General features: G+C 37.0%; 1 long non-coding RNA gene across 2 annotated transcripts; it reads right to left on the bottom strand.

Moving 5' to 3' along the window:
- Positions 1 to 50,595: 50,595 nt before the first annotated feature.
- Positions 50,596 to 118,736, bottom strand: LOC134739859 (uncharacterized). Of its 2 annotated transcripts, none has more exons than XR_010126915.1 (5): positions 118,630 to 118,736; positions 61,703 to 61,815; positions 57,401 to 57,514; positions 57,197 to 57,288; positions 50,596 to 50,868 (listed from the first exon to the last, which is right to left on the bottom strand). It is a non-coding gene; the product is annotated as an uncharacterized LOC134739859 (long non-coding RNA). The 2 variants fall into 2 exon arrangements; XR_010126916.1 differs by lacking the exon at positions 50,596 to 50,868 and adding an exon at positions 52,703 to 56,598.
- Between the last annotated feature and the right edge of the window lie 1,973 nt (positions 118,737 to 120,709).

Raw genomic sequence — 120,709 nt, 5'->3', positions numbered from 1 at the left:
TATATCTAATATATATTATATATAAGATATCTAATATATATTATATATAAGATATCTAATATATATTATATATAAGATATCTAATATATATTATATATAAGATATCTAATATATATTATATATAAGATATATATTTTATATATATATATATTTCTACAAGCACGCATCCAAATTGTCTCTATTTCACTAATTTTGCTCTTATTCTGGTAGTATGTCTGCTTTAATGAGAGCTTGGAAAAGGGAAAATGACCCTCTGAGTACCAATGACTAGCAAAAGGGAAACAAAACATAGAGACATATGTGTAAGGGTCAGTCAGACCCAAAGAATAAGTGAAACATCAGGGGAAAAAATATATGTGTCTCATTATTGGAAAAATAAAGCCAGGACAAAAGATGAGAAATCATCAGTCGATAATTGTGGGGAGGAGACAGAGGGGACTTGGATTAATGGAAAGTCTAAATCCAGAAAATTTAATTTTGTCTAACATAATTTTCCATGATACTCCAACTAGACGGTAAGTATCTAGGCACCTATTATGTTAGGCTTCTGTGAGCTATGATGTCTGTATCTGTTCCATTTTTCTAGTAACATACTAAGTGGAAATAGGCCAAAGCATAATTTAGGAATAAATTGTTTTGATGAAGGGTTCCATCTTCTTTTACAAATGTTTACTATTTTACCTACAGAGAGTAACTAGCTCTCATTTCAGACAGCAGTCTAGGTGGGCCTACTAGTAAGAGGGTGCTATAAAGTTAGCTCCAGGACTTCACCTCAAAGAATGTGACTGAGAAAAGATTTACGGACTATGATCACAGTGTTCTTCTAAGAACTGTTCATTAATAAGCCACAGAGATTAAGCAGTGGGTGTTTTCTATTCTTTCTGAAGATTATTAGGTTTTACCAGGGATAATAGAATAATACTAGCTGGAAATTAAAATTCCTCCTTTGTTTATTTATTTCAGTACCATATTCATTTGTTAACTTGCTTGGTCTCTGTTTAGAATATTAGTTAGCAAGGAATAAATATTTTGTCTACAGTTTCCCAAAAAGTTTTCTTTTTTCAAGAAAACACAATTTCTTATGTATTTTTGATGGGGCATTTAATAGGCCTGAGAAAGCTTAGCAGGGTAGAAATTTGTCATGAAAATTTACTTTTAATCCCTGCCAGATACAGTAATCAGGTGGGCAACAAGGGCATGGGATGCTAGAATGGGCCTCTACCTACATCACTTTCAACTAGGGCACCTACTAATTGTTATACTAAGATACCAAGGTGAGGTGTGCCCTCCCTCCCACAATTTCAGATTTTCAAAGGAAATGGTATTGAGAACCTGCTATAGAACTCTGGACCCCTCAAGCCATGGAGGATACAAAGAGGGAAGAGACAAGAGGAGACGAAGATCATTTAAAAATTTTTTGAGACCTCTCTGCTGTGAGCCTCCACTCCACTTCTCTTTGGGGACAGTCTGAAGATGTTCCATCTAACCTTCTGCTTGGTGGGGTTTCAATGGAACCATGAGGAGCTTTGAAATGTGTTCCTTACTTTTAAGAGACAGAGAAGTCTGATGCTTGGCCTGTGCCAGAAAGTCTTCATCGTAGATTAATGCTAATAACACATCAGACTGTGGCCTGGGTCCTATCTCCTCCCAGGAAAACTAAAGGGAATAAATGTCTAGTACTAGTTTTGGTATGCCCATCCTAACTCTAATTAAGTGTCTATTCTCACTCCACAGGTTAGAGTTTAATTTGAAACAGAATATGTAAGTACCATTTTCTTTCCTTTCAAATAGCAAAACAATAATATCAGACTCTTTTCAGGAATGATTTTGGATATAACTAACAACTCCCTCTCCCCTGACCACAGAATATGAAAAGAACCAAAAAATTTTATAAAATATTTTCAATTAAGCTGTTTAACATGTTTTCTTAAAATTAAAATTTATATTTTGATACAGTTGAAATTTATGAGATTACTTTGCATAAAGTAGATTACCTTTTTTTTTAGAAAAAAGTAGATTACTGGCTGGGCACAATAGCTCACGCCTGTAATCCCAGCACTTTGGGAGACCAAGGCAGGTGGATCACTTGAGGTCAGGAGTTCGAGACCAGCCTGGCCAACATGGTGAAACCCCGTCTCTATTAAAAATACAAAAAATTAGCCGGGCATGGTGGCAGGAGCCTGTAATCTCAGCTACTCAGGAGGCTGAGGTAGGAGAATCGCTTGAACCCAGGAGGCAGAGATTGCAGTGAGCTGAGATCACACCATTGCACTCCAGCCTAAGTGACAAGAGCAAGACTCTGTCTCAAAAAAAAAAAAAAAAAAAATCAGTGGATTACCTTAATCTACAGATTAATTTTTCAAATACAATTGTCTCTTGGTATCTGTGGGAGACTGGTACCAGGACCCCTGAGGAAACCAAAATACAAAGATGCTAAGGCCCCTTATATAAAATGGTGTAGTATTTGCATATAACCTATGCACATCCTCCTGTATACTGTAAATCATCTCTAGATTATTTATAATGCCTAAGACACTGTAATGCTATGTACATATTTATTATACTGTATTGCTTTTTATTTGTGCTTTTTTGTTGTATTGTTATTTTTAATTGTTTTTAAAAAATATTTTCAATCTGCCATTGGTTGGAGCTGCTGATGTGGAACACCAGGATCTGGAAGGCCAACTGTATTGTTTACTTCTCACTTAGCAATTTCCTAGGATTCCTTTTGTTTGATTAAGAACTTCTATTTTCAAAAAAATAGAAATACAGAATGCTTTCCAGTGTTCAAAACAATCACCATGTTTTCCTTTTGACCTTAATAAACTATAAAAAAGATCAATTACTAAGTTTTGAAGTTTCATTTCCTCGTCCTCTGATGACATTAACTCTATTTGGGAAAAAAGATTATGTGAAACTCATTGAGTCAAAATTGAATGACTAGAATACCAGCTATATATGCCATCTTTTCAATTTTTCTTATCAATAATGGATGAATATGCAATTTAAGGTTCTTCCTAGATTCCTAGTCATTTAGTAAGAATAAGCATACATATTATATCTATTCTGGTAATGGGGAGATAATGGTCTAATTAGTCAGCAATCACTTGAAAAAAAAAAGGGCAGAATAAAAGAAGAAACGCACACGCTTCCAAAGAATTGAAGAGAAAGTAAATGCAGTCTTAAATATGTTGATGGGTGAATGTGTCAATGAGTTTCACAATCGGTGTGGGTGGTTCAAGAATAAGGAAGAGGCAAATGGAGAAAAATGTTACAGGAGGGAAACTCTCCATCACTTATCTCCCACCCTTAACACACACACACACACACACACACTCACAAACACACACATACAAACACATTGTATGAGATATCTTATCAGTGATGACATAGCTGCCCAGGACCACTTTTGAATATTTTTTCATTATATTGAATTCACATAACATATAACACACCAATCTTAAGTTTACAGCTTGAGGAGTTTTGACAAATGTATACATCCACATAACCACCACCACTATATCTTAATGTATCTGTCAATTTAGAAGGTTGTTTATGCCCCTTCCAGTCAACCAATTCCATCCTGTGATGCTTAATTTTGTGTGTCAACTTGACTGGGCCACAGCACCCAAATATGTGGTCAAGCATTATTTTGGATGTTTTAGTGAGGGTGTTTTTTGGATGAGATTTATGTTTGAATTGTGGACTTTGAGCAAATCAGAGTGCCCCCCATGCTGTGAGTAGGCCTCATCTAATAAGTTGAAGGCCTGAGGAGAACAAAAAGCTGAGCCTGCAGAGCAACAGGGAATTCTCCAGCGACTACCTTTGGACTTCATTTGCCTCGGCTGTTCTTATTTCGCCAGCAGACTGCCTTTGGACTCAAACTGCAACTCTCCTGGGTTTCCAGCCTGCCGGCTGCCTCCATCAAAATTTGGACTTGCCAAGACTTGAGAATCACATAGCTAATTCCCTAAAATAGATCTCTTTCTCTGGAAATACACATCTTGTTTGTTCTGTTTCTCTGAAGAACCATAACATACCTCCCTTTCCATGATATCACTGATTTCTCTTAAATAGCCAAGAGCTTTCTTACTTTAATTCCCCTTAGAAAAATAGCCTTTTTCTTAATATTAACCCAAACCTAATCTTTTCATAGAAACATTAAAATATGGAAGCTAGCATAATATTTAAATTACATTTCCTGGCTGGGCACTGTGGCTCATGCCTGTAATCCCAGCACTTTGGGAAGCCAAGGCGGGTGTACCACCTGAGGTCGGGAGTTTGAGACCAGCCTAACAAACATGGAGAAACCCCATCTCTACTAAAAATAGAAAATTAGCCAGGCATGGTGGCGCATGCCTGTAATCCCAGCTACTTGGGAAGCTGAGGCAGGAAGATCGCTTGAACCCGGGAGGCAGATGTTGCGGTGAGCCGAGATTGTGCCATTGCACTCCAGCCTGGGCAACAAGAGTGGAAACTCCTTCTCAAATAAATAAATAAATTACATTTCCTTTTTTGAAGTCAGATTTACTGTAGTATAATTTACTCTATAGAAAAATTCACTTTTTAGGAGTATAGTTAGATAGATATTGACAAATGTGCCTATATAGTTGTGAAACCACTACCACAATCAAGATACAGAATATTTCCATCAATATTCCAATACCCCTTTGTAATCAATCCTCTTTCCCTACTCTCAGCTCCTGGCAACCCCTGATCTGATTTCTATCCCTATAGTTTCTCTATTCAGAATGTCACATAAATGGAATTATATCATATGTATTCTTTCGTGTATGGCTTCTTTCGTTTTTCATAATGCTATTGACTCAACCATGTTTGCATGTACAAGTAGTTATTTTTATTGCTGAGTTGTAAGATTCCACTTGATGGATGTGCTGCGATTTGATTATCCACTCACTGGTTGATGACCATTTGCAGTTTTCCAATATTTGGTGATGATGAGTAAAGGCTCCATAAGCATTCTCAGATAGCTCTTTGTGCAGACATGTGTTTATATTTCCGTCATTTAAATACCTAGGAGTAGGATTATTAGGTTGAATGGTAAGTGTATGGTAACTTTATCAGAAACCACCAAATTGTTCTGTAAAGTGCCTGTGCCATTTCATGTTCCCAGCTGTAATGTATGAGTGTTCCAGTTGCTCAGCATCTTTGATAGGCATTTGTAGAGTCAGGTTTTAAACAGCCATCTGATATGGTTTGATTGTGTCCCCACCCAAATCTTATCTTGAATTGTAATTCCCATAATCTCCATGTGTCATAGGAAGGACCACATGGGGGGTAATTGAATCATAGGGGTGCTTACCCCATGCGGCTGTTCTCATGATGGTAAGTTCTCATGAGATCTTGTGGTTTTATAAGGGGATTTTCCCCGTCTTGCTCAGCACTTCTCCTTCGTGCCATCATATGAAGGATGTGTTTGCTTCCCCTTCCACCATGACTGTAAGTTTCCTGAGGCCTCCCCAGCCATGCAGAACTGCGAGTCAATTAAACCTCTTTCCTTTATATATTACCCAGTCTTGGGCAGTCCTTTACAGCAGCAAGAGAATGGATTAATACACCATCCTAGTAGGTGCGTACTACTGAATCTTTGTGGTTTTAATTTGTACTTCCTTAATGACTAAAGGTGCTGAGCTTCTTTTACGTGCTGTTTTGTTATCTGCAGCAGCCGGTCTCCAAAATAACCCTCAAATGATCCCTAGATACTGATATTCACAGTCCTATGTAGTTTTTTCCTAAATTTAGTAGGCTTTGTAACAAACAATACGCAGGAATGATGGTGTGTGACTTCTGAGGTCAGTCATAAAAGCCATTGGTGCTTCCTCCTTGACTCACCCACCTTGTTGGAAGCCAGCTGCCATGTTATGAGCATGTTCAAAAACTCTATAGAGAGATCCATGCGACAAAGCACACAGGCCTCCTGACAATAGCCAGCACACAGCTGCAAGTGAGCCATTTTGAAAGCAGATCCTCAAGCCCCAGTTAAGGTTCAAATGACTTCCTGCCCTGGCCAACATGTTGACTACAACATCAATGAAAATCAGAACAACCAGCAAAGCTGCTCCTCTTTTACTGAGCTGCAAAAACTGTGAGATAAAAAATGTTTATCATAATTTTATGACACCAAGCCTTGTAGTAAATTGTTATGCAATAATAGATAACACAGCATTCATATCTTCTCTTTGGAAAAATATCTGTTCAAACCTTCTGTCTGAATTTTAAATTAGGCTTTTTTTTTGTTACTTCAGATAAAAGAGTCATTTGTGTATTTTGGATTTAAGTCCTTCATAAGATAAGTTTTTATAAATATTTTCTCCCGGTTTTTGACATTTTAAAAAATTTTCTTAATCACATCTTTCTAGAGAAGTATTATATTTTGATGAAATCCAATTTGTCTATTTTTTCTTCTCTTGGCTCATGCTTTTGGTGTCATATTTAAGAAATCTTTGCAGAGTAAAAGGTCATCAGCTATTTTCCTACATTTTTCTCCAGAAGTTTTATAAATTTAGGTTTTATAAATTTAGGTTTTACATTGAGACATATGATCCATTTTGAGTTGTTTTTTAATATGGTTTGAATTCCTTTTTCAAATGTGTAATTGTTTCAGCATCATTTCTTAGGAAGAGTATTCTTTCTTCATGAAATAACTTTGATGCCTTTGTCAAAAATCAATTAACTACATGTGCATGTTTTTATATCTAGGCTCTCTTCTATTCCATTGTTCTATATGTCTACCCTTCTACAAAAATTCATTGGCTTTATTACTCCAGTTTTATGGTAAATCTTGAAATCAGGTAATATGAATCATCTAACTTTGTTTTGCTTTTTCAAAATTTCTTTTGCTATTCTAGGTAATATGCTTTTCCATATACATTTTTAAATACTTTTTTTCAGTTTCTATTTTAAAAGCCTGCTGAGCCACACACCTACAACCATCTCATCTTTGACAAGGTTGACAATAACAAGCAATGAGGAAAGGACTCCCTATTCAATAAATGATGCTGGAGTAACTGGCTAGTCATATGCAGAAGATTGAAACTGGACCTCTCCCTGACACAAAAATCAACTCAAGATGGATTAGACTTAAATGTATAAACTAAAACTATAAAAACTCTAGAAGGAAACCTAGGAAAAAGCAATTGCAACAAAAACTGACAAATAGGACCTAGTTAAACTGAAGAACTTCTGAACAGAAACAAATACACCCTCAAACTATCAACAGAGCAAATAGACAACCTACAGAATGAGAGAAAATATTTGTAAACTGTGCACCTGACAACGGTCTAATATCTAAAATCTATAAGGAACTTAAATCAATAAGCAGAAAACAAACAACCCCATTAAAAGATGGGCAAAGGACATGAACAGACACTTCTTAAAAGAACACACACACGTGGCCAACAAGCACATGAAAAAAATGCTCAACATCACAAATCATTAGAGAAATGCAAATCAAAACCACAATGAAATACAGTGTCACACCAGTCAGGATGGCTTATAGATGACTAAACTTTTTTACTAAATGTCAAAAAATAATAGATGCTAGCAAGATTGTGGAGAAAAAGGAACCATTATACACTGCTGGTGGGACAGTAAATTAGTTCAGCCATTGTGGAAAACAGTTTGGAGATTTCTCAAAGCACTGAAAAAACTACCATTTTGATCCTCACCCTCCTCACAGCAATCCTATTCCTGGGTATATATATCCAAAGGAATATAAATCATTCTACCATAATAACACATGCACATATATGTTCATCACAGCACTATTCACAATAACAAAGACATGGAATCAGCCTAGATGCCCATCAATGGTGGACTGGATAAAGAGAATGTGGTACATATACACCATGAAATACTATGCAGCCATAAAAAGAGAATGAAGTCCTGTCCTTTGCAGCAACATGGGTGCAGCTGAAGACCATTATCCTAAGCAAATTAACACAGGAACAGAAAACCAAGTACCACGTGTTCTCACTTATGTAAGTGGGAGCTAAACATTGAGTATATATGGATACAAAAAGAGGAACAATAGACACCAGGGCCTACTTGAGAGTGGAGGGTGGGAGGAGGATGGGGATTTAAAAAACTACCTATTAGGTACTATGCTCATTACCTGAGTGACAAAATTATTTGTATACCAAATTCCAACAACACATAATTTGTCCACGTAACAAACCTGCACATGTACTCCCTGAACCTATTACTAATTTTACATAGCTTTCAACGTACATATCTTACACATACTTTGTTAGAATTATCTCTAAGTATTTGATATTTTAGTGCTATTTTAATGGTACTGTTTTATTAATTTTTATTTTTTATTGTCACTATAGTGAATTACGATTTTCATGCATGGACCTTTTATCCTGTGACCTCACTAAACTCACTGATTAATTTTAGTAGTTTTTTTGTAGAGTTTTGGATGATTGTATAAATCATCTGTCCTAGCCATCATCTGGGGCTAGGACCTCCAGTACAATGTTGAATAGGAATGATGAAAGCAGACATCTTTCATCTTTGCATTGTCTTCAACTGTAAGATGAAATTATTCAGACTTTCACTATTAAGTTACCAGCTCCAGGCTTTTTATATATTCCCTTTGTTATCAAGTTGGGGAAATTATCTTCTGTTTTTAATTTGCTGAGAGTTGTTTCATAATGGATGCTAAATCTTGTCAAATGCCTTTACTGCCTCTATTGACATGATCATATGGCTTTTGTCCTTTTTTTAGCTTGTTGACATGGTGCTTTATATTTATTGATTATTTTGAATTCTGATCCAACCCAACTCCTTTAAAAACCCTCCATGGTATAACCTCAGTCTACCTATGCATCCATATTTTGCAGGAGGTGCAATCACAACCCCTAAGCTGTGGTTTCTCACTATGCTGCTTAACCTTTGACATGCAATGCTCTTTTTCTTTCACCTATCAAATCCCCATCTCTTTAATTCCACCTCCTCCATGAAGCTATCTCTAATTACTTAAACACTGTCTCCACGGGCCAATCATTTGGACATGAACACTCTTCCAATCCATTTTTCATTAGCCATGTCAAGAAGTGGGAGAAACTGTAAGGGTAACGGAGGCCTGGAGTGAGGACAAAAGTCAGTGGGGGAGAGTACTTAGGCGGCAGGGTAGAATGATATTTGAGGATCACAGTTGGTATTTTTCTCCCAGGACAACAACACAGGGAATTGCTTTAGTCCTGGGGAGATTCCAGTAATGTATAATCACAGATAATCCTCCTCCCTCCCTTAATGTTCTTGGAACAACTATGGAAGACTGTGATCCTTTTTTGCCTTGTGTGTTACAGCAGAGAAAAAGAGAACCTCTTGTTTCACTCAAAATTCTTTGCAAAAATATGGATAAAATAATAAGGTAAAATGTTACATTTATTTATTCAACAAATGCACAGTAGCACCTTGGCACCTTGTATGAGCCACTTTGCTAAGCTTTTTTACTATATGGGATATAAAAATAAAACCTATTTGACGTTTCTGAATTTAACTATATATATTATCTTGTATATACTTATTCTTTGCATTGAAATCTTCACTCCTTTGTAATTTCCCACCCCAGAAACACTCAGCTTCCTTTCACTCAAGGAAAAGTGCTATTCAGTATACAAATTCTAAAATATATGCTCACAAAAACACATTAACATCAATTTAGCACTATTTTGCATCACTTTACACAACCAGTTTCATTATCAAATATTCATAAAAATACTTTAATTTTTAAAAACTTTGAATATTTCCTCATAATCTTCCTCATAATTTCTCTAAATAGAAAAATTTATCTAAAATATAGAAAACTGATTCCCATTAAAAATTAAGAATAAAATACACCTTGGTTAAAACCAACTTTTGGGATTAAAACAGTTTGTAACTCAGAACAGTGCAGCTTTTGGCAGTCAGGATTTCCTGTGATGAAACTGGCATCTGTTTTCATGGAAGTATTTTGTTACTTATGCATCTGGACATCTTCAGCTTTTGACCTTAATAACAGTCTTCAGATGATTATTAAGTTACCTGGATAAGAAAATTCAAATTGCAAAATATTTATTTTTAAAATGTATTTGTCTTAGTGTGGCAGACATACTACAGAGTAACTGCCTGGTAAAATAGAAATTACCAAATATATTGGATTAGCACTTACCCACCCCCTCGGATCAGAATCTTAAGACACAACAGTAAAACTTTGGTGATTTCCATGATCCAAGATGAAAAACAAAGAAGAAAGTCTTATACTGTAAGTAATAGTGGGGATTTTTCTCTCTTATATTAGAACTTAGCTAAAGTTCAGCTGGAATTTACAGGGCTGAATGGTCAGAATCAAATGTATGGCATGAACAGAAAATACAAATGAGTTGTCATAGGAATTACAGGCTAGGATACTTGATGAATTCCAGTTTTATGTCCCACTCACAATCAAAATACTGTGTCTAAATTCTACCTTGAACAATTTAGGAGTCATCTGCCTGGGAAAGTCTGTATTTCCCTTTCTTCAATACTTGGACACTCTGATTTTTGGTATGTTTTTCTAGTTAAGCCTTGTGGATGCAAAGTAAATAATTTATTAGTTCTAGGGAAACATGTAATGGTACAGGAATGAACAGCATAATACAGTTTATGAAAGGACTGTTTTTAAAGTATACAGCTATGTAGAGAGTATTCTTCAGTGCCTGGCTATAAATCATCCATGAAAACCAATAGAGACAGTCCAGAATGTTAGGACTGAGAGGGAATATAGGAAGGACCCAGAGGGAAGAGGAATACCTTGCCCATTCCCTGTCAGCTCCCAGAGGGCAATTCCACATTGTGGAACTGATTTCCACAAATGCACAGAAGTCCACCCTCTGCACATCCCCAAGCTCTCCTTCTCTGCTCATACCCTCCTCCTTGTAAGGGGTGTCTGCTGTGTTATTTAACAATATTCAATTCTTTTGTAAAAGACAAGAAAAGCAAATAGAATTGATACAACTCTTAAGAAATACTCAATATAAATGTAAGTATAAAAGGAGCTTGTGAGACACAGAAGCTTATATTAGGTATTAAGCAGAGATAGCAAGTTACTGACCTGTGAACTATGTCAGACATAGGGAAAGAAAGAAGCACATCAGTGTGTTAAACAAAGGTGAGGATGGAAAGACCAAAGGCAGCAAAAATTCATGGTCTGTTAAATGTTGATGAGTTAAGAGACAGGCCACATATAATATTCATGGGACACTGAATAGGCATGAGAGTTTAAATTGCCTCAACTCACTGGTGACACACATTCTGGCCAGGTATCCTCTGCCTGAGATGTGCAGATAGAATCCACAGCTGCTCAGTAAGTTAATGTGGAAGCTACTGCTGAGACCAAGCCGACTTGCCCCTGTGTCTCTTCTACAGTGCAAGTGTTGACTCCAGGCACTGTCCATCTGCTGAGTCCCTTGCTCACAATCAACCCTGGTCCTTGTAATCATGCAGACAATAGAGAGAGCTGATTAGGTGGAGACAGAGATAAGACCTAGAAACATTGTGTGATGCAGAATTCACATAGCATGGTTCTTTCAACCTTCTACCCTCTCTGGTGTCTTCACCTACACCATATCTTTTTTCTTGCATCTCACTGTTTTACATTGATTCAATTAACCACAAACTTTTACAGTTTCAGTTTAGTCTCTGAATCTTTCTATTCTGTGACCTCTGGGATAGTTCTCCTGGTTGTATACTGGAAGGTTACCATTGCATCAAGGTCATTACCTTAAAACATCCTGCTTCTCCATCTCCAGTGTAGACTCTCAGCCTTGCTGTTCTGCCTGGAGAAGAACTGCCACAGGTAAGTAAGGATCCCAGCAGGCTCCAGATACTACTGTTGAGCTCCTCACACTTAGAACCTCTTAGTGTCATCTAAGTCTAAACTACGAAGTGCCTCCCCATACTTGAGACTTTTTAACTGAGTAGGCTAATTTTCTTTTCTTTTCTTTTTTTTGAGATGGAGTCTCACTCTGTTGCACAGGCTGGAGTGCAGTGGCACAATCTTGGCTCACTGCAACCTCTGCCTCCCATGTTCAAGTGATCCTCCTGCCTCAGCCACCCAAGTAGCTAGAACTACAGGTGCCCACCACCACACCAGGCTAATTTTTGTAATTTTGGCAGCAGCAGGGTTTCACCATGTTGGCCAGGCTGGTCTCGAACTCTTGACCTCAAGTGATCCGCCAGCCTCGGCCTCCCAAAGTGCTGGGATTACAGGTATGAACCACAGTGCCCAGCCCGAGTAGGTGAATTTTCTACATATAATTTCCTATTCTTTTACTGACTTTAGGTTGCTGGTTTTCCATTTTATTATTTTGTTTTAGTTTTCTTATTTACTTATTTTTTGTTTATCATTACCAAACCCTAACTATTAATGGAATTAAATTAGTTGTTAGCTCTCTAATAAAGGAATATGACAAAGAGAACAACATTTTTTGCATCATAATTTAATCAGTGTCACTTGATTGGGAACATGTAGTTTATCAGAAGGAAACACGTACCCAACAAGGGGAAGCTGTGAAAGGCAAAGGATTCTTACATATTTAATATTTTTAAGTGTTTTCTTCTGTTGGGAAAAAGAATGGCATATTACCTGTAGCTGGTTTTATAATATTTTATGTCATAGATGATTTAGTCATGAAAATTAAGAGTGGGATAAAAGTCATATCAATGGAATGTCCTCCTAATCTAAATAGTGGAACTGAACTTTACAGAGGAATTTTCTTCTTTTTTGTGTAAATTAAAAGTTGATTGTAATTTATGAAATAAACTCATAATCCTGATTCCAAAGCTTGTTCATTTAATACTATTTTTATCACTAGTAATTTTGGTATTTTAGACCATTATTGAAAAGATTTAAGTTTCTGAAAGTGTTCCTCCTAATCCTATCCCCAGTCACCCAGATCCCTTCTCCACAAGCACGAAATGTTTGTAGTTTGTTTAGTAGAAGAAATTAGATAAAATAGAATGACTCAAGTCACTCAAAAAAATTTAGTTTTTACACTTTTCTTAAGTTTGGTGAGCATGAGAGGAAATAATTCAATCAATTTCCATCAAAATACATTTTAATATTTTATTATTGATAATAAAGTAATTATTAAAATAGGTTAAAAGGTTTTTTGATATGCAAATGAATTTTCAAATTATATTTTTATATTCACTGAAACAGCTTGAGAAATAAATATTATGCTACTAACTGTGTGATTATACACAGGTGTCTTAGCCTCTCTGTGCATCCATTTCCTCATCTCATAAAAATGAAAATAATAGTAGTGCCTACCTTATAGAGTTATTGTAAGGGTTAAAACAATGAATGCATGTAAGGTGCTTAGAATAAATGCCTGACAATCATTTGAATTTCTTTTTTTGTGAATTGTTCATGCCCTTTCTTGATTTCTGTATGACACGTTTGTCCCTTTAAAAAAATAATAATACTATGCAGTCACTATTTATAACAGTTATAAACCAGTGGTAAATACAACGATACTTTAAATTAAATGACATTGAATTGTTACAATGTTCCAAGCATTCTGTAAAGCATTTTGCCTACATAATCTCATTTAATACTCCAAATAACCTTAGGAGTAGATATGATTATTATCTTCCTTTGATAGATGAGGAAAAGATTAGAATGATTTTTTTTTATTTTCTAGCTATGTGACCTTGGGGAAATTAATTTAAAGGGATAAACACATCATAGGGAAATCAAGAAAGGACATGAACAATTCACAAAAGGAGAAATACAAATGATTAAGTGCCAGGCATTAGTCTAAGCACCTTACATGCATTCACTATTTTAATCACCTCTTAAAAAATGTCCTATTGGTAGTTATGTTAGGATTTAAAAAATTAATTTAGCAAGAATTGACTTTTTTAAAAACAAAAGTAGTTTTCCTGTACAAGTTTATCTTATATAACTCTGCATATTTAACTCTTCTTTTATACCTCTCAATATATTATTGCAGCTTTATTCACAGGCCATGTACATGCTTTGGAAGATTATTCCTGGATGTGTTATAAACTTTCCTTTTTTCTATTCAATAAAAAAAAAATCCCCACCCTCTCTCATCATTATTTTAGCTAGATATAAATTATATCTAAGGAAGTTACTGATTGTTATAAATCTCTTATTATATCTCACCTATTTCCTTTAGTTCTAATCTTTTTCTATTATTTTCTCATGCTGGCTAGGTTATAATCAAATCATCTCCAAAATGGCCATCATCTCTTTTGCCTTTTTAAAATTTTATTATTAAACCTTTATTCCTTTGAACCAAAGTGTCATCTCTGAGGGGTAATATCCTTTGGGAGGATAAGGAGATAGTTGGCTTTTCTCAGTCACTGTAACTTACTAGTGTGAATTCACTAATCACATTCTTTCTAGGAGGATATTTAATTAAGATGATGTTTTAACTGAGAAAGCAGAGAATGTAGTGGGAGAAAGAAAAAGCTGAGAATTGTTTCTAGGCCTGTGGAGGTCAGATATGAGCAAAGTTGCTAATAATATCTGGAGAAATACCAGAGTGTCCTTTCTTTTGCAATGATTATTAGGGAAGGCCCTGATCTCAAGTGACCTTTCCACTCATCACCCTGGCCCTTTCCCAGGTCTTGATCTGGCTACTGCTTCCACTTCATTTGATGACAAGAACCAAATGAGAAATGCTTTTACAAGGAGCTTGGCTCAATACCCGCACATTTCCTGAATTGCCCAGGGCTGCATGCTTGGAATATGAATAGTAGAATATTCTGGATTTCATTATTACCCAACCAAATAATGAAGCATTTTCCTGCTTCTGGAACTTAACACAAACAAAAATAAAAAGCTTTATTACTTTTCACTCTAGTGATCTAAGATTTTTGAATGTTTTTTTTTCCAAAAGGTGCTAAAACTTAACAGAACAAGGAGATGACTTTAGTTAGAAGAATAACAACATTTTAAATATCTATAAATAACAAGTAGGAGAAATGTCTACTATTTGCAAACTCAAAACTTCTCTCTTGCTAAGCATCATATGGTTGAAAATAAGCAAAAGAGGAAAGGAGGAGGAGAGGAAAAGAGAGGAAGGGAGGAAGGAAAGAAAAGAAGCGGAAGAAACCCTTACATGCTTTTCGTTTAAGTGACTTTTCCAGCCACATTTAATTCTCATGTCAGTACTTTTTTTCTTTAATCAATATGCCCTTCTGCAAATCGTCTTACTGAATATCTTTGAGGAAAAATTGTTTTGGGGGTTTTCCAAATGGAAGTACCTTTCTGAAATCTAAAAATGCCTGAGAAAATGATTACCTTTAGACTTAGGTACTGCTTAAGACTAAAGCTTAAAAGCTTGCTTTCGGGCTCAAAGAGCTAAGACTTTACAAAGTAATTCAGGAATACCTTTTGTGATTATCTTTTTGGAAAATGAAATAAGATTACCACCACCTAATGTTTTGGAAATGTTTAGGCAGAAAATGAAAAATCCTAAAATATAAAGCTAGAAGTACTTATTTCATAATTGGATCCACGTGAACAATATCTGTGATTCGCTTATTCAGCAGCCAGGCCTTAAAATTCCATATATTGTAAAGTAGGTTGTTAGAAAAAAAGAAATAAAATTAGCATTATACAAACATTTAATTGTAAACATTTAAATATAAAACTCTGAATTAATATCACTGTCTTAATCATAGATTAGAACATATTAGTTTTTAAGTATCCTTCAATGGACCATATTTCTTGTGCAAGATGGTGATTAACACAAAATAAGTCAAAATAAATGTTGATTTACTTTCAAAAAATTAGATTAATTTATACAGTGAGGTATATTTTGAATCAAAATAAAACATTTTTTTTTTTTTTTACATTTTACCAAAAAAAATGGTCATATTCTCTATCACATGAAGCCATCTAACACCTTCCATAATTTTCTGCTGTCCTGGTAATTCAAGCCACTCTTTGTTTAATTAAAATGGATGTTGGATACTTGAAACTCTCAGAAATAAAAACGCTCTTCAAAATGTAATTTGCTACTATTTGGAGCAATGAATGCCATCCGTACTTTCACCTTGAAGTTTGCTCATTAAGCACAGACAGAATTTGTGCCCCAGAATTATTTAGGTATTCATAATTACACAAATACTCTAAAAACTTAAATGTTATGTCAAACTTCTATGTTCTTTTATTTATGAGGCAACTCTCCTATATTTTGGTTTCCTTTTGTCAAATGAAGAATTTGGCTGGCTTTTCTCTGTGGTTACTGGAAGTTATCTTCTAAACCCTTAAAACTGCCAGAGTGTTAGGAGTGTCTTTGATATTCACGGTGGGCCTCTGGGACCACACCTGTGCTTATACTAATGAGGTAACTCCTGGTAGGTTCTTGATATCTTATGCTAACTCAATGATTCACAGTGATGGTCAAGCCAGACATAAAGAAAGACCAACTACATGATTAGAGAGTTGAGGTTTTAAGCTAGGTGATACCAGTAGGTCCTCTGGGAAGGAGAGCGGGGTTAGAGATTGAGTTCAACCACATGGCCAATGATTCAATCAATCAAGCTTGCATAATGAAATCCCAGGGGAAACTCTGGACACCAAAATTTGGATGAACTTTCCTGGTTGGTGATAAGAATTGTTACACATTGATGTGCTGGAAGGTAACACGAGCTGACTCCTTGTGTACAGGACAACTGAGGCTTTGTATTTAGGACCATCTCAGACCTTGCCCTATGCATCTTTCCTATTGGCTGCTTCTGATTGGTATGTCTTTTGCTATAATAGAACTATAATCATAAGCATAATAGTTTCCTAAGTTCTGTGAGTCATTCTAGCAAATTATCACACTGGAAAGGGTAATGAGAACCCCTGAATTTGGAGCCAGATGGTCAGAAGTGAGGATGACCTAGGGTCCCCCGAACTTTCAGCTGGTGTCTGTGATGAGGGCAGTCGTAGGGGACTATGCCCTTAACCGGTGATGTTTGACCACGCTACTGTCAGAACCCACTGCAGTCCTAATGCAATGCAGGCAATTATACCATGTCCTAATAACATTCTTCTAAGTTTTTTTAATCTTTTATTTTTTGCTTTCCATTCTCTACTTAGTGATTTTATAGGCAAACTGGGAGAATGAGACAGGGCTTTTAAAAAATATAATTGGGTCAAAACTTTTATTAGCACTTTTTCCTGTTACCTTCCTAGGGGCTGGGGTGATGTTCTTGCATCAGGATTCATTTCTGCAAGCCACATTCCAGAACAACATCTTAACTTTGCTAAGTAATTATCTTAATCTCCCAAGTTTGTTTGTTTGTTTTTAAATATTTTACTTCTAAAAGAACCCACATTTCTTAGGATCATTATCAGAGTAAACTGATTTAAAAAGCAAAGTTTTTCTTATGATTTAGCTCTCTTTGCTAACTTAAATTATTAGATCAGTTCTATTTTATGGAGAAACAATCTATAGAATCACTCCAACTCTTTTCTCTGCTAGGATACTCAGACATTACCCAGGTAAGTGTGCTGGTTATCATGGTCTCTGAGGTCTACACTGAATATCATATGAGGACTTCTGGCAGCAAATAGTTTGCTGTTAATGAGTAACGCACCAGATTAAATGTGCCTTAGGCTATGTAAACTGTTCTCTTATCAAAGGATTTAGTACTCTCAAGGAAGACCTGCATTGTAAGGGGGGAAAAAAGATCTCAGAATTTCCCTCACCATTATCAAGAAAGTTCATGTTTCTGATTTTACTTTATGAAATTAAGTTTCAAATGAGGAAACAAGATCAAAAAATACAAATGTCTTTGATAGGGGATTAAGAAGCAGTCTATTGGGTATATTAGCATACCCAATAATTCCCCTACTCCAGCCACAACACAGTACGAAAAGTTTTGTTTTCTCCTTGTTAAAAATGGTGAACCTATGAGATTTATGTAAATGAACTGAACAGTATCAAGAAATGTTTCTATCTAATCCTCACGCTATTTTTGTGTCTGGTAATTTTGGTTACAAGGGTTTGAAAAATGAGGAACTGACAGAGTCATACCCACTTTATAAGAGCAACACAGCATTCTGCTTCATTTCTCACGAGATACACGGCTTGAATTGGTGCAAAATCGAAATCACGATGAGGGTTATTTACAGGCAACTGTCTAAGAGGGAGAAGATGTGGAAGATTGACTCAGCCATGGACCATCTGCCTTTTGAGTTTCCCATTTTATAGCTAGCTTTTTTTTCCTCCCAACTTGCTTGTTAGGCAAGAGGTAAATTTAAAGAAAAAGACAAATACACTCACACGCTTTTTCTGTCTGGGTTTTACTTCAAGCAGTCATAAGCATACCCTAATGGCAGGCCACTGGAGAAAGAACAATCAGGATGTCCAGTATCAGGGCACATCTACCTCCCTTTAGTGCAAGGAATTTCTACATGCCCAAAGTAAACCCAAATCTCTGGGGCTTAGTGGGTTTTTTGGTGTTCTGAACAGATTATACTCCTATTTATTTGGTTTGTTTGCCTTCATTGAAATCCTGCCTTCTTCCTCAGACTTGAGGTACCAATAAAATAATGGTACAATATAAATAAAAAGAGCATCTGGACAAACAGGTATGCCAATAGACAGCCTAGGCCGCATGTGTGAATAAGTAGATCATATGAGCCATCTGAGCTTCTTTAGCTGGGTTTCTTATCTTCCAGGAAAAACAAAAGGGGGCTATTGATACAGAAGGGCTGGGCTTCCAGCCAAACCTCACCCTTAAGCCTGGAACTGCAGCCCTAAGTGAAAACAGCTAATCCTGTTTTTCCGCCCAAATATTGCCTTTTTGGCCTAACCTGCCACTATCCTGTGCTCATAAAAGACTTCAGCTGGCAGAGTAATACAAGTGGCTGAGCGGCAAGCAGAGAAGCAACTGAGTGTTGGAGACTACAGATAGGCATGGCTAACCTCAGACAGTGTGTCTTCGGAGAGGGGCCTGGCCAGTGATGGCCAGGCTTCAGGGAAAGATTACCTTCCCATCCCCTTTCCAGCCTCCCTTTCCACTGAGAGCCACCCACCACTCAATAATGTCTTCCACATTCATCACCTTTCAACAGTGAGTGTGACTGATTCTTCCTGGATGCTGGACAAGAGCCCAGGTGTCTAGAGGGCAGGGGCTGCCCCCTTGACCCTCTACTGAGCTGGTTGGCACTTAGCTGTCCCTGGATGGCAGAGCTGAAAGAGCATTGGTTGTAAGACGTTTGGATGCTGCTGCTGCAGTGCCCGCATAGAGCCTGCTCCCTCCAGAGAGGAGTGACCAGCCAGCTCCAGCGTTTGTTCACTCTGGTTCCTACACTCGCTCACTCACACACTCCCTCCTGCAAGGAGTGGCCAGCGACAGGCTGAGTGTAATAAGCCACTCCAGTTGCTGCCCGCAAAGGGGTCAAGGGAACTAACCCGTCTCATCTGCTGGCTCACCCAGGTTATGTCAGACAAGTGAGTTCATATGGAAACGTCTCTCTTTTGGGTGAAAGGAATGTTGGTTCTGTGGCTCTGTTTCCCTTCACAGAGGTCTAGCTGTTGACTAGGACCAGAATAAGGTGCTGAGGAACCGAAGGAATCTGGCTGAGGCTACTCCTCAGTGTTGTTGGAAGGTCCCAAGACTGAACTCAGTCCCCGACCACCCTAACAGGCATCGGCCAAGACCCCCAGACTTTGCTGTGGTATCCTTCTATCTTTTCTTCTTTCACGGCTTCAAATTGCTCCTATCTCTTCTTTAACAATGTTAAACTGCAGATATGTTAGCACACCGGCGCCAGCGAAGCCTTTCCTCCCATGGCTGAGGGGTCCTTATCAGGTGAGGGATATAGTGATTAAAGGAACCCATTTCCATAGAGCAAGGTCTTTCCCCAGGTCTCCTTCCTTATGCACTTTAAGCTGTTTTTTTTTTTTCTTCTTCTTTTTCTTTTTCTTTTTTTTTTTTCTTTTCCAAGTGAGAGGATCCCCTTCCTACCTCAGCACTCTGCTTATGATTGGGAGGTAACAGAGGAGCGCCCCTGCTGGCTGAGAACTGCAAATTTGGCAAGACCCATCTGGGACTTAAATCTAAATGAATCCACGCAGCCCCTGAAATAACTTTTTGTCTCAAACTAGATTCCAAGCTTCAGATTGAAGCCCTAGAAAGGAAAACCAGATCTGAGGGCTCCAAAGCCAGGCAAAAGGCACAGTGTAAGTGGGCGGGACTAATTCTTGCCGATTAAACCCCTGCTTCATGGAAGGAGGTCATGCTCCAAGGCATAAATGAGGCCCAGGGACTCGAAGGTTGTCAATAGTTGGGGAGGTAGAGGCATAGGTGAGTGTGGATAATTCCTATTCTCTAGGCCCTCCCTGCTTCATGGGTGCAAGCCACATTGGCACGCACGTGTGGCACCCGCCAAGGTTGCTGGGACTTGGGGATACAAAGACAGAAGAGAAAGGGGATGCCTGCCTTCTCTCTCCCTCATACCCTGGGTTATTGCTGAAAGAAGGAAGGGAATTGAAGGACCCCCCCAATTCCCTGTCTTTCAGAATGGGCAACAAGCTATCTTCACCACCCTTTCAAAGCTAGGTTTGAGTCCCTTTGAGATGATGTATGGACGGCCGTTTCTCACCAATGATCTCTTGCTAGACCAAGAGAACTCTGACTTAATTAAACATTATAACCTCTTTGGCTCATTTCCAACAGGAATTGAAACAACTGTCGGAGGCCCAGCCCCATGAACTAGGGCCACCTCTGTTCAACCCAGGGCACCTGTTACTGGTAAAAACACTTTTTCCTTTTCTCCCTCTCTGGCATAGACTGGGAGGGACCTTACACTGTACTTTCTACTCCTATGGCAGTAAAGGTCACTAAAGTAGATTCTTGGATTCATTATACCCAAATAAAGGCCTGAGAAGCTGACGGGGTTACCCGTCAACCCAGAAGAGCACCCAAAGTACCAATGTGAAGAGATCGGGGACCTCAAGCTAAAAATCTCAAAAGATAAGTGTTAATAATAAACTTTCCATGGATATCCTCTTTATAGTCTTGCCTACACTTGCTGTTCCCACCTTTGTTCTGTTCTATACCACGAGGCACAATATTGTTTTCAGAATGATTATTATGTTTTGCTTCTTATTTCTGTAATCTTTGGCACTCAATTCTTTCCCTGCATAATACACATATTTGACCTGACCCATGCACACTTCACCTTGTAAAACTTGTTTCTTTCTCTTGCCTGGAGGCCATCAAACTCCAAAGAGGCAGGCAGCTGGAGCCTCAGACGATGGCTTTCTTTTGCTGGGGATCCTTGGGTAGACCTCTGGGAGGAATCTGGCTGTCGTTTTCCCCAAATAATGCCCCCTTTCCGCAGGAAGTAGCTGAGACTTGTCATTGTCCATATTCTAAGGGCAGTTAGATGTGCCTCTTCAGAGAAGGGAAATGATACAGAAAGTCTGGGCTCCTAGCTAAACCCCACTCAAGCCTGGAACCACAGCCCTAAGTGAAAACAGCTGACCCTGTTTTTCCTGCCCAAATATTGCCGTTTTAGCCTGCCCCACCCCATCCTGTGTCCATAAAAGACTTCAGCAGGCACAGCAACTCAAGTGGCTGAGCGTCGAGGATACAAGTGGCTGAGCAGTGAGCAGAGAAGCAATTAAGCATCAGAGACTATGGATAGACATGGCTAACTTCAGATGGTGCAGCATCAGAGAGGGCCCAGGCTTCAAGGAAAGATCACCTTCCCATTCCCTTTCCAACCTTACTTTCTGCCGAGAGCCATCCACCACTCAATAAAGTGTTCCACATTCATCAACTTTTTTTTTTTTTTTTTTTTTTTAGACGGAGTCTTACTCTGTCCCCCAGGCTGGAGTGCAGTAGCTCGATCTTGGCTCACTGCAACCTCCGCCCCCCAGGTTCAAGCGATTTTCCTGCCTCAGCCTCCTGAGTAGCTAGGATTACAGGCACCTGCCACTGTGCCCAGCTAATTTTTGTACCTTGGCCAGGCTGGTCTTGAACTCCTGACCTCATGATCCACCCACCTCGGCCTCCCAAAGTGCTGAGATTACAGGCATGAGCCACCGCGCCTGGCCACATTCATCAGCTTTCAAACAGTTCATGTGACCTGATTCTTCCTGGACACCAGACAAGAACTCGGGTGCCAAGAGGGCAGGGGCTGCTTTCCTGACCCTCCACTGAGCTGGTTGGCACTTGGCCATCCCCAGACGGCAGAGCTGAAGGAGCATTGGTTGTAAAACACTTGGACGCTGCGGCAGGGCCCACACAGAGTCTGCTCCCTCCATAGAGGACTGACCAGTGTTTCAGTGTTTCAGTGTTCATTCACTCCAGTTCCCACACTCACTCATCCACATGCTCCCTCCCACAAAGAGTGGCCAGCGATTGGGCTGAGTGAAATGAACCACTCCATTTCCCACCCATGAAGGGGGTCAAGGGAACTATCTGAGCTTCTTTAGCTGCGTTTCTTATATTCCAGGAAAAATAAAAGGAGGATATAATCACTCAATTATCATTTTGGAGAAAGAGAAGGTTATAAGTCTGTTCTCTAGGAAAGAGATTTTTAGACAGAGATTTGTATTGTTGGGATTTCCTGGTAAGTGCTCTGGGGAACAGCACCTATAGGAGAGCGAGGAAAACCAGATGGGTCGAGAGAGGAGCTGGGCTGTGAAGCCAGCAAATAAAGACTCCCTGGTGGGTAGCACTAAAGTAGGGATGGCTCTGCAGAGTTGTTCCCATTGGAATAACAAAAACCTTTATGCCCCTCACCCCACTGCCCAGATTGTGCCATCATTGGTTGCAAGCTGTTCCTGGAGTGCAGTGAGTCACATTGAGCCAGGTGGCTCTCTTGATGAGAGGGCAATGGAGGCATGGATAGGAGGAGGCCTTAGCTACAAGTCATCAGCTCTCAATTCTTCCAGCAGCTGGGTTATATGTGCTTTGGTCCTGAAAGTTATGGATTTGCGCTGCTATCCTAATTGTCCACTACAAAAGAAAGAAAACAGATTACTCTCTCTGGGAAAGCAAAGTTATTTCAAAACAGAAAACTGAGTAACATGATGGAAAAATTCTCACCAAAAATCCCACAGGAAACACAGTTAACAGATTTGGTAGAGCTATTTTCTAGCGTATCCTTTGATCAGAGAATAACATTAAAATTCCTCTCTCCCTGAGGGTGATTCTGTAAGGGATTAAACCAAAACAACTCTGGGATTCAATCTTCTGGAGATCCAGCTACATTCATTCATTCCGTTATTCAACAAATATTTATTGAATGTCTGCTGCATGCCAGGAATCATGCTAAGCATGAGACCACCTTCACAAAAGTGAGAGAAGTCTAGCTTGGCTGACTCCATCTTGCTTCTAGTCTCACAGGCAAGCTCCCTTCCCTAATTCCTGAGCAGAAGCCAAGCTAACCACGGGAGGAATTTAGTTTATAGTTTAACTTTGAAGCAAGGATGATAATAGTCCCTCCCTAAAACTAACCCCCTCCTTTCCTCCTTTGTAAAACTAATTAATGAAAGCCCATGAGATTAGGATTATGAGAGAGGCCTGAATTCTGCTAAAATGTAGGCATAGTTAAACAACAACCAGTCATTGTCCCCCAGTTTCCTTTTCTATAATTCCTTGCTGTTTGGGAGTCATGTAGCCAGAGGTCACAAGATTGGTGACTTCCCCAATTGCTCCTATACATAACCTCACAAAAATTGGTCTTTTGAGGTGTTTTTCAGACTTTTGCATTCTGGCCACTGACTGACTCCACCCAGACCCATGACTCAAGACAACTGGTCCTGTGACCACCACCCAGAGGTAGACTCAATGCATGAGGACTGTTTTCCACACACCTATAATTTCATCCCCAACCAATCAGTAGCACCCATTTCCTAATTCCTTGCCCTCCAAATTATAACCATAAAATCCCTAGCCTCTAATTTCCAGGGAAGGCTGATTTGAGTAATAAACTCTTGACCTTCTCCTTGGCTACCTCTATGTTTATTAAACTCTTTCTCTACTGCGATATCACTGTCTCAGTGAATTGGTTTTATCTGTGCAGCAAGCAAGAAGAACCCACTGGGCAATTACATAAAGGTTGCAGATTTTAATCAAACAACCACATGAACAAATGTGAAATCACACCTTTGATAATTGTTTACAAGAGAGGCTCATTATCCAGTGTTATCACAGGTTTGAATCAGAAACTGTTTGTTATAAAAGTCAGAGATCCCTCCTTGAAAAAATCATTTTTCACCTGCGGGTTGCAAGAAGAGCAGGAGCTAACCAATTGAAAAGAAAAGGGGCAACAGACCCTGTGTTAGAAGGAACCATAGGATATTATGAAGGCTGGTGTGGCTGGAGTGTAGACAAGCATTGAAGGTGAGCTTGGAAGATGTGACTGTAGAGCTGTGGAAGGGCAGTCCAGGCAGAGTCTTGTAGATAGATCCTATCAAGCAATATGGTCTTCACTTTAAAAGGAACAGCAAAATCATTCAAGTGTTTTACAGGGAAGTTCTGGATGGGAAAGTATTGCTGATGACATTCATTTGAAGGATACATTACTGTTCTATGGCCGCTGTAACAAATTAACACAAACTTAGTGGCTTAAATCACATAAATTAATTTATTATCTTAAAGTTCTGGTGTTCAGAAGTTCATGACAGATCTCACTGAGCTAGAAACAGTTGCTGACAGAGGTGCATTCCTTTCCGGAGGCTCTAGGATATAATTTATTTTCTTATCTTTTCCAGCTTCCACAGGCTACCCACATTCCTTAGCTCATCGTCCCCTTCCATCTTCAAAGCCAATAATGGCCAATCAAGTCTTTCTTGTATCATATCACTCTAACACTAACTCTTCTACTTCCCTCTTTTACATCAGACAATTGAAATTACAGTGGACCCACCTAGATAATCCAGAATAATCTCCCCTATCTCAAGGTCACTTCATTAGCAACCTTAATCCCATCTGCAACTTTAATTACCCTTTGCCATATAATCTAACATATTCACAGCTTCTGGAGATTAGGACATAGGCATCTTTGATGTCTGCCTACCATAGAGAGGACTAGAGTGGAGACAAGACCAAGTACAGAGGCTATTGCAACTGGTAGTGGTGAATATGCAGAGCTGTGGATAGATCTGGGAGTCACTTAGGAACTAAAACCAAGAGGACTGGGTCATGGTTCTCCTGAGAGTGAGATCTATGCAAGGAGCAATATAGGGTATCTGAATGTATTCATTTATTCAATATTTCTTTGTGTTCAGATACTTTGTGAACAGATACTGTTCCAGTTTCTTGGGGTAAAGCACCTGGCATGTTATAAAAGCCCCTGTTCTCATGGAGCTTACCCTCAAGGCAAGTTATTTTAATCCTTATGTCAAGAACGATTGTCCATAAACACTCTTTTTCTCTGGCAGATGTTAAACGCATGCTCCATAGAGAGACACCCCTTTCTGATGAGGACACATCTGAAGCTTTGTTCTGTGTCCCAGGTTGCTGACACAGGCAACATGAATTTTAATTTCAGTTTTGATATAAACTTACACTTCCATGTTGAAACAGGAAAATACGAAACTGAAACAAATATTGTCCTCAGTTTGCCACAGTTGAATTCTTCATTTATCCAAGAGATATGGAAATTTGCCATAAAATTGCTTCTTAATTCTAAGTATCACATGGTGTATGAAGGTTTTAGAAGAAAAGAGATTGTCTTTTGATATTTAGACTAAGGGGCTTTACATTAGACCAGATTTAACAGATTTTTTAACTGAGAGAAAATAGTTCGTACTTTGTAGGACTAATCTACTTTTATACATAATCCGATGTTTATAAGAAACACACAAATTCTCCTTATGGATTTTGAGAGTAAGATCAAATGAAAATTATCTATGGCTAAAAAGTAGTAACCTGGTTGGAAAGGTGAAATAGCACCATACAGAAGACTTTCCTCAATGTTGAATGTCTTTTAGGTTATCTAAGGCTTGTATTTTATGTTGCGTGATTTAGTCCTGAACTATTGAAGCAGATGTGGGATTAGTTTTCTACATATCACTAATCCTTTCCCTTTTAATCGAATCATCCTGTTACAAAATAAAAATACTTAACATGCTTATAACAGAAGGTTGCATGCTGGCGTTGTACATATTTTATAAACCAAAAATATCTAACCTCTAATTCAAGTAATATGATTTTGGCTTCTCTCTTTTTGTAAAACTTAATAATGGAGCAATGTCAAAACTGAAATCAGCAGCTGAAAACAGGAAAGACAACTACATTTTAAGAATTTACCCCTGTTTGCAGTTTCAGATGGCTGCCAAAACTTTCAACTAGACTCATTTGGAGTAAGACTGTGCAAAACCATTCATCCCCATGCAGTTGGTTATGCCTTTTTCAGCATGGAGTTTGTAATTCTCTGGCAATATACTTCTAGAAATCACTTTGTTAGCTATAAATGTTATAAATAAATCATGATTTTTTTTCTTCAGAAATTTAGTTATGGCAATTAATGTGAAAAAAACATAATTTTTAAAGCATTTTAAACACACACACACACAATTTCACACATCAGATGTTCTGCTTTAAATGCAACATGGAGAAGTATTTGTGACAGATGGTCCTAAACATTTGTCTTCCTTAGATCATCTGGTTTAACTACTCACTTCATAATTTTCTATTGCTCATTTCTTTTTTTCTAAAGAAAATTAGTGTATAACAATAAACTAGAAAAAAATGGACACTAGTTTTTATGTAGTTTTGGTAGTATTATTTTCTAGTATCTTACAACTAGTTGGCCATCCATAGAACAAATGTGAATGCATATGTCAAATGTCAAACAAATGGTGCTCATATCCCATACATGCCTCACCTTAAAAGCATGCCATGGAGTGCAGAGTGTCATGGGTGGAGTGAGATGATGGCATGAGAAAAGCTAGCATTCTCACAAAAGCGAGAGAAGTTAATTCCTTGGAGGAGACAGAAGAAGGAGGAGGAATTAAAGAAGAATTCATGAACACCTATTTCATAACAAAACTATTCAACTAGCCAAGACGTGGAAACAACCCACGCATCCATCAACAGCTGAATGGATAAACAAAGGGTGGAAAACACACACAATGGAATATTATTCTACTGTAAAAAGGAAGGACATTCTGCCACATGCTACAACATGGATGCACCTGGAAAACATATGCTAAGTGAAATAAACCATCATAAAACCCCAAATCCTGTGTGATTCCACTTATATATCTAGAGTAGTTAAATTCATAAAAATAGAAAGTGGAATGATGATTGGCAGGGAATGTTGGGAGGGGTAATTGGAGATCTGTTTAATGAGTTTCCATTTTGAAAGACAAAAATGTTTTGGAGCTTGGTTGCACAGTAGTGTGAATATACTTAACACTACTGAACTATACACTTCAAAATGCTTAAGATGGCAAATTTTTATGTTATGTGGGCTTTTTGCCACAATCTATTAAAAAGAGGTCTTCAGAAAGATCATTTGAACAAACCAATAATACGAATGATTACAAAGAATTGGCAGGGGTTGGCAGGGGTGGAGGGACAAGCCTTAAACCAAAAGAATACATTGGGAAGGGATAGAATTGGGAAGATGTAAAATAGTCACAGATCAGCAACTCTCTCAGGGCAGGTCATCACTTCATCGAGTAACAGGCCAAACAATGAGGCTGGAAATGAAGATTTGAGCCTATGTTGGACATATGTTTGTCTGCACAATATCATCTCCCCAGCTTTGAATGACCTGTCCCCCTCCCTTTCCATTCAATCTTCCTCAATCCATATGATTTGGATAGAATTAATCCCAGGCTTAAGTAATCAAAGTACTCCCTTCTACAAACATATACACACATAGGAAGAGGTCATGTAGGTTCTGCTCCAGAATTTTGTTGGCACTGTCAGAAAAGAGACTCTCTTTTCCATTGAGATTTAAGATTCAAGTACCATGTAGACCTGGAGATGCCCCTGGACATTTTTTCCCATGTAGAGAAAGCCTACTGAAAATACAGAGGAAATCAAAGGTGAAAAACAAGAAAAAATAGATAAAAGGGAAGAAAAGAAAGAAAGAGGGAAAGAAAGAGAGAGAAAAGAAAAGGAAAAGGAAAAGGAAAAGAAACAGAAAGCAAGCAAAGAGAGAGGAAGAAAGAGATCGAGAGAAAGGGAGAGAGAAAAGGGGAAGAAATGGGAAAGACAGGGGAGGCAAGGAGGAAGAAAAGAAGGAAACAATATTGATTAATATTGTTTGAACATCTGAATCCAACTATGCCTAGAATCAGATCAACCCTATACTGTTCTGTTTTGCTAACCACCCTCCCCCTCCAAAAAAAATTCCCTGGTTTGGCTTAAGCTGGCATAAGAGGAGTTTTTGTCATTTGAAATCACACGAGTTCTGACTAATACAGGGCTAGAGTGTGGGGATCCTAGAGAAAGGAAACTGGAAAATACGATAGCAGTACTCACTTTGTCAGACACTGCACTAAGTCCCTCGGATATCACAATGAACAAAACAACTTTTTTCCCTGCCTTCATGAAACTAACAGTCTCTTAAGCCCCAGTCACATGAGTTTCATCCCTAGTTATAAGCATCTCTTTGTGGTTTTTGCTTGTTTAATGTTGAAGTCCTACTGCCAATAGTAAATCAGAGCTAGATTTGGTCTATAACAGCATATCCAAAATTTCCTGATGAAAAGAATCACCTGGGTTATTTGCTTTGAAAAGCACAGGCCATCCCCAGCCCACATAATTAGGAGCTTTAGGGATGGGAGTTGAGAATTTTGTTTTGTTTTGTTTTTTTGAGACGGAGTCTAGCTCTGTCACCTAGGCTGGAGTGCAGTGGTGCGATCTCTGCTCACTGCAAGCTCTGCCTCCCGGGTTCCGCCATTCTCCTGCCTCAGCCTCCTGAGTATCTGGACTACAGGCGCCCGCCACCTCGCCCGGCTAATTATTTGTATTTTTAGTAGAGATGGGGTTTCACCGTGTTAGCCAGGACGGTCTCAATCTCCTGACCTTGTGATACGCCCGCCTCGGCCTCCCAAAGTGCTGGGATTACAGGCGTGAGCCACCGTGCCCGGCGGGAGCTGAGAGTATTTTTAAACGTTTGAGGCCCAGGTGACTCTTATCATCAGAGAAGTATGTGAAATGCTAATCTTGTTATTCAATATACGTTCCATGGAAGAGTGGCAATGGATTTGTTAATAATGTGGCATTTCAGATCCCTTTCCAGACCTGCTGAACCAGGATAAACCTGTAATATTTTGATACAGATAGCTTGTGTTGTCTGAGATTTTTTTTCCGAAAATCAGGGGCAGGGTGAAAGAAATCTGACAGAAAACCTCACTCAGAAGTGCTTTCCAACAAAATCCATTTATTTCAAACTCAAGATGGCATTAACTAAAAATTAGATATCACCTGCACTGCTTTAAGCCCATTGCTAGTGATGTCACTCTCTGTGAACTGTATCTAAGGTCTAAATAGCACATCATACAACTCTAGGAGAGAACATTGATGCTGTGTGCATGTGGATGGCACCCTCAGGAGCTGTATACTATAGCAGTCCTGAATCCAGGCCCAACTAGAGATTCATTTAGGGTCAAGCTCTGAACACTGAACCTGGTGACTGCTTTGAAGTGATAAGGAGCCCCATCTCCATAGCCAAGATGATTGCCATCCCAACACAGCTTGTGGACAAGTCAGGACTTCCAAACACAATGTGTTCTTTTTCTTTAAGGAGGAAACGGAAATATTACAAAATAGCAAGCATGCAATAGCATGATGCAAAGCCTAATGATAAGAGAATAGTTCTGCTTTTTTTCACCCCCCCTTTTTTTTTTTTTACATTTAGTTCATCTTCTAGGAATAGAGGGACTTGTTTTCCCAGGCTCTCACAGTGACAATTTGCCACACTCATGTGTTTGCAGATGGCAGAAGCATCATCATATGGCAACTCCTAGAAGCCCTCAGCCCTATTTTGCAGAGTTGTTGACCACATGATGCAGCTGGTAGTCCTTTGACCTCACAAGGTACCTAGTTTTAGCAGCTACAAGTGGCAGAACTACTTAAGGTACTTAGAGTAATAAGAGCCTGGACACCAGAGACTGCCTGCCAGGTTCACAACAGACTCCACCACTCACTAGCTATGTAACTTCAAGCGGTTATTTAACATCTCTGTGTCTCTCTTTCCTTATCCATAGAATATGAAATGGAATTTTGTCAAAAACTGTGAGGGTCTTAAGTTTTACCCCACTTGAAAACTAACAAATTAACTTGCCACAGTTTCATTAATACTGACGAAAGACATATGACTCCAGGATCAGAGACAAAATATTACTCATACCAAACACAGTAGGCAGAGTATCAGCTTGGCTGAGTCAGTTCCCTGAATCCTGGTAGTACCATAGGTCTGCTTAGATGGATGCCGGCACCCAGCGTGTTGTGTTACAGCAGAGGAATACAGGGCCAGGGGAAATTGTTGCTTTATAGCAGCCTGTAAGCAAGCCTACTCTTTGTCCCAGAGGGAGACATTAGCTCATCTCCTAAGGTTATCACTGCAAATATAAGCCTGAAAAGTGTCCTGGGTAAAGAGTGCTGAAAGCTTTGTATTCATGGCATACTCAGCAAGATGAGTAAGAGTGCAAGGGGCCCATGGAAGACTGTCTCCATCAGGTTGTTGAGTGAGTTGAGTGTGTTAACATGTGCAAAGTACTAAGAAGAGTAATAATTCTCTATAAGTGGTAATAGTAGGCGTAGTATTAGTAGTAGTATGTGAATAATAGCTGTCTATTTTTTTAAGTAACCCCATGATAATAGATGTATATATCTCATACATTATATATATTAGATTCATATACAATATTAGTAGATATAAATGTATTAGATATAATAGATATATATTAGAGAATTTTGGAAATGCAAATGAGAACAAAGAAACCACTAAAATTTCCAGTAATACCACTATCAAGTATTGTCTACTATTTTGTTTTGTTTTCCTTTGCATATACCTGTTATTTTCCTAAATTGATATACAAGTTCTTATACAATATTTATCCTACTTTCTTTACTTTTTATTTCATTACGAGCATTTTACATTTAGTAAATGTTCATTTAATACTGATTTTAATGGCTACATAATATCCTATCATATGTATGTATCATAAATTATTTACTCATTCCTTACTGCTGGATATTTTGACTGTTTCTCATTTTCTGCTAAATACCTTCTACCCCATACAATGTTAAATTAAATAGAATTTCAATTAAAAACAACCTAAAACATAAAATTATGTAAATCTAATTCCTGAACTATAAGTCTCTCATTAGTCGGCAATGAGTTTGTCCTTTTTCTTTAAACCACATGAAACAACATCTAATTTATCCCAAGCCTGCTTAATCTGACCTAGACACTTTTCTCATTAATAGTGGATCACTATAGCAATGAGTTTTGCAAGGGCGGACTACTAACTAGTATTGTCATAGAGGCCTATATAATTTAGGAAAACAAACTCTGGAAAATTTATGCTTCTCTGTGAAAACATGTCCCCTGTCCTTCACCCATCTACTAACTAAATAAGTAAGCAATAAGAAAAACAAGCAGCAGGAAAACAGGTACCAAAAACACCCACACATAAAATGATAAAATGTATATATTTTCCTGTACAAGATCACTCAAGATTAACCTAATAACTTTTACTCTAGATCTATTAATAATTATAAACAACTTTCTCAGCAGTTAACATTTATTGAATCCTTTCAACATACCAGGCTCATGTAAAAATAAGACATATTATATGTCTGATTTTAGTCTCTGCAAATTGTGAAACATTTATAAATATTGGACAAGGATTTTAAAGGTGGGCAGCATGTATATAGTCAGGGTTACATGCAGAAAGCTGAGAAAATTGAGAAGATCTATGAAAAGTATATCTGAGTTCTAAAACCATAACCATCTTAGTGTATTTAGTATATGGGCATCCATACAGGAACATCCAAAGAGAAACTTTAATTCATAAATATTCCTTCAAGTTATCAAGAAAACACTTAATTGAAGTTTACTTTGTGAAAAACATGCATTTACTCAAGATATATTTAACAAGTATTTTCACTAATGTGCATAAAGCAGTTATCTTCATTTTTTAAAAAATGCATGTATGTGGAACCAATTTTTTTGTGTGTTAAGTATGTGGAACTTTTAGTCATTGCTTTGTTGAATGGGCCACCTATGTCATTCTTTCTTTCCATTTTGTTTTCATTTCATCAAATAATTAGTTTCCTCCTCTGAAATTTTTACAGTAATGGAAGACATAGCATTGGCTAATCAAATGAAATGTAAAGAACAACAATCAAGAATAAAAACCTACATCAAAATGATACTCTAATCAGAGGACATGGAAATGGAAAAAAGTGTGTGCTATGAGATGTTAGCATATATTTCCTTTGTTTATAAGCCAAATAGGATTAGCCTTCCAGAATTTTTGGAAAGAAAATTAAATTAATGGAATTTTGTTTAACTGATTGGTGTCTTGTTTATTGACACTGTCTCTTCCGTTCCCTGCCTTATCTCAGTTTGCTTTAATGCTTCAGTGCCTCAACAGTTCAGTTGGAGTAAGTGCCCAGCAAATGTATAAAGCCAATTAATGCAACCCAATTACCATTCAAATTTTCCAAGACAAAAGAAGTTCTTTGGCTCCATTAAATTTCTATTTATTTAGTACTTCCATTAAGAGGCAATTAATTCAAATCAAACTAGTTTGGAATGAGGATAAAAGCAGAACAGTAGCAGTGAAAGGTGAGACACAAGGGCCAAACTGTGGTGCAGAAGCTGAGGAAACTCAGGTGAGGTTAGGAGAGTCTAAATTCCTCCAAAGAGGAGTACACTTTCTTTCCTAAAGAGTTTTTTTTTTTTTTTTTTGAGACGGAGTCTTGCTGTGTCGCCCAGGCTGGAGTGCAGTGGTGCCATCTCGGCTCACTGCAAGCTCTGCCTCCTGGGTTCACGCCATTCTCCTGCCTCAGCCTCCCAAGTAGCTGGGACTACAGGCACCCACCACCACGCCCAGCTAATTTTTTGTATTTTTAGTAGGGACAGAGTTTCACCAGGTTAGCCAGGATGGCTCGATCTCCTGACTTCATGATCTGCCCGCCTCAGCCTCCCAAAGTGCTGGGATTACAGGCATGAGCCACCGTGCCCGGCCTCTTTCCTAAAGTCTTAAGACCATCACTAGTTGAGGAAGAGGACTGACAGCGAGTGTGATGAGTTGAGAAAGGAGTCTCTATGGGCCCCGCAGTTAGGAGAGGGAAGGCAAGAAAAGGATGTTCCTGGCAATGAATCAGTCACGTCTCTTTGTGAAGCAGGCCCTAGGGATCACCCTCCCCGGAGTAGGTCCTGACAAACTATGGAGATGGGCCAAGGAATAGGAGCAGCAATAGGCTTAGAAATGGTCTCTGGAGACCACTTAAAGTCTAAAATTTTGATGGATTGAAATGCTATCATTCTGGTAGTTAAAATTGTCATCATAACCACTAATTTGCAAATAGCAGGCACACATACCAAGACGTACTCATTTTTGTTCCAATATAAATGAAGAACTCTCTACTGGGCAATTATATATGAGGGAAAAGTCTCTAGCCTTGAGAAGTAACAGCTCACTCAACAGTAAGATCAAAGAGTGGCATGATATCTTCAGCACACTATTTTAATGTTTAGCCAGGAAAAAACAAATATTCTACAAATCCTTGGTTTAGTTTCAATGTGTGACTTTCAATCTGGCTTTTAAATATAATCACTCAATTCTATCCTTACAGATATCATTAAAATGATGGAGAAATTATAGATTATGATACAAAACAGAATATGACTTTGCCCTTACGTCTCAGGCACTTTATATAGGGTATCTCATTTGACTTTCACAACAAATCAGAAAAATTGAGTAAATTACTCATTGTCCAAGTTGATACAGCTTACTGGAAAAGAAGCAAAGATTTGATTTTAAGATAGTCTGGCTTCATGTTCTATCCATTCAACCATACTGCCTTCTTTCATTTCTTGACATAAGAAAGTGAAGGATTGACACTTCAACTGGTAGAGACACAAACCATGGATTATCTTTCCAACTGAGGCATAAATGCATTGTCATGATACAAAGACATTAGGAAAAACTTTAAAGGAAGTGAGAAAGGGCCCTATCCTCTGGAAAACTTTCTTGATCTTCCAAATATTTCCAAAATACTGGGGATTCCACATCCAGTCAGTAGGAACCAAATACCAAAGAACTGATTTTCCACATGGCAGGGGATTCCTCAGTCACCACCTTTATTTTCCCCTTCTCAGCACCAAGAAATATTACACCACAGAAATGTATATATGGAATATTTAAGATATAAAATATGTATTAAAAAACAACAAATAGCCAGGGACTCACTTCCCAACTTAAGAAATACCACCTTGCAAAAATTTGGGAAGTCTCTGAGAACTGATCTTTGATCACAGCCCACTCACTCTCTCACAGAATAACTATTACTATAAATTTCATGCTTATTTCCATGCATTTTTATACTTTTACTGCATCTGTATACATTCTTAAACAACATATACCATAGTTTTTTCATGTTTCCAAAACTAAATGCAAATGGGTTCATATAGTATAAATTCTTATGCAACCTATTTTTTTTTTTATTAAGTTCTGGGATACATGTGCAGGACGTGCAGGTTTGTTACATAGGTACGCACGTGTCATGGTGGTTTGCTGCACTCATCAACCCGTCATCTACATTAGGTATTCCTCCTAATGCTATCCCTCCCCTATCCCCCACCCCACGACAGGCCCCGGTGTGTGATGTTCCCCTCTGTGTCCATGTGTTCTCATTGTTCAACTTCCACTTATGAGTGAGAACATGCAGTGTGTGGTTTTCTGTTCCTGTATTAGTTTGCTGAGAATGATGGTTTCCAGCTTCATCCATGTCCCTGCAAAGGACATGAACTCATTCTTTTTTATGGCTACATAGTATTCCATGGTGTATATGTGCCACATTTTCATTATCCAGTCTATCATTGATGAGCATTTGGGTTGGTTCCAAGTCTTTGCTATTGTAAATAGTGCTGCAATAAACATACATGTGCATGTGTCTCTATAGTAGAATGATTTATAATCCTTTGGGTATATACCCAGTAATAGGATTGCTGGGTCAAATGGTATTTCTGACAACCTATTTTTTGCTTTTCCTTTTTTTCTTTTTTTTTTTGAGACGGAGCCTCACTCTGTTGCCCAGGCTGGAGTGCAATGTTGCGATCTCGGCTCATTGCAACCTCTGCCTCCCATGTTCAAGCGATTCTCCTCCTGCCTAAGCCTCCTGAATAGCTGGGATTACAGACATGAGCCAACATGCCCAGCTAATTTTCTGTATTTTTAGTAGAGACGGGGTTTCATCATGTTGGCCAGGTTGATCTTGAACTCCTGACCTCAGGTGATCCAACCACCTTGGCCTCCCAAAGTGCTGAGATTACAGGCGTGAGCCACTGCACCTGACTTCTTTTTTTTTTTTTTTTGATATCAGGATTTATAATAACATTTCCACTACATTATTCTATTGTATCAATATATACCCATTTTCCTATTTACAAACAGGATTGCTTTGCCATTACAAGAAATACTGCTCTAAATGTCCTCATCTATTTCTACACATAAGAATTTCTCTGAGCTACACTTAGAAGTGAAATTTCTGGATCAAAGGATATATGCACCTTCAACTTAACTAGACATTAAAAAACGAGTTGTACAAGTTCACAATCCCTCTCTCTTCCCATTTTTTAAAACAGATACTACCAAACATAAATTTCTACTCTAACAATGTTTGGTTCCAAGTGAATCATCATTCCAGCAGACGTTTTTTAAAGTTTGCTTGCCTTTTTCTCTACAATTACGTTCCACCTCCTCAACCCAAGTAATTTGCTAAGGTAATCAGGCCAGAGTCCAAGCTGATTACCAGTAATTAAATGTAGCTCTTCTTATCTTCAGTGTGTCCATACCGAAAAATAAAGATATCTTTCCTCTTCTTGAGGGCAATGTGGCAGTATCTGCCAATAGCTCTAAAAATTGCTTACTCTCTGACTCAGAGATACCTAAAAATTTACTTTAAGAACATATCCAGAGGTATACATGAACATTTATATATTAAAATATTTGTCTTAGTGTTAATTTTGATGTTCATTGCAAGGCTGTTGGTCCAAACAAGCAAAATGTCCATCAGGTAGGAACTAGTTAAATAAAAGGTTGTATATATTCATGTAATTGAACACTGAGTGGAAATTAAGAAGAATGAGGAGGATACAAATGAACCAATAATATTGTTTTAGTTATTGATTGCTATATAGCTAACCACTCAAGTGTAAAGCAATTTCTTATTATGTTTCACATGCCATGGAAAGACTAGAGGTGGTCTTCTGTTCCTTGTGCTGTTGTCTGGGGTCACTCATAGTGCTGCATTCAGCTGGCAGCTGAAATGGGGCTGGAACATCCAGGAAGACTCACTAACACATCTCTCAGCTGGCTGCCACCTAGAACAACTTCAGTTCCTTTCCATACAGATTCCCCTCATTCAGAAGGCTAGAACAACTTCCTTACAGCATGATAGTGGGTTTCAAGAGGGAATGAACCAAGAGAACAATTCCTATCAAGCCCCTGCTAGCATCAAGCTTACTAGTGTTTCACTGGCCAAAGCAAGACAGACAGATGGCCAAACCCAGACACAATTTGGGAGAAGACTGTACAAGGGTGCACATTCCAGGAGGCATGGTTTTTTGGGGATCATCAATGTAACAGTCTACCACAATTACTGTGAAAAAAGAAAAAGAAGAGTAAAATAGGATAACCATTGTTTTAAGTGTTTGCACAGAAAACATGTGGAAGAATATATATCAAATAGTGTTTGAAACAGTGGAGTGAAATTTGCATGGGAAGTGGTAGTAGGAAACGTGAGATTTTTAAATTCATGTATGTATGTGTGTTTCTTGATTTTTTATAATAATCATATACCTAAATATCCATATACATATATTTATATATATAAGAGACAGGGTCTTACTCTGTTGCTCAGGCTGGAGTGCAGTGGTGCAATCACAGCTCATTACAACCTTGAACTCCTGGGCTTGAGTGATCCTCCGGCCTCAGCCTCCTAAGTAGCTGGGACTACAGGCGGGTGCCAGCACACTCAGCTATTTCTTTTTTTTCGTAGAGATGGGGTCTCACTATGTTGCCCAGGCTGGTCTCAAATTCCTGACCTGAAGTGATCCTCCCACCTTGGCCTCCCAAAGTGCTGGGATTACAGTTGTGAGCCAACACGTTCAGCCTAATAATCATGTATTTTATAATTTTAAAACTATGAAAGAAAATGAGGTTGTAGAAGAATAATTATATAGGAGAATGTTTATAATATGTCCACTTAAAAAATGCTAATGGTTATTTTAGAATAAGGAATTGTGAGCAATTGATTCTCTTCATCATGATTTTCTGTAACTTCTATACTTTGTATAAGAAATATACACAAATTTTAAAATCAGAGAAAACAATAAAGAGGAAATAGAACCAACTCAAACCACTGACCATATCTTTCTTATTCCCCATACAGGTATTTCCACATTATTGCAACATCATTTTGTTGACATATTATATTATCAAAATGTTCACATGTCTAGCTGTAATAGAATAAAAATTTCCCAGAGACTGTATGTGCTAATCTATTCTCCATCGTGTTTTGCAACTTAATAAGATCATGAAGCAACTGTACACTGCTATATGATGATGGGTTTTTCCAAATGTGCATATTGGATTTCCCAAATTTGAATCCACATTTGCTAACTTATGAGGCAGTTTCCCCAGTTGTTCACAGCATTAATCATGCCTTAACCATGTCATCAGTCCTTTGACAGCAAGGAAAAAGTGCATTTCTTTTGTATATTGTGTCTTGAGTATAGATTTCCCCAACCCCCACGACATTCAATTTTTAAAAAATGCACAAACCAATCTGATCTTCTGTGGATCTTCATCTATTTTTTTAGAATGGGCATCATTAATACAATCTAGTCCCATTTAACCAGATGTTCGGTACTCTATATGATGGCAAAAAATCAAGATCATTTTTCCCTGCTTCTAATAAGGAGATATTTTTATTTTTAATTTAACATGATGTTTAAAAATATGTCCATCATAATTCATGAAGATCTAGTTAAATTTAACTTTGGTTTATTATTATTTATATAAACTTTAAAACACAAAACAAATTTATGTGATGTTTATGGATACATGGCACGCATAGTGAAAATAAACTATGTATGCACAACACATTTGGGATGGTGGTATTCCAGGGACAAAAGGAATAGAAAGGGTTGGGGATAGAGATTTCTTTATATATCGATAATTTTTTCATTAAAAACAGAGTGCAAACTGAAAGAATGGTTAGATCTTTCAATTCTAACCATTAGTAGAAAACCGGCATCTGTTATTTCATTTTCTGAATGCTGAAATATTTTATAATTACAACATTTTAAATTAGAAAAGTAGAAAAGTAACTTAAGTGCAACTGTGCCATCATTAGGGTGGTTAAGATAGAGCCATGCACAGATAATGAGGTGATTTCTAAAATAAGCCAGGCCCAGAAAGGAATCAGATGATACACAGCCCAGCCATGCCAGGGTTATTCTGGGGGCCAGGAATTCTATTCAAGGCATGTATACAAGAGTTCTACACTTTTTAATATATTGTCTTTGGGGCAAAAAATAAAGCCCGGGTTTTGGCAATGTGTCCTTCCTTTTTAGGCTCTTGCTGGAGATTGAATGGGAGTCTGAATCCAACCATCTCTTCTGCTTCTGGGACTGGACCTTGGACCTAATTAACAAGCAAGCCTAGTCAGAATCCAGACAAATTCTAAATACCTGGAATTTGCTTGACAAAAAGAAAGTATCAAGGGGTGAAGTATTTTCTTTTTGTGGCCATAGCTGACCTTTCCCAAAGATGGGAGACAAATACAAAACAGAGATTTAAAGGAGAGGTCTATGAGAGTTAAAATCTAGAAAATCTATGAATATGCAACTTATATATAATCAAAGCTTCTGGAATTCCTATGCTGCATTGTACGAAAGCTTTTTCTGGCCCTTCAGTGAAAGAAGGGTACATACTTTTATCATGGCCCATGTGTGCATGGTCTGGAAAAGAAAGGTTGTGTACTTGGAAAAGTAATGGTAATTATATCTGAACCATAGGCCAGAGTGAGGACAGCAGTACAAGTACAAAGAGATGGTATTTCAGGGGGGCATTTGTTCCTGTGTCCTGTAGACTATCATGAAGAGCACGGTCACCATCCCTATTCCCAAGTCCTCCAGATCCCTAATTTATCTTTCTACTGGATTAATTTTCAAATCTGGTAGATGGTTAAAATTTCCCATCATTTTTTGTAAAGAACAGATTCCCTACTTCCCCCACCCTAACACCTGCTGTGAACTTTGGTTGTACAACCTGGTCGTGTGTGTGCATACTTGGTGCTGTGTGTGTGTGATGTGCATAGGTGGTGAGTATTTGTGTGCATGCTGTTATGCGCATGTTGTGGGGGGTTGTTGAATGTGGGGGGTGTGTGTGTGTGTGTGTGTGTATGTGTGTGTTTAAGCTTCCAAGTAGTCCTGATACCGTCTGTGTTGTGACCTTAGATTGGGAAAATCTCTTCGCTTAGATTAAGTTATTACTAAAACAATGCAAAGATTTATCCGACAAGCAGTCTTCATTTCTGATATAGCAAGGCACCATTTTCCATTGCCAGAGATGTTGTCTTGACCTAAACAGTGCAGCTGAGAAGCTGTTATGAAAAGGGTGGTAAATAATATCTGCATTTTTGAGTAAAAACTGGTCTTGGTTCTTGGGACAAACTCTCTAATTTGTCTGGAAGGAACAAATCAACTGTAAGAATGTAAGTTCTGTGAGGACAGGGATGTGTCTCTGTTATTTACCACTGCATCCCAAGGATTTGGTAGTATCTGGCATATAGTCAACACCATAATATTTGTTCAATGAACAAAGGACAGAAGAAATGCAGAGGGAGATTTGTTCTCAGCAATGCTTGGTAGCAATGAAATATCTAATGCAGATGTTTCAGACTGAATCCTCAGTCCATCTGTACCATGATACAAAAAGCAGCCTTCATTTGAGGCCTCATGGCCCAAAAGCAATCACAGAGTTGTTTACTCTAATTTGTTTGTTTGACCATCTGTGTTGATGTCTTCCTTGCTTTGGATTAGGAAGAAAAGTGTGGGGCCCTGATGTGACCCAAAGAGGAGGGAAAAGAGGAGAAAATCTGAAGGAGACTCTGCTTTAGCAACAAGCAGCAGCTCCCCAGAAACATGCAGGGCCTCAGGAGGGCCACAGCCACTCTCAGAAGAAGCCTGACCTACAACAGTGACCACTGAAACAGTGTTAAGTTCTCCTTATCTGCATTTTAATTCCTGAGGTGGCTTCAGCCATGAGAAAGCTATGTTAAAACTACAACTCACTGGGAGACTGAGGCGGGCAGATCACCTGAGGTCGAGAGTTCGAGACCAGCCTGACCAACATGGAGAAACCCCATCTCTACGAAAACTTCAAAAAATTAGTCAGGCGTGGCGGCATATGCCTGTAATCCCAGCTACTCGGGACGCTGAGACAGTAGAATCGCTTGAACCCAGGAGGCAGAGGTTGCAATGAGCCGAGATCGTGCCATTGCACTCCAGCCTGGGCAACAAGAGGGAAAACTCCATCTCAAAAACAAAAAACAAAAAACAAAAAAAACCTACAACTCAATGTCAGCTGAGCATTGGCCTTAAGGTCTGGGGACAGGAGGGGCAGCAGCATGAAGGGGTTTAGGAGGCAGCAAGATGCAGAGAGCAACAAAGTCAAAAGCCATTATTGGAAACGGCCCTCGCAAGCACAACCCTCCATGGATTTGTGGAGCAAGTACTTTCTGTAGCACTTAGTAAACTCTGGTAGGGAGAACGCAAAATAACATGAAAGTTGAGCAGGAATTTAGAACGGGGCCTTAGAATAACTGTTCGGGAACTTAAAGGCAGAAGTGTTTTCTGCAGGCTGGAGAAGTTGAAGTTTGGAGTGAGCTAGTGGTAACGAGGAACAGAACCTCTCTGTTTTTTAGAGTAAGAATAAACTAATATTTTACTATTCAATAAACATTCAAGTGTTTGCTAGAAGCAAAGTATTCTAATGGAAGGACAGGGATGAATACAGGTATGGAGGATAAAAAGGAGGTACATTCACCTTTATTGAGCACACTTATTAATGGCAAGACACTAAAATGTTCATGGCTGATGTTATATGTTCTCAACAGGGTCAATATCATCTCTGAAGAGGGAAAAAATAGCTCTTGGGGGACAAAAATATCTTAGATATTAGAATAGTCTGTGATCCTCAAAAGGGCCAAAATACACAAACAGATATAATATTAAAATTTTGTGGCAGGGGTGAAGAGGAATGGCAATTAGGGAAAAAACGTCTATGGTAGCAACAATGAAAAAAAGATTGAGAAACATAGCCTTTTGATAAAACCAACAGTTCAGGTTTGGTTAAGGACATAAAATTTTAAATATGTGCTTCTGAAATTCTCCCATGGAAATGTAGAGAAAGGTCAGGTGCAGTGGCTCACACCTGTAATCCCAGCACTTTGGGAGGCTGAGGCGGGAGGATCATGAGGTCAGGAGTACAAGACCAGCCTGACCAACATGGTGAAATCTCGTCTCTACTAAAAATACAAAAATTAGCCGGGCATGGTGGTGTGTACCTGTAATCCCAGCTACTCAGGAGGCTGAGGCAGGAGAATCACTTGAACCCAGGAGGTGGAGGTTGCAGCGAGCAGAGATCACACCATTGCACTCCAGCCTGAGCGACAGAGCAAGACTCTGTCTCAAAATAAATAAATAAATAAATGTAGAGAAAAACCTATTACTTCAATGTTCATATGTGGAATGTAATATATATTATTTTATATAAATATATATTTATACATAATATATTATTTTATATAAATATATATTTATATATAACATATTTATATATGTTATATATTTATATAATTAATTATATTATATATAATATGTAAAAATATCTACATGCCATTTGTTTTCTTTCTTAAAACTTCTATTTTTTTACTGGTCATAAAAATAATATATGATCATTTGAAAAATCAAACCAAAAAAGATAAATGAGAAAGTAAAAGTCATCTGAAAAATCATAAACCCCAGATATAATTTCAGTTTTTAATTTGTAAACTATCTTTCAGATATTTCTCTATGTACATATGTATGTATGTACATACATATATACATACATGCATTTAAACAGGCATATATGTATTAACTCATACCACATCATTTTTATAGCTCTGATTCACTATTATTACTATTATTAATTTCAATTTTTAGATCAGGTGTTCATGTGCAGGTTTGTTACCTGGGTACATTGTGTGATGCTGAGGTTTGGAGTACAATTGATCCTGTCACCTAGGTACTAACCCTAGTACCCAGTAATTTGTTTTTCAACCCTTTCTTCCCTCCCTCCCTACCCTCTCTAGTAGGCCCCAGTGCCTACTGTCGCCATCTTTATGTCCATGAGTACCCAATGTTTAGCTCCACTTATAGGTGAGAACATACAGTATTCAGTTTCCTGTTCCCATGTTAATTCACTTGGAATAATGGCTTCCAGCTGCATCCATGTTGCTGCAAAGGGCATGATTTCATTCTTTTTTATGGCTGCATAGTATTCCATGGTATATATGCACCACATTTTCTTCATCCAGTCCACTGTTGATAGGCACCTAAGTGGATTCCATGTGTTTCCCGTTGTTAGTCACCATTATTAACAGCTGCATATTATGTCATGGCAATATTTCTTTTTTTTTTTTTTGAGACAGAGTCTCACTCTGTCACCCCGGCAGGAGTGCAGTGATGCAATCTTGGATCACTGCAACCTCTGCCACCTGGGCTCAAGTGATTCTCCTGCCTCAAACTCCTAATTAGCTGGGATAACAGGTGTGTGCCACCATGCCCAGCTAGTTTTTGTACTTTTTAGTAAAGAGGGGGTTTCGCCATGTTGCCCAGGCTGGTCTTGAACTCCTGGCCTCCAGTGATCTGCCCGCCTTGACCTCCCAAAATGCTGAGCCATTGCACTCGGCCTCATGGTAATGTTTCATATTCATGCAGACATTTAATGAATATTTATTGAATGCCTGTGAATCTGTTAGAATTCGTTCAGCTGCAAATTACAGAACACCTTATAGTGCAGGATCAAGGTTGCCCCCAGAGGACTGGGAGCTCACTCCAGACAACAAACTATCTGAGATTGGGGATCCCCTTTCTCTCTGAGGGTGAGGCTGCACTCCAGCGTGGCCCCTCACTAGTCTCATGACTTCCTCCATTTTATGGACCTTAAGGGAGCTCTGTTCCCAAACAACCCCTGCAAGCGCCTGGCATCCCCAAAGCCCAGCAGCCTGTGTATTATCCCACTACTCTCAATCCATGTGCTCCTAGGAGAGGAACCACACAGCACCTTCAGGAGATTGCCAGGCTCTGGCATGTTTCCCAGTGTTATGATGACAGAATGAGAACTGGTCTTTCTATTCTCTTGTCAAGCTTGGTGGGAGACAAGGACTACTGGCATTGGTTCCGTGGCTAGACTACATCAGGACCAATATTTCTGCTATTTTCTTGGCCTGTTTCTTATGCTTATTGTGTAGTGCTCACATGATGTCTGCTATTTTCTATCTTGATTCATAATTATAAAAATTTAGATATCTGATGCAAGGACCTCCAAGACCTTGTCCTCGATCCTGCAAGGGTTAAGAAGGAGCCTGTTTGTTTCTACCCCTCCATGAAATAACTTGTCAAGGCCACCAATGATTTCCAGGTTGCCTAATCAAATAATTTGTAGTCCTCATTTCCTCTGACTTGCAACATTTGATATAGTTGCTCTCACCCTGCTTTTTGAAACACTTTTTCCCCATTGGTTTCTAGCATAAAACTTTCACGGATTCTTCTTCTCTGCTGTCCATTTCTTCCTGATCTCCTTTGAAGATTTCTCCTTATCTTCCCAGCTTCCAAATGCGGAAGGCCCAAAGGCTGAGTCGCAAGAGACTTCTCTCATCCTTTAAGTGATCTTAAATTTATCTATTCATCACCTCTTGACTTTCTAGGAAACTTTAATAAGCATCTTAAACTTAATGTGACTAATACCAAACTCCTTATTCCCTATACCCTTCCCTGTAATTCTGCTCCTCCTTATGTATTCATTTACTAGGCATTTTTAAACTAATATCTCATTTAGATGTTAGAATATTCTTAGAATAACTCAGTTATGTATCATTCTTGCCATTTTACAAAGGAGGAAGTTAAGGATTAAAGATATTAAGTAATTGATACAATGTCATAAAAAGAGCCAGGTCTGTTTGACTCTAAAACTTGGCTGTTTCTACTACATCACAGCATATTCTAGTCTAAGAGATATTCCTCAGTAGCAAATCTCAGTATTGCCAGACAATTTTCCGTCAATAAATCCAGTATTAAAATTCCCTATTAATTATTTCTGCAGCAAATTCTATTCATTTTTTGTTTTTTTCTTAGTGGTGTATTTCATAAAGATGAAGGACACTGGCCAGGCACAGTAGTTCACACCTGTAATTCCAACATTTTGGGAGGCAAAGGCAGGAGAATTGCCGGAGCCCAGGAGTTCAAGATCAGCATGAGCAACATAGAGTGACCCCCATCTCTACAAAAAAATTTTAAAAAATAGCCAGGCATGGTGGTGCATACCTGTGGTTCCATCTACCAAGGAGGTTGATGTGGGAGGATTGCCTGAGGCCAGGAGGTTGAGGCTACAGTGAGCCATGATCACGCCACTGCACTCCAGCCTAGGTGACAGAGCGAGACCCTGACTCAAAACACACACACACACACACACACACACACACACACTCCTAAACCACAATCCCTGAATTCCTACTTTACAAATGGGACTATTATGTCTTGCTTTCTTTTTAACAGGCCAAATGTTGATTCCAATGTTTATCAATCCTATAGAGCATTTAAGTTGATATTTTAAAATTTGCTTATTTTAACCATATTTCTACAACCTCTAAGTCATGGAGTACTGACTTTAACTTACTAATTAAATAATACGAACCAACTCTGAATATAAAATATCTAATTCTACTGCACATTCACTCTCCTCTGGGTACTGCCTAGTAAGTGTGGTTGCAGTAGTTTCCTATCCAAAAAGACCCTCCTCATTGATCCACCCTAATATCCAGGATGGTACCATTTAGAAATTCAACTCTTTATTCCTTTTTAATGTATTCTCTATTAAAATTATCACATCCCCGGGATATGTGCCATTTTGAGTATTCATAAGTTAGCCCAAGAGTAGAATAATTTTTCAGATTCCTTCTAGATTGTTAACCAGGCCTGACAGTGCTAAGATGAGGAAGGAGAAAGAGGTTGCTTTAAAGGGTAAGTGAGAGGGCATCAAAGACGAACTTCCCTTACATCACAAGTTTGCTTCACTTCCCCTTTAAGTGCCCCTTAACACAACCTTGGAAATGAATCTCAGTGGTGATGTCAGGATCCCTTTCATCCACCATGACTTTACTCATGGATAAAGAGAAATTTACTTCTTGAAAAGAAAAACTTGCAACCAAATTTAGTTTCCAAACAGCATATGATTCTGAATCATGTTCCTGTCCTTGACTACTAAAGTAATCTGGCATTACTCTTTTTTCTCAAAACTTTGCAAACAAAAGACATTTAACCATGGGGCATTTACTACCCAACAGCCACACCCTAGGCCCACATCTATAGCTTCAAGGGAGAACCTGGGGATTCCCAAGAAGTAGGCTGTGGGATAAGTGGCCACCATGGTGTGACAAAAAGATCACCTCAAAGTCAAAAAAAACCCTGGTTTGAATCACAGCTCTGCCATTTACAATCCTTCTGGCTTGGGGCAAGTCACTTAAATTCTCTCAACTTCAATTGATTCATCTAAAATCTGGACATAATATGATCCACCCCACAGAATTTTTCCAAGAACGACATATGAGAATACTTAGCAAAAAGAACACTAGCAAAGTAAAGGTACTCCATAATTGTTTTTAATATCAAGCTAGACAGAGTTCTGTTTTTCCTCTCTGGTCATGGGATAAAAAGCCTTGAGCACTTAGAGTAACCCTTTCTCTTAACTATCCTCCAAGATTCTGGGGCCCAAACCCCAGATTTATATGTACACAAATGAAAGGATATAGCAGTCAAACACCAAATACTTAATTTCAAGAGAACAACACAACAGCAATTTTTACCTAAAACCACCTCCAATAACAATTCAGAGAAATTCTCAAATTCCACAGTTAGTATTATCTATTATTTATTTTGACGGTTTCCATTTACAGCATAAATTTACCTGATAGAAGTAATATATTAATCTTAACAGCCATTTATATCTCAGTAGGAATGACTTTATGATATAATTTTTCTGAGACCACATATAGCCATGAAGGAAACGCGAGGTAAGTGAGGTCTCTGCATGGCTCCTACAAGAAGAGGAGCCTATAGGAAGGGGACTTGGAAGCTCTGGGAAGGTCAAATTCTCTTGGTCCAGATTTTGCATCGAACATATCCCATGTGGAGAGGAAATCTAGGACAGGATCCTGAACTGGGAAATAACTTTGCTGGGCGGACAGTCTTCTTAGTCTTGCACAGAAAATTACTTTAAGGTTGCCAGCTTTCACAAATAAAAATGCAGGATGCTCACTGAAATGTGAATGTCAGATAAAGAATAACTTTTTATTTAAATATGACATAATTATACTTTATAGTGTACATTATTCATTGTTTATCTGAGTGTCCTGTATTTCATTAAGCAACCTACTTCACATTCTTGAAAGGTCCAGGGGCAGTAGGACCCTCAAACTTTTCTAAGACTCAGATGTCAGATTACAAACAGAATAATATGATAGTCAATATTGTCACTGCAAAAGAAAGATTGTAGGATGAGATTTACTATTCATGCAGAGAGAAGCATCTCTGTGACCTTCCTGTTCCAAGAGATGGATGGTATACTGAAGCTGTGTTTCTTTATTCATTTGTGCTTTCAATTGTGCTGGAAATAGTTCCTGGGCAAACACCACACTCCAGCACTGTGCTTGTTCCCGGGAATAAAGCAGTGAACAAGACAAGTACCATCTGTGCCCTAACAAAGCTCTCAGTCCATTGGGGGCTAGACACTAAGCAGCAATCCTCATATTTAATACGATACTAGCAACTATTACAAGTGCTATAACTAAGGCCAGAGGAGCAAAATGTGCTACTTCAGCTGGCATTTACTGATCTTGTTCCATGTATATGGCCTTGCACTGGGTAATGTCAAGCATATAAAGATGAGGAAAATGTACTCTCTGCTTTAAAGGGCTTATGATTTAGTAAGGAAGACTTACATGGATATAAACAAACTAAGGCCGATTCTGATGAGGTTCTAATGAGGACACTTCTATGTCCATTTGTAACAAGTAATGCAGCTTCTTCTTTTTTCTTTTCTTTTTTTTTTTTTTTTTTTTGAGATGGAGTTTTGCTCTGTTGCCAGGCTGGAGTGCCATGGCGCAATCTCGGCTCACTGCAACCTCTGCCTCCCGGGTTCAAGTGATTCTCCTGCCTCAGCCTCCTGCGTAGCTGGGACTACAGTGTGTGCCACCACACTCAGCTAATTTTTATATGTTTAGTAGAGATGGGGTTTCACCATGTTGGCCAGGATGGTCTTGATCTCCTGACCTCTTGATCTGCCCGCCTCGGCCTCCCAAAGTGCTGGGATTACAGGCATGAGCCACTGCACCCAGCCTGCAGCTTCTTCTTTACACTAAGATATTTTATTTGCCTTTTGGGAGAAAGATGGAAGTACACATTCCTGTGTTTATTCAACACGTGTCAAAGTCACTCTCCTAAAAAGACTGACAGTTTCTCAACTGAGTGGTCCATTATTTAAAGGTATATGTTAAAGGCAATTAAAAGAAAATTGAAGTCATATCATTTCCTCTCTCCTATTTGAAAATCAAATCAGTAGATTTCATTTAATTATTTCATTATTTCCTTCCTTTTTAAAAAATCATTATTCTGTCTTTGGAGGACTTTCCATATAAACTTAGCTTGAAGGAAGGAGGCTGCATGAAAGCTTTGAATTCATCATGAATTTTGTTTCTTAGGACATATGGTCAAACTAAAGTAGTGACCTGCACACTTTGAACATTGAAGTCAATATCCAGACCTAGTAAGGTATATTTTGCACAGAATAGATGAATACGCCAAGTTTACTTTTTCCCTTCTTGAAACTAAAATCTTCTATTCGGATAGAAGTGCATCATGTATAAGTGACCTTCTCTTTTCACTGAATCTCACGGAGATTGGTGGAACATGGGTATCAAGAGCATGGGGCAGCAACATCCAGGCTAATAGGAGCTCATTAGGATGATCTATTAATCTTTCATAAGCCATTTCTGTAATTTTTTGCCAAAAAGAATGAAATATCCTTATTGGTATCTAACATGAATGACTATAACCATGTTACAAGTAATATTAAACTACTAGCTTAAAATTTCTAGAAAAAGAAACAAAAATTAAGACTATTTAGCAAAACTTTTTTGTTTTCATTTGTTTATGACCCAGTCTGTGATAACTGTAACCCAGAAAACCATACAGGTTCTTCTCACCTTAAAGAAAGAATGTCAGTAAGTGTAGGAGTAATAGATGCTAAGAATAAAGACTACTTAATAAAAATATGATATTTTTAAAAAATTACTTATCAATCATGCGAAGCCAATTGGAAGATAGGACGTTGTTGTGCAGTGTGCTGCCTTTTATACAAATTCCTAAAAGTTAACAAAGGCAAAGTCTGTTGTTTCCCCAGCCTCCTCTGGCTACACTGTTTCCATCCCTTCTCCATTGGTATCAGCCTTTCCATCCATTCCCACTGGTTTCTGGGACCCTCTTGCTCCCGTCACTCCCCTGCTCCTTCCCTACAGAACAAACAAAACAACACAAAACAAAAAATAAACAATTATAGCTACATATTGATTGCTAGTAATCAATATTAAATAATTATTTAGTATACTTAATATTTATATGTAATCAATTAACAATATTATTAAATATTAAGTGCTATTAAATATTTATTATTACTTAATATTTATTAATAATCATTTATTAATAAATTGTTAGTTAATTACATATAAAGTAATTAATGGTTAATCTGAATGCATTTTTATTAAACAGTAATTTAGTAAAAATGCATTCAAATTAATGAGCTTTTCTCACTGATGCCTATACTTTTTCAAGTTTTTATAGGAAAAAAAAGCTCTTAAATCTGGCCTTTCATGGTTAATCTCAAAGAATTAAACTTTGCCCCAGTCTGGAGTGTCCCAAGCCCATCCAGCTTGGGGCATTCTGAATTTCCTCTTCCTCATGTTCTGCATCTTTTATGTGAAGGCATCACTTACACCAGAGATCAGAAATCATTCTTGAATGACAACTCTCTCTTATTCTTCATTCTTTCTAAGATCTATTCCTGACTAATAATACTCCTCAAAATGTAGTGGCTGAAAGAAACAAAGATCTATGATTTCTTATGGCTCTGTGGGTTGGTTGGGCAGTTCTTCTAATTTCTTCTGAGAAAGAAGATTCAGCTAGAATGTTCTTTACTTTGGCAGAGAATGCCAGCTAGTGGCTAGGGTGTTCAATATCTCCTCTTCCTCTTATCCTCTTATCTTGCTAGACTGGTTTTCTACCATGGCCCTCACAAGCAGTGTTTCATGGGCCAAAAGCAGAAGCTTTAAGCTCGGAAGTCATGTGCTGTATTTTTCTTCATAGCACTTACCATCACATAACATGATATGACTATGCACATAGTGTACTTTCTTTCTTTCTCTTTCTTTCCTTCTTTCTCTTTTTTTTCTTTCTTTCTTTCCTTTCTTTTCCTTCCTTCCTTCCTCCCTCTTTCCTTTCTCTTCTTTCTCTTTCCTTATTTTCCTTCCTTCCTTCCTTTTCTTTCTTCCTTTCTTCTTCTTTTCTTTCTTTCTCTCTCTCTCTCTCTCTCTCTTCCTTTCCTCAGTAGAATGCAAGCTTTGTTAAGAGAAAGGACTTTATCTTTTTGCCTCAATATTTCCAGCATCAGCATCTAAAACAGTGCCTGGCACAGAAGAGGAGCTTTACAAATAATTATTGAATGAATGTAAGAATGCATCTTCCTCTTCCTTATTCACCAGGCCCTGCCAATTCAATATTCGAGCAGACAATCCAGAATTCCATCAACTTTCACAAGATACTCAAATATCCTCCTAACCCATCTCCTTGCTCAGGTTTCTCCCCATCTTACATCCACCCTCCATATAAATCTAAGGATTGTTTCTGAAGAAGAGGGCAGATCATAGTATTTATCTGCTTCAGGACTTCAGTGGCCCCCTTGCTGTCAATAAAGTCCCAAACCTTCACCACAGACTTCAGAGCCTTCATGACATGATTTGAATCTCCCTATTCTGCCCTTGTTCCTTCTCAACTATCCTCATTTCCAACCGACAAGTCTTGCTTCCGATGTGCAGTTGCCTCCCCAACCTACTGTGCCTTCCCTGAGCCCTCCAGGCTCTTTGACATAATTTGCATCTTTGCAAATGCTGGAATATTCTTCTTACCTTTTCTGTCTAACAAACTCCTGTCCATCTTCAACATCCAGCAGTCCCATGATCTCTTCATTGAAGGATTGTGCAACATCCCTTTACTTCCAAGTTTCCTCAGAAATCTGAACGTAGCTAAATAAATTGTTTTATTATGATTGTTTTCCTATATGGCTGCCCCTTCTTCCCCATTTCCAACAAACTGTTATCCGCTGTGTCTCTTTCTTTTAATTTCTGTGTTACACTCCAGGCAGAGCCTAACGCAAAGTAGATGTTTAGCAAATTTTAGTTACATGAATATTCCCAAATCTATATTTGGGAAGTATCAACATTGGAGTAGGATTCAGTGAAGATCACTACACACCAGGATAATTCCAGACTCAAGAGCACAATGGATGCAGGCATTATGAATGAAGAGAGCTGGGAAGATAACACACCCTGAGACTTTGTCATTTAGCTAAAATTTTAGGCTTCTTCTCAGACAGCCTCATCAGAAATCAAAGCAGACCAATTCATAAATGCTAACTACTGAGAATGTGATTTGCTATAAACCCATGGAGATAAGCAATTGCAAAAAAGATCTGAGAGGTTGGTTTTCCTACTCAATTTACCAGAGCATAGGGCATGGCAGGGTAATGGACGTGAAATGCATCCACTCAGACTCACATTAAGTCAACTCTGGAAATGTTGAAAACCAGAGACTCCCAGAGCAAACAAATAATTCTTCTCCGGATTTTTTTTTCCCTAGCCAAAGATGATTGAATCCCTAACAGTATGTATATTTTTGACAGTGAAGTGTTGAAGCTTTCTTCTTGTACTATTGATAACTTTTTCAGAAATATATGAAATAGTATTGATATGGTCTTAGTTCTTTCCACACGATAACTTTTATTGTAATCCTCTATCATGATATTTTAGCAGAGAGTGAGCCAAGCATGCTGAGCACCTACTCCATGACATTTCCAGCACAGATGTATAGGCTTGCCCTACATAAGGTGTACCAGCTGGCCGGCCAAAAGTAATGCATTTCCACTGATGGTTCTATGTTATATCCCAAACCTTAAGACCTTGTGTTAGCAGAAAAGATGAGTGCAGATGATCCTACCCTGGAATTCTTTTTACTAGTCAAGGACAATCAGATCCCAAGAGAGCACTTTGTATATTTTTGCTCAATGAAATGTTGAAACTTTTTTCTTGTACACTAATGTTGAAAACTCTTTTGGAAACATACCAACTTGTATTGACCTTGTAAGTACTCAAGTTCCTTTTTGGCTCTGATTTTGTCTCTGGAGTTATAAAACAAAAAATATACTTTCTACATTTTTCGACAAGCATATGGTTAAACGTGGTAAGTTAAATATGATTTGTTTTTCTAAAGAAAATGCATTTAATCAGCTCTTTCGGCCTTTATTGATCACAGTCATGAACATAACAATGTTTAGAATAATACTAGTGATGCCAATAAGGCCCCTTCTGCTCTAAAATAATACTACCTCTCCCACTCCTGGACTGACAATTTTGGTGATTAATATTAATCCTTTCCATTAAAGCAGAGACTTTATCACCAGAATACCACCATTATCTGCAAATGTGATCTGCACACTACTAATGTGTCCCCATTATTGCTTTAGCCCTGACATAGCAAAGATGAGGCTCATGAGCAGTCATCATCACCTCCTGAACCCCTGGCCTTATTGCTAAACCTTATCTTTCTTCCCTGCTGATCCTGGATCAGAACCCAAATCAGACCCAAGAATCCTCTTCAACCAATTACTTCCAGTACCCATGATCTAGAGAGCAAATCCATGCTGGATTAAAAAAAAAAAAAAAAAAAAAAACCTGTTTTGGTGTGATATATTTGCTGTGATAAAAAAACCTACTTAATATTTCTATTTGTCTCATATAGGGGCACCTCCCAATTCTTGAAAAATGCCAATAAAACCAAACCATGAAGAATTAGATCAGATATATACAGAAGCCACTTTTCAAAAAAATATACCTTGGCCAAAACAAAACAACCAACAAACAAAAATATGAAAGCAGAAATATCAGGGCTTGAATTGGGCCTCATTAAAGGCATTAATGAACTTGAGGGAAATCTGTCTAACAAAGATGAGGCAGGTTGAAGAGGGTAAAACAGAAGTTGGGATATAAAATTTGCCAATAATTATTCACCACAACTGCAAAAGAGAGACTTTGAATCTGGAATTACACTCCAAATTGTTGTCTGTTGTGGGGCAAAGTTCACTAACCTTTACCAAAATATGGATGAACCATTCCCCTAAATTATCCAATTCCCTGTGATCTGATCCTGCACCTACCAAGCAACTTTCCAACTTCTGAGCTCTGACAGCAGTAAGAGTGTTCCCTGAAAAGCCAACTCCAGCAGTCCCTAGTAATAAATATTCCCTACTTTAATTAGATGGTAAAGGAAACAATTTTTTAATAAGTGAATGTTAGTGTCCAGTCTGATCCATCCTGAATTTTCTCCTTATAAATAAGTACATTGGCTACTTGGCTTATACATCAGTCTCTTTTGAGGTAAGTCACTAGGGCTGTTCCCCAAATAGTTCCAGTCTTCCACATATTAGGCTTATGGTAGGATTGGACCTCCTGACCCCTGTGGTTGGATGAGGCCATGTGACCATGGTGTATTCATGAGTAGAAGTGATGTGTCACTTCAGGGCTAGAGCACTTAATTGCTGGTGAAGACTTTCCAGAGCTTTCATTTCCCTAGTGATGGTGGCTTGGCAACATTTAAGACATGGGCTGCTCTGTAATAGGTCCTGGAAGGAAGTCACTGTGGAGCACAGGTCCCCAGATGGTGGGGCCAAGAGCAAAATAATAAAAATAAAAATGAACTAGGTAACCCATTCAGGGATGACTTAATAATCATTCTGATGTTTTTCTAACATGAATTATATATTGGCATAAATTCTTAAGTAGAGTATGTTGGACATAGCTTAAATATTTTTCATAATGATCCAGAATCAATTATTATTATGAGCCCAAAGTACTTAAGGGTCCAATTAGTTATGAGTGTTCATGGAGAATTTGGGGCCTGAGAATGAAACAAAAATTGACCAGGCCATTTGCACAATAATTTCATTTAATTCCTACAACGATTTGGCCAGTTATATTGTATTATTTTCATTTTACAAACAATGAAACAGACACTCTGAGATTTTAAACAACTTGCCAAGGATTACATAGCTAATAAATGGGTGGTAGATGGAGATTTTATATATGGAACTATTTGTCTACAAAAGCCACTGCTTTCTAGACTGCTACATCCCTACTGTTTGACATTAAATTATACTTTAAGATTTACTTCTATCTCCTCCTATGTGGAAGTTCTGTTTGTTGCTAGCAATATATTTGCTTTTAGTTACAGCACAAGCCTTCTCTATTAATTTGTTGCTTTTAATGAGTGGTGAGCTGAAGAAAGCAATAAATAATTGTGTTAGATGTGCTAGGAGGAAATGTGCTCTGGCCAAGGACTTGGTGTACCTGTTCTATGAGCACAAAAATTTTAACATGTAAACACTGTGAAATTTCTTTTTGAAGAATAAGGCCGGTATTTACAAGCCTTGTGCTTTGCAGATAAGTTCTGACAAATGGATTTTACTAGAAAAGCGAATTTCAGATAACTGGAAATATTTCCATCCATATTTATCTTTCTACATCTGCTTTGGAATTTTCATGAATTGCTGTGGTTTATGATAATGAGCTTTACATTATGACCAAATGGTTTAAAAAGATGATACTTTTAAGGATATGCTGCATAAATGTGCTGAGTTTAAATGGGCCACCTAATGATCTAACAGAATTGCTTTTAGGTTATTTGAGTATTACTCCCCATTTCATGTTTCTTCAGCTAAATTAAAATTGCTTTCTGGTTGCTTTCCTAATCCTACTTTATTCAGTCATTTTCATAAAGCATCTATTCAGTAAGTTAAAAGAAAATGTTTTTGCCTTTATGTGGACATAAGAAATAGGAGCCTAAACAGGCAGAAGACAAATTAACCAAATAGCTCAAGTAAAATCATTATGTTCTACCATAAACTTGTTTTATCCTTTTGTATTAGTAAAATATAAAATTACTGGTCAATGCCATAAACTCTTACTTTTATCAAAAGGAAGTGACTTTGCTGTTTGTGATTTCCTTTGAGTTTTTTTACTTCCCCATAGTTCTAAGTAATAATGAATACACTTTTCAAAATTTCAAATTCTGCATTAAAATAGGCAGAACAAAGTTTCAATTTTATTCAAGCATGATTCCAGGATCGAAAACTCCAAAACTAAATTAAGAGATAGTTCCTTTCCTCCATACAAAAAGATGCAAAAGCAGGACAGTTGGACGGTTAACATGCATGACTGTGAGGTCAAACACTTGGGATTCTGGCTCAGCTACCTGAAAGCAGAGTGATTTTAAACTAGACACCTCTGAGTCTCAAATTCTTCATCTGCAAAATGAGAACTAGAACAGTAACTGTCCCTCCCTAACAGTGTGGGGTCATTTTTTTAGTACATGAGAGAAGGCAGCAGTGGGGCGGTATGTCAGCATGGCTAAGTCTGTGGATGCTGACTTCTCTCTGCAGTGGTTCTCACTCTGGCCTTCTCATTCACTAGCCCTTAAAAATTGTCTACACCTATGATTCCTCATTTACAAAGGTGAGATTATGATAGTATGCATTCCATAGGTTATTATGAAAAGCAAGGAAGATAATGAATGTAAGACAATTAGCACATGCCTGGCTGGATTAGTTTGCTAGAGCTGCCATAATAAAATATCACAGACCGGGTGGCTTAAAAAACAGAAATTTATGTTTTCAATTCTGGAAGCTAGAATCCGAGATCAGGGTGTTAACGGTTCTGGTTCCTTCTGAGGTTTCTCTCCCTGGCTTATAGATGGCCATCTTCTCCTGGTGTCCTCACATCGTCTTCCCTGTGTGCATGTGTATCTGCGTTTTAACCTCCTTTTCTCATAACGATATCAGTCATATTTAATTAGAGCCCACCCTAATGATTTCATTTAACTTTGCCTCTTTAAGGACTCTATCTCCAATTACAGTCACATTCTGAGTTACTGGGGTTTAGACTTCAATATATTAATTGGCAGAAGAGACATAATTTAGCCAATAAAACTTGCAAATAAAAACCCTCAATAAATGTTAGCTATAGTTGTTGCTGCTGCTGTTGTTAATAGAATAGTTAATTAAATAATTTATGGACTTCAAAAGGTAGAAAGTCATCAATACTGAATTAATAATAGACTGTTTTCCAATGTTTTATTTCACAAACAGTCATTTTAATCATGATGATGTTTAAATCATGTTATCTGCCATATCATGTGATTTGGGAGAATTCTAAATGTAAGCTTCTGGTAGTTTCCCACATTAGTCAAACTACTAATGAGGTCAGGGTTAAAGGTTTAGTCCATGTTTAGGCCAATGACTTCATTTTGTTCTGTAGTTGCAGAATGTACCCCATCCCTGGTCAGTCACATAACAAATAAAAGCCATTGTTTCATAATGGGAACAGGGCAAAAGGGTGCATGGATCAGTAGAAATCTATGCGCATGACTGGAAAAACCACCCAGAGGACGTGCCCTTCTGTAAGTGAATAAGTGATTTATCAGATCTCCTCTTCAGCATGAAATGCAAAAATACTTAAGAAATGACAATTGTCTCCCCAAAAAAGCAGTGAGTGGAAAATAAGACTTTACTTTGATTTTCTCTTTTTAAAGTGCTTAAGCTAGTATAATGAAACTATTGGTATCTAGAGAAGCATCGAATGGCCAACCATTTACATTATTCCTTATTCTTCTTGTAATTTCCTTGGAGGATGTTGAAACACTGTGCTCTGAGAAGATAAAGGATGAATAAAGATTTGATTATATTTTTAGATATGGATATACATACTTTGTTTTCTACCAAAAAGGGTGTGCATGGATCAGCAGAAATCTATCAGCATCACCAGAAAAACAACCCAGAGTATGTGCCCTTCTCTAAATGAATAAATGATTTCTTATCATATCTTTTTTTCAAAGTGAAATGAGAAAATTTCAAGAATCCAACTCTATTTTGAAAATTATTTGCTATATAATAGATATATACCAGAAGTTTGTGTGTATCCCATAGCTTATTTTCAAGAATCTTAAATTGCTATCATTTGGAATCACTGATATTTTCATGCAATTTTAGTTAATAAAGAAAATTTAAAAGGAATAATTATTTTTGTTTTCCTTGAAAATCAACTGAATATGTAAATTCATCTCTTTTGTCCCCATACACTTATTCATGAAACTATGTTAAATAAAAATAGAAGCACCACTTATAAAACATACCCTAATGAAATTCTCCTAGCTAGGTTCTGCCATTAGCGGAAAACAACTGATAGATTGTGCAAGCTACAGTTTTATTTGGTATTATTATTTTATATTTTAGTGCTTTTGACTTACATTCAAAACTTAGAAATCTCCCATGATTTATTTGGATCACAATAGAGAATTCCTTCAGGTATGATTGTCTCTTTCTAAAACTCCACTCCCCACTTAAAAAAAAAAAAAAAAAAGTAATTAAAGCATGTCATCAAGCAAATGCCCTGAAAGCCTCTTGAGCTCAAAATCTGTTTGGGCCACAAAGAGACAGTCACAAGACCTCACCTCCATAGTGAACACGGTGAATTCTTCAGAGTTGGCTCCAAACTTTTCAGCTCTGCAATACATCCAGGTCCAAATGATCTTCAAATTTTCTCATCTGGACAAGCACTTGAAAGACTAGGATATAATTAAGATATACCCCACTTCATATTGAGGAAGGGACATTTAGCAAGAGACTAGAATTCTAGGTAAATTGCATTTGCCTCCATATCATTAAAGCAGATTTTTAAAAAAGTCTAATTTACTATGAGCTTAAAAACCAAGAAAATGAACTTTTAAAGGAGCTTGACTACCATACAAACTCTGTGGATACAAGGATAATCATTGCACCTGCCCGGCGGCACACCTTTGGCATAAATATAGTTTAGGTTTTGTATAAGCCATACTATCTATTTTTCATTCTCACCATTTGGTGAAGGCTTTCATTTATTTATTTATAGAAAATCATTTATTTGTTACAAGATTTCAAGCAGGTAAGGAAACGAAGGCTTAAAGAGATTAGGTAACTTGTTGCTGTTACCAAATCTAGTAAATATCAGGGCAAGGATTTGAACTCTAGTCTGGGCAACTTCCCAAACCTGTGCTGTTTCTGCCACGCTCAGTTAAGTTTCTAATTTTGTCTTCAAACTTTCAGCAGAGAACATGAACAAAGACACAGAGGTTTGAATAATCAGTGTTGTGATTGGGGTCCACTTAACACACAGGTTTAGTTGTGCGTACATTTGATAACTTTAAATATAGCTATAATTATAAAATATATACTTTTTGAAAAGATATTTTGCTTTTATAGTGAAACCAGCATTTCACTGGTTCCACCTGATGTTTTGTTTCTACTTTACTAGTGCAATGTATGACATGGAAAGATTTTATACTTTAAGGAATTGCAAAAAACAAAAAAAAACTCGAATATATATGCTACAAATTTGTACCCTATTTCTTAGAATCAGACGTTTATTTCAGAAGAGTGCCTTTTACCCTCTTTTCTTTACTCCCATGATCATTCTACCTTTTCTATTTTAGTATTTCTGTGACCATGAATTATCAGATATCAGATAGTTAGAAGACAAAGGGATTCATGCTATTACACACACAGCTATTGTACAACTTGGCTTGTATGTATTTTGAGTACAAATAGTTCTGTTCTAGATGGTTGGGGGAAAACAATGATTGCTTACAAGTTACAGGTAAACTAGAATTTAAACACTGAGAAATATGAAAATACTATCTAAAGAAATCCTTAAAACTTTAGGTAGATCTAATTTTAAAAGCCTATAATGGGCTGTGTTTAATAATTAGGACAAAACCAGCACAAAAGTTATGAGGTCAAAGTGGACATTGTGCTAGGACACAGTTATACAGTTATGAAACTTGAATAAATTAATCTAAGAATGTATCTGGTAAAATAAGGCAGAACTTATTGTGTAGTAATAGGCACTTCTGAGAACTCAAAAAAAAAACATATTGCAATGTTATTAGGAAAATCTACTTTGAAATTAAGCAAGCTACTAGAATTTTTCAGAATGTTTATTTACTTGATATTTTTGAGTTTTTAAGTAAACTTTCACCCTTTTTTTCTGAGATAAAGAATAGGTAGTCACTGAAATTTATAGTAATGATAGTAAAACAAAAATATAAGATATTAGTCACATGAGCAAATGAAGTAGAATAGAGAGAACATAAACAATCCGCTCACATCTCAAGTGACTTTTTTATAAGAGTGCTGTGATGGTTAGTCTTATGTGTAAACTTGACTGAGCACAGGTGCTAGACACTTGATCATTCATTATTATGGGTGAGTTGGTGAAGGTGTCGCTGCATGAGATTAGCATTTGAATCTGTTCTGAATACTGCAGATTGCCCTCCTCAATGTAGGTGGTGCCTTTAGACTTCAACGGAAACATTCGTTCTTCTTGTGTCTTGAAGCTGCTGATTATTGTACTGGAATTTATACCATTGGCTCTCCTGGTTATCAGGCCTTCAGACTTGGACTGAAACTGTATATTGGAATTCCTGGACTTAAAACTTGCTGGCTACAGATCTTGGGGCTTCTCTGTCTCTAAAATTATGTGAACCAATTACTGATAATAAATCTCTTTATATCTGAGACAGATATAGATATAAATATAAATATAGATATATAGATATAGATATAAATTCTATTAGTTCTGTTTCTCTGGAGAACTCTGACTAATACAGATTTTGGTACTAGGCATGGGGTCCTGCTTAGAAAAAATTACCTAAACATCTGGAAGTGGTTTTGGAGATGGGTAACAGAGGATAGAAGACTTCTGAGGTACATGCTAGAAATATGAATATTAAGGGTGATTCTGGTGAAGTCTCAAAAAGAAATGAGGAAACTGGAGGAAAGGCTATCTTTATTATAAAGTATCAAAGAAGTTGGCTGATCTGTGTTCTAATGCTTTGTGGAAGGTGGCCTTTGTGAGCAATAAAATTAGATATTTATCTGAGGTAAATTATAAGCAAAGTATTGAAGAGGCAGCTTAGTACCTCCTGACTCCTTATAGAACAATGCAAGAAGACAGAGATGAATTGAAAAAGGAATTGCTAAGCAGAAAGGAATCAGAACTTGGAGGTTTGAAAATTTCTTAACCTATCCATATTGCAAAAGGTCAGAAAGCTTGTTCTGAAGAGAAAATTAAAGATATGGTTGAACAACTATTTGATAAAGAAATTGGGGGTGAGACCAGTGGACTTTACCAGTCATTTCAACAGAAACCAAAAACAGAGATGGGGCTATACCAGCAAAAACATTGCCAGTTTAAACTAAAGCGAAAAAGACAGAATGAAAGGAAGGAAGGCTGTTGGACTTCTTAAATTTGACAAGATGGAACAACAGAACTATTTGGCTAGAAATGTGCCCTATTCATCAAGAAAAGGGAAAAATGACCCCAAAAGCAATTCAGAGATCATCAGGGCCACTACCTTCATTTCAACAGGTCAGATAGGCTTTTTTCAGAGCATTAAGGGGAATATTACCCTGCTGGAGCCCTGTACTTGTTCAGCAAAGCCTCAGGGGTGCAATATCTAACCCATGGGTCCAAATGGCAGGTTCATGGCCCCAGTGGGTCCAGAAGGTAGGGGATCTAACCAAATAGGATTATTCTTCAATCATAAGATTTACTGGAATTTGCCTTGCCAAGTTTTGGACTTGCTTGGGACCTATCACCCCTTCCTTCTTTCCTAATTTTTCTCTTTAGAATGGGAATGTCTATCCTATGCCTGTCCAACCATTGTATTTTGGAAGCATATAACTTCTCTTGTTTCATAGTACAGAAGCGGGGAATAATTTTGCCTCAGGATGAATTGTACCTCAAGTCTCACCCATATCAATGAGCCTTTGGACTTTACACTTTAGAGTTAATACTGAAATAAGCAGGACTTTTGGTGCCATTGAGGTGGAATGAATATATTTTGCATGTAAGAAGGACAAAAATTTGGGGGTGCTGGGCAGAATGTTAATGAGTGAATATGTTCTAGAAAAAGCGCATTGAAGGAGAGAAAAATGTGTGAGAAAGAGACCAATCCATGGTGAAAAGTCGGTGGTTTACACTCCACAGAAGAACTAATCAGCTCTGTTCTTATATAGCATAAGTTTAATATGCTGGGAAATGCTCCTTTGCCTTGGTTGGTGGTCAGGGAGAGAGAATTTAGAAGAAAACAAAGGTTCATTTAGCACTTGGAGGCACCAAGTATTAGCCTCTTTTTTTCCCCCTAAGATACTAAACAAAAGTGTGATGTCACACAGATCTTACTGAACTGAATAACTGTGGGATTCCATGGTGACCTTAACATTTGAATTCACACTCCTACTCAATGGGTGGCTTTTTTCAGAACAAAGAGGTTTTTAAACATATGTGCTACAAAGCCCAGCAAGATCTCAGGAAAAGAATATGCGACAATTGAAGAGGGTGCCTCCGTAGAAAAATTAATTATATGGTGACTTACGGATGAAACACACACAGTTGCTGCACAGGCTATAATATTATCCACATTTAGCTAATTCCCAAAGAACAATGAATCACATATAAGTTGTAAATACTGGGCTTTTTGTTTTATAAAACCCCAAACAAATGTGTTACCATTTTGTACGTGAATAAGAACTTATATTAATAATCTCTTGATCTGAAAATAGTACTGATAGGTCAAAAAAAAAGGACTGAATACCCAGGAAAGATACACCCAAAAGAAATACAACCTAGAAAAATGAGGAAGTTTAATGCATGTTTTCTTTTGTTTTGTTTTTCAATTCTTTCTTGCTAAAAAAGAATTATCATTATCACTTACAGAATTCAAAAGACTCTTCTCACTTTTTTACAATACGCTGTGTCAAAGCAAGACCCTGATAACCCAACAGCAGAGTGTACTCCAGAGTCTGGCTCCTAGACCATTTCGGATACCTAGAAAAGCAGACAGGAAAGCACATAACTATAAAACTAAAGCATTGCAAACCAGTCAGTCTGGCTGTTTAAAAAACATAAAGTCCTACACTGGAAACCTCTAATAGTCAGAGGTGGGAGAGGGTGTATAATCTCCAGCCCTGTACCTCACTTCCAAGAAGTCAAATGCAGTAAAACAGATTGCAGTAAAACAAATTTCAGACCACCTTCTGTCAGATGCAGACATTTATTACTAAAGAGTAGGTGTGAACTTTCTGGAGCGGCAGAGTCCCTCTCTCTGACCTAAGACATAGCCAGCAGCCCTATGTATGGAACGCCCACTTCAGAGGGGACTCAAAGTCAGCATCTATAGTCTGATCCTGATCCTCTGAGGCCAGGGGGTCTGCAGGTCCACTAGAGTGCAGACCTGAAGTTCCACTCCATTGATACATACAGCCTGGTTACTGGGTGGGTATCTTCTCCTGTGTATTCATTCAGGCCAAAGTGTTGGATCCTGAATCACCATTCCAAGCAATCATAACCTAAATATCACTCATTTCAATTTCACTAATAATGATACATTATTAGTTAACTAAGCCTAGAGCATTCATTTTGAATAAGGAATTCATCTACTAAAAGCTCTCCTTAAAGCGCTGACTATAGGTAACTTGTATATACTCTGGACAATAGTATTTAGGATAAATTATCCCACAGACAGTATAACAAGAGGAAGCAACACTGGAGATGCGGCTTGAATCCAAACTTAATTGAAGACCTTCTAAGTGCTAGGTCTGTTGGGTTTTAAGATAACTAGGCAAAAGAAAAGAAAAGGAATGGAATGAAAAACAAAACACAATACCGTTGTCGTCCTCCATGATTTTACCACATATCCATGATAATAACCAATATGGCTATAAAAACTGAGTAGCAGAATCTCAGAAACTGATCAGAGTGAATCTGATCTGTGCCTCTGTGTGGATGGGGATGGTTTCAGACAGAATCTCTCTTTCACATAGTGGCCAGATCCAGTGCTCTCTCATCTCTGAAACTTGGTCCCCCAAATTTGGAAAAAATTATTTAGAAGATAGAATATCAAGGCAAAAATTGTAACTTAATTAGGTAAAGAAACTCATGCAAAAGTGAAATTTGCATGAAGAAGCAAGGTTGAATCAACTGGATTGCCCAAGGTTGACAACATTCAGCACCAGTAAAGAGAGTTATCAACCTAAACAAGAAACAGTCTTCTGTTGAAGGCAACATTCAGATTTGGTGAAGCACTATAGGCTGGTAACTATATATTTGCTAAATTTTTATGTTGTGTCAAAGACCCCAAAACAATTCTTGGTATTCACACAATGACAATCAGAAAAACAACAGTAGACAGGAAGCCAGATCTGATATTGAAGGAGATCCGACAACCTTCCCTGTCAAAATATTTACAATGCTTAAAACAAACCATAAATAGAAATATAAATGAAACATAAAATGATAAAATATAATGTTATAAATATAAACATAAATGATAAATATAAACAAAAAAGGAAACAGAATGTCAACATGGCTGACACTCTGCTTATAAAATACAGAAACAGATTTTTTTTTGTCAGGAGATGAAATTATCTACTTTAAAACCTAGATGACAAGCAGATGGAAAAATAATTCTCTTTTAATCCCCAGCTAGCTGACTCATAGCCAAAAGGATATGGTAATATCAGTTGACAACAGAGCCACCCACTAAAAACATACAACTCACTAAGGAATAATGACTTTGCAGAGGAAGTGAAATTACAGATATAAGAAATTAGGTCAAAACTTTCTTTTCTAACACCACCAGAAACCTTAAACTACTCTCTAGATAAAATCAACTAAAGTGCTGAATAAATACATATGAATAGTTTAAATTTTAAGTGTATCACTCAGTTAAAAACAAACAAAAGGATTTGTGGGACTTCCCCATTGCTCCACAGAAAACTTAGGAGATAAGCCAGTGCCAAAGTCACCTCTGAGGGTTTCTGCCCAACCCTGAACACCTGAGTTTCCTCCAGTGACTGCACAATATCCAGGAAACAGGTGATAATGCTTAGCACTTACTCAGAAAAGTGGGAAATCTAATAGGATTTTCTGCCAGCAGTAAAAGATGAAGAAGAAGCAAAACCTGATACCTAGGAGGAGATGGCAAGGAAATTTGCCTGTCTCAAGCCTTGTCATAGAGGAAGATGGGGTGGGGATGGAGAGAAAAGGGAGAATTCATAACCACAAAATTGCCCTCATAGAGATTTACAGTCTGAATTTACAGCACCTCTGTTGTCTGTCAAATCTCTGGTAGAGAATAAAATTTAAAGAATTGGATTTAAATGCCAAGATGACTGGCAGACACAAATAAAAATCTAGGATAGAAATTAGTAAACTGATTCAAGCAAATTTTCCAAAATGTAGCCCAGAAAAAATAAAAAACCTATGAAATTAAAAATAGGTTAAGATGACATGTCTAGTCAGGGCTCCAAAAGAAATAATAAAGGAAATTGAGATGAAGCAAAATTATAATAGATAAAGGCTAAGAATTTCTCAGAAATGTTGAAACACACTAGTCATGAGAATGAAAAATGGCAACTATAAATTCAAAATCCAAATGCAATTCCAAAAATCAATAAATTTAACCAAACAAATATAAAATTTCTGTATGGGTTAAAAAAAACTCATAATTAAAATGAAAAAACAGCAATAAACTAGTAAGAAAAGAGTTAAGGAGAAACAGAAAAGCTTAGACAAATAGGAAATACATAATAAAATAATAGAACCAATAAGATATATTAGTGATCATTATACATTTAAAATAATTCTTCATTTAAAATAAATTTTGTAATATTAAATTCAATATTTTTAAAACCCTGTTAAGTTTTGTTTGTAAGAGTCCAATTATCATAAAGAAATGAAAGAAAATGTGAAAAGAGTGAAAAAGATATATCAGATAAATACTAAACCGAAGAATGCTGGAATACCTATATTAAAACCGGACAAAATAAACATAAAGGCAAAAAAATATTAAAGATAAAGATGGTCAGCCGGGCGTGGTAGCTCACACCTGTAATCCCAGCACTTTGGAAGGCTGAGGCAGGCGGATTACGAGGTCAGGAGATTGAGACCATCCTGGCTAACATGGTGAAACCCCGTCTCTACTAAAAATACAAAAAAATTAGCTGGGCATCGTGGCGGGTGCCTGTAGTCCCAGCTACTCAGGAGGCTGAGGCAGGAGAATGGCGTGAACGCAGGAGGTGGAGCTGGCAGTGAGCCAAGATCGCGCCACTGCACCCCAGCCTGGGCAGCAGGGGGAGACTCTGTCTCAAAAAAAAAGAAAAAAAAAGAAAAGATAAAGATGGTCACTAAAAAACTAAAAAAAATTGAATTTGAAAAAGACAAATTGCAATTTTTAATGTTTATACACATAGTAACAAACTTTAAAATGAAGGGCAGAGGGTGGAATTCCATATGACTGATTAACCACAAGAAGGACCAAAATGGTAAGTAGATAACTATACATCAAATAGAGCTTCTAAGAGAGAACACTAGAATTCAGCAGGAAAATGACAGGGAACAACTGAGGCATAGAAAGAGAGGAAAGCGAAACAGCCAGCCTGGCTGGGATTGGTTCAAAGCTAGGAGAAACTCTCTATTGTAGGGAAAAGACAACTAAGATATCCCCAGTTGTTCATATTCTCACTATGGACCCCTGCAATCCTAGCCACAAGAGAGTTTCTTTGCCCTTATGGACCCTGATACTAGTACAGGAGATGTCTGGAGTCTACATAGTGACATTATTCCAGAGAAGGGGTTTGTGCTGAGTCCCACACACCCCCTGAGACCCAAGCAGCTGCAGCACAGGTCCCTTTTGAGAGCCTAGTCCCCACCAGCTATATCTGCCTCTGGAGCCCAACAGCCCCTGAATCTCCACATTCCTGAAGCTCCACTTCCATCCCCCAACATCCATTCAGAGCACTGTAGCATTGCACCACCAGATGCACCCAGCAATGTGGCTGTGTCTCAAGGACTCTAACCAAGGCAGTGTCCTATACCCTGGGGAACAGGCAGTGCAGCACACTAGGAAAGCTGCCCCCAGGACAAAAGAAGCCAAAGCTTACTCTGCTTGCAGCCTAAGAACTAACTGCCGAAGGAGATTACCGCTGACAAAAGCCTCACTTCCTCCAGCAGCAAGGCTGTTGCACTCCTGTATGTACCTTCAGGGGGCCTGGGACTGGCCTGCTCAGGCACTGGGCCTAAGAACAAGCCTGTGTCACTCAGTGCCACTGGTGCCCACGTGCATGGTCTGGGGTCCCAAGGATTGATCCACTCAACCTGCTCTGGCTGGCCTGTGCATGCCACCAGGGGGCCTAATGATAGGTCCACCCCACCCCCACTGCCACTTTTGAACATGTGTGCCATCCAGGGATCTGAGGAAAGACCAGCCCCACCCATTTCCACTGCCACAAGTACCTGTGTGCACTATCAGGGGGCCTGAGAACTGAACCACCAAGCCAACCATTGCCACTGCTAGCACCCCCTACATGCCACTCAGGGGCCTGAGGACTGGAACGCCATTACTATTGCCACCACTGATGTCAACAGGGGCCCAAGAACCCACCCATTCACCCACTCAGTCCAGCCACCATTGCCACCCAAGCAAGTCACCCGGAGGCCAACAGGATCTGCCTGCCTAGACCCTTAATCACCATGCCTGCAAACATCTCCCAAGGACCTGAGAAAAATCATGCCTGATGTCCTTGTCCCCAGTGAAGCCTTGCCACAGCCTCCACTAACAACTAAAGTCTAAGCCACTAAGTCACAGACACCACTGACACTGATTACACTAAAGAAATCATACAGAGACTACACTGCTGCACTCATCCAGAATCAAAGCCAAAGTACCCTACCCAGCCACTATAGATACATCTATAGGAAAATGTCTTTTCCTATGAAAGCCAATACATAACATTAGAAGAAGCAACAGTTACACCAGATATGCAGATATCAATGTAAGGAACAAGAAACATGATAAAGCAAGGAAACAACATGTTTCCAAAGAAACACAATTCTCCAGTAACTGGTCCCAACAAAAAGAAAATCTATGAATGGCCTTATAAATAATTAAAAATAATTCTATTAAAGAAATTTGATGGAATACTAGAGAATACAGATAATGCAAATAAATAAGAAAAACACTTCATGATCTACAGAAGAAGTTTAACAAGGAACAGATATCATAAGAGAACCAAATAGAAATCCTGGAATTAAAGAATTCAATAAATGAAAGAAAAAATACAACTGAGAGCTCCAAAAACATACCAAGCAGAAGAAAGATTTTTTTTTCTTTTTTGTTTGAGATGGAGTCTTGCTCTGTTGCCAGGCTGGAGTGCAGTGGCATGATCTCAGCTCACTGCAACATCCACCTCCCCGGTTCAAGCAATTCTCCTGCCTCAGCCTCCCAAGTAGCTGGGACTACAGGCGTATGCCACCGCACCCAGCTAATTTTTTTGTATTTTTATTAGAGACAGGGTTTTACCATGTTGGCCCAGATGGTCTTGATCTCTTGATCTCGTGATCCACTCACCTTGGCCTCCCAAAGTGCTGGGATTACAGGTGTGAGCCACCGCACCTGGCCAGAAGAAACAATTTCTAAATTTGAAGACAGGTCGTTTGAAATAACCCAGTCAGAAACAAACAAAAAAAGAATTTAAAATAAAGAAGAAAGCCTGTGTGACATTTGGGAAACCATAAAGCAACCAAATATTCAAATGTTGGGAATTTAAGAAGGGGAAGAGAATATAAAAAACATTAAAAGTCCACTAATAAAATAATTGCTGAAAAAAATCCCAAGTTTAGCAAGAAATTTAAACATCCAGATACACGAAGCTCAGAGATCCTGAAATAAATATAAACCAAAGGTCTTCTTTAAGGCACATTATAGCCAAATTGTCAAAAGTCAAAGACAAAGAGATAATTCTAAAAACAGTAAGAGAAAAGCATCTAGTCACTTGTAAGGGAACTCTCATCAGACTAAGCAAATTTTTCAGCAGAAACCTTTCAGGCCAGGAGAGAATACGATGATATATTCAAAGAACTGAAAGACAAAAAAAATCAGCCAAGAATACTTATTATCTATAAATGAAGGAAAAATAAAGTCTTTCCCAGACAAGCAAAAGCTGAAGGAATTTATCACCACTAGACCAGTCCCACTTTAAAAGCCTAAGGGAATGCTACACTTAGATGCAAAAGGATGATACCTACCATGAACAAAACACACAAAACTATGAAAACCAATGGTAGAGAAAACACATAAATAAGAGGACACAAATGTCAAGACTACAGAAACCATCAAACCGCAATGACAAACATAAGAGACAAAGAAAGGAACAAAGAATATACAAAACAATTAGGAATTAATTAATAAAAATACAGTAATAAGCTCTCACATATCAATAACAATCTTCAATGTGAATGAATTAAACTTTCCACTTAAAAAATATAGGCTGGTTGAATGAATTAAAAAACATGATCCAACTATACGCTGCCTATAGGAAACTTATCTGTAAAGACACATATATACTGAAAGTAAAGAGATAGAAAAGGATATTCCATGCAAATGCAAGCCAAAAGTGAGCAGGAGTAGCTATATTTATGTCAGATAAAAGAAACTTTAAGTAAAACACAATAAATAGAGACAAAGAATTGTTACATCCTCTTGCTGAATTAATCCCTTTATCATTATATAAATAATATGCAGATACATATAAAGATAAAGCAATTAGTTCAGCAAGAGGATATAATAATTCAAAATATATATGCACCCAACTTTGATGCACCCAGATATATAAAGCAAATATTAGATCTAAAGGAAGAAATAGACTCCAATACACTACTAGTTGGGGACTTCAACACCCTACTCGCAGCATTAGGAAGATTATTTAGACAGAAAATTAACAAAGAAATATTGAATTTAAACTATACTTTAAACCATATGGACCTAACACATTTACAGAACATTTTATCCAATAGCCGCAGAATAAACATTCTTCTCGTCAGTACATAGAACATTATCCAGGATGGACCATATATTAGACCACAAAACAAGTCCCAGCAAATTTTTAAAAACCAAAATTATATCAAGATTATTTTCAGACAACAATGGAATAAAACTATAAAGCAATTACAACAATTTTCATCTGTTTTGTTTCCTGCTGTATCCCCAGAATCTAAAGCAATGCTTACTACAATGTTGATGCTGAATATGTATTGATCTAATAAGTAAGTGATGTTAAATTTACTTTTGTTTTACAAGGTCTCTAAGATACTTTTACTTAGATGATATTTTAGAACTACATGTTTAAGTCAGAATATCCCTTAAATAGAGGTTTGTTAAACTGAAAAAGCAATTTCTTTAGAAATGACATCCTTATTCCAAACTTTGTGAATCCTATTATCTCCAAGTATTTGACTTTTATTATATGTCAAAGTATTTTTATACATATATATAACTACAGGAAAATTATACATAGTATAATATAATATATAAGTAATATGTATATATTACTACAGGAAAATTATATGTAAAGACACATAGAAAGTAAAAAGATGAAAAAGGTATAAAGTGTGTGTGTATATATATTTATAAATACGTGTATAAAAAATATACTTTACATACAAATAAACCTTATATACCTTGGATTGGAGATAGACATACATATCTACATGTCCTGTGCAAGTCTGAAATCCAGCCCTACTCGGGGCCTGTAGCCCCTTTCTTTTCGCCAATTTCTCCCTTTTGGAATGGGAGTATTCACCTAATGCCTGTATCCCCATTGTATCTTAGGAATAACTAACTTGTTTTTTATTTTACAGGTGGAGGAGGCTAGTCTAGTCTCAGATGAGACTTTGGACTTTGGACTTTTCAGTTAATGCTTGAAATGAGTTAAGACTTTTGGGGACTGCTGGGAAGGCATGATTGTATTTTGAAATGTGAGAAGGACATGAGATTTGGGAGGGCCCAGGAGAAGAAGAATACGGGTTGGATCTGTGTCCCCACCCAAATCTCATGTGGAATTGTAATCCCCAATGTTGGACGTGGGGCCTGGTGGGAAGTGATGGAATCATGGGGGCAGTTTCTAATGGTTTAACACCATCCCACTTAGGACTGTAGAGAAGTGAATTATCATGAGATTTGTTTTTTTAAAAGTCTGTGGCACCTTCCCCATCTCTCTCTTCTTCTGCTCCAGCCAAGTAAAATGTGCCTGTTTTCCCTTTGTTTCTCACCATGATTGTAAGTTTCCTGAGGCTTCCGCAGAAGCAAAAGATGCTATACTTCCTGTACAGCCTGCAGAACCAGGAACCAATTAAACCTCTTTTTTTTAAATAAATTAACCAGTCTCAGGTATTGCTTTACAGTAGTGTGAGAACAAACTAATACAACCACCTCTATATAAATTTGGAGTTGTCTCTTCTAGGATGGGGTACAACTAGTGAGGATTAATGGCCTGGCCATGGCCATCTTCCAAGAAGACTTCATCACCAAATCTGTTCTTAATTAATTGCACCTGGTTTTGGGATGCTATCTCTATTGCATTTTAATGTCTGCAAAAATATCCTTTGGCATTAACATTTAATGACATCATCTTCACATACATAGGACAAAGCCTCTTTCATTATTGTGTGTGATTTTCTAATACACTGTCATATTCATATACTCTGGAAGTTTATTAGGAGACAACAAGAAATAAAAGATTTCAGACTAAGACAGAAACCTTCAAAGAAAATATCCCAAAACTTGTGACATGGTTTTAAACTCCTATCCCTATTAAAGTTACAAAATAACCAGATTTTTTGAATATTAAAGTACTGCTTTTAATACACAAAAATTTGAATGTGTCCCCTGAAATTGATGACATAGCAGACTTACATCTAACTCACCTGATAAGTCAGCTTGCAGCAAATGAATAACAGGCAGGTGGGAAAGGTGGCTACTTTTAGATCTATCTTTATTCCTTCAGTTTATTGAAACAAAAGATGCATGAATGCCTACCTCTCCCTTGGACCAGATTACACAGCAGCATTAGCTAAGATACCTAATGTTATAGAGAATCATGAAATATATATTTGTGGCCATAAAACCCAAAGAAAATCTATATATTATTTCTAATATATAAAATAAAAATACAATGTGTATGTTAGACTTTTCTTCCCAGGAATATCAATTCTACTCAGGATTACACTGAAGGTAAAATGTACATGTTAATGCCACTTTTTGTCTTATTACTGTCAGGAGACATTAGAGAGGATTCATATTTTGCTAGAAACTCACCCTGGTTGTTTCAGTTACTAATCCTCTTATTGCAACATAGCGAGCACATTTTGAATAAGTAATCATAATTCAAAACTTGAAATAAATAAAATAAAAACTCTTTTCAGGGAAAAAACTTTTACTCACTTTTTTGAATGAACATTATGTGAAGCAGAAGATCAGCCCCAAGCGCAGGAGCTTTTGTTTGTTTAATTTAGTGTGGATTTCCCAGTGCTTTGCCCAATAGCCTGGCAGTTTGTCAGTGCTCAATTAGTATTTGTTGAATGAATGAATTTGGATAATGATCATAATGCTTCTTTATTTCTTAAAGTAAAAGCATGCAGCTGAGTAAACTAAATACTCCAAATCTGATCAAATAATCAAGCAATATTTTAGAATCTATTTTAATAATACTCATTATTTAAGAAACACCAACTATGTGCTAGGCACTAAAGTAAATTAACACATTTAATTCTTACAGCAATTCTATCTGAAGGACAACTGATATTTTGCCCATCTTATCACTGAGAAACTCATTGACAATTGCCTTTCTAAAGGTCATAGGATAATCCTAGAGACAGAATTTGGTTTCATGCTTGCCTAACAACAAAGCCTTTTTCACTTTACTACCTTAACTTATGACAATTTCCCTTGACCCAAACCAGGTTTTCTCACTCCTTTATAACCAATGCCCTCACTTGATAAACAAATATCTCTTGAATTACTTGATTATACATTAAATACCATGATTGAAAGCAAGTCAAAGCAAAGAAGAATAAACTTCAGTGTTTTCATGCTTTAACACCTATGCCCCTAGATTCTGAGGCCTCCCCACCCTTCTTTTCCCAACCCTATCTCACCACATTGAGAAACACAGTCCTAAATGATACTTTTTATTAAGCTTTTGTGTGATTGGTTTATACTGATACATATATAATTGCCTATTCTTAGTTTCATTATATGAAATTTATTTTTAAATAATCTGTACATTGAAGACTTCTCAGATAATTTCGTGGAATTTCTTACCAGTTCTTAAGTTCTAAACACAATATGATTCCAATGAAATAGTTGAAAGGGAGTTCATTTAGTGTGCTTTAAACTTATTCCTGAACCTGAAAAATGTTCTAAATATCAAGACTCTCAAGTGGTAAATTTGTTAAATAACTACATTGAATAAATTATCAAAGGTCAATTTTTATTTCTAAATCTGGGCAATGGTAACTGCTACAGAACTGCCTGCTTATGCTGAAGCAGGATTGAGAACTAAAGCAGTGTTCACTGCCCTAAAGAAAATTGTGCTTAACGTTGGTGGAAGGCATAAGAGGAAGGCATGGTTGGTAGCAAATCGTACTTACAAAGTTTTTTAAAGCAGAAATTATTTTCTTTCTAAATTCAAAACATATACCTTTAAAACTGAGAAATCTTAGAGTTTCAAAACATACCATTTCCATGGTCCTGGGCAATAGTATACTAAATTATTACTAGAACTAACATTTAGTAAACACTTAACTTGGGCCAGGTACAGTGCTAAATGCTTTACAATTATTATTCCATGTGAAACTCACAGCAACCCCACGAGGAAGATACTGTTAGTCCCCTCATCTGGTAGTTGAAAAAGCCAAGGCTTAGAGAGGTTAAGGAATTTACCCAAAGTCATATTGATAGAAAGTGGTCAAGGCTGATTCAAAAAGATTGGTCTGACTCCAGAGCTTAAATTCTAATAAAGCTATGTTTTCCTGGATTTAGCATTCTTCACATGGAAAACTGAAGATTTTTAGAAAGATTATCTGTAACGTTAACTCCTGCTATAATGGTCTCTGAATCTCAAGATCTCTCTCCACATTTTTCTAGGTGACTCAACCATTGGACACATTCAATTAACCTAATTCTTTCTTATTGGAGTGGGTGAGGGGTGGGAGAAGGAGCATGCCTTCAAAATCAGTAATCATTTTTAAATGAATAAGTTAACATTTAAAAATGTAAGTTCAATTTCTTCAGGATCACAGAATAATTAATAGTTTATAGGGGTTTCAACTCATTTGTTCTGAGTCTTAGCCCTTTACTTTATTATTTCAATAATGTATATTGGGAAGGTATAAAGCATATTAAATATTAAAAATTGAAACATGAACTATTCCTATATTCAGATAACATAATCCTTTAGGCCTTCTCTGAGCATAAGCAATTAAATATATTTTCTTTTCAATAATATATGCCATCTGAACCGTAAAACAATTTCCCAGAAATTTCCAGGAGTAGCTCAGACCCTATCTCATCACTGCCTTTCAGTTTTGGTGCTAAAGGATTTGGTGTCACTCATTCTTGCAAATGAAATTTCTACTTTCCGGGTGTTATGGTCTGAATTGTGTTTCCCCAAAATATGTATGTTAAAGGCCTGATCTTTCAGTATGTGACTATACTTGGAGGTAGAGGCTTTGTAAATGTGATTAAATTATAATGATGCTGTTAATGTGGGCCCTAATTCAATCTGACTAGTGTCCTTATAAGAAGAGAAAATTTAACACACAGACACCCTGGAGTGCACACACACAGAAGAAAGACCATGTGAGGACACAGTGAAGATGGCCATCTGCCAGCAAATGAAAGAAGTCTCAGAAGAAACAACACTGCCAACAATTTGATCTTGGACTTCCAGCCTCCAAAACTGTGAGAAAATAAATTCCTGTTGTTTAAGCCCCAGTCTATTGTCCTTTGTTATGGCAGCCCTAGCAACTACAACACAGGATTTTTCACAAGAGGTCCTCCAATAAGGCTACTTCTCCAACATAAGACATGTGGTACTATCCCTTCCTCAGCCCAACTCAAATGACCTTACCAACTCCAACTCATCTCCAGTTGACCTTTCTAATTTCTGCCATTAAGATAAGCCAATGTGCATTGCATAAAGATATAAATAAATCAATTAAAACTCAATGTACACCTAAAACAAAAGTAATTTTGGCCTTGTCCAGATATGATAGTAACTTCAAGAATGAAAGCTGTATTCATATTTACAAGATTTTTGTGTTTAAAATGTTGATACAGTACAATTATTTGACTACATTAGAGGTTTGTGCGCTGACACTTTGACAGAGGACATAGTTATCTGTAGACAATCCAGAAATGTATAGCACTGAGCATATAGAAATGGAAATAAATAACTAGATTCCTGCTTCAAGATGGCCAACTAGATGCAGCCAGGAGGAATGTCTCCCACCAAGGGACTGGAACATTGGGAAGACTGGCGCACTCCTAGCAGACCTTCATAGGGAAGGCATTGAGAGGAAATGGAGGGAAGGCACAGAAGCTGGGCTGAAGGGGAAGGAAGCTGGGAACCCTGCACAGGGATACTGTGCACGGGAACTCATTCCTAACCCACAATGACTCCTGCGGAGGAGGACAGGCAAGCAGCAATCAACTCTCACCACAGCCCTCTGGAATCTTGGCAGGAGGAGACCCCTTGACCACCATGGACACTTGAGTTGGCAGGGAAAGCTGCTTAGAGAAATGGTAGGGGCACAACTCCAGCCAGTGCAGAGCCCAGAGGGTTTGATGCAGAAACATCTGTAGTGGAGCATGGCCAGAGATGCCCATTGCCCTAGGCTTGACTTGCTCCCATGCGAGACTTTAGCCCTAGGGGAACTGTAGGACCTGGACTCTGCAGGGAGGTCTTGCCCATGAGATGGTGCTAGTCTGACCTGAGCACTCCTTGGTCTGCTGGCTTCTCCTAGGGCCCCAGTCTGGCCACACCTACTTGCAGTGCAACCCCCAGGTACCTTTGAGGGTCTGCATCTTAGCTCCTGCATTAGTGGACCACACCTGATTATCAGAGTGCTGCAGCAGAGTGACCCCCACTGACATGCACCAGCCTGCCCATGCCCTCCCTACACTGCAGCCTCCCCTATGCCACATTGCTTCCAGGCACTTCCCCAGGCCACCTGCCCAATATGCTTTGCCAGCATCTATATGTGCGGGCAGACCTTCCTCTTCCTTCCCCGCCAGCTCACATGTGTGCCTGTATCCTGCCATGCCACTGCTGCCAACATCAGTGCACCCCACCCTAACACTCCCTGCTGCTCTGCCATTGTCATTGGAGCCCAGGGAGGCATGGAGCTCACCAATCCTGTCCCTGCCAGCACCTCACTCCTGTGCCAACATTACCACTTGAGTGAAACTAGGCACAGAGAGCAGCAGACCCTCCCCTGCCCCGAACATCCACAGACTGTGCACAGAGACCTGCCCCTCCAGTGTCCTGCCCCCTTGCCAATGCCACCACCAGTGTGACTGCACATATAGTTGCCAATAAGTGGGCCCCTGCCCCAACAAGCTGTGCTGGTTCTGCCGCTACTGTGAACACCTGCACAAAGGCAGGCACATGGCACCCACTAGTACCCTGCCACAGTTGATGATCATACATCTCGTCATGCTGCCACTGCTGCTGACACATGCGAATGAGGACAGATCCTGCTGCCACTGCCCTATGAAGTGCTTTGACTGGCACCACCCATCGAAGTGTTGTGACCAGAAGTCTGGGAGCACCTCAGCCCATCCAGTGCAGAAGGTCCCTAACCTTGAGGAGCCAGAGAACAAAGCCAGGTCCCAATAGTAGTCCACCAGAGTTAGAGCATGCAGTCCAGGAGTCGTTAGCTGAGCCTTGGTCGCCTAAAGTCTTCTAGTAATGAAGGCAGTTGACTGAACCCACCTCATACCACAATCAAACCCCGAAGGTCATCAAATAGGATAAAAGAAATAGAAATCCCATACAAAGAACAACAACTTCAAAGATTTAAGGACCACCAGCCCACAAAGATGAGGAAAAAACACTGTTAGAACTCTGACAACTCAAAAAAACAGAGTGCCTTCTTTCCTCCAAATGACCATACTACCTTTCCAACAAGAGTTATGACCTGAACTGAGATGACTAAAATAGCAGAAATAAAATTTCAGAATATGGATAGAAATAAAGATCATAAAGATTCAGGAGAACATTGAAACCCAATCTAAAGAATTAGAAATCACAATAAAACAATACAGGAGCTGACAGACAAAATAGCTCCACAGAAAAGAACACAACCAACCTGATAGAGCTGAGAAACACACTACAAAAGTTTTATAATGCAATCATAAGTATTAACAGCAGAATAGACCAACCTGAGGAAAGAATTTCAGAGCTTGAAGACAGACTTTCTGAAGGAAGACAGCCAGACAAGAATAAAGAAAATATAACGAAAGGGAAAAAACAAAACCTCCAAGAAATATGGGATTATGTAAATAAACTGAATGTATGACTCATTGGTGTTCCTGAAAGAGATAAGAGGAATGGAAACAACTTAGAAAACATACTTCAGGATATCATCCATGAGAATTTCCCCAACAGAGCTAGAAAGGACAACATGCAAATTCAGGAAATTCAGGGAATCTCACAAAAGACTTCAAAAGAAGATCATCCCCAAGACATATAATTATCAGATTCCCCAAGGTTGAAATGAAAGAAAAAATGTTAAAGGCAGCTAGAGAAAGGACAGGTCACTTACAAAGGGAAGCCCATCAGACTAATAGCAGAACTCTCATCAGAAACCCTACAAGCCAGAAAAGATTAGAAGCCAATATTCAGCATTCTTAAAGAAAATAAATTTCAACCAAGAATTTCATATCTGGCCAAACCAATCTTCATAAGCAAGGGAGAAATAAGATACTTTAAAGACAAGTAAGAACTGACAGAAATCATTACCACCAGATATGCCTTACTAGAGCTCCTGAAAGAAGTACTAAATATGAGAGGAGGAGGGGAAGATTGTCATCAGCTACTGCAAACACAAACTTAAGCACACAGATCAGTGACACTATAAAGCAACTACACAAACCAGTCAGCATAATAAACAGCTAATATGACAGCATTAAATCCACACATGTCAATATTAACCTTGAATATAAATGGGCTAAATGCTCCAATTAAAGAGCAGAGTGACACCTTGATAAAGAAGCAAAACCCAATGGTATGCTGTCTTCAAGAGACTCATCTCTAACGCAATTATACCCATGGGTCCAAAATAAAGGGATGGAGAAATATCTACCAAGTAAATGGAAAACAGAAAAAAAACAGACATTGGAATCCTAATCTCAAACAAAACAGACTTTAAACCAACAAAGGTCAAAAAAGACAAAGAAGGGTATTTATTACCTAATGGTAAAGGGTTCAATTCAACAAGAAGACCTAACTATCCTAAATATATATGCACCCAACACAGGGGCACTCAGATTCATAAAGCAAGTTCTTAGACCTTCAAAGAGACTTAGACTCTCATCCAACTATAGTGGGGTACTTCAACACCACACTGACAATATTAGACAGATCACAGAGTCCAAAAATTAACAAAGATATTCAGGAGCTGAACTCAACACTAGACCAAATGGATCTGATAGACATCTACAGAACTCTCAACCCCAAAACAACAAAATATACATTCTTCTCATCTGCAAATGGCACTCTAAAATCAACCACACAATCAGACATAAAACAATCCTCAGCAAATGCAAAAGAACCAAAACCTTACCAACCACTCTCTCAGACCACAGCACAGTAAAAATGGAATTTACAACTAAAGAAAATTGCTCAAAATCATACAATTACATGGAAATTTAAAAATAACCCTACTCCTGAATGACTTTTGGGTAAATAATGAGATTAGGGCACAAATGAAGTTCTTTGAACCTAATGAGAACAAAGATACAACCTACCAGAATCTCTGGGACATGGCTAAGGCAGTATTAAGAGGGAAATTTATAGCACTAAACATCCACATCAAAAAGTTAGAAAGATCTCAATTTAACAACCTAACATCACAACTGAAAGAACTAGAGAGGTAAGAGCAAACATATCCCAAAGCCAACAGAAGACAAGAAATAACCACAATCAGAGCTGAACTGAAGGTGATTGAGATATGAAAAACTATTGAAAGAATCAATGAAGCCAGAAGCTGATTTTTTTGAAAAAAAAAGTATAAGATAGATATACCACTAATCAAACTAATAAATGAGAAAAGAGAGATAGAAATACACACAATCAGAAATGACAAAGGAGATATTACCACTGACTCCACAGAAATACAAATAACCATCAGAGACTATTATGAACACCTCTACACACAGAAACTAGAAAATCTAGAAGAAATGGATAAATTCCTACACAAATACACCCTCCCAAGACTGAACCAGGAAGAAACAAAATCCCTGAGCAGACCAAAAATGAGTTCCAAAATTAAATTAGTAATAGCCTACCAAACATAAAAAGCCCTAGACCAGAGAGATTCACAGCCGAACTCTACCAGATTTACAAAGAAGAGCTGGTACCATTCCTACTGAAACTATTCCAAAACATTGAGAAGGAGGAACTCCTCCCTAACTCATTCTATGAGGCCTACCAAAAGCTATCAGTGACACAACAGAAAAAGAAAGCTTCAGGCTAATATCCTTGATGAACATAGATGCAAAAATACTAGCAAACCAAATCCAGCAGCACATAAAAAAGCTAATCCACCATGATCAACTAGGCTTTATTCCTGGGATGCAAGGTTGGTTGAACATACGTGAAACAATAAACATGATTCATGACATAAACAGAACCAAATACAACAACCACAGGATCATTTCAATAGATACATTAAAGGCCTTTGACAAAATTCAACAACCCTTTATGTTGAAAAAAATATCAAAAAACTAGGTATTGAAGAAACATACCTCAAAATAATAAGAGCCGTCTGTGACAAACCCATACCTAACATCATGCTGAATGGGCAAAAGCTGGAAGCATTCTCTTTGAAAACTGAAATAAGACAAGGATACCCTTTCTCACCTTTCCTATTCAACATAGTATTGGAAGTCCTACCCAGAGCAATCAGTCAAGAGAAGGAAATTAAGGAAGAAAGTTGAACTACCCCTGACATGATTTTATATCTAGAAAATCCTATAGTCTCAGCCCAAAAGCTCCTTCAGTAAACAATTTGCTAAACAATTTCAGTAAAAATTCAGGATATAAAATAAATGTGAAAAAAAACCCACTGGCATTCCTATACACTAAAACACCCAAGCAGAGAGCCAAGTCAGGAACAAACTCCTGTTTACAATGGCCACAAAAAGAATAAAATTCCTGAGAATACAGCTAACAAAGGGGGTAAAAGATCTCCACAATGAGAATTACAAAACATTGTTCAAAGAAATCAGAGATGACACAAACAAATGGAAAAATATTCCATGCTCATATATAGGAAGAATCTATACTGTTAAAATGGCCATACTGCCCAAAGAAATTTATAGATTCATTGGTATTCCTATCAAGCTACCAATGACATTTTTCATACAACTAGAAAAACTATTTTAAAATTCATATGGAACAAAAAAAAACCCCTAAATAGCCAATCCTAATCAAAAAGAACAAAGCTGGAGGTATCATGCTACCCAACTTCAAACTATAATACAGGGCTATGGTAACCAAAACAGCATGGCACTGGTACAACAATAGACACATAGACCAATGGAACAGAATAGAGAGCCCAGAAATAAGGACACATACCTACAACTATCTCATCTTTGACAAAGCTTACAAAAACAAACAATGAGGAAAGGACACCTTATTCAATAAATGGTACTGAAATAACTGGCTAGCCTTATGCAGAAGATTGAAACTGGGCCCCTTCCTTATGCTGTATAAAATAATCAGCTCAGGATAGATTAAAGACTTAAATGTAAAACCTAAAACTATATAAACCCTGGAAGACAACCTAGGCAATACCATTCTGGACATAGGAACTGGCAAAGATTTCATGATAAAGACACCAAAAGCCATGCAACAAAAGCAAAAATTGACAAATGGGATCTAATTAAACTAAAGAGCTTCTGCACAGCCAAAGAAACTATCAACAGAGTAAACAGACAACCTACAGAATAAGAGAAAATAATTGCAAACTATGCATCTGAGAATGTTTAATATCCAACATTACAAGGAGCTTAAACAAATTTATAAGAAAAAAACATAAAAAAGTGGGCAAAGGACATAAACAGACACTTTTCAAAAGAAGACATACATGTGGCCAAAAAGTACATTAAAAAAGTTCAATATCACTGATCATTAGAGAAATGCAAATTAAAACCACAGTGAGATATCCTCTCACACCAGTCAGAATGGCTATAATTTTTTTAAATTTCTATTTAAGTTCAGGGGTACATGTGTAGGTTTGTTACATGGGTAAACTTGTGTCATGGGGTTTATTATACAGATTATTCCATCACCCAGGTATTAAACTTGGTTTCCATCAGTTTTTTTTTTTTTTGCTGATCCTCTTCCTCCTCCTACCCTCCACCCTCCAATGGGCCCCAGTACATTGTTTCCCTCCATGTGTCCATGTGTTCTCAGCATTTAGCTCCCACTTATAAGTGAGAACATGTGGTATTTGGTTTTCTGTTCCTGCATTAGTTTGCTAAGGATAATGGCTTATCACTATGGGGATAGTGACCCCATAAAGCTGCATCCATGTCCCTGAAAAAGACATGATCTTATTCTTTTTCATGGCTGCATAGTATTCCATAATGTACATGTACCATATTTTCTTTATCCATTCTTCCACAGATAGCATTTAGGTTGATTCTATGTCTTTGCTATTGTGAATAGTGCTGCATTGAGCATACATGTGCACGTGTCTTTATGACAGAATGATTTCTATTCCTTTAAGTACATATCCAGTAATGGGATTGCTGAGTCGAATGGTATTCCTGTCTTTAGGTCTTTGAAGAATCACCACACTGCCTTCCATAATGGCTGAACTAATTTACACTTCTGCCAAGAATATATAAGCATTCCCATTTCTCCACAACCTGGCTAGCATCTATTATTTTTGGACTTTTTAATGATAGCTCAGAATGACTGTAATGAATATACTTGTGTGCCTTTATGATAGAATGACTTATATTCCCCTGGTGTACTCCTTTGGGTATAGCCAAAGCAATATAAATCATGGGGAAAATGCATTTATCTCCTTTTGATGAGAATATTAGAAAAATAATATATTTTTGGAAACATAATATTTAGAGACATAATATATGCCTCCAAAGTTAGGCTTATACTTTGTTTCTCAATAATAGCCCAGAATTGCTATTATTAAAAGTTATAGGTGGAAGGTAAATTATGAGAACACATGGACACATGGGGGGAACAACCGAAACTGGGATCTACTTGAGGGTGGAGGGTGAGATGAGGAAGAGGATCAGAAGAAATATTGGGTACTAGGCTTATTACCCGAGTGACAAAATATCTGTACATTAAACCTCCCATAACAAACCTGCACATATACCTGAACCTAAAATAAAAGCTTTTTTTTTTTTTTTTTGAGACGGAGTCTCGCTCTGTCGCCCAGGCATGATCTCTGCTCACTGCAAGCTCTGCCTCCCAGTTCACGCCATTCTCCTGCCTCAGCCTCCTGAGTAGCTGGGACTACAGGCGCCTGCCACCACACCTGGCTAATTTTTTGTATTTTTTTTTTAGTAGAGATGGGGTTTCACCATGTTAGCCAGGATGGTCTCAATCTTCTGACCTCGTGATCTGCCCACCTTGGCCTCCCAAAGTGCTGGGATTACAGGTGTGAGCCACTGCACTTGGCAAAAGTTTTTTAAAAATAAAATAAAATGTTTATGGAAATGTAAAAAGAAATACAATAAATGACCAGCATAAAAGGATAAATTTTCATAAATAATTATCTTTTTTTTTGTCATTCTACATTATTCTGTTTTCAAAATGAAGCCAAATCAAGATGATCTGTTTATAGATTATTTTATATGGTTTGTTTATAGGAGCCCAGACTCCAACAACACCTTCACCTCACCTAAATCACTTAAATATAATGCGGCATAAGTCCCAAGCCAGGGCAAATATCAGATCTATTCAGGAAAAAGGAATAGATGGGTGATTTTCACTAACTTTCAAAGATTTTTTTTTTTTTTTTTGAGACAGAATCTCACTCTGTTGCCCAGGCTGGAGTGCAGTGGTGCCATCTCAGCTCCCTGCAACCTTTACCTCCTGGGTTCAAGCGATTCTCCTGCCTCAGCCTCCTGAGTAACGGGATTACAAGACCTACCACCACGACTGGCTAATTTTTGTATTTTTAGTAGAGACAAGGTTTCACCATATTGGCCAGGCTGGTCTCAAACTGCTGGCCTCAAGTGATCTGCCAGCCTTGGCCCCGCAAAGTGCTGGTATTACAGGTGTGAGCCACGGTTCCCGGCCTCAAAGATAGCTTTAAATGCTCTCATATTAATGCTTCATGCTAACTTGTTTCTTATCCTCTCATTAGAGTAGTGGGTCTAACATTTACCATATGTTGACCATTTGTGCAATTTATCAACCAATCTGGTATACTTCTGAGCACGAAACTAGGAGCTATTAATAATTATGCTAGAATGACAGATGAAAGTTGGATTGATGCTAGGAAAATCAAGACATATCACTCTTCTATAACTAAAGGACACACAGCACAATAACAATTTATATATTAACAATGGCTAGAAATTTGGTTTTCAGCTCAGTAAAACAAATAGAAACAAAATTTTTAATTATATTACAAAGTGAAAAGTTGAACACATGGTGATTGTTTGGCAGTCAGCCATCAACACTATCAACAGTACATACGAATGCTGTGTCTATGTAAATATCTACAGGCAAAGAGTCATGGGGAAAAATGCATTCATCTCCTTTTGATGAGAGTAATATTGGAAAAATATATTATTTCTCCAAAGTTATGCTTATACTTCCTAAAAAAATTTATTTTAGTTACTATATTTGCATTTTTACTGGCATAAGACCTGGTATATATTTTTGTCTCCAAAAGGTTGAAGACGAGTTGGGCAAGGAATCATAAAAAGGAAAAATATTTCTCTGGATCAGCAGGCTGCTTATGGATGATGTTAACAGCACAAATCCAAGTTTTGTTTGTGTGTTTCAAGTACACGTTTAACTAAAGTTTTAGTTCTCATCTGTTTTGAGCCATTTTTATACTGCACAAGGAATACACAAAACTCTTCACATATGGCACACAGTCCCCATTGGTGGTGCTTCACTGATTTGGCCTAAGGCTATCATTGGCTCCTCTTTTCTGCATGTTCCCCCTAACGACTTAGCATTCTTGACCCTGTATATTGCCTGCATCCTTCCCTGCTGCCCTGTCGGTATGATCAGCTCCTAAAAGACAGAGGCTCTCTGCTGCTCAGCATTGCTTCTTTACCATCCAACATACATGTTTGAAATAGAATGAGTGCTCCATAAATTTTTGCCACATGAACTAAAAGGAAGAAATCCATACTTCTTGGACTTGTTTAAGAGGAACATCTTCAGATTTTCTTTTAGCATCTCCTTTTTTTTTTTTTTTTTTTTTTTTGAGACAGGATCTTACCCTGCCGCCTGGGCTGGAGTGCAGTGGTGCAATCTTGGCTCACTGCAAACTCCGCCTCCCAGGTTCAAGTGATCCTCCTGCCTCAGCCTCCCGAGTAGCTGGGGTTACGCCTGGTGGCACATGCCCAGCTAATTTTTGTATTTTTAGTAGAGACAGGGTTTCACCATGTTGACCAGGCTGGTCTCTAACTCCTGACCTCAAGTGATCTGCCCACCTTGGCTTCCCAAAATGCTGGGATTACAGGTGTGAGCCACCACACCTGGTCTCTTTTAGCATCTTAAATTATGGAGAAATGAAAAGGGCACCAAGAAAATAAATAAAAATATGGATTCTGTAAGAAAAGGTACTGAAGTTTTGGTTTTGTTTGTTTTCCTTCTTTTTTTTAATCTTGCAAATAGAAGACCACTATATAAATGCCTGCAGTTTGATGAAAGGTAGTGCCCAGTGAATATCTGCCAAAAATTGAAAAGGAATTTGGCTTAATTTGCAACAATAGGGCTAATGTAGTTTGAATATACCTAAGAAAGAACACCATATCGACTATAACAGTAATTAAGTAGTTCACCTAGACAAGGCTGTGGCCTTTTTTACCTGCAGGGAAATTTAAATGAGAGTGTCAACTTAGATAAATCAGGCTTTTACATGTCTCAGGCAATAGGGGAACCAAGTGACCCTATAAAGTCTCTTCCAGCCCTTGGATTGATTATCCATTAAGAGTAAATTTGAAATCACAAACTGAACACCAAAAAATTATAAGCAACTTTTAACTAGAATGCACATTTAGATTTTAATTGAGCCATACTGAAATCATGGCTCTGGCTGATAAAAGTATCTCAAAAAATAAATTTTAAAAAAGATTAGTAGAAAACAAATATGTATGGGCGCATTTAGCCCCAAGCTGCCAGTCCAAGTTGTAATAATAGTATAAAAATTAGTCTGTGTTATAACAAGGAAATGGTTGTAGACAGAACTGGGCAGTATTTTTAGACATAAACCCCAAGAGAATTAATCAAGCTTTTAAAAACATAATTGAACTAGGTATTTTTATAAACATAGTAGAACATCTGATGCATACACACTTGAATGTGCAAAATAGCTAATTATATACACTGTTTGTAAGTCTGTCTCAGCAATAAAGGAGAGATTCCTCTATTTGTGGCCCAGTGAAAAAATCTGTTGCTTCTTATCCTTTTGTTTTGGTCAACATTTTAATTGTTCAGTAGCACTTATGGCATGAAACACCAAGGGGAAAAATAAAAGCTGTAAAACTCATATTCATTAGATCTCACTTATAATTTTGGACTTGTTTTGAGAACTTCACAAACTATTTATGAACATGATATATAAAATTTTTTTAAGTGTTTTGAAAATGTAAGGGCTTTAACCAAAAGAAACTCCTGAAATATTATTTCCCTTACTTAATAGTTTAAAAGTGGCTGAAAAATGAGAAGTGGTCTACATTTTCACTTTCTTATGAGAAGCCAGCCCTACCCATTTGCTAGACATTCACAACTACAAATACACTTAGACTGAATGTAGGATACAATTAATTCCTATATTTTTTAATGTATCCATTCCTTCTACTAGACTATGTACTTTTATGAAGAGGACTGCATCTCTACATTCAGTGTCTGGCATATAGTAGGTATTCAATAAAGGCCAAGACGATATTGAAAAAATGATTGAACAAATCCCCTTGGAAATGAAGTACATCAAAGTACAAGTATTTTCAGTGCAGTTCTCCCTAACACTATTTCTTGAAAGGCCAAATGGTGAATGGGGTAAGATGGGGTCTGGCCTATGCGAAGAATGAGTCATTAAATGGCCTTGCAGATAAGGACAGAAATGCAAGTTTTCAAAGGACTTCTTAGATCTTCCATCATGAAACAAGGTCACAGGAAGCAAGGGATAATTGATAACATCTAAAACCTAAAACATAGGGTTTTGGGGTAAGATATGAGATAGCGGGTAATATGTTTGGATAGATAGAGTATTAGAAAGAGTTCAGATAGTTCATACTTTAAAGAACTTATTATACAAAACTAAAGAGTGAACAAAGAGAAGCTTAAGGTACAATCAATATTATTGAGCAATAAAGTGATATAAATCTTATCTTCGTAGGTGGCCCAGAAAACACATAGTTTTGAAGATTTAAAAAAAACGGGAGAGAAACACCACAGAAAATTGCATTACTGGGGTTTTCAGACCTGACCCAATGGAATAAAAATGAGGAGAAAATGTTGAAGTGAGGTTAATGAAATATTTTGGAGTTAAGAGTTGAAAAGATATGATGGCTGGTTAGATATAGAATGAGAGAGAATTTAAGTTTGAAACGAACATTTTTGGTTTGGGAAACTAGATAGGTGGTGATCTGTTAAAAATATGAGAAGTTTAACAGGTGTGATTTTAGGAGAGGATGGAAAAAGGCACTTGGAATGTGGATCTGGAGCCAAAGAGAAGGCTGGGAAAAAACGACTGGGAAAAAAGACTGAGAAATCATTAGCGTGTGTGGGGTGTAAGTGTGTGTGTGTGTGTGCATGTGTGTGCGTGTTGGAAGTGGAAGCCATGGAGTGGATGAGACTTGAAGCCCTCCCTTTCTTCATCTGATTTGTAGGTACAAATATTCTTCTGGAGTAGGTGAGGCATGGGGATATTTGGTGGTAAGGGATGAATCGGAATGGCTTTTTTTCCCCAAAGGCCCTCTGCTACCTACTAGATCTGGAGGTACATAACACAATGATGAAGAATTCAGAAAGTCACAATAAGAACAACTAAAGTACATTTAATCACAGCCCTGCCCTTGAAAATACCCACCTGGCAAGCATAATGCTATACTGTGACTTTACAAGAAGTAATCATTCAATCTATCCTTGTAACAGCCAGGAAATGAGTAAGATGTTAAATACAAGTCACATCTTTTGCTAAAAATCTCCTGTATACATAGAACACTACGGAAATATATACCACACGAGAAAAACAGTTCAAAATTATTTTTCTCCCATGCTATTTTACATGTAGTTTTGATAGTAAGTTAAAAAGGTATACACAACAGTTTTGCATTTTTCATAAACTATGGAAAAGTATTCATGCATTCGTTCATCCAAACAATGTTTATTGAATTTCAATGTTTATATGCAAAATATGGAAATCAGTGACAAACAAGATACGCAAAATCTCTATGTTTATAGCCAAGAATACAGAGTCTCATCATAATTAATTAAGAAGTAGATATTTAATTATAATAGGTGCTACAAAGGAGAAGAGCAAGATGTAATTAAATATCTTACATGAGTATCTGACCTAGTCTAGGAGTCAGGTAAGACTTCCTTGAGGCAATGTCTTTTGAGCTGAATTCTAAGGAATCCTTAAAATTTATTGAGGCAAAAACTGGACAAGAACTTATCAGACAGAGAGAATAGCTTGTGTGAAAGCACTGAGCTGGGAGCAAGCACAATACCTTCCAGAAAATGAAAAATCCAAATGTGGTTGAAGCTCAGTGAAATGGAACAGAGGGACCAAGGATAGGTTGGATTAGGGAGGAAAGTGTCAAATCCTGCAGGGTCCTGCAGGTCAGATTGAGGATTTGATCTTGAAGATGTACTGGCTATTCTTCATGTTGTCTGCTCAGCTCTGTTATTCATGATGACCCCTGCAGAGTGAATTACCCAATCTCCTTGTTCTCCTGTTTCCAATTAGGTGCCAACAGGAGGCACTGACAGATTGGAGAGTGGAGGAGAGATGAAACTCAAAAACTCAAGGTACTTCCGCTCCACTTCCTCCCTGTTTCATGGCAGTATCACTGGCGGTGGTTTGTCTCTCCACAATTACCACTCCTGCTGTGTGCTCCCTCCTCCTTGGGATAGCTCTCAATGATCTCTAGTAATAAAACTTCTTCCCCTTCTCCTTTCCCCCTGAGGATAGTAGCAAATAACTTTCACTTCTGTCTTTATGTTCCTCAGTGTCTCCTATTGGTCCTCTTAACTGCAACCACACTGTAAAGTGATTCTTTTATTATAATCTCTATATTTGAACTTTTTAAGCTGAAGTCTGTTTCCTGCTGGGATCATGACTGACCCTTCACAGTACAGCCAAAATCTATTTGTACTTTTCAGTTGATCACTCTGGCTGTTGTGAGGAAAATGGATTGGATTGGAGTGAGTGAGAGTAATGCCAGGAGATGGAGAGAACTGGACCATCTACTTGGGAAGGAAAAGTCAAGATTTGGTCATTGATAGGCTATAGAGGTGAATAAGAGGGAAGATTCAACAATAGCTCTGCTCAGTAATCAAAAGAAACAAATACTGGTTTCAAGGAATCAGACAATGCACATGTACCAAAATTGCTTACGATACTGATAAGGATGACTGGAAACATCTTAAGCCTTTCTTCTGGGCCATATCTCTAAACTTTCTGTATCTTGAATCCTGCAAAAAGTTTTAAAACCAGGCCCCCAAAAAACTTATAAATAGCATTTTAGCATCAGGCAAAATTTGCAGAGTACTATGTGCAAGGCACTCTGGAAGATACTAAAAAGAGTCATCAAAGAAGAATGGTTAGGAACCTGGACTCTGAAAGCAGACTACCTTGGTTTAATTAATAGCCATGGATTTGCAAAAAGAAGAAGATAAAGAAGGAAGGGAGAAAAGGGTAAGCAACAAGGAGGGTGATGGGAAAACCTTGCTTATCCTTTACTCCCTTCCTAAACATACGATGTCTCTCTTCCTTTTCTGGTAACCCATCTCTTTGGTACATATTTATATGTAAAGTTGTAGTCCAAATGGTAAGTGATCTGGAGGGATTTTTAGGAAACAGCATAATAAGAAACAATGTTTTGAATTTTGAGGGCTGTGAAGTGTTCTGAAATGACTTTCTAATGGCTAAACTTAGCTAACTTACTGAGCTCTTTTTGTATCAGGGACTATGCTAAAAGCTTTATAGATATGCATATTAGCCCATTTACTCTGGAGGTTGCAAATTTTTGTGTGTGTGTGTGTGTGAGAAATCAGACCTTGATGATGACCTTGAGCAGTAGGATATAAATAATTCCCACAAGCTTAGCATTCCAATAATGGAACACAAGGCATAAATGGGTTATCTCATAATGCTTCCAACACCTCTGTTTCCTTTCTCACAAAGGAAAGCCTACAGATACCAATGTATTTGAAATGGTTTTGATTTAGTCCAACCTAAGAGAAAGGAAGTTTCTACTAAATGGAGGACCATGAGACATTTAATGCCTTCTTTTATTCTTGCTATGCCTTTTACACCTTTAGAGTTAGAAAAGACTCTAGGGATTAATTATTCCAAATTCTCAACTCCTTCTGTTGAGATATATCTCACAGATATAAAAAGTAAGTCCCAGAATACTGAGTACCAGGTTAAAATAACTAATAATTATCTGAGGTGGCACTTGAATTAAGGATCTCACCATTCTCTTAAAGATTCAGTAATATGTTAGATATCTGCATAGAAGTGCTATGTAATCTTCCCCAGTCTTCTAGAATCATGTTTCAAAACTTTAATTATATCCAAATTTAAATTATATTTTGTTAAATAATTTTTGCTTCCATCAGCATTCTCTTTTTAAGATTACCTAGATTTCTATGATAGGAAAAATAACATCTTATAAGCCATGAACCTACATGTCAATAACAGTTAACACTCCACTTGGAAAAGCAAGCTACTAAAGCTGAAATTGAGCAAGCTTCTAAGAAAGCCAATGAATGTATTTTATATCAAAGCGACTAAAGATAAATTCACAATCTTTTATAAACCACAGTTTTACTAAATTTGTTCGTCTTTGCTCTCAGAGAGTACACTTCAGAAAATTCATTTTTAACCATATGTTATTTGCATCTGTGTGTTAGGGACAGCTGCATATTAATTCAATTACCTTTCTTTTTCTTCGTGGGCACACAGCTCCCAAGGGATGTTTCCCAGCCTTCCTTGCAGCTGGGAGTGAGGTGGACTAGTAACTGATACCTCAAGAAAGAAGTATGCATATTTTTCAGTTTTCAGTCTCTCTTTTTCCTGCCTCCACATTATTTTTAGACCATTGCAAGAGAGTGCTAGAGACAGAAGGTCCTGTTTCTTGAAGGACAATTTGCTTTTGTCTTCTCATCTCTGACCTATTGCAATCAGCTCTAAACATCCTTTTCGTATTCCGTCCTTCACACTCTCTTTCTTTTCCTCTCTCATCTCTTCCTCTCTTCATCTTTTCTATTGTTCATGTGCAACTTTGTAATCTATCGTCATGGTAACAAGCATTATGTCTGGCCCAGAGCCACGTGAAGACAGAGCAGCTTCTATCTTTGGTGTGTCTCCATTTTTGCTTTGTTCATCTCTTTACCTATTTGATATTTTACCCCAGTCAGCCCCTCTCGGGCCTCCATGATGACCCAGTACCTTTTTTTCTCATTCCCAGAGACCCCCGTTATGGGTCTTTCTTCTTTCTCAGGGATACTGGAAATAACATGGATCAATCTTTCCTTCATAGCAGGCGTTTTATTCAAAATAAGATTTTATTGTGTGGTATTCAGTTTCTTTGGGTTTTGCTAAGTGGTTTGAAAAAAGACAATAAACTAAACTCATCTCTGCTGTAATTTTAACGGCCTATTGTCTTTTTTCTCCTTATGGGGTTGTTTTTTAACACTGGATTCTCAGATTTAAATACAATGAATGCATATGTAATGATAGAATTCCAGTGTGATTGGCCAAGATTAGAATTTGGAATATTTAATTGTATTACCATCCTCGACTTTTGGCCAGTAGGCAGGTTTGCATTGCTGTACATTGCTGCTTGCTGTTTTACTTCCTCTAATGTATTCTATACCAGTGCTTCCCAATCTTTAACAGATGTCAGAAGTTTTTAGACAGGAGGTTGAAATCGAGGTTCCTGGACGTTATAGCCACAGATTCTGATTCAGTAGTTTTGGAGTGAAGCCCGTTAATTTGTATTTGTTAAAAAAAAAAAAGGAAAAAAAAAGCTCCCATGATATATTAACACTGGTGATCTGATGAAGACACTTTGAGTAGTCTACAATGCAACTTGAAGCTCACAGAAGCCCAGAGAAGAAAAGTCTGATAAATTTCTAGTTGAAATAAGACATGATCAAAACTGGCTCAAATTTCAATATTAACCTTTTGAACAGAAACACTGCTATCTCATATAATCCTACAGCTAAAATTGAATATACTAAGTCAAGTACTATTATTATAAAGATGAGGAAACAGATCTACAGACCTGGGAAGATTGTTTCACTTCTAAAGAGAGACAGAAAAAATGTAGGGGTATGTATAGAAGAGAATGTTTTCAAAGACAGCCAGAACAGTATCTTCCATCACTCTTTTGCAATGTTACTTTGCTATTAGACCTTCAAGAAGTGATACTTTTTTTGCCTTCCCCTTGAATCTGGGCTGATCAGAAGGCAATGTTTGATCGATAAAGTGCAATGGAATTGAGATTGTATAACTCCAAGGCAGAGCCTTAAGAGAACTTCAATGTCTACCATTATCTTTTACTCAGATAAAAGCCAGCGCCAACTCTCAACCATGTGAGTGAAGCCATTGTGGATCTTCCAGCTCCCCCAGAGACCTAACCAACAATACAGGAAACAGAATGGCCTGTCAACCCACAGAATTCTGAAAAATAATCAATTGTTGTTTTAAGTCACTGACAGAAAGGGAAGTTTGCTTTGTAGTAGGTAGATTTGCAGATAACTGCAGTGATGGGTGTCCAGACCTCTCCTCCAGTAGTCTGTATATTTCACTATGCTGTCTTCTCATTCTCCTTTCTCCTACTTCTCATTTTTCGGTTAACCAATGCATTTTAAAGCATTTAAAATATTCCAGATACTACCAATTCAAAGGTTAATAAAAACACACTTGTTACCACTCTCATCAACCTCATAATCAAGAATAGAAAATAGACTAAACAATTGTCACATATTTTGACCAAAGTACTAATACAACTAGTATGGAAGTGGTAAATAGAAACAGTGTGTGTGTGTGTGTGTGTGTATTTGTGTGTGTGTGTGCATGTGTATATTTTTAGTGGTTACAGAACCATGCACGGGAGATGAAGAGAAGGTATTATTAAGGAATTGGTGCCTGAACATTGTCATAAATTATATACCAGCCAGATGAAGGCAATGAGAGAGTAATGTAAATTCACTATCATACCTTTCTCAAACGTATTACTTTTGAATTTTGGTATCACTAACTACTCAAATAGTACATACAGATGTATGATTATATTAATGTGTACATTTACCTTGATTATATCACTAAAGTTATCATTCTCTATAAAAAGAGTATTAGAAGATAAAACACATTTCCGCTTGTATTCTCAATATTTCTCTCTCTCAGAATCTATTCAAAAAGCTGTTTTATTTGCTATTAATGTTCACTTAAATCATGGATTAAATGACAAATCAAACTATTATGGAAAATCTATGGGTTCCTTCATCAGGAATGGGTAATCAAAATGCCCTTGAATAATTTATAATTGAGGTAGGTTCTTTATTGATTAGAGTTTCATTTAAGACCACAGAAACCTGTAATATAGAATAGAACATATCACTAGCTATTCCTGCGGCTTAAAAACTGTCGGATGATCTGAAAAGTAAGGCAGATTAAGCTTCAGGCAGAACATCTAAGAAGTGTTGAGCCCCAGAAATTGTCTCACTACTGCTACCACCCAGGGACATTGCACCTACCAATGAAGAAAGTTGCTGAAAATCAGGAAATTGGTGGCTCAGGTCTATGCTGCCTGTGTCACCACCTGAAAAGCAGAATTATGGTCTCTATTCTAATTAACTTAGTTCAAAATTCAAGTTGACCATCAAAGTACCAGATTGGAGGACCCCAAATCACAATTGAAATCTTAGCCACAAGGACATCTGAGAAATGCTTTACTTTTTCTTTTTAATCTCCAAGCATTACAGTACTAGATGTCCCAGAAGAAAGAGGTTGGAATACATGTTTAAGGGAACCAAGCCACAGGATCCACCACAAAGACTAACCATAATCTTAACAAATGAATAAAGAAGTCAACTGCAGACTGGAAAAACTATACTCTCCTCATTCAATTGTGAATGTTGAAAAGAAGGTCAGATTGATTTATCTGCCATATTAGAGAAGACTATACTCAAGAACCACATCCAAAACCACTAGGATCAAGGGAAGTACACTATTGATTTAAGTCAAAATTGTTTGTTAAAAAATATGGACATGATTTTTGAAAATATTTACGCAAACACGATATATTTCTTTAAAGCTAATACAATGCATTTATTATTTCTTCTATGTTTAACTATATTTCTTTTTGTTATAAATTTAAGTCTGTTTTAATATATTTATACCAGATAAATATTAAAAACTTTTGTTTGATGGTATATTTGATACTCCATAATTTTAATTAATGTATTATGTTTTGATAATATAAGCTTATTCTTTTTACTTTTGAACATTTTAAAATAAAATACTTCACGGATATTGATAAGAATATATATTTAGTTTCTTAACCTCTTGATTTGAACAAATTGTCATTTCCTCTCATAATGTGCTCACATAACAGAGCCTACTGGGTAAATGCAAGATGAAATAATACTCATAAATACTCCTAAAATCATAAAAGTAAACTATGGCTTATTTACAACAAAACTTTCAGAATAGGACACATTTGGGAAGTTTTAATTCCAAATAAAAAAAATTTAGGTACAAATAATTTATCTGAAAACATGAAAAAGTATTTTCTCAGAGGAAGTATATATTTCGTAAATGTGAATATTGGTAAAAATTTAAAATAATTAATTTTCTAGCAATCGAATCTATTCTGAATAATGACTTCTTGAAGTCTATGAATTTTATTAACTTTCAAATCCCCATCCAGAAAACAGAAAGTTAAAATCTTATCAAAAGATAAACTGTGAGGAAAGGAAGCTCTGTAGTTCAGTGAAAAGTCAGATATTGTTAACGAGCGTGGACTGCAGCTGTAACACATGAATCATCATAAGAAGCTGAAAGTCTCACTGTTCAGTGCACAAAACTATTAGTCTAATTCAGCCTCAGCTAAGTGGCAGAGAGTTAGCAATGAGCCAGCTGGAGAGCTGGATGCAGTTATAGTGATTAATTGGAATTTTCTTTTATAAAGCATAGGCAGCTAAGGCTTATTCCCACAAGGACAGAGTAATGATACCAAATACAAGGACTAAAGAAAGGATTGGTAATGTCTAGAATAAAATTTTGTAGATATTTTTTGCTGTCTTCAAAAACAGAGATCCTAGAAGTCACTTAATGAAATTCAAAAAACCTTCTGCCATGCTTCCAGGCCAGCATCATGGAAAGGATTGATTTCATATGCCCCTCCCCCAAGTACCATTTTGTGGATAATCACAGATTATTGTTATTTCTGAATGCCAGGGCTATGAACAATTTTTTGAACAATTTTTAATAAAATTTTTGCTTATCTCTATTATTTTTCAAAATAAACATATTTTTGTAAAGAAAAACCTACAAAATATCAAAAAGGTATTTTGCAACCCTCTTCAAAAAAGCAAGTTTTAAAATATCAGTTATAACAAATTATTTTTTTTCTACTTTGAACTCTGATAAACCTATTTCAATGTAGATTCAACAGAGTCACCCGTGAAAAGAAAATATTGCAGCCTATGGAGTATTTTTATTCACAGCATATTATTTGATGACCACAAAAATTCTATCAAGTAGGTGGAGTGAACATTATTTTTTCCATTTTACAAAGGAGATTATAACAGCTCCATGGAAATAAATGTTTTGTCCAAAGATACCATAGCTGGTAAATAGCAAAAACAAATTTCCAGTTTGGGCTCTGTATCATTTAAAAATCAATCTCAATGCCCTCTCCCACATCAAAATAAGCAAACAAAAAATTGCACAAAAATGTTTTAGATTTTAAAAAATCAAACAGTAAAAAATGTTTATATGCTACCAGAAACACTCTAAATTGTTTAAAAGAGAGTTCGCCTAAGACATGATCTGGCAATGCTGAATGGAGGAAAGGAGAGGACTTTCTCAGCTCTCTCCTCCATTCCCAGATAACCAATAAATTTATCCTACCAGGGCATTAGCATCCTTACTTTGTTGTTCCACCCAAAGCAGTGACACTAATGGAGGAAATATGGCCAGGTAAGAGAAGCCCTTCTGACTGGCTGAGAGGAGTGGCACTTTGGCTGGTAAGAGCCTCTTCAGTTCTCCTTCCCATTTTGACAGGCCTTGACTAAATTAGAAGATCAAAGAATATTTACATCAACTAATCACAGTATCATATGTCATTGACAAATGATAAAAATCCCAAATACTAAAATTCTCAGGGAATATTTAGAGTAAACAGACAATAGATGATAGAAGGCTTTCTAGTATATTCTGTAACTGTCTCAAAAGAGATTAAAGAAAAGCACATAATAGATGAAGCATTTTAATATTGGAAATTACAATATACATCAAAATGTTCAGGTTGAATATCGAGTAAAATTTTAACAGTTTTGCTCTTATAAAATAACCCACTGAATTGAGCTACATCCTGCAGAAGCTTTTCTGTACAACCTTGTGGTCCCTTTAAGTTACAAATGGGATTTTTGTAGGCTATTGCTTCTTTTAACCTTAACAGAAATTTGACATTCAATTAAATTTTCTGCTCATCATCACTGGTCATCAGAGAAATGCAAATAAAAACCACAATGAGATACCATCTCACGCCAGTTAGAATGGCAATCATTAAAAAGTCAGGAAACAACAGATGCTGGAGAGGATATGGAGAAATAGGAACGCTTTTACACTGTTGGTGGGAGTGTAAACTAGTTCAACCATTGTGGAATACAGTGTGGTGATTCCTCAAGGATCTAGAACTAGAAATACCATTTGACCCAGCCATCCCATTACTGGGTATATACCCAAAGGATTATAAATCATGCTACTATAAAGACACATGGCACATGTTTATTGCAGCACTATTCACAATAGCAAAGACTTGGGACCAACCCAATGTCCCTCAGTAATAGACTGGATTAAGAAAATGTGGCACATATTATACACCACAGAATACTATGCAGCCATAAAAAAGGATGAGTTCATGTCCTTTGCAGGGACATGGAGGAAGCTGGAAACCATCATTCTCAGCAAACTATCACAAGGACAGAAAACCAAACATCGCATGTTCTCACTCATAGGTGGGAACTGAACAATGAAAACACTTGGACACAGGGTGGGGAACATCACACACTGGGGCCTGTTGCAGGTGGGGGGCTGGGGGAGGGATAGCATTAGGAGAAATACCTAATGTAAATGATGGGTGCAGCAAACCAACATGGCACATGTATACATATGTAACAAACCTGCATGTTGTGCACATGTACCCTAGAACTTAAAGTATAATTTTTAAAAAATTTTAATTTTCAAATGAAAATTCCATTTCTATAGTGGCCAAAAGCCTTTATATAAATACAATAAAATGTATTTTCTGTTGACAGCCAAAGCACTGCCAGAAACAGTATCTATGCCAGGAAGGAAATTAAATATTTATTTCAGGAAGGAGAATATTTAATTTTGTTGTGCTTTTGGATTATGATTAATCAAAAACTCCAAATGTGTCCTTATGTGTAGCTTCTGAATATCATCATCTTCTTAACAAAATTAATACGAATAGACAAAATTTATTAAAAATGATTAGTAGAATGGAAATACAAAGTGTTATGAAAGGGACAAAATTTTCTGTTTATTACCTTCTATTATGCAAAGCAATTAGACACTTTTGTGCCATAAATTTAACATTTGTCCTATGTTTCCAAACTGAGCCATTCCCAAATTTTTAACTGTGTACATCCTTCTGTGAGTGAGCCCAATGGTGACAATATAGATTAGATTTTGAGAATTAAAAATAAAAGGTTAAAAATTTATTTTAGCAATAGAAACACATTCTGTACATTGGCCAGTTCTAAGCATTTTTAAGATCCTTTAAAAGTAGTATCATCAATTATCAGATATAGGCAGATTGAAATGAGATATTTTTAGCCTCCCAAATTAGCAACAAGAAAGTCAGGTCATTTCCAATACTAGAGATAACCTGAGGAACTAGTTTCTCTCATCCATTTGGGTGGGAATTTAATTTGGTCCAATCTTCTTGTAAAATAAAATTGAGAATATTTTCCAAGAGTCACAAAAATATTCATGTGATTTGACCTATCTCTATCTCTGAAACATGAAAATGGGAAATTTCATACATAATCATTGAAGAACTATTTTAATAAAAAAAAGAAACTACCAAGAGTAGATGGTATGTACCAGTTACATATATATGTATGAAACCTGTAAAATAATACAGAAAAATGCCTAAAAAGACAAAGTTAAACCACAAGATCCTAATTTACACACATACACGATTACAATTTTATTTAAAAATATATAGAAAGAAACATTTCAAAATCTTAGCAACGATCACATTTGGGTGGTAGTAGGGCTACGAATAATTTTTATTTTATTATTTCTTTTTTTATATATTGTATAATAAACATATAACCTTGAATTCAGAAAAACTGAAAACAAAAAATAAATAAAAGAAGTAGAAACATGTGATCTAAATTTCAGTGTGGCCATAAATTCAATTTTTTCCCTTATATGAATGGTATCACTATTGATCCTTAAGGCTTATATATTGTATTTAGAAGCTCTTGGTATATTGATCTACCTCATGACATTGATTAATAATTGAAAAGAAAGACAAATAAAATTCACACTTAAGCATGTCTAGTGAGTTAGTAGAGACAGCAAGTGATTAATTTTGCTTTTTATTTCATGCGTTACACTGAATAAGACTGAATCCTTGGTAGAACTGAAGCATTTTTTCAAATGATAAAATCCAACCCTCAGACACAGAGTCAGGATAGGATATCTCTAATGGTTTATTTTTGCTCTTCAAATAGTGACCAATCCCAAGGAACTCTGAGATTTGTTCACGTTACTTAAAGACGTAGTCCAAGTGCATACATAAAAGTTAATTATATTTAAAAATAAAATTAATTTCAGGGCCAAATTTGATGTAATTTATATTACAAATTTCTGCGGAGATATATAGGTCTTGGTGTCTAATGATGAATACTACTCTATTCTGTGTTTTTTTCTATTCTTAAGTTATATTTGTAATACATTGATGATGTTAAAATTATATTCTTTTCAGGGCAATCTCAGAAGATCATTTTAAAATATAATTAATAATTATTTGCACTAAAAATTGAAAATACTAAATACTAGAATAACAATTACAGCATAAACTATTTGAAGCCAAGATAAGAGTCTTTTTTTTTGAGACGGAGTCTTGCTCTGTCGCTCAGGCTGGAGTGCAATGGCACAATCTCAGCTCACTGCAACCTCTGCCTCCCAGGTTCAAGTGATTCTCCTGCCTCAGCCTCCCGAGTAGCTGGGATTACAGGCGCCTGCCACCACACCCGGCTAATTTCTGTATTTTTAGTAGAAACAGGATTTCACTATGTTGGTCAGGTTGGCCTTGAACTCCTGACCTCAAGCAATCCACCGGCCTCAGCCCCCGAAACTGCTGGGATTACAGGCGTGAACCACTGCGCCCAGCCGATGAGAGTCTTCTAATAGAACCAATTGAGAGTTACGGAGTTAAATTTCCTAGAGGCTTATAAAATTAGAATGACTTATAACCCAATGGTGACATCTATTGGAAAACCTCTCTATATTTAATATTCTCAAAAGAGTTTATTAAATCTAGAGTTTACTTGCTTATTATTGACCAATTAATCTAATGTATGTAATTCCGCTGCTACAATCTCTGTTTCTATCTCTATAACTTCCTGATATCCTGGTTGGACCTTTTATGAGGGTTTTGGGGTATTATTTTAATATTAAATTTTTCTTTTTATAAAAAAGTATGGTTTTGTTATTTGGTTGCTTAAACTTTTACCTTTTTTATTTGATTAAACTTCTTAAGGTATTACATAGATTCCTCTGCCAAAATGCACTTCAAAATATTTTGCATTTATAACTGACATTTGGGAGTTATTTAAGGCAAATCTAATAGTATTCAGGATTAGCCAGTTATGATCACCAGACTGGTAAGATAATTTTCAGCTCTTAAGCAAGTCACTGAGTTCCCGAAGCCCAGTGGAGGAGTGAAATACAGCTCTGGGAACAAAGTCAAGTCCCCAGGGTAAGGTCATCCTGAAGTGGTAAAGAATAAGGAAAGGCAGGGATAACAGCAGGAAGGAAGTTTTTCTATGGGTCTTGAGAGGATGCTTTTGTGCAGGCTTGGCGGGACATGCTAGAATACACACAGGCATTGAGTGAATTGTCTATTGTCTCTGTGTTTGTGTTTCTACGCACTGTCTGTGAGCCCATGAAAGGAGGGGCTGTGCTAGTTTCTGGTCCACACCCTTGAGTCACAGTATACAACCTATCGAGGTGGCTGCTACCCCACTGGCACTCAATAATATTATTGAACAAATTGATTCCATTTCATCTTTAATATTCCATCACTGTATTTGCTTTAAAACCTAGATTGTTTACATTGGTTCTTATTTACTATTGCCAACCCTATCCCCACCCCCAGAATGACTATAACTGGTATTTATCTGCTAATGGAGCCTGGAAACAAATACAACCACCTCCTTATGCCCTCACCCGCAAAAATAGCCCTGTCAAACTGCAAGCCAAATAAAGCAAATAAAATTTAATAACCATTTTTTTAAACTGCTAAAAAAAATAAAAGGGACCTTGTTTTTCAAGTTAATTAAACCTCTATGTTACATAGGTTGTATGAATAAATTTAAATTTTACTTTTTGCCTGTGATGGCAATTGCAACTTGGCCTTAATACTTGGTGATAAATAATTCTTTTCTATTTTCTGTGTACTAACGATTTACTCTGAGTGCCTAAAAATGATGATAATTCATCCAAAGGTAGAGTCCTAGGATTCCTAATCAGAGCAAGGTCAAGAGCAATTGCAGCTTGTACTCTATATAGCTACACTTGCCTTTTTCCCATGCAAGTGTTGAATTTCTGAAAAACAGAAATAAATTAAAATATTAGATGGGATATTTAATATAGTATGCAAAGGATTGATGAGATTAAGTAATATACTGATTTTCATATTACTTTTAATCTAGAGGTACTGAAAATATAATTTTAGTGGCTTTATAAAAAACACTGACGTAAGCAAAAACTATTTGGGGATAAATAATGAAAAGACACTTCTACAATTTATATGCAAGGAAAGCCTTCAAAGAGGTTGAAATATCTAAAGTCTTGCAAAGTTGACTCGATTAGTCATGACAGGCTATCTGTTGTAATAAACAGCACCAATATCTCAGCTGAATGCAAGATTTATTTCTTGCTCATATCACATTCCTTCGCAGTCATTCGGTTTTTTCCAGTTAGTGCCTCCACCATCCCCTATGGCCTCAAAGTCTTTGCATCCTCACCATCCACTGCTGTATGACGGAAGAGAGCAAGTGTGGAAGAATCTATACATTTATAGGGGTCAGGCGATGTGTCCAACATACTTGAATTCTAATTCAAAATTTTTTTTATTTAGATGGGGCTACATTTAAAGGCTTTATAAAGTAAGTCAATATAAAGAGAACCATGAGATAATTAATAATTATCTATTGTTAATATTGAATTTCACTGATAAGGCAAAAAAAATCTTAAAGAAGTTTGTGAATGACTGAAATGTGGCATCTAAGGTCCATTCCAGGTCAAAATTCTATTACTCCATGACCTGGGTCTGATTTCCCCCACATTCCTCAGTTTCAGGTAAGTCATTTCTAGTTAAGTCTATGTTCCTTGGCCCATGGTTTTTCTGAACAAAAGTTATGGATATGTTCAGCTAATAGTGTATCCTCAAGACGCAATAGAACCAAGGGGAACTATAAGCATGTGGTACACTGACCACAGTCTGAAGGATCAGTATTTCCATTTCCCAAACATGCTGTGACCTAGAAGTTGTTAAGAAACACCAAGATATGTATATAAACAACCCCTAGACCTGACTGGTTTTAAAGCACCTTATAGCAGAGATGATAGTTTCCTTTTTTTAATGAAACGTCAGGTTTGAAAAATCTAGAGAAATCAATAAAAAAAAAAAAAAGCAAAGTGAGGCATTATACACGGGTCATGACATTTTTGACATTTGCTTGTCTCTAAAAGGTTCCTGCTTGGCCTAATAGAATAAACTCAGAAGACTTCTGGCTAAGGGTCATCCACTGTTATGGGCTAATTATCTCTCCCCCAAATGTATATGCTGAATCCCTCAACCCCATTACCTCAGAATGTGACTGTATTTGGAGATAAAGTCTTTAAAGAGGTAGCTAAAGTTAAATGAGGTCACTAGGCTGGGCTTTAGTTTGAGATGACTACTGGTTCTTGCAAGAGATTAGGATATAGACCCTCAGACAGGAAAACAGGGAGAAGATGGCCATCCATAAACTAAGAGAGAGACCTCAGCAGAAATTGACCCTAGTGACACCTTGATCTCAGACTGACTTCTAGCCTCCAGAACTATAAGAAAATGAATATTTGTTGTTCAAGCAACCAAGTCTGTGGTTCTTTTTTATGGAAGCCTTAGCAAATTAATACACCTATGTTTACTAAAATTCTACACCTCAGTGTTTTAGAACACATGGTCTTCCAACTCCTGAAGTTATTTCCGTTTTCTCTAGAATAGATTAAATGATCATTGTGAACTAAAGACAGCCATCTTATCCAAGTAACTTTTTTTTCTTTTTAATGGTTCAGAGATTAGTCAAGGCTATAGATTATTGAAGCTGAGCCCATAGTTTCCCAATCATTGTGGCACTCTTCCAGGCATCAATACAGAATTGGGTGTTTAGGGTAGGCTTTAAAATATACAAAAAATACTCACTTAGAAAGCCTTTGTACCACTATCCTTTTGTCTTGAGAGGAATCCCTCTGAGAGACTTGATTCCCAAGTAATACTTAGGTCTATATGGCCGTATGCTAGGGATTCAGCCAATTTGCAGAACTCTCCTAAGTTTAGAGGCTGATCCTCAGAGAGACCTTATCTTTAGAGCAAAAGTCTCTAAAGCACAATTTGGTAAACCACTGTTCACTATGAATATCCCAAACAGAGAAAGAGGAGGAGAGGGAGGCTGGAAAAGTTTGAATCTGTGTCCCTTTATAAGAGATAATTTAATGTTATTTCTATCCAAAAAACATAAAGAAAAAGTAAGTCTTGAAAGTGGGACACAACATCACACTGAATGGGCAAAAGCTGGAAGCATTTCCCTTGAAAACTGGCACAAGACAAGGATGCCCTCTCTCACTACTCCTATTCAACATAGTATTGGAAGTTCTGGCCAGGGCACTCAGGCAAGAGAGAGAAATAAAGCATGTTCAAACAGGAAACAAAGAAGTCAAACTATCCCTCGTTGCAGATGACAAGATCCTATATCTAGAAAACCCCATCATCCCAGCCTAGAAGCTTCTTAAGCTGACAAGCAACTTCAGCAAAGTCTCAGGATACAAAATCAATGTGCAAAAATCACTAGCATTCTTATAAACCAACAACAGACAAGCCGAGAGCCAAATCACTAACAAACTCCCATTCACAATTGCCACAAAAAGAAAAAAATACCTAGGATTGCAGCTAACTATGAAGGTGAAAGACACCTACATGGAGAACTACAAACCACTGCTCAAATAAATCAGAGATGACATATACAAATGGAAAAACATTCCATACACATGGCTAGGAATAATCAATATTGTTAAATTAGCCATACTTTCCAAAGCAATTTATAGATTCGATGCTATTCCCATTAAACTACCATTGACATTCTTCACAGAACAGAAAAAACTATTTTAAAATTAATATGAAACCAAAAAAGAGCCCAAATAGCCAAGGCAATCCTAAGCAAAAAGAACAAAGCTGGAGGCATCATGCTACCCAACTTCAAAGTATTCTAAGGGGCAACAGTAACCAAAACAGAGTGATATTGGTACAAGAATAGACACATGAACCAATGGAACAGAATGGGGAACCTAGAAATAAGACTACACATCTACAGCTATCTGATCTTCCACAATGCTGACAAAAACAAGCAATGAGGAAAAGATTCCCTGTTCAACAAATGGTGCTGGGAGAACCGGCTAGCCATTTGCAGAAGACTGAAAGTGGACCCCTTCCTTACACCATACACAAAAATTAACTCAAGATGGAATATAGACTTAAATGTAAAACTCAAAACTATAAAAACCCTGGAAGACAACCTGGGCAATACCATTCAGAACATAGGCACAAGCAAAGATTTCATGACAAAGACAACAAAAGCAATTGCAACAAAAGCAAAAACTGCCAAACGGAATCTAATTAAACTAAACAGCTTCTGTACAGCAAGAGAAACTATCAAAAGGGTAAGCACACAACCTACAGAATGGGAGAAAATATTTGCAAACTATACAACTGACAAAAGTCTAATATCCAGCATCTATGAGGAACTTAAACAAATTTACAAGAAAAATACAAGCAACCCCATTAAAAGCTGGGCAAAGGACATGAACGGACACTTCGCAAAAGAACACATACAAGGGGCCAACAAGCATATGATAAAAAGCTCAATATCACTGATCAGTAGAGAAATGCAAATCAAAACCACAATGAGATACCATCTTACACCAGCCAGAATAGGTGTCACAAAAAAAAAGTCAGAAGATGAGACGCTGGCAAGGTTGCAGAGAAAAGGGAATACTTAGAAAATGCTGGTAGAAATGTAAATTAGTTCAACCATTGTGAAAGCAATGTGGTGATTTTGGAAAGAACTTAAAACAGAAGTACCATTTGACCCAGAAATCCAATTATTGTGTATATACTCAAAGGAATATAAATTGTTCTACCATAAAGACACAGCATGTATGTTCATCACTGTGCTATTCACAATAGCAAAGACATGGAGTCAACCAAGTGTCCATCAATTGTAGACTAGATAAAGAAAATGTGGTACATACACATCATGGAATACTATGCAGCTATAAAAAAGAATGATACCATGTTCTTTGCAGGGATATGGATGGAGCTGGAGGCCATTATTTTCCTAACACAGGAACAGAAAACCAAATACCGTGTGTTCTCACTTATAAGTGGAAGCGAAATGATGAGAACACATAGACACAGAGGGGAACAACACACACTAGGGCCTATCAGATAGTGGAGGGTGGTAAGAGGGAGAGGATAAGGAAAAATAACTAATGGGTATTAACCTTAATACCTGGGTGATGAAATAATCTGTACAACAAACCCTCATGACACAAGTTTACCTATGTAACAAACCTGCACATGTAGCCCTGAACTTAAAATAATGTTTTTTTTTTAAGTGAGACATTTTAACTTGCATTTATAAACCACAGCAGTGTTTCCCAAAGTGGTTCTCTTGGAACACTAGAAAGGTTCCGTAATCAAATGGATTAGAAAAATACTGCACTCTCTATCACTCCAGGACTCACAATTGTCATAGATGTATAAAAGGCCCCAAAAAATCTTCCAGTTATACACAAAACTTTTGAAACCTTTAATTCTCTTAAATCCAGAATTTCTCAAACCGATCTGACCATGAAACCATTTATTAGAATTATTAGCAAGCACCCCATGGTACCACAGTTTGGGAATATAATTTAGAACAAGAGTCATAAAGAAATAATCATAGTGATGAAACTGTCTATACAGGTGACTATAGGCATACACCACCATACCTGGTTAATTATACTAGAGTTAGAATGTAAAAGGAATTGAAATTCCCTTCGTTTAATAATATTTATTTGTTTTGAGCAAAGCAATGCATTTGGTCATTCAAATATACGATCTCTCACTTCTTTGAATGCTTATTTGATTATATATTTCCTTAACTTCATGCACCATGTTAAGTGCTTAAGCACATGTACAAGCTCACAGTTCAGCCTTTTGCTTATTTTCAAAAATTTTTGGCATTTATTGGTAGCAGAGTAATGTCCCTTCTAAACTGGGTTAAAAGGCAGCACGAAAAACAAAGAGGGAATCTTCTGTAAGCATGACTTGACTCCAATTACTCCTAACTGAGAGGGCTAAGTCATTCTGTGTAATCTCTGTCAAAAAAGATGACTGGCTCAAAGAGGTTTGGCCCTTACCCATTGGCAACCATCTTAGTTTTGTGATTGTTTATGCCAAAAACAATCAGCCCAAACCATATGCATTTCAGACAGAAATAAAACATCATCCAAAATGGTGTAAAGTTAAGTGAGAAGTTAACCGTTTCAAATAGAGGGATTGTTTTATTTGTTTTACAGTTGTGTATGGAATATTTTCCTACCAGCCTTGATTCTAAAATGCAATAGAACAGATAAGCTATATTTAAGCTGTGAAATTACTAGTAGGTTGATTTTGTTTAATTTTAAAATATCTAACTTGCATATTTTAAAGAACCTGGACTTCAGATATTTATTCACATTTGTCTGAAAAGACAGATGGTGCCAAAGCTGGAATATACCCAGGGTGATTCATCACAATGGGGTAGGTAGCTGCTAACTATTTCTGACTGGCAGAGACCAAATTGCTTCATTATCCCCAATTAACCCCAAAGATTAACAAGCAAATGAACCACCTGCCACCATTGTTTACATGAGATTTTAAGAGGGTTGAGAGGCAAGCTGGGCTTGGACCATTTCTTGATAAAGATGTCCCAATCCCATCCCCACCAAACACAACTCAGTCAAAGGAAATTCTCCAACATCTATTACTGCTGAAGAATGTGTAATCTTGTTAATTAAAGGTCTAATTAATTCTATTTGTTACATATATTACCATGATTTTGACTCATTTTAAGAAATTTTACCACTTATAAAATCAACATAAACATTTACTATTTTATGTTCCTTTTCACTAATAAATCTTATAATTGATTACATCTTAAAATTAAAGAAAAAGTGTTTCATTGACACTTTTTTAAAAGAAATATTTTAAACAGAATTGGATTCATGTTATATGTTGGTTCATGATACACAGTCCTCATTAGAGTATGTGTGTTTGTATGCAACTAATGACAGAACATCAAAATACACAAAGCAAAACTAATAGCAATGAAGGAAGTAAACGGCAATTCAGCAATAATAATTGAATACTTCAATACTCCACTATTAATGCTGGATAGAACAGTTAGACAAAAAAAAGAAAGAAACAGAAAATTTGAACAAAACTGTAAACATATATAGATGTAGACATCTATATAATATATAACATATGTAGACATCTATAGAACATTCAGTGTAACAACAGAATATACATTATTCTCAAGTGTACACAGAACATTCTCCAGGATAGACCATATCCTTTAGAACTTATTGAGGCCACAAACCTCAATATGTTCTAAAAGGTGGAAACAATACAAAATATGTTCTCTGACCACAATGGAATGAAATTAGAACTCAATAGCAGAAAAGTATTGGGGGGGAAATTACAAAAATGTGGAAATCAAATAACACTCTCATAAATAACCAACTGGCCAAAAATGAAATCAAAAGGAAAAATTACAAAATACACTGAGATGAAAGACAATGAAAACACAGCACAACAAAACTTTTGAGATGCAGCTAAAGCAGTGCTTAGAGGGAAATGCATATTTCTAAATGCCTATATAAGGAAATAATAAATATTACAAATCAATAAACTAGCCTTCCTGCTTATGGCACTGGAAAAGAGCAAAAATAAAGCAAGCAGAAGGGAGGAAATAAATAAAGATTATGGCAGAAACTAATGAAATAGAGAATACAAAAACAATACAGAAAAATCAATAAAACTAAAAGCTGGTTCTTCAAAAAGATCTACAAAACTGCCAAATGTTTGGATAGCTAGAACAAGAGGAAAACAGAGAATACTTAAATTACTAGAATTAGTACAAAAATGGGGATATTACCACTGACTTTACAGAAATAAAAGAGTTAAAAAGCAATACTATGAACAACCGTAGGTAATAAATTAGATAACTTGGATGATATTAACAAATTCCTAGAAAGATACAAAATACCAAAATTGACTCAAGAAGCGTACTCTGAAGACTACAAACATTGTTGAAAGAAATTAAAGAAGATTGAAATAAATGGAAAAACATGGCCCAAGTTCATGAATTGTAAGATTTAACACTGTTGAATTGGTAATACTCCCCAAACTGAACTACATATTCAACACAATTTTTATCAGAATTCTAGCTGACTTCTTTGTACAAGATGACAAACTGATTATAAATTTCATATGAAATTTATGGGGACTTAGAATAGCCAAAACAAACTTGCAAGAGAAGAACAAAGCAGGACTCACATTTCCTGATTTTAAAAATTAACTACAAAGCAACAGTAATTAAGACAACATGGTATTGGCACAAGGGTAGCTGTACAGATCAATGGAATATAACTGCCAGTACTAAAATAAACCCATGCATCTATGGCCAACTGATTTTTGACAAGGCTGCCAAGATTATCCAATGGGGAAAGAATAGTCTTTTCAACAAAGGGTACGGGCCAACCAGATAGCTACCATGAAAATAATGAAATTGGATCCTTACCTCACACATCCACAAAAATTAACTCAAAATGGATCAAACACCGAAATATGAAAGCTATTAATATAGCAGCTTAAGAAGAAAACAAATGGGTAAGACTTTATGACCCTGGATGTGACAATGGATTCTTAGATTTGACATCAAAATCATGAAGTCTTAAAATAAACTTCATCAAAATTCAAAACTTTTGTGTTTCATCCTCCTTATAAAAGTAATTCTTTATTTTTTCCTGTTTTTCTTTCCTTTTTTTAAAGAGAAAATTCTTCAAAGCCACAAAAAACTTTTGTGCTTCAAAGAACATCATCTAGAAAGTTAAAGCCTACAGAATATATATGCACTTATATGTGTGCATATGTATGTGCAAATCATATATCTGAAAAGGGACTAACTTGTATCTAGAATCTATAAAAACTTCTACAACTCAATAAGAAGAAGACAAATAACGCAATGTAAAACATAGGCAAATAGTTTGAATAGACATGTCTGCATGGAAGATATACAAATGGCCAATAAGCACATGAAAAGATGCTTGAGAACATTAGTCATCAGAAAAATACAAATCAAAACTACCGTGAGATACTATTTCACACCCACTAAGATGGCTAGAATCAAAAAGTCATATTGACAGTGACAGAAGACACGCAAATTCCTAGGCATACAGGGATGGGTCTCTGGTAAAATCCAACCTTCAAGCCAAAGACAGTTTAAAGCCTGAAAACTGAGCTGCTGGTTCTGGATAGAGTCCACGAATGGAGTGAGAACTTCTATCCCCACCTTACCCTCTCTATCAGTTCCTTCTGGATGATGCCTTTTAACCAATTGAATGATACTTTTTCCAAAGCCCACCCATGGACCAATCAGCATGCATTTCCCCATTGTAAGCCCATAAAAGCCCTGGACTCAGCATGACAGATGGCTCTCAAGTTGAGACCTGCTCTTGAGGTACATGAATAATGCACCTGCTCTCGAGTCATCTCTCACAGCTAAGTGCTCTCCTTCCGTAGCTCAATAAAATTCTTCTCTGCTTTACTCACTCTCTGGTGTCTGCCTACCTCATTCCTCTTGGTCTCAAGACAAGAACCCAGAACCTGCCAAACAGTGGGAGCAAAAAGAGCTGTAACACTCCCACTCGCTGAGCTATAGGAGTGAAGAGCTCTGACATTTCTTGGGGACTCAGACCTTGCGATTCCCCAAGCAAGAGCTGTAACACCCTTTGTGTCTCCATGATTGCTGGCATCACTGAGTTTTTGGGCACCACCGTGTTCCCTTTGTCTAGACACCAGTGCCCAACATGGAAGCCACTTGTGGCATGCTCAGTCCAGCTGCAGGCTGAGCTGGAGCTATGGCAGGCATGGGCTTTGGGCTGGCTGCAAGCCAAATGCAGCCTGCCAGGCCAAGCAGGCGGAGGGAGCCCAGCAGTCCCCAAGCGAGGCCTGGGCAGAGGCAGCCGTGGCCACAATTTTCAGCTGGCCAAGTAGCCCTGAAGGAATCCTGTAACAATATAATAACAAATGTCAGCAAGGATATGAATAAATAAGAACCCTCAAATATTGATGGTGGGAATGTAAAATAGTGCCACTGTTTTGAAAAACAATCTAGCAGTTTCTAAAGTGGTTAAATAGAAAGTCACCATATGACCTAGCAATTATATTTCTAGGTATATTCCCAACAAAAATATATCCACACAAAAATTGTACATGAATAATTATAGCAGCATTATTTATAATAATTAAAAGGTGGAAAGAACCCAGATGTCCATCAATACACAAATGAATAAACAAAATGTGGTATATCCATATAATGGAATATACTTACCCATAAAGAATTGAAGTATCGATACATCGTACCACTTAAATAAATCTTGAAAATATTATAAGTGAACAAAAGCCAGTCACAGAAGTCTATATATTATATGATTTCATTCATGTGAAAATCCAGGACATAGAAACTAGTAGAAACATAAAGTAGATTTATGGTTGTTTGGGATTAAAGGTGGGGTATTGGAAGACAGGCAGTAATAGCTAAAGGGTATGGAGGGTTTTTTTTTTTTTTGAGATGATAAAAATGTTTTAAAATTGACTGTGGCGATGGTTTCACATTATCTTTGAATATTCCAAAACCATTGAATTGTACACTCTAATAGGGTGAATTGTATAGTATGTGAATCCTCTCTCAATAAAGCTATTTTTAATTGATAATTAATATAGGCAAACAAATTGAGGGAACTAGTGGAATAATTAGACAATTTCACCATCATAATGGAAGATTTTAACATATCTCTTCCAATTATTGATAGATCAAGTGGATTAAAAAATCAGCTAACTATAGAAAATTTCAACATATATAACACTGAATGAATGGACCTCAACATCAGAGTACATGTCCTTCTAAAGCACACATGGAACAGTTACAAACTCAATCATGTTAAGGCCATAAAGCAAGTCCCCAGAGTTTCAAAAAGTTAGGTCACACAAAACCCCATTCTATGACTACAATGCAATTAAGTTAGAAATTACTAACAAAAAGAAATAACAAATTTATCTCATATATTTAGAAACTAACCCATAGGTAAAAAAAGAAATTGTAATGAAAATTTTTTACAACTTTAATATATTTTATCCATTTTTAAGAAATCTGAAATGTGATAAATGTATTAAAGCTACCTATAATAAAAAATTACGCAAGTACCTACACTGAAGTCTTGAAGTTTCTCAAAGACTGTTATGTCAGTATAAGCACTGGATAAGAAGAAATTTCTAGCTGATAGGAGAAATTACTCAGCTATAGACAAATATTTAGGTATTGCTGGGATACTCACAAATATTAGGTATTGCTGGGATACTTGTCTATGAATGGCGCTATGGGTAACAAGCTTACAAAGCCAGACTTTTTAACTCTCCTCGTGTAAATACATGATTCTCAGTGTCCATTGACATGGGAAACATGTTGGAGAGTTCCTGATGTTTGTGATTGTACTCCCAGCAATAATTATTCCATCCAAAATGATATTCACATATAAAGAGCCAGAAAAAACAAGGCTTGATGAGATTTTTTCCTAAGATTTTCCTTTCCCTGCCCAAATTAGTCAAAGTTTAAGTACACCTATTTTAATAGGCCTCCTACAAACAACATCAAACTTCAACAAGCAAACACATACCCATGTTTTTATTTCATGGGGCACTAGTTGATATGATAATTTTATAAATGCTGTAGATGTTTTACTCACCTAACTTAAAATAGATTTTCCCTGGTATGAAATGATATGTTACATACAGAAAAAGTTGTACAGAACTACCTAAAGTACATGTAATTAGGAATACCATCAAATTAAAATACTCTCTTTTTTGTAGACACACTTCAAGTAATATTATTTTTAAAACATTGGTAATAGGTTAAAATATAACACTCATATATCTAATAGATACAACTTCATTCATTACCAAACTAAAATTTCTGGAGTTTAAATTGTCTTTTGACATTTAGAACAAAACTTAAATGCTAGAGGCTAAAACTGTGGCGATGGAGCATGGTCGGCTTTTTGTCCTATACAGGTATCAGTCAGACGAAGTATTTCTGAACTAAAATCTAATAAAAATTTCAATAATATTAAGTTACTATTTCAAAACCCTTAGGAATGTTTCAAGACATGTGAAGAATAGAATTATTTATAGAATGTATTGGCTTCCTCTGAACAATGCTCAAGGAGAGATATATCTCCTTACTTAATGGCTTACAAAACAGATTCTCTTAAATATCATACATGCAATGAGCACATTTCTATGCTATGTTCTCTCTCTAATGAGTGGCACTTATAGTAAGAATGATATAGGTTACCATTGATTAACTATTTTCTTTTTATCAGGATGTGTTACATGCTTTACATGTCTTATATATATAAACTCATGGCAACAAAACAAAGTAGTTCTTAAGATTATTATCACTATCATTTAATTTTAAAGATATAAAATCTGGGACCACAAAAGTTTAATTAGTCCAAGGCCATGTACCCAGTAAACATTCAGTTCCAGGTATGTAGTTTCCAAAAGCCTGGAAGATTTCCTTCATTCCATGATTTCATTTGCTTTTCCTTGTTATCAGCCAGCTACAAAACAAAATCCAAATAGGTATGTGTATACCCCAAAGTGAGAAAAATATGATTGCTTTTGATAGTCTTTCAGGCTCCAGAATAAAACACAAGAATTGTGTTGACCTGGAGCAAGAAATTATTTGTCCTACTCTTGGCCTGCCTGCTTTATTTTCCAGTGAAGATCAAATATTTCGTCAGGCCTCCTTTATGGAGTTGTGTTGTTGGTTTATTTTCAAATAGCTTCTTATTCTCAGAGCACACCTGTGTTAAACTTAATTTTGAATAACTTTTAAAGATGAAATAGTGAAAGTATTGTTTTCGATGTGTGCTTTTCCAGAGTCTTCCATAACCTCTTTTTGAGCGGCAGCTGTCAAATTTTAATGTGTGTAACAATGCACATCTATGGACTGGCTGGATTGCCAGGCCTGGAACAAGATGGGGATTTCCAAATGATTCTGAAGCAGGTAATACTAAGATGACCCCTCAAGAAAAGTGATTGCATTGAACATGATTATAATCTTGTTTAAATAATAAGGGTGGCCAGAAGATAAGCTCCAGGGTCAGATGAACCCATAGTTAGGTTTTATTTCTGTTGCTTTCTAGCTTTGATTTAGGACAAATCTTTTAACCCCTTAGCCCGTGTTGTGAGGATTTAATGAGATCAAATGGGAAAGACTTTCACTCTTCCCTTTTAAAGCTCAGCTCTTTGCACAACAAATCCAGTTTTCTTTCTATTCCACAATACTACCTCTAAGAAAGGGCAATGTGCTGCCTGCTCCAAATGCTGTGCCTCAAAAATGCTGCCAGTCTTCTTAAACTCCTAAGCATCAAGCCAAGGCTATTCATTTCCTTGATGATTAATCTGAACACTCGTTACTTGTTGAATTTTCCACTGCACCACTTTATTTTGACATTCCGGGCCTTCTTTTGGCAATAATGCCATTTGTTTGGAGAAATACAGTGAGGGTAGAAATTTAACACTTAACACAACAGTTTATAAGGCACCATGTTCCAGGCAGCAGGAATTCACCTGAGCTTTGTCACAGAGGCTTACTGCCTCTCTGGTTCCTTTGAATATGGCTGGCAGGTAGCTTAATTCATCTTGGCTTGAGCAGTTTTTGCTCTGGCTTCAAGTAGAAGTAAAGTACCTTTTATTACTGGACACACTTCAGGAGGCATAAGTGCCTTGGAAGACGCTAAAAGAGTATGTTCTCTACTCTGGTAATAGCTGTGCTACGGAAGAGGATAGAAAAAAATTCAAAAGTCAGGAATTTATACTTTAATCTTTATGTATATAGATCCTTGGTGAAATGCAAAAGAATATTCTCTGATTTATTAACTTCTTACAGCCTATGGACTTTCCATCTTAACAGGCCCTTAATTTAAAGCGATTTTCTAATGGAAAGCAAATGGTAGTAAACTTTACAAAAGGATAGAATGGTATAGTCATTAAAACATTATTGAAGTAATATGAAATACTTATTTGAAATGACTACTGGCATCACCAGAAAGGATCTTTAACCTTTCAATAATTTTATAGTTCTGACTCTTATTTCCAAATTTAGATTTCATCAGCACCAACAGAAAATATAAGAACAGTAGCCTCAGTGCAGGTTTAGTTTATATTTAGGACTTATTTTGCCATCTTTAATTTACAGTTCTCTAGTAAACCAAAAAAATAGAAACAAAAATTAGGCTAAAAAATCGTTACTAAAACTAATTATGTTGTAGCTGTATTTCTTTCAGGCAATAGTTTACCCTCAGGAATCTAATTTGTGGCACTTATTTCCTCCAGTCCAAAGTCTGAACTTTGGCTCCACAGCTTCCAGACTGTGCAACATTGGTGATATTCAACATCTCTAACCCTCCGTTTTCTTGTGCATAATACAGGAATAGCAATAATTCCCTCATAGATTATGTAAGCATCAAAGATGCTTACATCAATGCTAAAAGATAGTGGGCACTCAACAAATAATAATTTTTACCACACTATGATATATTTTAAAGTAAATAACAATAAAGATTAAGCAGAATTACAAAGGATGTAATTACATGGGATGTCTAGTTGTTTGAAGAATAGAATTATACAAAGTTAATTGCCACAAGAAACTTAGAAAGTCAGTGTTTGCATTTTTTAGAATCAAACACTTGAGTCTTCACTGTTTCAAGGTTGAACTCATCATGCTAGTATTTGATTTTGATGAATTTATTAGTTTTTCTTAGTATAACCATTGTGTTTAAAGCTCTTGCTTATGGGTTCATCTGTAGAAGAACACTGTGTACTTATCACTTCATTAATGAAGAGGTCTTTAGATTTGGAATCTATCCTATTATACTGTAATACCTAAGATTTGAAACTACATTTCTGTAAGAAAAATGTATTACAGTTATAATAATTTGAGGATGCCATTTTCAGAATGTTAATTGTGTATAGGCAAAATTACTGAAGCCAAAAAATATTCAATGGCTTGGAATTTAATTGCAACTGGGAGACTACCCTTTGGAAAGTGCATGTGGATGGAAATATTTATGAGTTGGCATGGAAAGCTGGCTCAGTATATTTGCTATGGAATAATTTTAACTGTTACCTTGTTTTACAAGCTGGATTTTATCTGGTGCCTTTTGGGGAGGGTTGAACAACTCTATACATTCACTCCACATACTGAGGTTGTTGTTTTAGTTTTCAATTTCAGATATGCTTGAGAAGATTTTAATAAACTTTCACAGGAAAAAGATCAAATAAATCAAACCTCCAACATTCTCCACATAAGAGTGACATGATATTTTACATGCTCTATTGTTTCATATACCATCAGTTTTGTACCAGATTCTGGCAAAGAAAAATATCTTACCTCAAAAATTTTTATTTTTTGGATCACCAACAAACAAAAATCCAAAAATAAACAAAAACCAAACCAAGAAAGAAAGCATAAAACAGTAAAAATCAAAACCATGACTTGCATGCTAACTCTAAAAAGAAACCATATAATAAATTTTCTGTTCATTTTGATTACAATCAAATTTTGTCAAACAGAGTGGTCTTTCTCACAAAAGATCTAATATCTAAAAATTTAAATTTGTCCAAAGTAAGGAACTGATTAATGAGATATATTTACAATCAATTATTCTGCAGAAATTAAGAAATGGCATTGTAAGAAAATACAATGGCATGGGGAAATGGGCATTATATCTTAAAGTGAAAAAATATAAAATGTGGTCCTATTTCTGTTTAAAAAGTGGTGCTTATTCACTGGAAAATTGGTCTGTAATTCTATTCGCCAGAAGTTTTTTTCATGTGGTGTAGACTTACAGTCATTTATTTGCTTTGAAGTTAAATGTATTTTCTAAAATTTCTAGTAATGGATATATTAATACTTATCATTGTGAAAAGAAAGAAATTACTATAATAATAAAATATGAAAAACTGGGTATAAGCAGTGGCTACTGTCTCTTCATAAGTAAGTAGCCTGCTTCGATATTGACATTTCACTCCCAAATTTATGGCAGAGTGTTCAAGTGTGTCCAACCAGGACAAGTCACCAGAAGAGCGAAGTCATGGACCAAGGAGAAAATGAGCACAGCAGGCACCAAGTGAGCTAGGAACTGCACAACCACACCAGATTCAGAATCGAGGAACATAGAGAACACTGTGCAGGTCATCCCAGTAACCAACAGGTCTGGAGCCAAAATCCAAAAGACGAAAGACAACTGTTTCTTGCCCAGTAATATGTTCCATGTTAAAAGGCCCCCTTCTCTCTCTTTCTGTGTTGTTTTTTTCTCTCTCAAAAGAACCCCCGAACTGTGTGAGGTGTTGTGTCCCTAAGGCAATAAAACTTTACATCAAGAAACTCTTAACTTAAGAATCCATATTCTCAAGGTCAGTAGAGGAATACTCTGATTTGATGATTCTTAATGAACCCAATGTTTTATTAATTAAATCAAGCCACACATACATACAAATATACATTATTACTTACACATCTTGTTTTTATACGGTTTTATATATCTGTATCAATTTTTAAATCCTGTTATTCCCTGCAATATGTTCAGAACTGCTTAGTGACTCTTTATGAGACTTAGGAGAAGTTAGATTTTAGGAGAGTTCTAGGTGAGTTCTAATTTTCCAGAAATTATATTAGGAAAGTAACTTTAAAATAAATATGTTAAATTCTAGAGAAAACCAATGACCTAAATTTAAATTCTAAACCTGAAACCAGAAGTTTTGACCCTATCTTCAGGGTGCTTTTGTTGTGCATATTGTAAGGAGAAGATCGGGTTATACCCCACTGAGGAATTCCTCAGCTAATGTCTTATAGAACTATAAAGACTCTTCCAATATACTCATCCTGGGAAAATGATTACTTAATGCATTTACAATCTTTATCTCCAGATTAAAATAATCTCAATTCAATTTAATTTTCTTTATAGGCTGTATTTCTTTTTTGCTCACCCGTGAATTTCCTTGATTTTTCTGAAAATGAGATGCCCGAAATTAAACCTTGCACTAATACAGTCAGTATACTAATTCATTCTAATGCTGGGAGGATTTCACTCCCAGCACTTTTAAGATAATTAATCTCAGATTATGAAAAGGCAGCAACTTGTAGAGCAGCCTACCCTATGGTTACAAAGATAAAATAGAACATGCAAATCAGATGATAAGTTCAACTAGTAATAATAATTATTGTTTATTAAGTGGTAATAGTAAGGACATTGTTTTAATTCATCACACGTGCCATAAATATTTGGCCTGAAGTCTGGCTCTTCAAGCAGATTTCCAGCTGGCTTCCCAGAGAGTCTTATTATTTCCTACTGGCAATACCCAAGGACCAGCTCTTCTTCCAGCACCTTAATCCTGGTCCTAAGGGTCTTTCCTTGCACCTCTTATGAGATGCCCCTTGCAGCTCATCTTAATAGCGCTAACCAAAACAGCTACTTAGAGTGCGGAAGCTTATCCCTGTGAGTGTGGAGACCTCAGGAGACAAAATACATTTTACCTAAGTACAGGCTAACCACTCAATTCATCTTAGCATGAGTCGACACATAAATCCAGGTTTCACAGCCATCTCCAGTTATACTTCCTAGTTCGCTCCCTGTGACATTTGAACCCTTTACATACTGGTACGTAAATACACCCAGAAAAGAGCTAACCTAAGTGATTTCAAGTAGTCCACTAGGTGGCAGAGGTGTTTACGAGGAAGTGAAGCTCAACAATGCTCAAGTCTCCAATAGTTCAGCAAGCCAGGAAATGAAAGAGAACCTAATAGGAGAATATAGGGTATTTCTGAATTACATAATAAATATGTATTAAACTGTGAATCTCCCCCATCCCCAAACACATACCACACTACAGGAGTTTCAATTTTAAACAAGATACGAAAAATCACCAAAAATAGCAGCAGCTACCTGACTCAGCCAACATTGCTATTTTAAATAATTTTTAAATTATTAATAAACATAATTCATCACATAAACATAATTAAAGACACAAACCACATGGTTATCTCAATAGATGCAGAAAAGGCCTCCAATAAAATTAAACATCCCTTCATATAAAAAACTCCCAATAAACTAGGTATTGATGGAACATACCTCAAAAAAATGAGAGCCAATTATGACAAACTCATAATCAGTATCATACTGAATGGGCAAAAGCTGGAAGCATTCCCTTTGAAAACAGGCACAAGACAAGAATGCGCTCTCTCACCATTCCTATTCAATATAGTATTGGAGGTCCTGGCCAGGGCAATCAGGCAAGAGAAAGAAATAAAGGGTATTCAAATAGCAAGAGAGGAAGTCAAACTGTCTCTGTTTGTAGGTGATATAATCCTGTATCTAGAAAACCCCATCATCTCAGCCCAAAAACTTCTTAAGCTGATAAGCAACTTCAGAAAAGTCTCAGGATACAAAATCAATGTGCAAAAATCACAAGCATTCCTATACACCAACAACAGACAAGCAGAGAGCCAAATCATGAATGAATGCCCATTCACAATTGCTACAAAGAGAATAAAATACCTAGGAATATAGCTAACAAGGGAAGTGAAAGACCTCTTCAAGAACTACAAATCATTGCTCAAAGAAATAAGAAAGGAGACAAACAAATAGAAAAACATTCTATGCTAATGGATAGGAAGAATCAATATCATGAAACTGTCCATATGCTTAAAGTAATTTATAGATTCAGTGCCATTCCCATGAAACTACCATTGACATTCTTCACAGAATTAAAAAAAAACAACTTTAGAATTCCTGTGGAAGCAAAAAAGAGCCCATATAGCCAAGACAGTCCTAAGCAAAAAGAACAAAGCTGGAACCATCACGCTACCCAACTTCAAACAATACTACAAGGCTACAGTAACCAAAATAGCAAGGTACTGGTACAAAAACAGACACATAGACCAATTGAACATAATAGACACCTCAGAAATAAGACCGCACATCTACAACCATCTGATCTTTGACAAACCTGACCAAAAAAAAGCAATGGGGAAAGGATTCCCTATTTAATAAATGGTTCTGGGAAAACTGGCTAGCCATATGCAGAAAATTGAAACTGGACCTTTTCCTTACACCTTATACAAAAACTAACTAAAGATGGATTAAAGACTTAAATGTAAAACCCAAAACTATAAAAACCCTAGAAGAAAAGCTAGGCAGTATCATTCAGGACATAGGCACGGCCAAAGATTTCATGATGAAAACATCAAAAGCAATGGGAACAAAAGCAAAAATTGACAAATGGGATCTAATTAAACTAAAGAGTTTCTGCACAGCAAAAGAAACTATCATCAGAGTGAACAAAGAACCTACAGAATGGGAAAAAATTTTTGCAAACTATCCATCTGACAAAGGTCTAATATCCAGAATCTACAAGGAACTTAAACAAATGTACAAGAAAAAAACAAACAACCCCATTAACAAGTGGGCAAAGGACATGAACAGACACTTCTTAAAAGAAGACATTTATGTGGCCAACAAACATATGAAAAAAAGCTCAACATCATTGATCATTAGAGAAATGCAAATCAAAACCACAATGAGATACCATCTCGCACCAGTTAGGATGGCAATTATTAAAAAGTCAAGAAACAACAGATGCTAGTGAGGCTGTGGAAAAACAGGAGCACTTTTACACTGTTGGTAGGAATGTTAATTAGTTCAACCATTGTGGAAGACAGTGTGGCAATTCCTCAAAGACCTAGAAACAGAAATACAATTTGACCGAGCAAACCCATTACTGGGTGTATACCCAAAGGAATACAAATCATTCTGTTATAAAGATACATGCACACGTATGTTCATTGCAGCACTATTCACAATAGCAAAGAGATGGAATCAACCCAAATACCCATCAATGATAGACTGGATAAAGAAAATGTGGTACATACATACCATGGAATACTATGCAGCCATAAAAAGGAATAAGATCACGTCCTTTGCAGGGACATGGATGGAGCTGGAAGCCATCATCCTCAGCAAACATACACAGTAACAGAAAATCAAACACTGCATGCTCTCACTTATAAGTCAGAGCTGAACAATGAGAACACAAGGACACAGAAAGGGGAACAACACACACTGGGGCCTGTCAAGGGGGCAGGGGGAAGTAGAGTATCAGCATAATAGCTAATGTGTATGGGGCTTAATACCTAGGTGATGGGCTGATAGGTGCAGCAAACTACCATGGCACACGTTTACCTACATAAAAACCTGCACATCCTGCACATGTATCCCAGAACTTAAAATAAAATATAATTAAATGTTTTAAAATTGTCCCTATTTTTTTATTTTTAAGAGAGTGAACTTTAAAGGAAATCGTGGGTTACTGATGTTCCACTGACACAGTCATTTATTGAAAATGACTGGAAGTCTGCACACTTACATGCTCTGGGCCTCTTCCTGTTGTCTGTCATCTGCTACATGTCAAAACTTGTTAATCAGAGCTAACATATCCCTTTCAGCCACGCAACTGGATTCTAGATTTGACTTTGTCACAGTATTTGGAAAGATGTCTCTTTGTTCTTTCTCTGCAGTCTTTATTTAAGCTATCTTAGCAATTATTCTTTTGGTTTCACAATAACATCGCCTCTACATATGTTCTATGTGATGAAAATAAGTAAGACCTGGTGGAAAGAAACTGAGATTATTTTCACCCAAAGACCTAGATTTGAGTGTTGATTTTGCCACTTATTAAATCCTGGGCATGTTTTCTGACATCTTTAAGCCTTAGTTTTTTTACTAGTAACATGGAGAAAATAGCTAAACTCACAAAATCATTGAGAAGATTACAGGAGAGTATATGGAAAACAACTTAAAGTATTATATAAATATAAATAAATATGTGTATGGAACTATGTAAATATATACGCAAATACATATTATCATTTAGTTTTGCCAAATAAAATGTGAAAGAAACATCGGACTCAGGAATATCAATATTGCAAACCTAGAAAGACAAAAAGTGCAAATTTTGCAGGGCTCAACTTAAAAGTTTCTAGAGGACAAACACTTGTGTTGGTAGAAGGCCATGGTGTAACAGGACACAGAGGCTCGCCTGCTGCAGAGCTTTTATGAGCCTTGGCAGCACAGCATAAGAGAACAGATGATTCAGATCCTCTTCTTGTGGAATCAAAATTATTTATTAATAGAATGTGTGCTGTGATTGTTTTCCTTGATACAAATGTAAGGTAATAGTCTCAGAATTTCAGATCTAATTGCTTTGTTTTGGATTCTTGTCATCTAAATTTAATCCTAAAAAATGCAGGCTTAATTGGATGATTCTTCATTGTATTGCTTTTTTGTTTTTAATCTACACACAAGGGGTCAGAGTGTATTTATTAGAAGTTATACTAAATATTTTAATTTTTCATATAAGACCTTCATATAAAATGTATTTTACACACACACACACAAAATGAGGGTGTTCTAAAGCCTCACTATGCCAAGTGTAGACTATAATCCAGCAGCAGCAGCAGCATCACCTTGGAGCCTGTTAAAAACGCAGAATCTCAGGCTCTATCCTAGACCCATTAAATCAGAATCTGTATTGTAAAAAGAATCCCAAATGATTTATATATGCGTCAACTTTGAAAATAACTGGTTTTGATCACCTAATAGTTAGGTTTAGTTCAGTTGTTATGTCATTTGTTCTATCCAACAATATTGACTTTCTCTATAACTGTGATAGAAATTAGGAAGTTTCTCCTTTTGGCACTTACACTTTTTTTTTTTTACCCCATACCATGGAATGTGAAGGCATTTGTCTTTGGGTCCCCACTACCTCATGAAGCCTCCGTTTTCTCCCTTTTCATCTTCCGCCTCCCTCCCAAGCTATGTTTCAGATGTGCTGCAATACTCAAAGCTTACATTCAGAGGCTAAGTGTACACTACGTAGGGTCCCAGTTGGGTATTCAGTTTGACTACAGCATTGCTCAAATATTAAATATGGTGATGCTAGGAAGGTTTCTAGCCA

This window comes from Pongo pygmaeus, chromosome 6 (genome assembly GCF_028885625.2).
Source record: "Pongo pygmaeus isolate AG05252 chromosome 6, NHGRI_mPonPyg2-v2.0_pri, whole genome shotgun sequence".
In the NCBI taxonomy this organism is placed as follows: domain Eukaryota; kingdom Metazoa; phylum Chordata; class Mammalia; order Primates; family Hominidae; genus Pongo; species Pongo pygmaeus.
This window is presented reverse-complemented; position numbering and strand designations above follow the sequence as displayed.